At 37.4% G+C, this 144,179-nt stretch overlaps 6 protein-coding genes across 8 annotated transcripts; 4 read left to right on the top strand and 2 right to left on the bottom strand.

Moving 5' to 3' along the window:
• Positions 1-18,352: 18,352 nt before the first annotated feature.
• LOC139147244 (E3 ubiquitin-protein ligase TRIM71-like) lies at positions 18,353-24,286 on the bottom strand. Its single transcript, XM_070718269.1, has one exon. The coding sequence runs from the start codon at positions 23,893-23,895 to the stop codon at positions 21,568-21,570; it is 2,328 nt and encodes a 775-aa protein (XP_070574370.1). The 5' UTR covers positions 23,896-24,286; the 3' UTR covers positions 18,353-21,567.
• A 14,526-nt stretch (positions 24,287-38,812) lies between these two features.
• Positions 38,813-51,980, top strand: LOC139147253 (schlafen-like protein 2). 2 transcript variants are annotated; one of them, XM_070718281.1, is made up of 7 exons: positions 38,813-38,943; positions 44,282-44,368; positions 45,266-45,496; positions 45,783-46,025; positions 46,427-46,526; positions 46,822-46,983; positions 48,345-51,980. In XM_070718281.1, exons 2-7 carry the CDS (start codon positions 44,340-44,342, stop codon positions 48,486-48,488), a joined length of 909 nt encoding a protein of 302 aa, XP_070574382.1. In that variant the 5' UTR covers positions 38,813-38,943; positions 44,282-44,339; the 3' UTR covers positions 48,489-51,980. The 2 variants fall into 2 exon arrangements, with proteins under 2 accessions (XP_070574382.1, XP_070574381.1); XM_070718280.1 differs by lacking the exon at positions 38,813-38,943 and adding an exon at positions 41,347-41,434.
• Positions 51,981-52,070: 90 nt separating this feature from the next.
• Positions 52,071-70,961, bottom strand: LOC139147254 (DNA-directed RNA polymerase II subunit RPB3-like). Its single transcript, XM_070718282.1, has 7 exons — positions 70,791-70,961; positions 62,212-62,330; positions 61,616-61,668; positions 59,826-59,954; positions 53,612-53,663; positions 53,188-53,394; positions 52,071-52,755 (listed from the first exon to the last, which is right to left on the bottom strand). The coding sequence occupies exons 1-7, from the start codon at positions 70,874-70,876 to the stop codon at positions 52,574-52,576; spliced, it is 828 nt and encodes a 275-aa protein (XP_070574383.1). The 5' UTR covers positions 70,877-70,961; the 3' UTR covers positions 52,071-52,573.
• Positions 70,962-71,045: 84 nt separating this feature from the next.
• LOC139147252 (regulation of nuclear pre-mRNA domain-containing protein 1B-like) lies at positions 71,046-86,454 on the top strand. Its single transcript, XM_070718279.1, has 7 exons — positions 71,046-71,401; positions 76,370-76,499; positions 77,140-77,246; positions 78,122-78,222; positions 78,659-78,785; positions 79,752-79,927; positions 80,402-86,454. The coding sequence occupies exons 1-7, from the start codon at positions 71,251-71,253 to the stop codon at positions 80,543-80,545; spliced, it is 936 nt and encodes a 311-aa protein (XP_070574380.1). The 5' UTR covers positions 71,046-71,250; the 3' UTR covers positions 80,546-86,454.
• Positions 86,455-88,571: 2,117 nt separating this feature from the next.
• On the top strand, positions 88,572-102,215 carry LOC139147251 (type 1 phosphatidylinositol 4,5-bisphosphate 4-phosphatase-like). Its single transcript, XM_070718278.1, has 7 exons — positions 88,572-88,692; positions 90,837-91,024; positions 93,961-94,164; positions 94,923-94,972; positions 96,109-96,199; positions 97,035-97,089; positions 97,628-102,215. The coding sequence occupies exons 1-7, from the start codon at positions 88,572-88,574 to the stop codon at positions 97,711-97,713; spliced, it is 795 nt and encodes a 264-aa protein (XP_070574379.1). The 3' UTR covers positions 97,714-102,215.
• Positions 102,216-106,789: 4,574 nt separating this feature from the next.
• LOC139147243 (centrosomal protein of 192 kDa-like) lies at positions 106,790-143,962 on the top strand. Of its 2 annotated transcripts, XM_070718267.1 has the most exons (36): positions 106,790-106,928; positions 111,236-111,409; positions 111,929-111,988; positions 115,344-115,525; positions 116,491-116,679; positions 117,035-117,114; positions 117,577-117,993; positions 119,349-119,759; positions 120,588-120,810; positions 121,523-121,654; positions 122,293-122,361; positions 122,631-122,695; positions 123,091-123,291; positions 123,839-123,986; positions 124,571-126,942; positions 127,433-127,657; positions 128,077-128,202; positions 128,684-128,821; positions 129,488-129,551; positions 129,931-130,079; positions 130,585-130,796; positions 131,432-131,626; positions 132,038-132,125; positions 132,577-132,741; positions 133,243-133,420; positions 133,723-133,933; positions 134,126-134,232; positions 134,695-134,878; positions 135,213-135,458; positions 135,968-136,139; positions 136,792-136,996; positions 137,565-137,734; positions 138,238-138,297; positions 138,996-139,222; positions 139,515-139,656; positions 140,041-143,962. In XM_070718267.1, exons 2-36 carry the CDS (start codon positions 111,270-111,272, stop codon positions 140,227-140,229), a joined length of 8,142 nt encoding a protein of 2,713 aa, XP_070574368.1. In that variant the 5' UTR covers positions 106,790-106,928; positions 111,236-111,269; the 3' UTR covers positions 140,230-143,962. The 2 variants fall into 2 exon arrangements, with proteins under 2 accessions (XP_070574368.1, XP_070574369.1); XM_070718268.1 differs by lacking the exon at positions 111,929-111,988 and having other exon boundaries at positions 106,801-106,928.
• Positions 143,963-144,179: the final 217 nt, after the last annotated feature.

Here is a 144,179-nt window from a genome sequence, read left to right as displayed (position 1 = left end):
CTGAAAATTTGTCAGACCAGACACTGATGTATACATGTACCAGAAATAAACCATCAAAATCAGTTATAAACCTCTACAGTGCATGCAGATCCATTGTCTGAATGACGCAGTACAACTTGAAGAATCACCTTGCCTTCTACATCACTTCTCCTTCAACAAGATGTCACTGGCAATTTTCCTTGATACACAGTTTTAAGTCGATAGACAAGATCATAATTGCAACTAAACAGAGAGTGTTCCTTTAACCATATCTCATATTTTGTGTTTCAACCGAAAAATGCGAAAAATGCCTACCAATAGTGCAGTATACAACTGACCAAAGAGGAAATAGCTCCTACCATTGTTTCCATAGGAACCAACACCATGGAAACTACACCAAGGTCTCCATCTTGCTCTGCAATACACCACCCCCCACAGTGTACATTTTTGTCCTTTCACATAAATTGATATTTGCATGCTACTGGTCATCCAAATGATATCTGTGTCAAGTTTTTTTTTCTTCGCAGGGACAAAACATACCAGGATAATTTTGTTGAACCTGGTGTGATTGAAGACTCAGACTGCTCCAGCCAGCATCATTGAATAGATATTGATCTGACTGGTTCATCTTTACGCCCATCTCGTTCATCTGAATGTCTGATATTTTCTCTGGCTTTCTGCCAAAAACATGTCAATATCTTTTTTGCTGAAATGCTTTCCTCACTGCTTCTGACAATATTTATGTTTCTGAGTTTTCTTTTTGCATATTTGGAAGATTCTTTGCAGATGATGGTTGACATTTTCACAATCTGCCAGACTTTTACAGAAAGGGACATTCAGTTAATTTGAGATTTAGTTGTGCAATCCTGAAACCAGCAAATGTAAGAAAATGAAAAATAACATTAAAGAAAGACGAAAATATTTTCTTTCACATTGCTCCACAATTGAGTTTCACATGTTTATTTAAATCCTTTGTCCTAATCTTGTTTGTTTCTTGAATTTTATTATTTTATACATAAAAATAACCACTTTATGGGGTTTTTTGTAGGGAGATTTTTTCATACTGGTATCTTTCTTGTTCTTTTAATTCACGAATGGATTTTTTTTGTTATTCAGTGAATTTTTGCTTCACAGAAATTTCATGACTCACATTTTGTCACTATAGTTTTCCTTTTACATTCCCACTGGACAGTTTCTCTTCTGTCCAATTGTCTTTAAATATTTCAGAAAAAAACTGAGTACTGACTGTGTGGATTTCATTCGTCAATTGACCTTCATTCTTTAACAAATCAATTTTCAATTGGTGTGACTGTACATAAATGTTGCAAATTATTGAAATAAGGAATCATCAAAGTCAGGTATTAGCAAGTCGATGAAATTGTAGTCTTTATTTCATGGAGGTGTTTCACATATCAGTGGCATACCTCACACTTGTAAATAAGCTTGCACAACTAAATTTCAAATTAACCTGAATGAGTCTGATATTTTTTGATTTCGATAAACGGTGGTTTCGTTAGAAAACACTGGTATGTGTGGGGCAGTGTCATTGTAAGAGTTCTGCGTGATGACCTTTGGTTCTTTGTTAGTTGTATTTGTAAATTTATTTTTGGATTGATTGCATAATAAATGATTATTTGGTTGAATATTCAATGAGTTGTTGTCGCTGGTACAATGCCTTGACACTGCATTGTTTAAATTCATGTTTACAACAAATCATAAACTCAGTATGGTATAGATGAATTACAGGTGAATTCTATCAAATGGTTGGTACCTTAACGTACATACCATATAGATGTAAAGTAATAAGTCTGCTGTTTCTGTGTCAGCTGTACTGGACTGGTAAAACAAATGCATTAAATATGTAATATAGATTATTACTCTTGTTGTTTGCAACAGAATGTTTTGCCAGCATGTTAGGATAATATTATTGCTTCATTGATTAAAATAATTGATTAAAATAATAGCTACTGTAGAAGAGCAAGCAACTTTTTTATTTTTGAAAATTTGTTGTTCTTCAGAACGTACACTGCAGGAATTACTCTGATGGTTTTGTAGCTGAGGTCGTGTAATTATAGAGATACAAGCATGCACAGGCTCACTGCTAGAGTTTAACAAGTGCTTGTGAAGAATGGTGCAATGTTCTTTCTGTTTTTTAAAAAACTGGAAAAGTTGTTGATGATATTGTTGTAAATAATAGCGCAAAAACATGCACATGTATTGGTGACATCAAAAAAATATTATGGCTGAAGGAACGGATAACATTATGATCAGTCCACTTCTTTTACCTGAATATCAACAGGCAAAATTTATACCCATCTTAAAACCCGCTATTCTCTTTGAAAAAAATGGCTTCTTTCTTGCTCTGAATTTGCTCTTTTCAAATTCATTTCCTTTGCGCGGTAATATGAAGGGAAATTCAAATAACGTTCTTTCCTCCTCAGGGCTGTTGATGAATTAGCATTTGAAATTTCTGGAAAATCCGTTCTATCTAAATTCGCAGTGAGATAAATTCATGTCCTGCGGCAATTTGTGCTCTGGCAACGACTTGTTCATTGTGGCATGTAAAAAAGAAATTTGAGTGGACAGGTATGCATTCACCATATCACAGCGCTGCCATTGTACCATCAAACTTTAATCTTCAATTATTCTTCTAAACGCAAGGACAATAATATCAATCAAACTACACTTTACCACAGTACAATAATACAAGCTACAAATTGTAATAGCAAAGTTTACGATTCAAACTCTGAGTTTAGAAAAGAATTCATCAACCTACTAAAGGTAATTATGTTATGCAATGACATAACTATCAGGTTATTAATCTCTTCTGGGTGCGTTTCATAATTTTACAAACTCTTCACACATTCAAAGTTCATATTTCATATTTCATTATTAATAGCTGTCATGTACACCAGAAGATCACTTTAATTTAAGGTGGTTGGAAAGGCTATTTTTGCACCAATTCTTTTCTCAGAGTTAATGTCAAGTTTCAAGTGTTAGAATCAAGATATTTAGTTCAATTTTCAGGATAACTCCCTTAGTTAATATTTTCTCCAAAGAATAAAAATGATATATTTGCAGCCATGATTTTGAAATATGACACCAGTAAATATTAAAATTTAATTTTTCATATTTTTTTTTACATATTTGAATTTAATAATAATTGGATAGTATTAATATTACCAAATTAGTTATAAATATGTTGACACTATTTATTGTAAGATTTGTACGGCAGGATTTGTAAATAAAATTTGTTTTTATGATTTTACATGGGTTTATATATCAAAAAAATATTAAAAATTCTTTCAAATTTCAAAATGTGATTTTTCAAAAAGTACTTCAAACACAGGAAAATTGTGCCGTACAAATCTTATCTGTAACCTTGTTAATAGGCTGTAAAAATTCCATGTCCATATCTCATTTCAAAGTTGGATTAAATTGGTATACAATTATGTAGGAAAACTGTTATTCTGTCAAAAATGTTGAAAACAAGCCATATTTGCACCCCTTGTTTGAAGTCATAGAGCAGTTTTTTTGGTTAATCTCACATTTGACACCTCTTTGACACTCAAAGAATCTAAAAATGCATTTACAATAGCAGTCACTCACTCTGAATGCCAGCACCGCCTTGTCAAACTTTCCTGAAAAACAGCAAATAATGACTTTCCCTTTTCAAACATTTTATTAAAAGCTAGGGGACCTCTACCATAGTTAATACACTAAGGACTCCCCAACTTCTTCTTATTTGGTCAGTTTTTCAAAAGTTTTAACAGGCTATAACTCTGCAATGCCTTTGTGCCCAAATGTCTAGTTTTTTTTATTCCACAGAGAATGTTGACTACTTTTATATTTTAATAGTTTTGTTGAAATTTATAACTGACGCTCTAGCCTTTCCAACCACCTTAATTTAACATTTCCAAACAATGAATTTATCTTTATCCATGACAGTGTATTCATCCAAATTTGATCATGATTTTTTCAACATCGATGGGGGTTTATTATCCACCTATTTTCTGCAAGAACTCAATCAAAATTAGTCGGTCAAAAAAAATTAATGCGGACAGCAAAAAGTAGTGTTTCACCCATTTTTCTTATCAAAGCAAGATGTCTGCCAGGTAGAATTGAGGTCCCTGGGCCATGGCTCCCCATTGTACTTAACCTTCTGACAGCGCCTGTCAACAGTTGTACATTTCCTAAAGCCATTGAATCCCGTGGACCATCTTTATATTTTAGCACATTTTATCTTTCAACATCTGGCAGAAACTTGGTTGGAGGGAAAATGAATGAACACCATGGATAATATTATGGGAATATTTACATAGATGGAAAAGTTTAAGTCAGTGGTACAGACACTGTGTGCATATACAGACTGACTCAACTGCTGCAGAACAGAGTTTGCTTCAGGTGTGATGGAGATGTTTGACATCATGCACACACATTTTTCAAAATCAAAGTGAAGTAGATTTAGAAAGCCAGTGAATTTCCACACCATGTTTTGTCAGGTCCTCCATGAGTGGTTAATCAATTTGAAATATTAGCGACTCAAGTTCATTCTGTCTTCATTATTCATTTCACATGGTCAGCATTGAGCTTTGAATAGCCCAAAGGTGTGTGAGATATCGTGCATATTAAAACTCCGACACCTTCGTGTTAGGTCACACCTGCAGCAACGACGTTCACATGAATATTCAAAGCTGGATTCCATCAGAAATGTTTGAATTTATTGATTTTCTTGCCACTGTACAAATCTTGTATGACCAGACCATGGATATTGCACATCAGTAGAAGTGTGGATATTTTACTGCATGTCCATTCGTTTAAAATGAAGTTCTCCAGTGGATCAAAATTTTTGGCAGAGAATGGAAAAAATATCTACAGAAAATTGAGTGTGAGCAATAAATCTTCAAATTTGAAGCAGTTGAATGTAATGAACGACTGTAAATTTTGATGATGTAATCAAACACTGGCATAATATTTGGTGGGCAAACAATAGAATCAAGGCCATGATAGTGATAGAAACTACCTGTGTTGCATAACGTGTTTGTTGAGCCAATTGGACATCAATATCGTAATATATTTACACCACTATATGATCAGCATTTTAATTTCTATAAAATTCCCAGCTTTTTTGTTCTGTGTGTTGATGACAGTGATCTTTTCTGTGAAATGCAAATTTTAAGTATTATTAATATTGAGATTGTAAACACAGTGTGTTATATGTCATATACGTTGCTGGCTGGCAAGCTTAAATTAAAATATGAATATGGACTAGTGCGTCAAAAATTTAACTAGAAACAACAATATGCAAAAGGCACAGCTATTTGTCCATTTGAGCGCCAAGTTTGGTGGGCAAATATACCATCGAATGAATGGGAACAAAAACACTTTACCAACTCAAATTGTTTAAAAATCACTGTGCAAACACACAGAAATACAAAACTGTTTGACTGATCAAAAAAGCCAGCGGTAAAAGAGCTTGAATAAGAGATTATACCGGCACATGAACTCTTGTAATGCTCTAAAATAATCTCGTAGGAAGGCCAATCAAAGTGTCGTACCTGATTTAAACAGTGACATCTCTACTTCTGTCAGATTTACCTGAATCATAAGATTAATTTTCACTGCTGTAGTCTTATCATCCAAAAATGTTGAAAATTTCGGGAACAAATTTAGCAGAACGACATCATATGTGAAAAAGTGGATATGGATTAATTTCACAAGAGCACCCCCAAAATTGTTAACTGTCCCTTTTGATATACTTATGGAAGTTAATTACATTGATATATGGACAAAATGTCGTTCAATCAGAATTGTTGGGAGTCTATTCCAGTCACGTTTGAATGAAGCCTTAAGAATTCTCTCAAATGAAATGCTTATGCTGCAGCATTCTCTGGGTTTTGAAAACTATAATTTTTTTGTGGATTTTAGTTTGATGTTGAAAAAGCCTGATCAAAACATTCAGTCAAATAAAGGAAAAACACTTTCTCTTCAAATTCTTGCACAGATATAAAAAACTGATTTGTTCTGAAATGATATTCCAATTTCTATCTTTTTTTTTAACAGGTAAGGATTTTCTATAAAACATCAATAAAACACAATCTAGAGAATGATCACTTTTGAGAGTTACTTGTAAGAGTGACAACAGAACTGACCAATTGTAAATATGGGAGTTCAACATCACAGTGGCCAAAAAACACATTGCTTCTCTGGCCATATCACTCAATCCATTTTGACCATTCTGCACCACACCACTGGACACACATGAGGGTATCAAAATTCTTCTCCACACGATGGCAACAGTGAATGACGTGGAACATTCTAGATTTGACTAGGGGTGCTGTTTAGCAATTGCATTGAGCAAGGCCATTCCAGACCATAAATAGAACAACAACATAAATTTTTATGTCCAAGGAGTACAATGGCCATATTGAGGTGATGCGAACCTTTCCTACTAAATGAATAGCAACTAATTAAGGTGGCTCAGGTCTCCCTCTCTCATCAGTACGAGTAATTAACATGCAAATATGAACCACCTCAAACAAAAAACATACATTGTAATTAGCTTGCCCACTCTAAAAAAAAGACAAAGACAAAAATGCTATGTAACCAAATGAGCACCAACAGTGACCAATATCTTTGGTCATCAGCTAGATAATCATTATGGAGAGAGTGAAATTAAATGTTCTTCTTTAGACCAATCTCTCTGGTTTCCATGAAATCTCTGACAGAGTAGTGTAATCCTGGCTGTCAGCATTCAACTTAAAACATATTTCGCAGGCAAAACAGTATTTGTATCCTCAAAGTTTTCTAGAGGCAGGGTTTAGCATTTTTACTATTTGCATTGGTCGATTAACTCTTGAGAAATTACAAAATATAAATGAAATGGTAAAATTTACTACAGAAAAAAATAATGTTCCTAGAACATTCATTTCTACCAAGCAATAAATTTGCCTGTTGTTGTACCTCAAGATAAGTCAAACAGTAATCACCGTGATGATGGTAAACACACATTCTATTTGAGTTATTTCATAGTGTTTGCAAAAAGAGTTGAATTTCATAATACTGAAAATAAAATGAGTGCCGGGAGATTTTTGAAAGTGAAAACTTACAGTTTGCAGCAGGGTTTGTGAACCAGGATTACTGTTGAAACTTATTTTCATGATTTTAATGTTTGTTTTTTGTGATTGTAAGTTAAGTGAAATCCTTTCTGTTTTTCAGTAGCATTACTTGAACAAACTTAAAATTATGAGAACAGTAAACACAAAGGTTTTAATACATATGAATACAAAAACTGGAAATATAAAAGAATGACGTCTTTGTCTATTCACTTGGTCTATTTACTTGCTAAAATAGTGCATATTATGACTTTTTTGTTTATTCTCACTTTTCCAAAAGACTGAATGTCTTAGAGATGGAAAAATTAATCTCCTTCCTATCTTGATGGATTAAATCTAATGAACCAGTTGCTCTACGATAATATGTCTCAGTCATCAAGATTGTGAATATTTTCACATTTAAGTAAAAATTTCACATTTAAAATAAAAACAAGATAAATTTGAACAGGGGGTATATTTCTAATGGAGCACTTGACATTTCTGGTTCTTAAGACATGGGAAAGATGGCCTTTGATGCAGTCTCTGGATTACAAATTGTTGTGTCCATAGGACGTGTTACTGGCGTTTATTGATAGATTAGACTCCACTTATAAGCTGTCAGTCTGCTGTTGTCAGAGGAAACAAGACAGAATTGGACCAAGTGACCAATAAAGTTGCCATGGAAACTAAGGATGAAGCAAGTACAGAATGGCTGTCTTCTGAATAAGTTTATTCTTTCCTTATAATGTTCCGGAAACAAAACCTTGAAGGGTGGGAGTTATTATACCTATTGGCTTCTTGAGGAGAACAATTTTCAAGAAGTGACCGCATTTCCACCTTTTGATGAATTCTTAATAGAAAATACGCAAAGATTTTTTTTTTACATGATGTATGTTGTTCAATGTTTTAATACAAAATCTCAAGGTTCTATACAGCTTCCATGTTAAATTGAACATGGTTTTTGTATATTTTTGAGAGTAAGATAAAAAAAAAAGCATAAAGTTCTTCTGAAAAAATTATTTAAAGTAAATCATTATAATACATTTGAAAATGAATATTATAAATTTTCGCCTCAATATTACAAATATCCTCACCGTGCCAGTATGATTTCTTGAATATACATTGTAACATGCAGTATAGAATTTCCTGATATGTAGACTTTATTGAAAATATGGCTTGCATTGTCTTAATTTTTAAGATATTGTCATTGCCTCAAAGTCAACGTACCACATACCACTAACTGAATTTGCGAAACACAATTTTCAGTGGGACTCCCCTCGAGTTTGCAGAGGAATTAAACGGAAAGATTTTACGGATAATTGGAGTGAAATGAGATGAGCTTTGAGCCGGGGAAAAAAAGACTGATATTGTTGACACACTATCGGGGTAATTTTCTGACAACGTTTCCTCCAGCGCGGACAGCATTTTGAACATGTTCAATAGAAGCAGATGTCGACCTCTTTGTCTATTGTCCACTTCAATTGTGCGAAAAACAGCTATGAGAATAGAAAAGCAAGATGATGCAAATCAACAACAGACATGAAATACTTGAAGGATTAACGTATTCTACTTGTCTGAAAGTAGAAGGTAATGGCAGACGACAGGATTGCCTTTTGTAACAACCAGAGTGTTTTGTCTGCACATTTGTTGTTGCCTCTGACTTTAGCCTGTTCAGCATCAATGAAATTAAAACTTGCCAAATATCAAATCATCTTTATCTGCATTTTGCATGGAAGATAATATTGTCCTGATTTTCAGTTATTTCGATATGATTTGAAACCACAGTGCTTTTCATATTTTCTCTCTTTTTAGCTGTTTCTCGATCATTCTGTTTGCCGGGTTGGAGCGGTTTAAGTACTGCCCAGTTTCATCTTTTGTTGTTTGTTCATTTCTTTGTGTCTGATAAATGAGGGGGAAAAACCTTCAGAAAGAACTTGGCAATAAAGACAATATTAAATCACCACCGGGACAAAATCTACTTGCATCATTGAGTTTTGAATTTCTGACCAAACCCATAAAAATACACAGATTGTTTTTTTCTCCAGGGCAAAGTTGGGAAAAGACAGATTTCTTCAACAACTGATTTCTCTCTTTTTTGTATCAAGTAATCCTAAAAATGTGTTAAATCAGTAAAAATCAATGCCTGGGGACTATTATAATCATGCCTTTATGTTATTGATAATCACAGTATCATCGGAAAGTCCCCCAGCTGGTTCAAATGAGGGTCAATTTTTCCAGATATTTCTGTTTCTTCCCAGACACCATCTGATCCCAACGTGGGAAGTTTCAGACTTTCTGACAAACCGGTTTCTCATCATCTCATCTTCTTGAAAATCTGCCAAGGTTCTGGGGATGTCGCTGCCCTTGTGTTCTCATTGAAATGGGACTGCTTGACCATTCACAATGTATTTCAATGACAGACAACACGCTGGCTGTGCAGCCGTGGTGTCATTTGGCAGTGATAACAAAACGAAACAATACAAATTCAGCGTAGCCTGATTAATTTTGATACGATCAAAGCAAATGACACAATCCAGACACAGAAACGCTGCCTGACAGGGAAACTCACAGAAAGTGGTTGTGAAAAACCCTGTATAATTCTTCACCTCGTTTGAAATAATGAGGAAGTAATGAACGGGGAAAGAGTGGACAATGGAAAGACGGAGAGAATCGGCCAGTCAAGAGGCTGACAAATATATCATTAGTTGTGAAAGCAAGGACATGGTGTCAAGCCAATTATAAGAAGTTCCCCAGAACTGCATTGGGAGCTATTATTTAACAGGGACCAGTTTAAGAATGTCACATTTTCGCACAAAAGTGCATTTTTTGCTCAGCGTACACATGCAAAAACAGCATAGCTCATTGAACAACCTGTTGGAGCTTTTGAAATTTTCTAACACTGAAACATCATAAAAGAGAAGTTTCCTGTGCCTGAACACAATGATTCTTAATCTCAAAATGTTTAGTGAAAAGGACAAAAATTAATAATTATTCAGATTTTATTGATATTTTAGTTTCTGTCTTATGTGAAAAGCTGTTAAATGTACATTTGTACCTGCTGTGAAGAAAAGAGAAATGCTAAGAGTTTCAGTAGGGCATTAATGTAGTGTAAACGATAGACTTAACTTCTGAAGATTACCCAATTTGCTAGCAAGTTGAACCATAATATCCTGATAGGCAGATGTTTGAGTAACCCTGTAGCTTTTCTCTTTTGGCAGCCTAATTGGAAAGTTTCCTTTCAGCCGGGGACAATTCGCCAGTAGATTTGCACAAGAATGCTGGACAAAGTGGCTGTATATAATGGTGGATAATTGAGTCCAGCCTACACACTGTACTACCCCAAACCAATGAATGCATCCAAGATCCTTTATCGCCAATGACATAAACTCTCACAATGTGCACGTGCCGCTCCGCCATGCCCGGGGAACCAGTGAAACGATACTGTTTTCACTATCTGTTTTCACACGTGCTTGATGCCTGTGTCGCAATTTGTCAGGGCACAAGACGAGACTTTTCCCCCCTGTCTCGTCCCTCCTCCACAGTAGAATATTTTTCTCTTGGGTTACACAACAAGCGATTCTTCACCACCAAACACAACATTTTTCCCAGAGGAGTTTTCAACTCCCTAGTGAAATACGTTCTCTCTTTTCAGAGTTTGTTGTCAGTTTACCCGATGTTTAATATTCATAGCTTTTTTACGAAATGATTCCTCATTATGAAACGACAGAAGAGAATGCTTCTTTTCCACAGTCATGGCTCTCAGTCTTCCTCTCTCTTTCACACAATACCGACTACACTCACTTCTCAACCTCAGTCGCCGATAGCCGCACAACGGGACTCGCCAGACGCACGCCGGTGACCGAGGGCCCTGCGTTCAGCCAATGAATAGAGTCACACAGAGAAGGGATCTAATGAGCCTCCAAAGAAAGAACCAAGACATGATTTATAACAAACCAAGAATCGACAAGCAGCTAACATTGAGAAATCATTGACTGCTTTTCTTTGTGACTTAAGTCTGTATTAGCCTCAAATAATTGTCATCATTTTCAAGGAGGCTGGTGCAGAAAATCTCATGTCTATCATTGAAGGAAAAGTCAATGAATCATCAAGAAAACCACATCTTAGTGTTTTCTTGTTTTTGTTCATCTACCCAATGCATGATATCACTGGCTTGAGAGGCAACTTTAATTAATTTCAAACCCTAAAATGCACAATTTATTAATTCACAGCAAGGAAAAGTTAACCTTGGAGGGGAAAGTCTACAAGAAGGAATAGATAATCATCAGCTGGCTCTGTTTCTTCGTAAATAATCCAAAACGTTTTCCCCAGTTTTTTTAACAAGTTTACATGAGACTACACACTACTTATGTTTCAAAGTGTGAAGAGAAATATCAGATGAAATATCTTTGCGCACAACAACAGCACAACAACAGCCGCGATTCGTTCTCAAGGACCTTTCTGCATGGCCAAGCGTAATAATGCAAACAAGAAGTAAATCTATATCTGCTGGAAAATTGAGCCGTCAACGATGTTTGTGAATTTGTGTGATAAAAGTGTGGGACATGACAGAACATGTCTAAACTGTACATTGTTTGAAGATGTTAAAGAGAATTCCTCAAAGAAGATGATGGTAGAATAAAATAGCTTCATGCTAGATAAATACACCATGCAAACAATTGACTTGCAACGCATGATACATGTAGCTTTATAGTGTTGATTATTTTTGCTGTGAAAAATTACAGCATAACAACCATAGTATTGGTGATCTTTTATATATATAGTAACTATGTGTGATACTTGGACTCAGAAATACAACAGAAAACATGGGAAGTCCGGTGATTGTGTATAATTGTGAAACATACCTACCAACAATTGTCTAATTGAATAGCTCTGTTTTCAGTAAAACTCACTTTACAATAGCACTAATTAAGACTTCAAGTTTGCATTTTTAGATTCATACCAATATGGACAGGTAGAAGACTAACATACTTGGAAATTCAAGAAAAATATCTTCTGATACTCCAGGGTTCAAGACGTATCAGTAATGGAGAATTCATTGATTCAAGAGAAGTAAAAATTAGTAAAATGGAGTCAACCTTGAAATCTGGACTGTGCAGATTAAAATCAAATCAGTACAATCAAATTAGCAAACAGCGTAACAACATGAGTTCATTATCATAGCTATTTTTAGTATTTCCACTAATATTTGTTACAAAAGGAAGCTACAACACAACGACTCTGTAACAAGCACTGCAAATATAAGTCTTTCTGAACAACATTGGAGCCTGTGAAAGCAATGCTGTAAATACATTATGTTCGCAAAGGTCCGAGATTTTTTGTTGTGCTGTTCAAACCAGACTTCCAATTATGTAATGTCTCAAAAATATTTGAAATGCTGGAAATAAACAATATAGCAGAATTTAAAGTTCAAAAAATGCAATAAATAAACAGTAAAAATGGCCCTGTGAATAATAAAATTGTAGAATGTAACGTTACTTGGTGAAAACAGGTATACTTCAAATGAAAAATTAAGACATCTGCATTTTGGAAAATGGGGACTTTTGATGCTATTACACTGTATCTTTAGACAAAATGCTCACTTCAGATGCGTATAATCACAAGTTTATAAAACTGCATGTGTGTCTGTACAGCATTCTATTTCAGTACAGAATTCTATTTCTGAATCACTTATCTTTGTAGAAATATTAAAGAATTGTGATGTATATAAAAATTCTCAACGAAATTTCAATTGGATATGAAAATGAAAATGTTACTGTTCAGATTAAACTCTTTGATTTCAGCTGTTTTGATAGAGCTCAGTTGGTTTTTTTTTTGATCCACATCCTTCAAATTTTACTGAACCAATCCTAGAACTGCAGCACTGTAATCTTATTTTTATCTTAACTGGCAGAAATAAAAATAATACAAGCTTACTTTCCACATGTTTGGACAGAATATCCTTTGAAGTTTGCAATTTTTTTTCACTGAATCCATGTTGTGGTGTCAGTCTTGATAGAAAAGTCCTTCTGTCTTGATGTTCACATAACATGTTCCTGTTGTACACGCTTCTCTTCTGTCACAGGATAAGCAGAGTAGTACCCAAGGCACACCAGACGCACACAGAGGAAAAGCCAAGGTTACAGTTGTCATCATTTAAACCTATCTACCCGGGCTTTATTTGAGTCACTGCCGCTGAAGACATTTAAATAGGGGCTGTCCTCATTCAAGGACTTTTTACAGCCGTCGTCCTTAGACTTGCCAATAACAAAGACATAGTGGGGGTTTTTGAACAGAGAGGGGAAAAATTTGCACAACAGAACACCATGTCTTTTACTGTTCTCTTACGATACTTAGGCCCACGCTTTTCCTAGGCACTGATGAGTGCAAAGTCTCCATATCACATGTAGTGCCTTTTTTCTCACTCTCTTCAAAGTGTTGCTCATCTTCCGTTGTTGTTGTTATTGTTGTTGTTTCAAGAATGGAAGACTTAATTTGGTCTTCCTTCACATCAAACAAACTGCTTGCACAGATGAGCAGGGTGACAGCTTTCTTATACAGGGTGTTCAGAAAGGGGCAGCGGATTGGAATTGCTTGCTTGTCTGGTCTGTCAAGGAATTATTGTCCTACATTTTGGCAAATTTTGCACTTTGTATGATACATGCATGTTTTACTCCAGGGAGAATATTTTAGCGGAGAAAACTAGAAACTGTTTTACTTGATAAAGGCGATATTACTTAGGCAGGGGCAATACAAGTAAAGAATTCATCAAATATGACATTTGTAATCACTGATGTGAACAATGTGATTTCAAATTGTATTTTGAAGCAAAATACATGTAATTTTCAAACAAAGTCAATTCAGCATAGCAGATCAAGGAGGGCTTTGAAATTCATCTATGTCAAATTAACAAACTCCAGATCCAGCATATCTTAATTAAGCTGGAATGATAAACAATGTAGAATTGGACTTTGGGGGGGTAGCATGTACCTCAGGATTTGATTACGGGTCTTCAGCTAGCCACCGCTTTGTATCCATGGTCTGATGACATGGCATTACCCAATCAGATCCCACAGTGTATACACTGATCTGTTCACATCAGATGTATCAGTGCAGGTACTTCAATTACATAGATGTAACAAGCTCCCCCCTCTGCTCATTTCTCTTTCTGCCATGCTTGTTGTTTCACCAGACAATATTGGGAGGGGGGAGGGTGCATGCAGTACAAATCATTTGACATTACATCCCGTAAAATTTGGATTTTTCCTTGCTTGAAAGATTCTTCTTTTGATTTATAATTTCAATGCTTTTGTTAAATTTGTGGGAGTTTGATGACGGGTGGAAAAAAAATGACATTACACAAGGGGAGTTTCTATGCCATGTGTTTATCAGTACAAGATGTCTCCCCGATTACAGTATCGGTAGACATCACAAAGTCGACTAACCATTTTCACTGTGGAGCTTAAATGTTCACACCTTAGATCTTTCTGATCTCTCTGTCTTTGCAGACAAGGTCTCCTTAAAAACAAGCACCATATTCATTCAACCACGTGACAAGTACACATATTTTATGATTCCATGATAATCAGGCTCACAAATTCACAGCAGTGTTGAAGGATAAAAAAATGAAATTATTTGCACGCTACAATTTTGGGAAACGAGAGAACTGAACAAAAAGGTTGTTAAAAATAGAAATGTGAAAGTAAGTAAGAATTTAGGAAAACAATTTTTTTGTTATCACAAAATAAAATTCAGCAATGACATTTTGTATCAAGGTTACTAATTATATTTAAGTATATTTTATTTTAATAGAATAAGTCTATTAATTATTTCATCACAATATTATGTATTTGAATACTGTCCTTCCATGGAAGGACAGTTATTTCAACAAACAAGAATTGTGCAAATTAGCATTTCTTTCATGAAGTGAAATTTGGAATTTTTTACACATTTTTTGAAGGGACTGAATTTCTTTTTAAATATTAAATATTGTTTGTTGTTTGGTTAGGTTGTCAGTTTGTTTGATACGCCATCTGCCTGGCTATCAAACACGGTGCACATATGAATCATACAAGCATGCAAGCATAATAATAGTACAAATATGGTGGCCAGCAAGAAGTGGAAGGGGCCTCATCGCAATCCACCCACATACAGGCATCCATTAGATGACAGTCGCTGGCAGCCTAGCAAATCCTACACCTCAGCCCAAATGCACTTTCCCCAAAATTAAAGGATTTAGCGTTTAGTCGTTTCTGGCAATGGCAGATGTGGTGTTCGTCAGTTCCAGTGGCAGCATCTTTTCAAATTTAAAATTTGTGGTCAGGTTTTCCAGGTCTGGGTAACAGACTTGTGTAGGTGGGGTTGGAGATTTTTACTTTGATACAAAAGTGACTGATTCAGCTCTCAGCTTTCCTTTCCAACCATTTTTTGACTGCACTTCAAAATTAAGCCGCTTATGGATGGGATTTATTAATATCTTTGTTTTTATTCAGGGAACATTTCTTTCAAAAGGAAACATAGCAAATGGGATGGGATATTAAACCATATACACCCCCAATCTCCAAAAATGAAAAAAGAAGGGAAAAAAGGAAAAAAAAGAGCAAAAATATCCATCTGTACATCCATTATTCATAATCTGCCCACACATTCTTCTTAATTTGCAGCTTCAAATCTTGAAAATGAAAGAAAATTAAGGCATGATTAATTGGAGAGAAAATTGACTGAAACTTTACCTATCAAACTCAAAGCCATCGCAGATTGTTGTATTGGTCTGAAATTTGTCATGGCGTTTCACTACGTCTTCCATCTTGGTGCCAATGCTATGTTAGAGTCAGCCAATAACTCTCCCTGGTTCAGACTTTTACAGGAGCAAACGACGAGGTTGCTGGGTGATGTCAAATCAAATCGAGGTGGGTGGATCTTTGTATTTTTGTAGAATCCTTCAGGACTGGTCAAAATGGAAGTACATGGCGATATTGGTGTTCTTGTTGAAATTGCATGGCTTCCTGAAGGCACATTATGCCTTGGCCAAAGCATGCTGGTGGTAGGATATTAATTGCAGACTGCTTTTACATTTAGCCTTACCTTATTAAACTGCAACTGCATGATGTGCCCCCTTGAAAATTGTTTGGCAATGCTATAGAGATAAAACTATCCACTACAAATGTGACCATTCGGGAAATTTTGCTGGTTTTACGGCCAATTTTTCGGAACCGTAAGGAAAACTGCTTTACAGTGTTGAGGGTCATTAACCTCCATTTAAAAGCAGAATAAACAGGGCAGCCATCTTAGTTATGTAACGACTGTTTCAGAGATTACCACCACTGCTACTTGATAAACAATAATTTCAACAATGTTCGGATTAGTCTTGTTTTCATCGTAGTGCTTCAATTTCTGCTCTAAGACAACTTTGCCGCCAAACACAGTCAACATATATTTTCTTAGTGAAGCACTTTACACACACTACAAAATGTGATTTTCAGGAATTTTGCAAAGTGAAAATAAAAAATCAATGGTATGGAAAGACTTCAACATTTCAATCATGCTTTCCGATTTGATTATTTAAACAGGCATTTATTTACAACAAAAAGATTTCAAAATGCGGCTTGCACTCCAATACATAATCCTAGAAAACACATACCACTGTTCCCACAAATCTCTGCAAAGTTGCAGAAATTTTTTCTTCACAGAATGGACAAAATTTCATCGTTTGATTTGTCAAATCACCTTGATTGGTACAGGCAGGCCATAATTCCAATGGCAGGAAGAGAGTTGGAAACATGAATTTGGAAGTACTGATTCAATAACAGGTTTCCACACACAAGCACAAATTATCCTGTAAGACTGTAAATAATTTGGAGGGAGGGAGGGTGAAATTAACACTAAACACTCCATGGATTTGGTGAGTATATTGATGTGGCATGAAGATAAAATATTTTTTTTTATTTAATGAACTCTAGTAAAGGGTTTTGTTACTCCTTGGACATAAAAAGGACTTCCTGACATTTTGCAGTGACTTTTGCACGTTTCCTTGGTTACCGAGTTGTACTTTTGATGTGCCCTTTTCTGGATCCAAGGTGGTAAACAAATGGCCTGCACTTACATGTTTTTAACCATTGGACGATTTCTTTCCCCCTGCTCTGAACTGCTTTGTCTTCAGACTCGGGTTAGATTTATGGTTTGACAACAAACATTAAAGGCTTGACAAACATCTTATCAATTTTGGTCTTTTTTCAACTCAGTACAATGATGTAACAAGTCAGTGAACAAAGAACCTTATTTTAAAACAATTTTAAACGGCCAATTATATAACAGGTCATCTCATTCAAATGAGTGAGGAATGAGTTTCAATCACTCCATAAAAGACTGGTGTTGTGTGTTGTGGGCCATACTGTTCTACCAGTTAGCTGGCTTGCTTTGTGCAAAGTACGGAACTTTTTTGTCCTGGCCGAGCCAAATCAATTGTAACTATTTTCAAAAACTGGCTATTTGACTTTAATAGTGTGAGGGTCAAAGGTCAACCATTTACACCTGTGAAAAAGCCACCTTACACAAATAAGCATTTATTCAAGTTGCAGTAATGGGTGACGCAACACAAAGGGATGCTTGCACAATGGAAGTGTGTGCTTGTAAAAAAGACTGAATACATACAAGAGCCATGTGAAGTCACCCGTTAGAAAGTGGGTACAACGTACGCATGGCAGGCTAGTCCACTCAATGAAATCAAATTTCCCTTCTTATGGGGCTATTTCCTTCTCATTTCAGTGGATGAATTTGCTACTTGGATGCACTTGACGATCAAACGAGAGGCCTGGCCTTACAGCGCTGGAGTTTATTTGGGTTGGCTACATGCTGGTGTCTCGGAGCATTCACGGACAACCTTCTGATGGACGCATAGTGGGTTAATGATTTTGTGACCATGGACATGTGTGGCCCTGAACTCAACCCCTTTCCATACACAAGAGTACATTATAGGGACAACAATCAGGATGCGTAAATCGCTGATGAAATCTAACAGAAAAGGACATTCTCTCCCCCCCCCCCCCCCAAAAAAAAAAAAAAAAATTTGGAAGGCAAGCAGCTTCACAGTACTTGGTAAGGATGACCATGTCATTGAACATGGTTGGCAATGCACCCAGAAGTAGGCCAGAGTAAACGGTGTCAGTTTTGTACAATACAATGGCATGGAGAGATGGTAATGTGTGGAGAGCATGCATATCAAACAGAAAATAGAAGCTGCTACGAGGGGCTCAGGGAACAAAACACACATAAACAAGTCTCAGTTTGATTAGCAAAGTGCAACACCACCAAGATTGTTGCATTTAATTGCAAAAAAAGACATCTTCCTAATAATTTCACACTGCAGTATTAGTACAGTACAAATATCTTGACATTTCACCTATTTTTTTTTTTTGCTAAGTCTAGGCATCGTAGCTGCCTTCTCCCTAAAAAACTGGAAAATTTTTGTGACTTGTAAAAATGTGACCGGCAAAAAATATCTTGCAAGGGTGTTAGTTTACAACAAGTACCTGAGCCTTAGTGATGTAATCACTTGTTGCACCATAACACTACCACCATGCCAGTCACATCTACAGTCACTTTTTAATTACAGGGACTTCATGTTTGATGATGAAGCGACTACTCTCTTTCATCATAATTCAAAATCAAGGAAATTTTAAGCTTTTTTAGTCATTGCATAAACAGACATTCACTTGCTTTTTATTTGAAAATATAGCTATGAATTTTTTTCACTTTTTTTGTTAAATTTTTGTTTGGATCTTTTCAAATATCAGCTAAATGTTGGAATGTGTCCCTGGTGTCACTTTTTGACCCAAAATTACAATTATTTCCGTAAAAACAAAATGTCACCAGAAAAACAGTCCAAGCTCAATCCCAACTGAGAAGTTTGAACATTAAAATATTTCTATGTCATCTTCGATCAAACTTCATCATTGGGATATTGAAATGTACTTGACAAGTGAGGTATATTTAACAGGAAAAATTAATGAACAGGAGCACAAAGTTGTTCATTAAATGTACTTTTTGGTGTAAGGTTTCTGCTTTGAACAGAAAATGTAATCAGTATACATATTTATATATATACTTTCTTTTTTTAAAATGACACTACTAAAATGTGAGTTACAACACTATGTTGGAATATTTTTTAAACTGGTTTTCCAGGAAGATTCAACAGTGTTTTGTTGTGTAGTCTTCCAGACCTCTCAGTCCGCTTTGAGCGAAAGGAGCAGATTACAAGTAAAACAACGGCAAATAAATGGATTTTGTCCAATTCAAAAAGCAATCCGGTCTTTGACCATGTTGACTCAAACTAGTTGTGTTTGTCAAATATATAGGCAACTCTTGGAATATACAGTTTTAACCTTTATCTGTTGACGAAGTGCAGTGTGTGCATAATTATTTTTTCGTTTTTGTAATTAATACACAATATTGAAATTACATGACAAATTGTACGGAGTACATTGAACTTCTATATCTAACACATTCATAAATGACTGGAAATCCAATCTCTACACTGTAAGGCAATTTTTTATGTGCGATCTCAAAAACACATGTATAATAAAAAAAATCACACATACACTACTATTCCAACAAACAATACAAACTGACTATCATCAGCACATATTTTGTCCACAGTCAACTACATAGAATTATTTTAAGTGAGCGCTATAGGAGTAACAATCTAAGGCTTTAAAGTAGAAAAAATGCAGCACCCAAATTTCTCAATTTATCTTTGGTATATTGATTAAGACTAGTTTTGATTTTCTGGCAGCTTAGGAGCACAAAAACATCCATAAAAATAAAAACGAAGGAAATGTCATGAACAAAAGAAAAATATTAGGTACATAGCTTATTAAGTCTCAGAATGTAAAAAACATCTGGACGATAAAATTATTCCATTTTATACCCAATGTACTACTACAGAACACCATTCATTTTGTAACTTGGTGATGGCATTGTTTTTAGAATCTTTTTCATGCTAATTTGTACACATTTCCCTTTCTTTTTGATTTGGAGAAGATATTTGACATTCCTGGTAATGGAACTGTTTGTCTCACCAGAGATATTTATAATTTTCAACGTAGGCATATTTATCTAAAAACTCCACTCTTTCGGTCAAAACAAAACCACACTTAATTGCGGGGAACTGTTTGTCCAGACTGAATTGTTTCAAAAAATTTGTCATTATATCAGAAATTTTGAGGAAATAGTTCCTAGTCAAATTTTTCGCCCCAAAGTTCCTGTAGAACATATTATTAATGTTCAAATTTTGGGAAAGACAACTGTTTACCACTACCCAACCATCAATCTCTGCAGTTGTACTCAGGATTTTCATTTTTTCCCACAATACTTGTTCTAAATATCACTTGTTAGCCATATTCCTGGTATCGTTAGCAATCATATAAATGTAAGCAAATCTTCTCACAATGTAAATTACATGCAAACTTTGCTTTAAAAAAATTAACAAAAACATCCCCTTGTATTTTATCAGAGTAGAATGTGATCGAAACTTGCATTCAGGCAACACACTATACGGATCCAAACTGGTGTGCTTTGAGGTAGATACGTACATTTGTTTTTACTTGTCAACTGAGGTAGTTGGCTGTTCTTTGTGTAACAGCCCTCTTACAGTAAAATAGAACAGCCACAACAATTGGGCATGGGACCCGTTTGGCCAACCTGCTTTAGACATATATTTTGTAAAAGTGGATTGAAAACAGATATCACAAATGATAAATACTCTGCTACAAATAAGAACCAAAAATGATATGACTTTAACAAAAAGGGGAAAAATAACAGGCTTTTGGTATATCTCCTAAGCAGAAATCTCAGCATTTTCAAACTTGTCAGTAACAGTAAACTGCTAGTTCTTGGAACACAGCTAAAGCTTTTCGTATACAAGCCATTTTTTTAGCGAGCAACATTTGGAGACACTGTCCCCTTCCAGCAAGCGAGCGAGCAACTTTACATTTTTTGAAAGCAGCGAGCAAGCAAGTGAACAAACAATTTTCAAGCAAGCAATTGACATTTTCAATGCCAAAACACAGAGCAGCTGCAAATATCCTCCAAGTTTCACTGGAATTATTATACAATAATTTGGATTTAAACAATTTTTCTGGACTCTTGAAAAGAAAAAAAAATCTCTGAAAATTTGAGAAATTTTGAATTTCCTAATTTGAACTATATAGTAAAATTTTATGTTTATTTTCCACCGTGGCCAGGCCAGGTTGGATAGATGAAAGCAATACTTCAAAAGATATCCTTCATGTGCTTTTAGACTGAGACCGACTGCTTAGGACACTGGCACCCACAGATATAATTTAAAGGCTTGTCTCACTCTCTTTATGTAATATGTAGACTTTGCCCTGAGTACCCGTATTCTGATTAAAATGATAACTTCTGCCATCAGTCCCACTGTTGGCATGAGGTAGTTTCCCTGAGACGTAACTGTCAGCTGGCTAGGCCACTGCTTTTTTGTTTAGAAGACCTGCACGCGGTTGTTGCCAAAATCGACAACAATTATCTGTCCCTCTGGCGACACGCAGATACCAGATGGACGATCCAGTTGGCCCTGTCCGGTGCCAGGAGACCCAAACTTGCACAAGAAATTACCATTGGGGGTGAAGACTTGCACACGATGATTTCGCGAATCTGCTACTATGATGTGGCCCTCTGGATCGATGGCCACTCCCTGAGGCCGAAGAAACTGGCCGTTGCCACTGCCTTCAGATCCAAGGAAACGCGCCGACTGGAAGTCTGGATGGATGACCAGCAGCCGATGGTTGTTGAAGTCGGTGACAACCATATGCCCCTCATGGTTAAATGCAACGCCACGAGGTGAATCAAAATGCTTCCATAAGGCACCCTCAAACCCATATTTGTTGAGGAAAGTACCATCAGGGGCAAATAGTTGTATGCGGTGGTTGCGCGTATCAGATACCAGTATTCTTCCATCTGGGCTCACAGCCACATCCCATGGGTAGTTAAACTGACCATTTTTAACTCCTTTCTCTCCAAATTTCAGCACAAACTGCCCTTCAAGAGTGAACATCTGTATGCGGTGGTTATCCTTGTCAGCTACAATGATGTGGTTCTGGTTGTCCACTGCCACTCCCGCTGGTCGGTCAAACTGCCCATTGCGTGACCCTGCAGACCCGAATTTATGCACAAATCTACCACTTGGGTGGAATATTTGGATGCGATTATTACTGCGGTCAGCTACTATAATATGGCCATCCTTGTCTGTACACACACCCCATGGTCGACAAAGCTGGCCAGCAGCTTCTCCCTCTGAGCCAAACATGCGGACCATTGGACCAATATTAGCATAGTTACGACCACTCTTGACCTGCACTTTGAAAGGGCTATCCACGATGTGCTTTCCTCGCAGTGTAACCGAGATGTGATGCTCGCCTTCAACTTGAGGTCGGTAGCTGACAGTGTAAGTGCCATTTTGACGGTCGATGACTTCTGCATGGTACAGTCCACCCTCTGGACCTTGCACGATCACATTGACTTGGTCACCACCTATACACCGTGGCTCACCCTGGTGGTCTTTGGCTTGAACCATGAACAGAGCTATCTTGCCTCGTAGTGCCCGCTTTACCCCATCGCCTGTAGCAGTTGAGTTGGGTGCATATGCACTACTGCTGATAATCCCCATCGAGCTAATGGCCGTGTGTAGAGCAGCATCGGGCGGTGTGAAAAGCAGAGCTTCGTCTTCGTGCGGTTGTAAATGCCCACGCATAGCTTTCAGGTCTTGAAGTTGACACACCATTCTGTCTTTGGTTTTCAGAACCTCAATGTCATTGCCCTTCTGTAGCACCGATTCAACAGTTTCCAAGCACTGAGTCACGCCACCCAAGGCCTGCTTCAGGTCTTCGACTTGTATGTGAAGCGATTTCCCCTTTACCTGTCGGATTTTTTCAACTCTGTGTAGCAAGTCGCGTTCACGCTCTTCGAGTGCGTTCATGTGTCGCCGTATCGTAGCTCGGACTTCGGTCGCGACTGCCTGGGCTCTCACTTCGACCCGCTCTGCCATGTTTTGAGCCATGGCGATGCCCTCTTCCATTGCCTGTACTCCCATTTTCGCATCGGCAAGTAGTCGTGATGTTATAGCTTTACAGTTCTGTACGGCGTCTTGCAAATACAAGCAACTGTGGCCCCGGTGATCGACCATGGTACATTCCCGACATATTGCTTGTGAACACGTATCGCAGTATAAACGTAGCACCTCATTTTCGTGGCCGCGAATTTCGCAGTAACTTAGTTGCCGGTTGGATGCTGGCTGGGCCAGGGATTGCAAAGATGTTGTCAAGAACGAAGACGATGAAAGCAAGTCTGACCTGGAGTTGAAAGGAAACGTTGACGACGAATTATTCAGCTGCACGATGTGATGGTCTTTGGTTAGCCGCACTCGGTTGTGGGCGAGCACACAACTATCGCAGAGGCTTTCGTTGCAGTCCCGACACAACGACGTAGCCACCTGGCCGTCATCACACGAGCTACACAACCGGCGTTTATCGGACAAGTCCCTGAAGCCATTTTCCAAGTCATCGTCCTGTGTACCCACGACGTCCATGATGTTATTAAGGAGATAATTAGACGGAAGGCTATCTATACCAGCGTCACCCAGCGAAACCTCGTGATGACATGTCGGACATATCAGCAAGCCGGGCTCTGCTTTCCCATCCAAACATCTCCGGCAGAAAGTGTGTAGGCATGGCAATACTTTCGGGTCTATGAAGCGGTCTCGACATATCGGACACGATAACTGTCCGTTTAGCTCGTCCGAAAACGCGGCCATTGATGATGTGAAACATGGGTTGACGGTAAACAGGGCGTTGGACGCTATCGTAACGCAGTTATTCCAGTTGTTACGTAAAGTTGGGTCAGTTTGTGAAGCTTGCTCAATTGCCTCTACCCACGGCCATGGAAACTCCTGCGGCCTCAGCTGTTCGTGTTGCCGTTCCTGCCGGAGTTCCCCGCCCAACCCGTTCAAAGTTGTTCGTGATATCTTGCCAGCCGCTCCCCTAACACGCTACCGACATGACCCTGTATTACTGGACGAGTTCGGGAGTACATAGAGAGTGTCACCTACCAGTTTCAGTTGAGTGTTCAGGCAGGGGAAGTTTCTTTGTAGCGTTCTCTGACGGCGTCATCCAGATCTATGCAGTGGGTGGAGAAACTAACAGCATATACTAAATGCACATGCGCATTGTGGCTTTTTAGCAGGTGTCAATCATTCACTTCGCCCCGGATATTTCTTGAGAGGGGGTTTTAGGGAGTTCAAAGTCAATGGCAAGGTCAACGAAAGTTCAAAGTGAAAGGGCTGACAACTCGTTCATTTGCGAACGATTCACCTAACGCCCGTGACTACGCAAAATGTCCAACCGACATAGCCAAAATTAGGTCACTGAGATGTCAAACGCGGGTCAAACAATAAAGTTTACAATTTTTCCCTCGAAATTAGGGCAGTAAATTTTCTCGCTTTTCTAAACCTTTTCTACCCACTTTATAGTAACAATGCCGATTCAATTTATACACGCAACGTAGTGTGATGAATTGTAAATTCTCATTCATATAAGCCGCACGTAATACATGTTTACGCAAACATTGATGTACAACTTTTAGGGGGTTGACTCTGGATTGCAAGTACACACTTGACGGTTGAGTCACCGATTTGGAAGCGCGGGCTCGGCTGTCGTTTGGACGTCCCATTTCCGCGCGCGGCTTTTGACACCGCTCTGTGACTACATGATGAGACCCATGCCACCCACGAAACGCAGGGATGGCATCCACTTTTTTAGTATCGTCCATTTACGTAGGTGCCAATTGTGACGTAACCACAGTTGGCGATGTTCTCGCGCTCATGAGAGAGTGGCCAAAGTTGAACAACGACAGTATCGTCAATTTTATCGTCCATTTACGACAAAAGATGTGCTTTCTTGGGGAAATTTCATCACAAAAAGTAGGAAAAACCTCTCAACTTGGATTTGACGCTGATAAGTACAATAGGCTTGCGTCACGTTTTGATGATGCACAGGCCAAATTTGCAGTTTTCCCCGCAAATAGTTGGCCTCTTTCCAAGCTATTTGTTCATACTGGTTATGTAACCACCTCTTCATCCCCTATCCTATGTTCTGTGTCAATAAATTAACAATGGCGTGACCGATGCCACGCTATCAAATATTAAAACATTGCTAATTTCCTTGTGAAATGAAAGGTTTTGAATATTTTTTCGCCGTTATATGTTAAATAAAAGCCATCCGTACTTTGAGATCAGTGAAAATATAGACCCTTCATTGATTTTGTGCTTCTTTGACGGTCACTCACGCGGGATCCGCGTACAATTGTTGAAGTTTGATGATGTTGGTGGCTCGACATGGGGTCGGTTTACCCATGAAAAGACAATCGGACACGGTTGATCTTTCTGCGCTGATGACACGACACCACGCTGTGCCAGCATACTATAAAGGAACAGCTCCAATCTCTCCCGTCAAAATTTAAGTCGCTCATGCTATCTTGTTGCTATAGACACCCTCGAGTTCCTGCTTTAGCACAAAGCCGGTCCCTGGCTTATTATGAAACTAACCCCGAATTATAGGCAGACCAAATGTTTTGTGTCCACACTCCTACTGGATGTGCGCGCTTATTTTTGCTGTGAACTGCATAGCTTTTACATGAAACTTCAGACCTGTCAGCCTTTACGGCGGACCCATCTGAAAATTACTTTCGAAGCTTAAAACGACCGATATCTTGCAGTTTACTTTGACTAATTTATCTGTTTATCAAGTTAGTCAATCTAAAGCTTATGCAAGGTGGTCTGCGGTATCTTTCCGCGCGATTTTATCGGACAGATTTCGGAAAAAAAACTTTACAACTACCAGGAGCTTCTCGGTTTTTGTTACGTTTTCATAATCATAGCCCTTCGCAAAGTTTTATGATCGCCGGAGTCATGCATTCTTTTCAACTCAACACTTAAAACAATGAATATATGTATATTATTTCCTTGGCGTGTAATGCATGCTGTATAGGCCTACTTGCCCAATATGTAATGGCTTCTCTGATAAAATAATATTCAATTACTCTTGTATGATAATTATTTATCAATTTTTTCTTGGCATAGAATGTTGAAAATGAAGAGTGTCTTAGAAAAGTGACAACATGCATTTTGTTACGGGATAGGTTTCCACCTCATACTAGAATTTCCCTATTATGAAAAAGGAAAAATGGCCGACCAAGATCACGGGCCTGTTGCATTGGGTTTCGCATTGAGTACTTGGTTTGGTATGCGTATGCGTGCGTGAAATTTCATTCAAATGCTTATAGTGAAGACTCCGTATACTTCATATAGATGTGTTCAAGTAAGTCTAGAATTTTAAACAAAGTCATATTCGCTTGCATCAATTTCGGAATATGCTGATACACGTCGCGAAACAATCTTACAGACCAGGAGAATTCAGCAATAGCAGGTTAACCATGAACCCAAAGGATCTGGGAACTTTTGCAATTATTAAAAAATGGACACGCTAGAATTAAATCTCAACAAGGTCTACTCAAACTTAGGATAAGTATTAGAAAAATGGTAGCATATTACCAAAAAAACAGTAATCTACCAGAAACTGTGCTGAATATCCAATCATCGATAGCCATGGTATACACCCTGTATCTCAATCATTCTGTTTATTAACCATCCTTTTTTATTCAGTTCAATAGCATATTGCATGTTATGTTATTTCTTGTGTCTATATCCATTATCTTGACTGGTACTATTTTTTGATTTTATGTCATGGTAGGCTTATTTCAGCCAGGTAAATTTGCGGCTGGTTGTTTCAGCTCGGATTTCACGTTTTACGGATATATCTTTCAAATTTTCAACTTAGTTTCACCCACCCACAAGAGGACCAGTGTCTCGTGGATACAAGTTTGTTATGTAATATACATTGAATAAAGCAGTAGGTTTACATGGTTATGAAATACTATCCTTCGAAGGACCGTATGATGCCTTTAGTTGTACAAGTCTTTTTTTTTCTATTCGCATCAGTATATATATATAGTCAACATTTTTTTTCGTTACTTAATAAACATGTTTGCCTGGTGTTATGTACAATGGAATTTCTGAGTTGGTCTGAATTATGGTGGAATTTCTGATTTACGAATCCAAGAATTGTTCAGAACATATTGTAGGTAGCCTTAGTGTAGTACTCGGGGTCGATAGGATACGCATCAAGAAACCAAAACAGAAAAACATAAATATGCCTCCCATTTTCGAGAATTTATTGTTTTTGTTCGGTGAGCTCTGTGAGCGTGCGTGGGCCTAGAGTAAATGTCAAGAGTAAAATGGAGACAATAAAGCTGCAATAAGTGACTGTGGCTGCCATATTCACAAAGACTGCAGGTTTGTGTATTTCTTCCAACAAATATATTGCGGACTTTACACCCTTGAACAGCAACAGAAGAACAAACAGAAAGTATAGAAGGCCAGAAAATTGCCCGAAAACTTCTGTGATATAATTGATGTGTCTGTAAGATGCCTGGACTTTTCCTCGCGGCAATGTATACTATAGAAACCTATAATCGACGCTTACATTACTGAGGTTTTAAGAATAAAAGACCTTTTTCTATCAACAAAAAGTAATAAATTTATTAATAACACCATATCCCTCTGTGTAATCCTGATGTCTGCATTTATGTGGTTCGTCACGAACAAGGTTCTCGACGGCTCTGCAGCGTCGTTCCCGATTTTCAGACAAACTTGTTGATTCTATATTTTTTTGCAAGCGCAGTTCGGTGGTATACAGTTTTGATGTGTGAATGAAACCATGACATGGAGAAAAACTCGATAAAGGTGTTGTATTTGGCTAAAGTGTTGTCTTCCTGAAACTAACAATTTCACTTTCCGTTCTCTTTACAGACACCACACTTTTTACAGTTATCGAGGGAGAAGCAAAAAGCATGCAGACGACAGAGGTGACTTCACTCAATCTGACCGACAGAAAGCTCTATCGCCGATATTTTCAGAGCTGTACAAATTTACGACAGTCATTTTTGTTGGTCTAAGGTGTACAAACTATTCAATTACGACGCCTGCGTGAATCTGACATGGGAAGTACTCGTTTCTGTTTCCGCCTAATTGTGTACACTGTATCATAAACGGCACTTGAAACTGTACCTTTTTCCGTGACCACAAGGTATATCTGAACAATGTGCATCTAATTCTGAGCTTCAATGCAATATCACTCCTCTCGAATATAAAACGATTATTGAGCTTGACGCTTGGTTATGACAATACAAAAATCTTCGGGCAAATCCATGAATAAGAACTCCTTCGTTGACTCAGCCGGTGCCTGTAAATACAGTGTTAGCGTTATTTCTGGTTTATTGAATGTCGTTGTTTGGTAGCTATACTAAACCAAACTCTTAGAAAATTGAATGAGAGAGAGAGAGAGAGAGAGAGAGAGAGAGTATATATATATACGTGTGTGTGTCACATTAAAATTTTCGGAAACGGAACGCGGGCCGATTTAATACAAAAAATCAAGATGGACATCATTTATTTGCAACCTTGGAAAGTGGCAGTTATTTTACCCGGCGGTTCGGCTAACACAAATTTCTTGAAATTTCTTGTGAAATATAGGAGACATGTCCAACTGAAGAGTACTGTCATTATTGCTCAAGGGAGAGCGCCAGAAACCATGAAACCCCCTTCTCTCTCTCTCTCTCTCTCTCTCTCTCTGTGTCTCTCTGTCTCTCTGTCTCCCCCTCTCCCTCTCTCTCTGAATAGAAAACCAGTTAACTTCAACAGTTTCAAATTCATTAGTTTCCTTCCGAACTTCCAGTACAGTGTCGCCTTTCGACAAGTCAATAGGAACGCTAAAAATATGATTTTTTAATATGTGAACAAATTTCTAGTTGAAGTCAAACGATGAAGAAACAGAAGATACGTATTAAACCTAGAGTGAAACAGGCAAAATGATCGCTATTTTGGTTGAAATGTTTAATTAACTTCAATCTTTTTAATTTAAATGGCGTATTTTCATGTCGACATAGATTCAGTTTCCGGCTGTGGAATGTAACCGTAGTTTATATGAGCGCCGCTTGGTATTGTCGATACGCGATCACGCATGTCACAATGTGAACGGCGAAATTTACTATAGGGTACCAGTCAGTAGGTATAATAAATAGACTCTTCTCCATAGTATGTTCTCCATACTTACAATCTTTACAAAGATGATTCATAAAAACAAATTCCGATGTTTTGCGAAACATTACCATCCGTACTCGTCGTCCACCTGAAACAAAGAAACGATTCTCACGTTTCAATTTTATTTACCGTATTAAAAACATCGCGAATGATTTGTGACACAAAAAACACAGTATATATTAGTGAACGGTGGTCTCAAGGACAATCCGATTGTAAATGCTTCCGTTTCCTATTTTTCGTTAATTCGCATGAAGTCCTATAGTGTAAAAACCGCTGAAGCGATAAGCTTACATGTTTGCTTTCAAAGTTCTGACATAAATTTACCTCAACATCATGAGAAGTACAACAACGACAAAAATATAATGCTAAAGAAACGGCTGTCTTGTTAATTTTCTTCTTGCGTTTTCGTCTGAAAGGATTTTTATTCCTAATTCCCGTCTATAACTTGATACAGATACCCCAGGACGCGCGTGTGTATACAGGTTGCCTCTTCCAGTCCGACAATTTCATATCTCCGGTATAGTCACAATGTGGGCGTTTCGGGGGTTGTACGGGCGACATTTTGATTCAGGGGCGAACAAAACGCCGGGCAGCTGAAGAAAAGACGGTAAAAAACGCGCCACGTTATTATAGGCGGCACCTGTACTACATTGAAGTTTCTTTCACCATCACAATACCACAGGCAAAATTTTGATCGGTCTGCTTCAATTCATCATAGGTCTTCAATTGATTTCATAAAATGCGATTATCTTGCGCTATTTTTTCCACATGCAGGCGTACTAACCGTGCTCAGCAATAAACGATTAGCAGGGAGTAGAGTGAGGTTGTATTACAGATATCGAAACTTAGTCGCCAGCCGGCATAAAGTTGTCTGTATTTGATGGAACGCGAGTAAGCTAGCCAGGCGCATCAACTCCGAATCAAGTCTTCAGAAAGGACAAGAGAACAACCGCTTTGGAGACGGACCCGTTGTGTCCGACCCCTTGCGTCGGATCGGACACAACGGATCCAAGCGGTCGTCACCTTCACTGCCTTCAAGTTTTGTAAAAGGTTACCCTCCGCGTTTAATCTTACGAGAGAATTAGGGCGAGAGGCAGCACTATATAGGCCTAATTCTTGTCAGTTAAATCACAATTTAATACTGTTGCTGTCTCCATGAAAATCTTCAGAGATATTCATGACAACCACGGTTTCCTTCTTTACGCAAAATACGGCGTGCGTTTTAAAAACCTATAGCCCCAGTATATATTATACTGCAAAAGAGTTCAGTTTGTTTCAGATAGCCGAATACAGATTTGAGGTCAAGATATAGAAATTTTTAAAGAGTATATATACATCTAGCGTCTTTTTAAATTTGACGTTGCGCGGAAGAAATGAGCGAAACTGTCAGTCCGTTCGGATGTGTATCAGTTGTCAGCTATAGAACGAATGATATATGCAACTGCCCCTTTCACGATATACACTTTACAGACCAGGATATCATTCCTACACTGCGTGGAGATGGAAACCATTACAGTTTTCTTATACTATGTACATGTCCTTGATTAAAACGGTCTTTTTCTTGTACTTGTATCCGCTCCGTTAGCAATTTAATTCACGAATACTTTAATTTGATGATTTAATTCTGCCCGTGATCGACAAATACCACACCAGTGTATAATACGATTAACGCGGTGGCTAACTAGGCTCGGACAAATTGTCTTTTGTAGCCGTCATCCCATTCCTTGGGCGAGACGTCGAATCACGGTACCATTGTCACTGAGTGAAATCTACTTGCATTTCATCCAACTTTCTGGTCAGACTAGAAAAAAACTTATCGAATTATGTTTGCTTTCCAGAAAACATATTCTTCCGTAAAAGCATGTACGCGAAATTCTACGTAGTTCTTTGTATCATGCGAGATGTTTTCGTATTGAATTAAAAATCAATTGAAGGTTTCGAAATAAATGCTAAAGAGGTCATTGAAAAGCGTCATATCCACATCCTTTCCCTAAAGTCGAGTGTTAGCTGTTCATCACACCTCCTACAACTTCGATTGCAAAAGGAGCCCTTGGTTCACAGAGGGACTGTGGTCGGTACGGTGCAAATGCCGCTTGGCCATGCACGATGGATGAGCTATAGGCTCACGAGCACAACCGTTAATCAGACAATTGTGAACAGAACGCCGTGAAACGATTGACCAGCGACCGATGTTAAGGAACTCGACCGAAGGAAGCACAGTTCGACAGCTGGGGTAAATGATCCAAAGTTTTGTTGTATCATATTTTATTTTGTCGCTCCAATAACTTGTGGGGATGGTTAGTGTTATATCATCATATTGGGAAGATTGGCGCGGAGAGACAACGATGGCAAGTGTTTCAAAGAACTCCTTTCTTTGATCAATATCACATTTATTCTATTCTTCTTATACTTCGAATTCTTTACTTTCAGAAAGGGCACAAGACATTTATATTTCAAAACATGCATCAAAGAAATTTAGTTTCAGACCGTGTATCGTACAGTGTGTATAGGCCTACCTCAGTAACAAATTCAAACCTGACTCAATGCTACATTAGATTTTCGGAGAGGGCGGTAAAGAGAAATATGAATTTTCAAAGAGTTTATAGTAAGTTTATATGAAGTAAGAATAGATATTATAAACCAATGAGGTACAAAGAATGGTGCTGAGCCAACTCAAGGTATTTTGAGTCTTAGCTATGGTTATCTTTCGATTGAGCCAACCTGTTCGAATTAGGGCAGTTTTCCGCCACGCCTCGACTCCGTATTTAGATCGCAAGGGATTTCAGACATGAATGTGAGCATTCACAGCTATAAATGCAATAACATTTAATAAATGGGAAAGCTGCGAAACGTCTAAATAAACGTGGAAACAAAATTTCTTTGCAGGATTGCTTGTAGAAAATTCAAGCGCGGCACAGGTGACAACGACATGACATCTGGCGTGGCGTGGCATTTCACGAGCAATGCTTGAAATTTAACATGCGGACATGATGACCTAAGTCCGACAGATTAAGGTCAGCGTATTGCCACGAAGTGACTTGTCGTGGCTGATTTTGTAAACCTTCAAAGCTTTATGTTCTTTTGCGGGTTGATAGCAAAACCAAACTTACTACAATATACAGTGATACCGATCTCGGAGGTATGTAAGAGTATTTCTATCATCACGCTCGCAATACATGCGCAGCTTTCATTTGCCACGTTTACAGCGGTTTAAACCTTGTATGACTTTAAACTTTAACGAACGAAGTCTAGGTACTCATCTGCTTGTTGTACATTTTTTTCTCCTTTTTGGTTTTTAACAAACTTGTGCGATGTTTGTGTATCATAAAAAATAGCTAGTGACCATAGTGTTGAATCGGTATACGTAAACCAGTTTTCGATCTATATTATGGAATGTACCAAAATTAGTCCGATTACGTCAAATTTCAGCTTATATATTTCTCAAGTAACCATGGCTGTCTTGACTTTGCGACATTTTCCGATGATATTGCTTTGGTCAGAAGTAAGATGTTTTTCGATAAAAAAAACGTAAGCGAAGTTTGCGAGCTAGCACAGTGCGCGTTCCCAACACCCATATACATACAGACTTATTCCTCCAAGGAGCGCATGTGTGTAAGGGACCATTATAGAACAGACCGTTTTGTTTGTGTTTTTTTTTTCTCGTATGTATTAGGGATTGTTGAGCTAAAACAAAAAATCAATCGAAGACAATATAACTTTTGATGCACAATTGTTGTTAACATAATTCCTACAGCCGTGCTGTAGCCACACAGTTCTGTATTCCTCGTGGATAATTGGAAAGATGCCTGCCGTCATCAAGCCAACATTTTCGTCATGAAACAAAATGTGTGTTTTAAAAATTATCTGCATGTTTGAGGAAGAATACTATTTTTCGTCGAAATTAGGATGCTTGTATCCTGTCAGATTGTTTATTTACTTGTACAGTGAACGAAAGCTATAGAGAGCCATCCCGGCTATGTTTCGTATGATGGGTCACATGAGGTTACACAAAACTATCAACCGTGCGGTGTGCTGACAACATGGCATGTAAGACAACATTGAAAATACCCAAACCCTGATCACTTCTTGTAGGCCCAACCGGTTACTGAAGTAACTGCAGTTGAGTTAGGGTATAGTGTAATGGATAATTCACGGACCACACTTGCATTACGGTTCTGTATAGCCTGTAACAGTGACAGGAGTGGGCGCCCGTCCGTTCGCTAATAAATAATGAATATCAATGTTGAAATGTTTAATTGATAAAAGTTGCACAACTAATGCATCAGCTATGACTCCCTGTTCGTTATTTGCATGTTTAATTACATGCACAGGTGTTTTGATATTTTTATACACATTGTGGCTTTTGCATACTAATCTTCTTGACGTACACAGGGCTGGGATAGTTTGCATTAGGACACTTTGCACAAACACAAACCAGAAAACACTTTGGTACAGGCTTTCGACGTGTTTCCTCCTCTTCAATTATTATTAGTTCGAATCACCCCATTTTGCCCCATTGTGACACGAATATGCTGAAAAATTCGCCCAAAGTTTGCGCGATCAAGGCAAAACCTAAAAGCCAATAGCAGACATCATTGACATCAACAGCGATTACAAGACAACTAATACAGACTATGATCTGCGCAGACATTTTTAAAAATATTACCAAATATGCTATCATCATCATAATTATTGTTATTTGTCTTGTCGTCGTCGTTATAACTATTACTATCGTTGTTGTTGGTGGTGTTGTTGCTGTTGTTGTTGTTACTGGTGGCTGCTTTGCTTTGTCTCTCGGACTGAACGTTGATCAAGACATTTGCAAAGCCGATTCCTTCTACCATATATGGTAATATGTTGATCTTTGCGTGTACATGCAGAGCATCCAGTATTTAATTGATTTTAAATATACATTGAAGTAATAGACGCGCCTGATTGAGAGTATACACACATGAAATTATGAAGATGTCTTTTTGACAAAGCGCTCTCTCTCTCTCTCTCTCTCTCTCTCTCTCTCTCTCTCTCTCTCTCTCTCTCTCTCTCTCCGTATACATACATACACACATACGTACATACGTACATACATACATACATACATACATACATACATACATACATACATACATACATACATACATACATACATACATACAAACATACATACATACATACATACATACATACATACATACATACATACATACATACATACATACATACATACATACATACATACATACATACATACATACATGCATGCATGCATACTAACTATTCAGACGAATAAACAAAAAGTCTGCAGGCGTACATATATGTATATAAAGCTGGTTGCAGCATTAGAAGCAGTCACTCCCTGTAGAATTTGACAAGATGTATATGAGCTCGTGCAGTGTTTCTGTTACATGTGGCAGTTTGTAATTTAACACGCCGAAATCCCATAAATTGCCGTGAGTTATAACACTTTCTCGGAAAACTAAGCATGCAATTTATTGAATATGTTATGAAGTTGGGCAAAGAACTAATAGCTTATCCACACATTGAATGTAAGTTACACAGATGCTGCCCGAATACTGAAATGAAACATATTGTTAATGCATAATTTGTTTCCAAAAAAATTCCAAGTTTTAAGAATATTTGTATTCTAATATTCATCTTGATTTTTTTGTTTTATTTTTACAATTGTGTCAGGCCATAGGGCTGTTCTGAGAATTGCGATAGCATGATTACATTCAATCCCTGGCATTTTCGAAGAGGACGAAATTAAACGCACAATTCACATCTGAGAGACTGGGATTATCAACTGGGAAATGGATGGAACGAGTTGGGACGGAATCGATACATCCTCGGTGATTGTTGTCAAAGATACCGGTAATTGGTAGCCATCATCCTTCCATCGCCTTTGCCGTACAATCTGGACAGACGATGTTAGCGACGAGATTGCCGCACGTGACGTGAAAGACGCAACGACACTCTTTAATGCAATCTTTCTGACTCTAGCGCTCGCCGCACATTCAACCACAATCGCGATCTCTTTCCCTCCACCACGTTCGGAAAAATTTCGATGTGAATGCGAAGACTACTCTTTCGCTACACGATAATAATGTAGATTTGTGCCGAGACATCACGTTACCAATAAAAAAAAATGACGACATAGTGATTCAAATGAAACGTTGAATTTCTTTTTTGACAAGCCTGGAAATCTATTCCAGGCACGTATTCCTGGAGTCTGGAAAATATTACGAGCGTTCGGATGATTGAAAATTACTTCTCAACGTTCGTCGACGCGGTGTCCCAAAAGACAGAAAATAGAACGAGTTGACACGTGTAACTTCTTTAAGACCGTAGTCTTTTAGAATAACTGCATCTTTTGGAATGAATAATTCTACTCCCCGATTTTCTCCCATTTTTAGTTATTGAATTTTTATTTTAATGCCAGACTAGCTGAGTAGCAAAAATTTCATTTTAACAATGATGCACACGCGAGGGACCGCAATGGAAATCTATATGAATTTCAATGAGAAAACTTTATCCATAGAATTATGATCGACTTAATTAATTTGTTATTTGCAGGCGGTATTATCTATATATCTAGCTTGTACTCTAACACAATTACAGGTTGCATACAGATTGGTTATAAATAATACATTGATAACTTAGGGTAAATAAATACTTGGGGAAGACCGTCGTAGCGATACCGATTATATAATTTTTTTTAAAAGTTGCTACTATTTCTCCTTTAATACCATTCCTTCGTGTCTGGCAGTTCATTATTTCTGATTATTATTTGGCTTGTTTTACTATCTTGTTTTGTTTTGTTTTTAATAACGGTCTATCGGTTATTGATAAGAACAAAATATTCTGACATTTGGTAAAAATTAGATTTTTTTAAATTTTACGAGACTCCCGATCATTAATCAAAAATTACCTGGACACTGTTGATCAATTGTGACGCCATACGTAAAGTTTATCCAAATTTATATAAAATAAAAAAGCAAAGACAAACATACGAAACAGACAAACAAACAAATATGTAAATCATTCATTGGAAGAAAACTGACATAAAAAGAAAATACTGTGCATCCACACGTGTGGCACATAAGGATGCTGAACGTGTAGGCACACGTCTGATGGGTCCGTTAGAAGTCTAAAAATTCTTTAAACGAAGTCGGTTTATATCACTGTGCCTGCGTGGGTGGTAATTTCTGGCCGGAAAACGTATAAGTTGATCTGATCGGAATCACAAATACGATATCTGTCATACTTCACGCACCGTGTTTTATGTTCCGGATACGAACACATCAATAGGGTTACATGTATCACGTTTTCTCTGCGATTTTCTCTCTTTTGTAGACTTGATCAAAGTCGGTAAATTATTCACGTTTGCAACAGGTTTTCAAGGCTAGGGAAATGTTTTAGTTCGAAAATACCCGCTTCGATTGATCATCACTGCGGAGGATGCATACAGTTATATACAGTACAGCTATAGTCTTGCCCAAAGTAACCAAAACTACAGTCTGCAATCGAGAAAGTATTTGCAGCTATGGAGCGAAATACTTTTGAAATGTTTGGATAAATTTATGTTATATCTGGCGCTTGGTTTTATCGTGAAGATGTATGTACTGCACAGAACATTGAATCTATACATCACTAGTACATATTACATTACTCCATACGGTGAACATAGACACGCGTCGACGTTGGATTGCAGGGAGAGAGAGAGAGAGAGAGAGGGAGAGAGAGAGAGAGAGAGAGAGAGGGAGAGAGAGTGAGAGAGAGAGAGAGAGATGCGAGCAGCAGCCTTGTATATGAAAGGGAACGTGGGCACATTGATATTCAACAGGTTTCAGATAGTACATTGACAATATTTGGAAGGCATATGGGAAATACACCATGGTTAGCAGCCAAGTCGCCCCTTTCGAAGCATTATTTCGCTTCTAATCTGCAAATATATATATATATATATATATATATATATATATATATATATATATATATATATATCATGTGTGTGTATGTGTACTATGTATATATCATATAATATAAAACTCTTTGCACGTGTCTTGGCCTATATGTTTTTCTCCCAACTTGCATGGTAATATAAGCTTTAGCTTTACCCTGTTCACAATACTGCGTTACTGATGAAATTACATTATAATGTTCTTTTGTGACATTGACAATATTTCAAGATTCGTTATTTGCCAGCAAGGTTCAGAGTGGTATAACCAAAGAAACGTAACTTTCCAGACCTTCAATAAAATGACGGCCTATCGATCTTTCTTACTCCTTCCTAAACTATCAGAATCTTTTTAATAGAAGCAATTGTAAAGCAGGTCGGGTATGACTTTTTTTTTTGCCTGTCACGTGTGAGTGGGTTGCTTTGTCGCAGCATATCAGGGAGGTCATGACCCACATTCTCCTAATAATCTGCCATTTAACACGCATGTGCACACTTGGCTTCATCTCGGTGGGTTCGTATTGCAAACTGTTAACTCGGATACGTTATCAACTTCCTGTCGTTCGCGGTACGGTGAATGTCGGCGCCTTACTATCGCGTCGTCTGCCATTGGCTATAGTGTCGTCGTGATGATGTCAGCTGCGTGGAAGAATTGTCAAATAGCAGCTAAAATAGGGGAGTGAATGGTTTATTTTCTTAAGTGACAGTGTAGTATGCTTTGGACATTTCGGATGTAATCGTGTAGAACATACTACCCTCCCATCCCTTACTTTTTCCGCATTTTTCAAAAAAAAAAAAAAGCATGTATATGCTTTTGCCATATTTTGCAGATTTTTGGTGGACCCACCCCATAAAAAATAAAGACTTGAAAAAGTTTCCGATCGACCTTTTCTATTTTAACAGACATATGCATATTTTTTTTTTTTTTTGCCTTACAGTAACCCTTTCCTCGGATACCTTGATTTCAGTCACTGCCTGTCACGTATGTGCCTATTTGCCTTTCACCTGACTTTATTACATGTAACTTTAATAGTTTGTCTGTCTCGCTGCCAGTTTACAGTACAAAATTAATCAGGTTGGACTGTTTTTAACCTTTAAATCGTGGCTTACCGTAGCAGAAAAGATGGGGAAAAATTTCATTGTAATAGTTTTCCCCAAAACATGTACACTACACACCAAAATGTGCCACAATCTGTCATACTCGGCGTTCCTGAACTTCCTGTTTGTATTGGAGAAAAGATAACTTATTTTGTTTACCTCTTTGTTCAGAAAGGAGCATACCGAATTTGTTGTTTGCCATACCTGTGTTGCTAGTGACTGGTTTATATCTCTCCGTCGCTTTTCAAAGACAGAGGAACTTGTGTAGACTTTATTTATTTCCCTCTCGGATTACGGTTTTTTCAATTTTACAGTCCAGAGAGATCGGGAGATATGTGCACCTCTTTCTCGACATGCAGGAAACCGTCTAGTCGCCCAGTTGAGAATGAAACTGAGGGCGCTGTGTTTGAGCGCTTGTATAGTATTCGCGCGTCAGACGAGCATCTCATCACATGCATCAATTAAGGAGGACGCATGCACAGACCACTGGACAGGCGCAGTTGGTGTACAATTTATGTGTGCTGTTCACTGAACACTCCGAACACCTGTGGACGCTACGGACCCCTGTTCAGATGTAGCAAGTAAAAAAAATCACGGTATAAGAACATCGCAATCTTTTTGTTTAGAATTCTTTTGTACTATGGCATCAGTCTAAACTCTGTGACCATAAAATTTATCAAATGCTTAAAGGTATGCTGTCACATGTTCCAATTTCGCCACAGTTACCATGGAAAGAGAAAATCTAACCAATCACAGATTTTAAGCGGGTGGCCGCTTTTTAAAAACAGTGCCCTCAAATGGGCATTTTGAATACCAAGGAACGCCCTTTGACTATATATGGGCATATTTAGATTACAGGTGACAGTATACCTTTAACAACACTTACCTATTTCTGCCCAGGTATGTTCCATTTTGTAGAACAGAAGTTAATGAGACAGGGTCATCTTTACGTGCAAATATAGTGCTTGCATTTTTTGTACACAACAAAATGCGACTAGTTGATTTAAATGTCCTCTCTTTTGTGTGCCTCCACAGTCAAGGGAGGTGCATTCACTCAGTAGGGTCATCTTTACAGTTATTTGCGTGCAAACATAGTGCTTGCAGTTTTTTGTACACAACAAAATGGTACTCGTAAACTTTAAATTTCCTCTTTTATATGCTTCCACAGTTAAGCGAGGGACACTGTCTCATGCCGACTGGTATTCGTCACTTTAACAAAGCCCCTAATGGTTCCGTTACATTTTTGTGTCAAAACTGTATCATAAAGTCATTAAAACCGCTGACGACAGGAGGACCTTGGTTTAAATTATCAGTGCATGACAATTACTGTAAATTAATTCTGAAATTAGTTGATATTCATCTGAATATTTGTTCCTTTGCATTCGTCCAGCACAACGTTTAAAGCTCAATTTATGTGTTGGTTTGCATCTTGTCAAACTTGCGACATTTGAAGCATACTATTTGTATATAGCGGTGTTCAAACTTGACGTGCCAGGAGGTAATTTTCAATGAGGGTCTAAGTAAAATCACCACCACAATGAAAAACAAGGCACAGCCTCATAGACAAGATGAAATGAAAGAATCAGTCATAGCAAGAATGTAAAACAAATATAATAAATTTATGATTATGAAAACTTAATAAAAATTAAATATTTCTGTCATTATTGCATACTTACGAAACTTCCCAACTGCACGCGAATCCTAAATGATAATCCGTTTTCATGCCAAATTTGCGCAGTTGTAGTACAAACCCTGTTATTAATAAATTTATGAGTGTGAATATTCTTGATAAAAAATAATATTTCTGTTATTATTGTATACTTATAACAGTACTTTACAGCACTCGAATTTTATATGATGATCAGTATTATGCCAACTTCACGCAGTTGTAGCACAGACTCTAAGAAACAGTTACAACAGCAACAAAATTGGGCTTGATGCGCGGTCAGAGTACCGCAGCCTTGGCAGACTGTGACCGCGCATTACAGTAAGTTACTGCGCAATATTGTTGCTGCTGTAGAGTCTTCTACAACTGTTTGACTTTGACATAGATACTGATCTTAATTTAGGATTCGAGTGTTTTAGGGTACTTTTATAAGTATACAATAATGACAGTAATATTATTTTTATCAAGAATATTCATAATCATAAATTCATTAATAACAGAGTCTCTGTGAAAACTGCGCGAATTTGGCATGAAAACTGGTCATCATTCAGGATTCTAGTGCAGTTGGGAAGTTTTGTCAGTATGCAATAACGACAGAAATATTCAATTTTTTATCAAGTTTTCATAATCATAAATTATCAATTTTTTACACTCTTGTTATGACTGATAATGCCTTGTGCCCCTGTGTCGGCAACAGTTAACATTGCGTTCACCCCATGATCTATGGGAACAGCCTCCCACTAGAGCGACAATCTGCTGAAGTTTTAATATTCCCTCAATTTAATCTGTTTGAAATTGTTTAATATATCATATATTATGCCTACAGTGAAGTCTGTGTGTGATTCGTGAACGTAGCCACACTTTGAACAGTGGGGGCGCTCTCAGAAAGCCTGAGTAAACTTTGGCGATTAGTGCCGAGGGTACGTACGTAAGTACGACAGAGCGAGGGTAGCACGCTGAATAAACAACCAGTAAACAAAAATTACAACAACATACAGACGAAAGAAGAGAGAAATAAAAAGAGAAAAAGACAAACGAACAAATAAGTAAACATTTTTAAAACAAACAACACACAAACATTAAACGCACAAGCAAACTATAAACAAACAGGTTGATTACCTCCATGATTGAAGTATATATTCCAACTGGGATTACAACTATAACAGTGAGGCATATTTTCGACGAACGCTAAACGGAATGGTCCATTATTTGACGTAGCTGTTATCAAGCCGGCGTCACTGTAACAGTTGTGGCTCTGCGCCATCTACGGTTAAAAATGTTACAGAAATTTAATAACAATTCTGTCTTGAGAGTTGAGGCGGGACAACCTTCAGCATATTCAGTGCGGTGTCGAGAGTGCGTGGGTTATATGAGAGAAAATAGAAACGTATTCGTCTTCAGGCTGTCTTCGACAGAGAACAGTGAGTACGGCACATGTTGCTTCTCCTCAAACAAATTTATCTCAATACTCTATGCTTATGCTACACTATATGCAGACGGTTTTTACCAATACCATTGTCGTTTGTACATGTTTTGTAGTATCGGAAGGTCCATATTTGAAAACAGTAGTTTTTCACTCTATAAATTGTGTTTTCAGACACGCAGTGAAAGTTGCGTAAATGTCGGGTGTTCTGCAATTGTCAGTGATAAACAACTTCATCACTGTGCATTCAAGGAGCCGTCATTATTTGCGGCCGGGGGTGTCCAGAAGAATTGCCTCTGGCACTCCGAAATTTTTAATCGTTCCCCTCTTCATTTGCGAATTTTCTGTAACCCCTTACCGACTCGAAGTTTTTGCATGATCCCCATAACATAATAGCATGCACACATGCATATATATGTATATATGTATTTATATATATATATATAAATATATATATATATATATATATATATATATATATATATATATATATATATATATATATATATATATATATATATGACATTTATATATATATATATATATATATATATATATATATAGAGAGAGAGAGAGAGAGAGAGAGAGAGAGAGAGAGAGAGAGAGAGAGAGAAACTGCCCGTATCTTCTCAGAGGGGTACAGTGCTTGATGCAGATTTGCAGAGCAATATTACAATGAAGATGAGAATACAGCAAGTGTGATTGTTACCTATTTTTCGAGTTTCACGCATTCACGCAATCATGTCAGACAGGTAGATTTTATTGTCTGAAATTTGCTTCAGATGCTCACATATAGGTATCAAGTTGGGTCAAACCATTTGTGGTGATGGGTTTGATGGAAATTTCACAGGTAACATTTTTACTGTAATAGGTTGGACTTATCTACATTGATTATGAATAGCTTCTCTGTTGGACAAAGATTGCATTTCGTAGATACATTTGACTAACTCAAATGCAGCAGTTACTCAAATTTCTCATCAATTTTCCTGATTTTTTCATATAATGTGCTCTGATTAATTAAGGGTTTCCATATTTATTTTTGAGTTATTCCTGAAATACCTCTAATGTATGATTTTCTGCTATAAACAGGCTTTTTTTCATTTTTGATGATTTTTAACAAAGACACACTCAAAAATTGTCATGGAGTAATGTAATTTTTCTGATTTTTGCAAATGTTTTGTAGGGTATAGTGAGCATACAAGAAAAATGACAAGAACATGTAATGTCCCCCTACTTTTTGAGATAATCATAAAGAAATATGCCATATTGATTGACTCTATGCAATTCAGACTGCTTTTATAAGGCAGATTTGATCTATCAAACATGTAGGGAGCTAAGTTAGACTCAAGTATAAGAATAAAGGTATTTCATGCAATGTACAGTTCTAAAACATTCCTTTGTAAGTGACTTTTAGAGTATATGAGGAAAAATGTGTGTTACTGACTACATTCTTATTGGCTACTACACATTGGGAAGTAATATTGCCCAACAGAACAAGGGCAAAAGCTGTGCATCAAACATACATTTATACATTAGAGGTTTTTATGTTTGTAAATACTTGATCTATGTGAATTTAAACTTGCTCAGTATCCTCCAGCAGAGAGATAATAAAGGCAAGCATGTCACTGCAAGAAAGTACTGTTTGAAACCAGATACAGCATTTGTATTCACTGCAATTTTAGACATTGGTATGTGTGTTAGACAACAAGGCTGCTGTAAAGCAGTGAATACATGGGTGAAGGTCAAGAAGGGGTCTTCCTCTCCTTATACAGAAACTTGTGAAAATTTTCAGTCTGACAATACTTCGAGCAACTGTCACACATGCTTATTTCTGCATAAATCCTGCTTTCGTTTATCGTTGTTTGCATGTCCCCTGTATTGTTCATTTTTGAGTGCTCCCCGGTTGTAAATAATGATGTCTCCCTTAGTGTGTGACCATTCCAGGGTGAACTTGCTGTAGTTCTGTAGCCCATGACTTTCCCTGAAGATATTGTGTGGATGGATGGGGAAAATGGGTTCAGAACTACAGCACAGGTGAATATACATCGGATCCACCATACCACCAGGGACCAGTCACTTTTTTTTTGGGAGGGGGGGGATTGATATGTTTGAGGTCCTTGAAATTTGACCATTAACGCCCATCTACCCCATGATGCAGTTGTGGGGGAAAAAGATGATCCCTGTGAGAGTTTTCAGAAACACAGTGGTGTCTCTGAGTTTTTGTCATCATTTGTTTATCTCCTGCTCCACTATCAAAAAACATAAACATACATCCCTTGTATAAGAACAAGATTGTTGCAGAGCAAGATGAACTATTCTTGACCTCTCTCTCAACAACTTACCGTAAGTTGGAGAAACTCTGCCAGAAACAAAAAAAAAACATTTGCTACTGATCAATCAGTTTTCAGTTTATTTGCTACAAATATAATGACTGAAGTATATTGCTTCTGGTGTAACAATTTTCACTTTGTTTGCAACAAATAACAATAGATGACTGAAGTATTAAAGTATCTTGCTACTGGTGTAACAGTTTTCAGTTTGTTTGCTACAAAAAACAATAAATGCAACAAATTACAATAGCTGGCTACAATAAAATCTCTCTGAACTTCTTTAGTTTCCACTAGCCTGTGTGTTACAATCAGCCAGCTGGTGTACATTACAGGATCATAGGATACTGTAATCATTGAGACAAATCGACAGTAACTGGTATTGAAGCCTGGTTGGAAAGTTACAACCACAGCTACCCTTTCTGACTTAGAAAGTGACAAGTCTGTGAGTCCATCATCAAAATGAGAATTTAACACATTACATTCAATATTTTCAATATTTTATTAAACATATCAAGGAGAGTTTGACAACAGCCTGACCATACTGCCAGCAACAGGGAATACCCAGACAAGGCCATGATGGCTTCTTATAAAGTGGACTGCAGGTAAGTCATAAAATTGCTCATTTTAACATTTGTTTGCTCCAGCCTGCAGGCGTTGTGTTTCAACAACTGCAAATAGACTCAAGCAACAATTATCCATGGCCTGCCAGATTTTGCAAAATGTAGTAATGTTTTATCAATCCAAATTTTAAGCCATTAAAACATAGTTTGGTGTGTATTAAGTGCACACATAGTAGACTAAAACACATATTAGACATTTATTGAAGAAAGTGTTGTAAATGTAAAACGGAAGTGATATTTGATGTTTTGAGTGAGTATAGTCTTCTTAAAGAGGCACTATTCAATCCCTGGTTCTCACATTAATGGCTGTTGACATTGACTGTTTATGTGATTTTGTCCTTTGTTCTCCTTTGAAAGTTGTATAAAGTTAGTCAGTTTGCTCAGAGAAAAAGCTGATAAAAAAACCTGCCCTTTTAAGCAATGGAACCTACCATATATGCTTGGAATCACCATTAGTATGTTCATTCAGTTACTGACTGGTTTCATAACCAATTACATATGTTGTTTAACATTGGTTAAACATGTACACAGCATGTTTATTGCAGGGGATCACCCATTAAATCTCGTGAGGGGTGGACTTAGATGTGTAAAATTCTTTTGGGTCACAAAATTGACAATGTTGGTTTCTGATTTTGCATGGCATGCATTCTTTTTCCCAAAATTTCAACAACTGCAAATATAACTCAAAACGTCAAATATCACTTCCGTTTTACATTTACAACGCTTTCTTCAATGTTTTTTTTGCGCAGCTGTCATGTGAATACTTTTTCTAAAAAGGCATGGCTGCAGAGTATTTCTACAAATTTTGCTCTTCTGATTTTGTCCCTATATTGACTAACCCCTCCTGAAATCTTATGATTGACCCTTAATGTCTCACAGATCCAACTGCAAAGGCAATCACGATGGTCAAAAAGACTCATTCAGTTGTCATCAACCTGTAATTGTGAAGTCCAGACCAAGAAAACGATATTATGTGCGTTACGCCATTGTGCCTTTTGAAGAGGATTTCACCCATGAGTTCAAAGGTCATCGGAATCTGTGCCGTGAAGATGTACCTCAAAGGTGTTACAACCCAGAAACTGGCAGAAGTACAAGAGCACCTGTGTCAAGGTTTCTATTAAAATTAATTAGACAATCAATTGTTCAAACATAAATAAAATTTTTACTGATTTGTTATGGCAGTCTCCGTTTCTAACCACAACTTATGTTCAGTTTTAGGTAACATTTATTCCTCTCAATGAAATTGTTTTGAAATATATTCACTTGGTCTCCTTGAAGTTGAGTTGACCCCTAATCACAGAAACTTTCTTTTATTCCAATTGTATGTATGCATGGAGAAAGTAGATGTAACCAGACTGCAAGATTTGAATTGACAAATGTGAAATTTGTTTTTCAGAGCTCTGTGTGCATTTCTGAACACTGGTAAGGGTGGTACAGTGTATCTTGGTATTACAGACGATGGTTCAGTGAAAGGCATACGACTGACTCTGTATCAAAAGGATCATGTTGTCCTTGGCCTTGAGGACGCCTTCAGTAGATTTAATCCGCCAGTTCCAAAACACATGTGGCATCTAGAGTTTGTACCTGTGGTCAGAGAAGGAAGTCCTGATCTTCTCAAGGAATGCTCTGATGACATCAGGTAATGTCTGATTAGCTTGTTACAAGTCGACAGGAATGGTCTAAACTTGATGTGTGTGTTAATTGACTAGATGAATGCTTTTAAAGTGTGTTTTAGGATTGTAAGATTATCTCAGAGTATTGTGTCAGTTGTTATTTCTGTGAAGAACAAAGCCAGTATGGTGTGATTTACACATTTGCTGTTTTGTTCTGTGGTCTGATCCAACATGGTAAACTGGAAGTACCGGTAATATGTCATAAGTTTTTTTTCAATTTGTTCTCAACAGTATTCTTAGCATATATATTGCTAAAGTTGAAAAAGGTATAATAAAGGCAGTAACTTTCTTTTGTCTGTTGTATATTCAGTTGAAAGCACCATGGCACTATCACTCAATGAGTCCATTTATTTGTTTCTCTTCACAGTGCTCACAGTCTGAATGAGCCAAGACGGTTAAAGGAGCATGTGTTCAGAACTTATGAATACTGTTGGTGTGATAAAGATGCCCTCGCCCAGTTTAACCTGGTAAACATCACTGTTTTAGAATGAACACATGAAATTGGAATTTTGTGTTGAATTTTATTGACATATTGTTTGAGTATCATGGATTCACATTTGTTAGCACTTTATTTTTATTGCATGTGCCGCTTTGATTGTTGATGGCATTTTACTCTCCGTGATAATCACACCAAGGAGAACAATAGGGAGGTTTAATGGACTTCACTTATCAAGATATTAATTACTGTATGTACAGTGAATAGAAGTTGAAGGCTGGGGGGGGTTTGAAGATTCTCGGTAATCTTGCTGTTTGTTGTTCTAGGGTGTCTTGGTCAGTGACTATGTTATTGAGATAACCGTACACACCTTTGATTCTGGGGATCCAAGAAATGGACAGATGACAAAAGCTGATCTCAAACTTTCTCCAGTCTATGAAAATGAAGAAGGCAAGGCGTACTTCCGCAGACAGGCCAGTTTATTCACAGTATGTATACCAAATAAATAACATATGTACAATTAATCATTATCAAAATTGTTGGTAACTTGGTCCCAAGGATTATATAAAGGGTATTTTATGAAAGTTCTACATCACTTACTATAATAGAGTGCTTTAGATTTCATACCTGGCATGTCTTTGACAGAGTAGATTTACTTGTCATATAAAAAAAAAGAAATTACTCATTCAATTCAGACTTGTCCCTCACGGTTTATCATATAAAGAAATGAAGACATACAATATGGTTTTCTATATTTGTGAGAGATATTTTTCATATCTTCTGTATTGTATTCAGCCTGATTCACTTTACCAATCAACACATGTCAAGAACCTCTTAAGGAGGCCAAGCATTATCAGTACCGGTATATTGAAGACATCCATGATTTCCCTGTTGTTTGCATGTCAACTAAAATACACTGAAATACTTTGAATTCGAAACTTTGTTTCAAAAATTGTGTGGAAATATCAAGCTTAAAAAATAAACAAATAGAACAATGATTTTTGCCAAAAATGTGCGTAGTAAGATATAACATGATAGGGAGTGTTTTATTTGGATGACAGTTAACTTGCTCCTTTTCCGACCCGCCCAGGACCAACTCACCCGATACCAACTCGCCTGTTGTTTGAGATGTGCATGTAGTAATAACATATCTAGTGTTATAGATTCCACATATCTTGTGTTGTAAAGTTTTACGGAGTAGACAGCGCCTGTCAAACATTGGGTATTGACACGCAGGACGTTTTTCGCCAAAATTCATCACAGTGAAACAAACTGCTCTTCTTTCACTTAAATGAAGAACACATTGTTCTCCCATGTAAACATTACAAAATAAGTTCAAATAAGTCATACATTCAACATTTTATACGCAGTACAAGCCATCATACGCGATACTGTATCACCCAGGCAAAAGCATTGCATTAGCAACGTCCTGTACTTGTTCTGCACATGTATTTTGGCCGATTGTTGTGTCAATTTCAAATATCTTGCATCCTGAATATCGCATCTGACAGACCACATATGCACATGGAGACTGGTTGGACGTTATTTAGAGTTGATTTGTCAGGACGAGGTGGTCATAAAATCACAAATTGGTTTTGGGTAATTTGGTATCAGGTGAGCTGGAATCGGATGAGTTGGTTCCAGGAGAATAGGTTCAGGTACCCTTTTATTTTCTTGGTACAGTATACAACCATTTAGAAAATTTGACCCTTTAACTTGTTCACACCATTCCCGGTAAACATGTCCACATTCACCATTGATAACAATGGGTTTGGGCCACACCATGGTGGTGAAAGGGTTAGGTCTTCAAATCTTGTTCACTGATTGTTTTTCTTCCCCAACTTAACAGCACACTGTACAAGAAATTGTGGAACTTACCAGACAACAGGTCAGAGAACACTATCAGCCAATCGTTGATAAACTTAGAACAGAACTTTATGAACTTAGGCAAGGGGAAGACACACAAGATGGTGGTGTGTCTGCAGCAACTTGACTGGTATCAGCTTGGTTTGATGGAAGTCTCAAGTTCTGACCACTATGGTGCAATACATCAAGATCAGTCAAAATGGGTGAGATGTCTTGCATAGGGCAGATGTCCATACAGGCGTTGAAATCCTACATGTAAGCCAACCCTTGTTTATTGACAAACTTGACTGGTACCAGAAACTTGACTGGTACCAGAAACTTGACTGGTACCAGCTAGTATGGCAACTGTCAAAAGAGAAGGCACAATCACCTGAAAACTATCCACAGAAATAAGGAATGACAAGACTCCAGGGACATCTTTTATATGAAGGACTATCAGTAAGCTTCTCAACATGTTTATGACAAGGAAAACATGAATTCACTTTGCAAGAATTTTTAGCTCCCATAGCCATATGTATATATGGCAATGGAAGCTATTCTTATAGGCTAGGAAAATGTCTGTATGTATGTATGTCTGTATGTCTGTATGTCTGTACGTCTGTATGTCTGTATGTCTGTATGTCTGTATGTCAACATCAAAAACTCCAAAACCGCTGTACATTTCATCTTGATATTTGGTGTGTACATGGATGATGGGCTGTAGATGAGATTTTGTTCAAATGAAGTTGTCATTGCCAAAAATATGCAAATTAAGTGAAAAAATGTAAAAAACAGTCAAAATTGAAAAAACTCAATAACCACTGAGCAGATTACATGAAAATTATCATGTAAGTACTTTGGGCTGACATGAAATGATTGTGCGCATCTTGGGTCAGTATCTTGGACTTGCTATTTTTCATGAATTTTTTTGTAATTTTCTCCCATTTTTGGTCAAAAAATCTCCTGCTCTGAAACCACAAGTCCGATTGATTTGAAACTTGGTATGGAAGTGCATAGGAGTGACCTTTCCCAAATTTGGCAAATCGTGGTGAAATTTGCATATTTTTAGTTTACACGTCCATAGACTCCCATGTATAAGGCAGATCTCCATAGACTCCCATGTATAAGGCCACAAAAATAAAAATTTAGTTTCTCATCGTATTCATATTGCAAAAAGGATGCAGTGACACAATTTTTAGTCCCCACGGATGAAGTCCAGTGAGCTTATAGATTGGGTCATGTCCGTCTGTTCGTCCATCCGTGAGTCCATCCGTTCACGCAGATATCTCGGATATTTTGACAAAATGTCATGTGACCTTGATGACCTTTGATCTCAAATATACATATTTGTCCATAACTCAGTAACCACAAGTGCTACCACCCTTCATATATGGTATGATGGGACAGCTTATGACGCCACAAATTGTACCTCATTAATTATGCACATATCTAATTTTGAGTGAGCCAATAGAGCTAGAGGTCTGATTTTTGGTATATAGGGATAACTTAGCAAAACAATTTTTTTGACAAAATGTCATGTGACCTCGGTGACCTTTGATCTCAAATATACATATTTGTCCATAACTCAGTAACCACAAGTGCTACAGCCTTCATGTATGGTATGATGGGACACCTTATGACGCCACATATTGTACCTCATTAATTATGCACATATCTAATTTTGAGCGAGCCAATAGAGCTAGAGGTCTGATTTTTGGTATATAGGGATAACTTAGCAATACAATTTTTTTGACAAAATGTCACGTGACCTCGGTGACCTTTGACCTCAAATATACATATTTGTCCATAACTCAGTAACCACAAGTGCTACACCCTTCATGTATGGTATGACGGGACAGCTTATGACGCCACATATTGTACCTCATTAATTATGCACATATCTAATTTGAGCGAGCCAATAGAGCTAGAGGTCTGATTTTTGGTATATAGGGATAACTTAGCAAAACAATTTTTTTGACAAAATGTCACGTGACCTCGGTGACCTTTGACCTCAAATATACATATTTTTCCATAACTTGGTAACCACAAGTGCTACACCCTTCATGTTTGGTATGATTGGACACCTTATGACGCCACATACTGTACCTCAATAATTATGTGCATATCTCATTCTGAGCGAGCCGATAGAGCTGGATGTCTGATTTTTGGTATATAGGGATAACTATAGGAGAGAAATTTTTTGACCAAATGTCATGTGATCTCGATGACCTTTTACCTAAAATATATGTTTATGTCAATAAATAAGTAACCACAAGTGCTATGTCCTTTGTATTTAGTAGGATGGGAGACCTTATGACAACACACGCTTTACCTCATTAATTATGTACACATCTAATTCTGGGCAAGCGAATAGAGCTAGAGATCTGATTTTTTGGCATATAGGGATTAATTAGCAATATAATTTTTTTTTTCAAAATGTCATGTGACCTCGATGACCTTTGACCTTGATTATACATATATATGCATATTTCAGTAACCACAAGTTCTATACCCTGCAATTTTGATAGGATATTAGACCTTAAGATGTCACATCTTGTACCTCATTTATAATGCGCATATGTATTTCTTGGCTGGCCAATACTGCTAGAGGTCAGATCTTTTTTCCCGATTTAGAACTATAACTTAGACATGCCTCATGTGTTTCAAATTGGGAACAACGACATAGACCTATGTGCCCATAGATCTCAACATATACACTCCAGTGATACTTCTTAATGACCACATTTTCCTACCCCATCAAGACTAATACTCCTATTACAAGTGGGGACTATGTCATTGTAAATGACTTGTTGAGTTAATGGTTGTATCACAGTATTCGATATCTAATTCTGTATTTTTTCCATTTTATATTCTGAATAATTAGATTAAACATATTTCACTGTCTCCAGTACATTTCATTTAAGTATTTCACTTCATGCACTTTATCCCTTTCACACATGTTCAAATATCTGACCAGAGAACAAACACTAAATAGTCCAGGATGGGAGCTACAGTGTCATTGACGCATTTTTTATGATTTTGTGACAATTTTTCATAGTTTTATCTCACATAAGTTGTTCCCTGAACTTGCTTGGTTCATAAAATGCAAGTCTTCACATCAAGCATATAGATTTTCTTTCCCAGTCATTCTCATTAAAATTGACTCTTGTACCACAAATTCCAGCACAACATCGTTTTCTATGGCTTTTAGACTTCTACAAACAGAAACAGGAGTAGGATGGCTTAGATTCATTGCTACATATAAAAGTGTTGCAGGAGAATATCATGATATGGACTGTGAAAGCATTGTTGTACATGGCAAAACTATGCCAACTTTTACTACAATAAAAGGACCTCAACTGAGAGCATTCTGCATTCAGCATTCATCAAACAAACTTGCTGTCATGAATTTCTTATTCAGTAACTCCAAGGGGAAGGTGAACCAATGTGACAAACATTCTGATGTTTACAGTGTGTAGCACAATCCAGTGAAACAGATCACCACTCCTCTGTTATGTCACTTTCACTTGGAAATCTGTGTTGACTTATCATTTGACAATATCATATAAACAGAATTCACAATTCATGATTCACTCTGAACTGTATTATGGCTTGCTTGAATAGTTAAATGACTGCACTGACTGAAATCACACACCAAAACAATAACATCAGGACAAAACTATAAGAGCTCTATCACAATCTCAGTAAGAAACACTTGCCAATCTTAAAGTTAGGGAAATATGTGGTGTTTATTCAAAAAGAAAAGCAACAATGACATAACTGAATACGGCAATTATATCTCTGACTGCAGTGATTGCATCACAGAAAGTTTATTATGCTGATTCATAATGTTGATGATTCTCTTGTCATTCACAAAGCTGACAACACATGTTGACTTTAGAACTATGTCAGCTAGTTTTTCCAGACATATTGTTATTGGAGCATTGCAACTTACATGTGTTTCTGGATTATATATCTGATCCTCTCACAGACATACTTCTGATGTGTTGAACATACATACAGGAAAATGGAATGAGACAAATATTGACAACTGGATACAATACAGAATGTAATTCTGGAGTGTGGCATGTTTGCACTGTAAAATTGTGAACTTACACAATGATTTCCAGAAGCACTATAGTATACAAATATTGTTTCTTTCCTCTCAGTCCTTTCAGTTCACTGAAGGTCCTTTCAGTTCACTTAATCCAAAACAAGTAGAATTCTACATTCTCAGTTGATGGTTAAAACATCACTCTGCATCTCATGACTGTGCTGTGTTTGTAGATCACTGAGTTTCTTTTTGAGAATTGACAATCCCGTCAACACAATGTTCTCCGGTCTCAGTGCTCCACATGATTCCACATTCAGGAAGAACTTGTTGGGTTTCCCCATTGAATCGAATTTGGCTTGATCTGTGGAGATATGAAAACAAAACAATTAGAACTTTTTGGAATACTACTTCTCCTGCTGTTTTGAATTCTGCTGAGGAAAACCCAAGTAGTTTTTCTGCAGGTTTCATCATTTTGCTACACAACTGCATTGCACAATTAATTTCACATTTGTACTTGGAATGTCAGTTTATTGATTTTGCCAATCTTTGAAATATGTGAAATATTAACCAAACCATGTTTTGCAGTTCACAATCTTCAAAATAGTATCAGCTTCCCAGTAGTTATTAATCCCAGCATTAATGGCATTATCAAATGAAAATAAAGGACCCTACTTCTGTGAGTTGTTTCTATGTTGGACTTACATGTAGCTGAATATGATTTCTGGATTAGAACTCAACTGTGAAAATTCACACGTTTGCTCAAAGATGATTTTTTACCGACAGCAAAACTTACACTGATCTTCATCTAGTTCGCTGTATTCACTCTTTGGCCATTCCTCAGGTTTTGGATAGACTGTGTGTCGGAATGCATTGTCTGGATCATATTCAAATGCCACACCAGCCGTTGGATTCCACTTGGCATGCTCCTTTGCAAAGCCTTTTCTTGCAAATGCTTTAAGTTTCAACTCCTGTCCTTTACGCAATTTCACAATGAGGATGTCTTGAAATGAGGGAAAAAAAACAAGAAAATAAGACAATTTGAAACTATCACAGAGAATAGATTAACAATCACTAATGAAAAATGAATTTTACTTCGTATGTAGAGTAAAAAATAAGGCAGGAAATTTCTGGTTTATTTGCATAAACAATGCTGATCAACAAACAATTTGATCATATTCCATGTGTTCACAAAGTGACCAACCAAATTTCACACTCACCATCATTGTCACCATAATCACTAGCCTCATCATCTCTATGTCTTGATGTCACCTGTGAGAGATGGAAATATATTCATGGGGCGTTTTGATTTCCATTTCTTGACACAAATATGTGGTTATGATTCATCTTTAACCCTTTTCCTGCCGAGCGCCCCTGTCCGTTATCCTGCCAAGTCGGTCAAAACCGGCCCCCTTTTCCGTGTCTACAGAAGATAGGCTCTCCTGCACGCTTTCCTGCCAGGCATTTGGCGGGAAAATACCGCATTTTCGGGGTACGATTACCGACCATATACGTGTTAGACTTCAAAATTTTTGCATGCCCGTATAGAGGGGCAACGCTGATGAGGTTGTGTCCAGAAAATGACGAGGTCACGGGCGTTGTTTGCCCCGGGGGACGTGCACTTTTATGCCCTTTTCTAGCTTACTTTCGCGGAAGTAAAGCTCGTTCGCCGGCACGCACGGCCACACCGGGGAAACGTCACCTCTCTCGTGGGTTAGTAGAAGACCCAGGGGTTAGTGCTATGGGTGCGGGAGCACCCTCAAACCTGTCCTGTTTCCCCTGGGTTGTGTCACTTGGCCACGTACTTTGAACGACTTGGAAGAGTCGCACATTGCAGTCTGCTTTGACGTAGTGTCAACGACATAGTTCCGCCATTGAAGGAAGGCGTGTACGTAGTTTGGCCAGTTCAGTGAACACTTAGCTCGTTAGTGTTACCGTTTCCTAACACGTTAGTTGTGCAGTTGTTACTAAGGTGCAGTTTTGTACCACCTTAGCTCTGGACAGTGCAACTGCTCTATGCACTAACCCCAACGACAGATGGTTGGTACAACGTCTACGTCGCACGAGCACAGCCTCCGTTGGGCTGTGCCCCTCCCACGTGATACAACGCACGTTCATCCATTACTATAGCGTCCTTACGGATCTGCCAAAAACGAAAGTGGGGTAAAACAAAACAAACGAAAATATGCGATCCATAGATAGTATTTTATTCGGGAATAATTTACATTATGCCGAACAATAAATCTCGGAGTCTGTCTCGACGTCCGAGTGCATGTCCGTGTTTCAAAAATTACAATCGGGGTGGCAGATCCGTGTTTCAAAATTATAATAGGGGGAATTGTACAAAATAATCCGTCTAAACAAACAAAACAAAACGAAAATATGCGATCCATAGATAGTATTTTATTCGGGAATAATTTACATTATGCCGAATAATAAATCTCAGAGTCTGTCTCGACGTCCGAGTGCATGGTCCGTGTTACAAAGATTACAATCGGGGGATTGTACAAAATAATCCGTGTTTCAATTACAATCAGCGGGATCGTAAAGCACAAACAAACGGCACAACCGTGCTCAAAATGTGATCATGGTCCGTGTTCAGAATACAGTCAAGCCACTGTTAGGCGAAGCTGTCCCCTGTCCGTTATTTACGTCGGGTTCTCTTGCTGATGGGTGTCGTCGGGGCTGTGTGAGTAGAGGTCTGCACGCCAATGCTCCTCTTACCTCGTAGCATCATGCGATGATGAAAAGCCGCAAAACACTCGCCCTCGTGAAGATGAACCCCGCACAGACTACATCCTTTGGACGTCTCAGACAGTCGTCCGCTCGCAGTGGTCTTACCCTCTCTGCTACATACTTTACAGCATTTCTGCCGCCCCTCCAAACGGCTGACAACGTGCATCGGCTGATTTTGTGGATTGATGTACGAGGCAAGAGAAACAGTGGCCTCGACCTCTCTCACACTGGGCTGCGATCGCCCACAATAACCGCCAATGAGTTGTTTCCCGACACGCAGATGAAACATCTTATGGGTCAGCTTACTATCAGGGTGTACATGCTTGAAGCATATATATGCATTTACCAGGGCAACATCAATCAGGTAACATGCCAGATATGTCCACCATCTGTGGTTCTTGCGCCCAGTGTGAAAGTACTTGCGCTTCTGGTTGGCTCGGTCGACGCCTCCCATGTACCGGCGATAATTATACAGCGACAGAGGCACTTGTCGCCGCTCGTCTCCCTCCCCCACTGGCACGCACTCCAAGGGTGGATAGACCGTATTCAAGATCAGCACCTGAGCGTTACTATCCTGATAAGCAGTGATGTTAAGACGAGAGTCCGTTCTGGTCGTGGCTTTCATATCCCCAACAGACAGAGGAAGGCGCTTCCTCTTACCCGGCGGAATTAATTGAGGGGGCATGGTGCGACGATTACGGCGGTTGAAACTCCCGACCATGTAGATCCCGGTCTCCATCAGCTCTCTAGCAGTAACGACCGTGCTAAACAGGCTATCACAGAATAGGCTGTGATTATATCCACAGAATGGCTGGACCAGCTCCATCGTAATTCTTTTCACCACACCTCGCTCCTGCCGTCTCCCATCAGTCCGATCCCGATATTTCACACCTAGGTACGGTGCAAAGTTAGCTATGTATGCAGTGGTGGAGTCGCACAGCTGCCATATCTTGAAACCGTCTCGATCAGGCTTATGCGGTAATCTCTGCTTAAATTTAGAACGGCCCTTAAATCGCACCATGCCCTCGTCGATGGAGATCTCTCTACCCATCTTATAATTATTTACGCACCGGTCAACTATGGGCTCCATCCATGGATTGATTTTATACAGGGGATCCTCCTGACACCGACGTCGGCGGCGTGCCTCATCAGGATCACGACGTGGATCGTTCTCTGGGTCTGCCAGATGAAAGTATCGCATAAGCTGCTGAAAGCGACTGCGGGTAATCACAGTAGAAATACCCTGGTTTCTCAGAAAGGGATCGCTAGACCAATAATCCTCCACTGATGATTTACGGTCGATACCCATACAGACTAAGACGCCAATGAACGCCTGCACCTCTCGGTAGTCAGCGTTACGCCAGTATTTATCTATTTTCCTAGCGATATGTCGCTGGTGGAATTTGGCGTATTTATTAGTCTCGTCCTTGGCCAATCTGATCAGTGTAGCTGGAATAAACTTAAAAAAGTAATCGAGCTCACGGGCGTGGCTGGGCAAGGTGAAAGTCGGTCCTCTCTCATGGTCAAAATCGGTCTCCTCAAATATATTAGCATCGGTAGTCTCCGACATACGCCAGACAGGAGGTGTGTCGTCCTCCGCCAACACAGCAGCAACGTCATCATCGTCGTCAGAGCTTGCCTCACCTACGTACTGCCTGTCATAAAAGTCATCGTCCTCTGCCGCATCCTCGTCAACCTCCGAGTCGGACTCAGCGGTGATATCACCGTCGTCTGGGCGTCTGGGCCTGAACTCGCCCGTAGTAGCATCAAGGATCATATCTGGCTCAAAATCAGGTGGGCTATCCTGATAACGAACCCTCCGCACTATCTTTTTCGGCGGGGACATCGCAGCACACGAAACTATGGCAGGAGCGGGCTCGGCAGCCTCTGCTGATGACGAGGACTCAAGCTCTTTCGCACTGGGCACAGGAACCTCTCCTGACGCAGGATGAGGGCTCATAGTAGCAACAGGTGGTGTCTCTCCCGGAGCAGCCGGGGGAGAACCAATGGCATCAGCCGTCTCATTACTCACTGTCTCACTAGCAGCAGCAGACGTAGTCTGTGCAGGTGAAGTATCTCCCACAAGAGCAGATGTAGTCTCTGCAGGTGAAGTAGTCTCTCCCGGAGCAGCCAGGTGAGAACCACTGGCAACCGGTGACCCGTCATCATCCTCATCGGCAGAACGATCGGTCTTACGTTTACGCTTACCACTGGGTTTTTCAGCCGGAGATGGCTTCGCCTTACGGGAGCGTTTCTTGCCCGACTTCTTAGAACGTTTACTAGGGACATCACAACGATCGCTACCACTACCGCCCGGAGACTCTGCATCTTTGAGCTTCAGTCGTCTGCTCGCCTTCAGAAAACTTTTGCGGTCCGTCAAGCTCATGTCTGGAACAGTGTCGACAGACTAGCAGGTCCCTCCCTTTTAAAGCCACAGGGAAACAAAGCCCTGGACATGATTGGACGCAGGGGTGTTAATATATGCATCCACCTGTTATTATAATGGACCTACAGCAATCAGTCCACAACCGGCGCTGACATTCCTACCCGTCATGTAAATTGCCTGTCCGCACCATTTGATATGCTAATAATATTCATTTGCGATGCAAATCAATCGAGCACTTAGCATAACATAGTCAATGTCATTAGCATCTCAACTTGACATTCCGTCCAGCTGGGTACGTGGCATGCGCACCTGCCACCCAAGGACGTTGCCCCAAGCCCATGTTTAGTACGGGTGGGAAACCCGTATCTTTAACCTCATGTCCCTTCTAAGTACGCCTGCGCAGGGCGTATTGTCATCCAAGTCGGTGACAAGCCAACCCGACAGATTGCCCATTAAGCAGTAATGGACTGGCCGTCTCGTTCTTGTACGGCAACGAACAGTGCTTCAGCGGCTTGTTTAGGTCATAACCGTCGCCTGCCGAGCGGCTTACCCAACTAAGGCGGTCAAAGATGAAGGATGCCAAAATTGTCAACGGCTGTCTCGGCCTCGTCCGTTGGGCAAACATGGCTCCTTCAAATAACGTGGCCAGCACGTCTACGTCATCAGCGGTGATGACGACCCGTCATTGACGCCCGAGTGCGTAAAACTCGGAATATACCGACAGGTCCCTCTACCTGAGTCGGTCATACTACGGTATAAACCAAACACAGGTCTGCCAACTCCCGTTAGACTCGGCCGTTAGCCGAACTTCACAGGGACAACATAGGCGTAACAAGTCGGTGAACAACGGTTCACGCACCTAACCGCAGCCGCCAAGTCGGTGAACAATGGTATCAAATTTTGAGGCCATGTTCCTGAATGGCAAGGCTGAGGCGGTGTGTTTCGTTGCACGGCTTGAACGTCTAGAGCCAAGTGCAGCCGACAACGTCCGACATCTGAGTGGGTAGTCTTTTCGAGAAGGTAACAAGTCGGTTAAAAGCGGTGGTTACCCTTCACAAATGTCGCTCAAGTCCGTTCGGATCAGTTCCATGTCAGGGACTAATCAAGCCGAGTCCGTCAAATCCGTCCGCACTTCCCGTCAATCAGGACCAAGTCCGTGATTTTCGTCTCGCACCATTGGCAAAAAATTGCACCGCCAGCTGAGGCGGTCTTAGGCGGTTGCCTTCGAGAAAGCCGAGTCCGTCAAATCCGTCCGCACTTCCCGTCAATCAGGACCAAGTCCGTGATTTTCGTCTCGCACCATTGGCAAAAAATTGCACCGCCAGCTGAGGCGGTCTTAGGCGGTTGCCTTACAGATTAGCGTTGCCGAGACGGTCAATTTCGGCCGCAATCTATGTAGTGCCTCAGAGCCAAGTTACCCCAAACTCCGCTAGAATACGTCAACGTGCTAACCTGCCAAGTACGCTACTCGTCCCCCAAAAAAAAACCAGTCCCCCACCGGGGTGGGGGACTGGCTGGGTAGCTTCCGCACCTTTCCCTGTCGTTGGACTCTCTGTGAACCCATTTCGAGAGCAAACGCCGTTCCTCGCCCAAAACCTGTCCTCGAACGACCCCTAGCGCGAGCAAGGGTTTGCTACACGTAGTTCCGTCGACTAGGCAGGAAAGGGGTACCAAAAAGTAGCCCGATTTCCACCGCCTTGGCAGGATAACGGCCGTGGCTGCTCAGATTCTAGCTACACCGAATTTTCAAGCGGATTTTCACCGACTTGGCAGGAAAAGGGTTAAAATAGTGCTGGAGAATTCAGTTACACCCACCTACCTTAAAACGATGTACTCAGTCTACACATTAAGAACACAACTCTCATGCAATGCAAATCACAAAGTTCTGTTTCTGTTAATCTAGTAGATGTGAAGCCTTTCTGGTAAGATTACGCTCAAAACAAACTTTCACGGGATTTTGAAGGAAATATGCAACATATCAATTAGACAAGTATATTTGTCTGAAAAGGGTGTATCATGTCAAAACATTTCTCTTTGTGCGATTTGACAAGATTTAGATTAAATGTTTCTCTAAATTTGACCTAATGAATTACGATTCACTTTTGTGCAGCAACATTATGTTGATATGTTGATACTTAGACTTTTATCAGACCAACTGTTAAGTACTTCATGATTCACAAGACTTCACCACTTATCCTAGTAGCTGTAAGGAACAGGCACGGTGACTAGGCCTTGAGTCAGACAACCAAGAGTCTGGCTTAGCACATATGAAGAGGTTTAAAAGTCAGAGAAGTATAGGTAACTTGACTTACTGGTACAACCCTGGGATTAATGGACATCAAGTCTCTGCTAGTAACGTGTCTGGTTTGATCATCTGTACATTTCACATCCAAAGTGAACTCCACGGAACAATCTGGACAAAACTCATCACAAGTACAATCCTACATGTTGATAGAACAGAAAAACACTGACTGAGCTCTACTAAGATGATGCAACTTGTATGCATTTACATCTCAAATGGATTACTCTAATCTAACATGGCATCTTTCTCTTGGAAATATCAAAGTCTTCTAGAAATACGCTCTGCTGCATCTCTTGCCTAGAACACGTTGTATAAGAGAAGTTGATTACTGGTACTCAATGCAAACAGGAATCACTAAATACAAAACAGTTTGTATAAGAGAAGTTGATTACTGGTACTCAATGCAAACAGGAATCACTAAATACAAAACAGTTTGTATAAGAGAAGTTGATTACTGGTACTCAATGCAAACAGGAATCACTAAATACAAAACAGTTTGTATAAGAGAAGTTGATTACTGGTACTCAATGTAAACAGGAATCACTAATACAAAACAGTTTGTATAAGAGAAGTTGATTACTGGTACTCAATGCAAACAGGAATCACTAAATACAAAACAGTTTGTATAAGAGAAGTTGATTACTGGTACTCAATGTAAACAGGAATCACTAAATACAAAACAGTTTGTATAAGAGAAGTTGATTACTGGTACTCAATGCAAACAGGAATCACTAAATACAAAACAGTTTGTATAAGAGAAGTTGATTACTGGTACTCAATGCAAACAGGAATCACTAAATACAAAACAGTTTGTATAAGAGAAGTTGATTACTGGTACTCAATGTAAACAGGAATCACTAAATACAAAACAGTTTGTATAAGAGAAGTTGATTACTGGTACTCAATGCAAACAGGAATCACTAAATACAAAACAGTTTGTATAAGAGAAGTTGATTACTGGTACTCAATGTAAACAGGAATCACTAAATACAAAACAGTTTGTATAAGAGAAGTTGATTACTGGTACTCAATGCAAACAGGAATCACTAAATACAAAACAGTTTGTATAAGAGAAGTTGATTACTGGTACTCAATGCAAACAGGAATCACTAAATACAAAACAGTTTGTATAAGAGAAGTTGATTACTGGTACTCAATGCAAACAGGAATCACTAAATACAAAACAGTTTGTATAAGAGAAGTTGATTACTGGTACTCAATGTAAACAGGAATCACTAAATACAAAACAGTTTGTATAAGAGAAGTTGATTACTGGTACTCAATGCAAACAGGAATCACTAAATACAAAACAGTTTGTATAAGAGAAGTTGATTACTGGTACTCAATGCAAACAGGAATCACTAAATACAAAACAGTTTGTATAAGAGAAGTTGATTACTGGTACTCAATGCAAACAGGAATCACTAAATACAAAACAGTTTGTATAAGAGAAGTTGATTACTGGTACTCAATGCAAACAGGAATCACTAAATACAAAACAGTTTTGTATAAGAGAAGTTGATTACTGGTACTCAATGTAAACAGGAATCACTAAATACAAAACAGTTTGTATAAGAGAAGTTGATTACTGGTACTCAATGCAAACAGGAATCACTAAATACAAAACAGTTTGTATAAGAGAAGTTGATTACTGGTACTCAATGTAAACAGGAATCACTAAATACAAAACAGTTTGTATAAGAGAAGTTGATTACTGGTACTCAATGCAAACAGGAATCACTAAATACAAAGGAAGCTAGTGACTACCATTTGAACTTTGAACTAGAAACGACTACTTACTCTTGAATATTGCATTCTGTCCACAATATCATCACTTGTCATAGGAATGAGCCCTGTGGAGCAAATAAAACCATAAATTACAGGACACTGAAACAATTCCCTTATATCTATCTGTACACTCGTATGGGGGTTCGGAAGGTGGGGATATTGTTCAACAAATAAATTCAAAGGCAGTAATCCTAAACATTTCTGCTTTTGACCTTCTGCCGGTGACATGTCGACATCTTAGAAATATTACTTTTATCAGAGATTCACTATCATCTAAGAATTGCTGCCACAGTTTGTGAAGGGACCATGCCTAGGTTGATGTATGATAACAGCTTGATTCAAGGTTATGGTTCAAACCATGCTATGTTGGAAGTACTAGTAATCCCATTCCTCAGGTTGCATTTGATTTGACCCTCGTCCATCCATCATTGGTTTATACAAATTCTTATATTTCAAATATTACACTTATCATAATTCTCTGATACTTGAACCTTTTGAGCCGATTAGGGCACAGACAGGTACAATGAGATTCAGCTTGGCATAGGTCACAGATACAAATTGTAGTCTGAACACTTATTGATGCAGCTTCTTTGATATATTGTGCTTACCTACGCGATGTGATATGAACTGATCATGTAACACTGAGGAATTGGCTTCTACTTGTATCCAATCTATGGCAAGTGTAGGCACCTCTGCAATGAACACCCTTCGCAATGCATTGGCCACACTGAAATAACAGGGAAACATGGTTGGATCGTTTGTTGTGACATAGTCAGATTGAAATTCAATGCCTGTGAAATGTTATCACTTTTCCCTAGCACTGTATATAACTATACTGGTTCAATTTTGAAATTTGAAATACACATCCATATTTGCACTGGGAAGATACTTGTCCGTCAGATACTTGTCCAAGCTGACACGAAAGATTATGATGAGTATTCGATATGGAAAGTGGGAAACACTGTTATGGTGATGGAGATGCGTTGGAATTTCTTCTTTCTGGTTGATATCACAGGCCCTGAACTCACTTTTACATGAGGCTCTGTCATTCATTTTTAATCACATATCCTTCACCAACAGTGAGTCTACCAAGTGGACAGGGTCAAATGATTTCCCTAACACAGAAAAAACAAGTCATCGTTGATGACACAGTCCCCACTTGTTAATGGGTACTTTGATTACAGGTACTCAGAGAGGATAGAGTCCTCTTCATTAGGTCTGTGATAAAATACTTTTGAATAAATTCGCTTGAGACATGTCTGAGCTGTAGTTCAGGACATGAAAGAATCGTAATACAATGGCCACATGGCGGCCTTATTGGATCGTATCACAGAACAAATCTATGTGCATATGTATGACAGACATCCAGCTCTATGGGTTTGCTCAGAATTAGATATATGCATAATTAATGAGGTACAGTATGAAGCATCATCAGGTCTCCCATCATACCATATATGAAGGGTGTAGCACTTGTGGTTACTGAGTTATGGACAAATATGTATATTTGAGGTCAAAGGTCACCAAGGTCACATGACATTTTGTCAAAAAATTGTAGTGCTAAATTATCCCTATATACCAAAAATCAGACCTCTAGCTCTATTGGCTCGCTCAAAATTAGACATGCGCATAATTGATGAGGTACAATATGTGGCGTCATAAGGTGTCCCATCATACCATATATGAAGGGTGTACCACTTGTGCTTACTGAGTTATGGACAAATATGTATATTTGAGGTCAAAGGTCACCGAGGTCACATGACATTTTGTCAAAAAGATTGTAGTGCTAAGTTATCCCTATATACCAAAAATCAGACCTCTAGCTCTATTGGCTCGCTCAAAATTAGATATGCGCATAATTGATGAGGTACAATATGTGGCGTCATAAGCTGTCCCATCATACCATATATGAAGGGTGTACCACTTGTGGTTCCTGAGTTATGGACAAATATGTATATTTGAGGTCAAAGGTCACCGAGGTCACGTGACATTTTGTCAAAAAAATTGTAGTGCTAAGTTATCCCTATATACCAAAAATCAGACCTCTAGCTCTATTTGCTTGCTCAAAGTTAGATGTGCACATAATTAATGAGGTACAATATGTGGCGTCATAAGGTGTCCCATCATACCAAATATGAAGGGTGTAGCACTTGTCGTTACTGAGTTATGCACAAATATGTATATTTGAGGTCAAAGGTCACCGAGGTCACGTGACATTTTGTCAAAAAAATTTTATTGCTAAGTTATCCATATATACAAAAAATCAGACCTCTAGCTCTATTGGCTCACTCAAAATTAGATATGCACATAATTAATGAGGTACAATATGTGGTGTCATAGGGTGTCCCATCATACCATATATGAAAGGTTTAGGACTTGTGGTTACTGAGTTATGGACAAATATGTATATTCGAGGTCAAAGGTCACCAAGGTCACGTGACATTTTGTCAAAGTGTCTGAGATATCTGCGTGAACGGATGGACTCATGGATGGACTCACGGACGGACATGACCCAATCTAAAAGCCCCCTTGACTTTATCTTTGGGACTAAAAACTGTGTAACTGCATCCTTTTTGCAATATGAATATGATGAGAAACTAAATTTTTATTTTTCTTGGCCTTATACATGGGAGTCTATGGACTGCCTTATACATGGGAGTCTATGGACTGCCTTATACATGGGAGTCTATGGACTGCCTTATACATGGGAGTCTATGGACTGCCTATACATGGGAGTCTATGGACTGCCTTATACAGGGGAGTCTATGGACTGCCTTATACATGGGAGTCTATGGACTGCCTTATACACGTATGGGAGTCTAATATGGAGGTGAAAACTAAAAAGTCCTCTAACACGGCCAAATTTGATCGCATTGTGAAACAAATCGATGTGCATCTGTATGAGGTAGGGTACTATCCTTGTACCAAGTTTGAACGAAATCGCTCCAGGCGTCTCTGAGATATCTGCGTGAACGGACGGACGCACGGACGGACGCACACACGCACGCACGGACGCACGCACGGACATGACCAAACCTATAAGTCCCCCCGGACGGTGTCCGTGGGGACTAATATTCTAGTAGTTTGGGATAGTCTCAACTGGATCTTGGTCTGTGAAAGTATGATACATCTGATTGTGTTTCCATGGATGCATTGGCAACTTGGTCAATTATGACTAGCGTGACCGGACAAGAGGCCCTCCTATTCCTTAACCCTTTTCCTGTCAGACAGTATCACTTCCCCATCAGCCAAGTCAGTAAATAGCGGGTCAGTCACAATCAGGGTGCGCTAGAGTGTGTCACTTAGGTCAAAATTTCAAGTTCATGATAACTGTCCAGTTAAATAATATGTTGAAAGGTTATGGTATGGGGCATATCTTCCTAAAATTTGGTGAAGTAAACGTATAGTTTTACCACAGTGCACGTTGTTTTATATGGTCGACACAGTGTCACGGACGCTACAGAAATGTTGTACATGAAACACAAATGTCATAATAAAATTTTAAACAATGATTTGTTAATGCTTTCTTATGTTATTACAATATAAAAGATGCATATTGGCATTAAAATAAGCTATACTTGGTATGATTTACTTAATTTTTCCATGAATAAGCACAACCTCAAGTTTAGTGAGAAATACAACAATATTGATCATATTTTTAAATAGGACTTTCAACTTCTCTATGTCCTTCCGCTGGTATGCTGTATTTAAAAGTTTTATTGTCATGAATTAACCATGCTATAGCAACAATATTAATACCATTCAGTGTAATCAAATGAACTTCTTTCTAAATTATTTTCTGTTTAGTATGACACGTAATTTTGTCACGGACGCTACCAAAATCAAACTTGAAAGTTAGGTCAATTTGAAATATAAAAAGCAATCAACAATCTGGTTTTTCTTTCTCTTTTCTCCAAAACCTTTCTCTATCAAACATTTAAATTGTGAAAATTGTGTCAAAACATTGACAATTTCTTTAAATTGAACAAGAAAGCTATAGCAACTACTGCAAAAATCAGTTGGAGTATGTGAAAAATGTCTATACCAGTAATAAACTTTCAATACGTCAAAAAACACAGAAGTTAACATTGCTTGTGCCTTACTTAAAGTGTAAAACCAAGATAAAACTAGACACCTAGATCAGGCTAGAGGGACAGGTTGTTAAACTTTGACCTGTGGTCCCACAATAAAATTTGCTACAATGTATCTGACACACCACCCCAGAAATCCAAATGGCTTGCAGCTGTTCTAACACCTGTCAGGATGGGGCGCACACACACCTAGGTGAGGCTGGAGATCAGAGACGTAGTCTGCCAACCTTTGACCTCTGTTCTATAATATATCTGTACTCTCTGACGAGCGTAAAGTTGGCGTCATACTCATCCTCATCCTCAGCCTCAGAGGTCACGCGAAAATGAGGATGAGGATGACGCTACAGTGTCAGCTCCACCGGCGTCAGATCTGATTATTCCCGAATGCGTCTGATGGAATGATAAGTGTAAAAACGACTTTAAAAATGTGCTCCAAGTTTCATATCACTGTAAATGTTAATTAAAACACAGTGGGATTTGCATTTCATAATATTTAGTTACCTCTCCTCTCAATATCCGTTTCTCACGTTGTAGTTATAACGCAACATTCTTAGCCCTTAATTTCCTTAAAGTTCAAAGGTTTTATGTTTAATATATTGACTTTTCAGGCCTCAAGTCATAGTTATACAAGTTAATTGTTTTATATGTCCTTTGAATAATTAGGGCTTTCCCATCACCTCTCGTGGTGGCAATTTTTATACATTTCGGACCATGTATACCTTTTTTGCACCAATTTTTGGAAAATCTTAACCAAAAAACATATCCGCGGATCCATGGACTGAAAATTACAAACATTTCCAAAAAACTAGTCCATATGAATTTCTAACGATAAAATATTACCTGCGAACCAGTTTTAGGATTCAAAAGAAAGTTGAGAAAGAATGGAGTTGTTATTTTCTTAAGTTATGGGCAAATTTTATCATTTATCCATCATCGGGTAGCGTAACCTCCGCAATCTTTGGATAGACGCTGAAGCTGATGCTGAGTAGCGTCATTTTAGCGTCAGCTAGCAAGGTCACCTGAGGATGAGGATGAGGATGACGCCAACTTTACGTTTGTACTCTCTGCCTTGTTCATAATATGTGAAAGTGGTGGAGACAGAGTTGACACAAATGTCATTTCTTACCCCCTTGATTTTTTAAAATTCAAAATGTGATAACAAAACAATAAAATGTGATGGTTATTTCACATTTAGATTGGCTTATAATCTGAAAAACAATGTTTGCATTTTATTGTAGCATCCGTGACATAATGAATTGAAATGGAATACACAATAATAAATGCATATACAGCACAGAATTCATTGTTCTTTTCACTAGAATTCTAATAACATATTCAATATAATTACTGCATTCTTAAAAAACACCAATCTAACTGTTACAGTTGAGGCTCAACATAACTTTTTGAGTGTTTTATTACACTATTATCAATTTTGTGCAAATTTAAAATTTTATGCCTTGAAGACATTTTGTAACCCAACTCCATGTATGTACACACAATACACACTAGTATTTATATTTTCAGTGGATTAACTGCTTTAAAATGTTTTAAATAGTTATTAATTATCAATAATGTAGTAAACACCGTCACGGACGCTACACCGTCACGGATGCTACATTTCCATATTTTAGGAATATTAATAGTTAATGCAAGGGACAGTAATTATGTAATTTGTTTATTTAAGGTAGGCACCTATTGACACTTAGGCCTGTGACATCAGATCTTTTATAACTCCTGTTGTCCTTAAGATATGAGTGTGTCACGGACGCTACAAGAAATTCCGACCACATCGATCTCCATTTTCATTTATTCATAAAACAATACGATATGCAATTTTATTTAATGTTGGTGTATAAAATGCTTGCCATGGATGTTGAGGTTGGAATTAAATTCAATATTACAATATTTTACCCATTTTTCTACATATAAACTAAAGGTATATGTACTTATGGTCACAAACACAAAAAACATAACGATGTTACAGTTTTGGTAAAAATACCACAGTTTCTGTTCCGATGCACATAATCACATGAAATAACTTGTGAAAGAAAGATTAGGTATTCTGCAATAACATATGTAAGCTAAAAATTCCACAATTTTAACACTGTGTTCCAAAAAACATTTTGAAATTAAGTACATTTTGAAGTGAAACAGCATAACGCTACTTTTTACAGTTTTTAAAGGCATTTTTGTGGATGTACAACCAAACCTGCACAATATATGCAATATTTCTTTATGTGACCAAGTTAGATACAACTATTACTATTTATTAGAAACAAGTAAGCAATATAATATCAGTCTGAAAAGCAGATATATGTCCATAACAAATGAAAATCATCTAGCGCACCCTGATTGTGACTGACCCGTAGTGGTATTGAGCCAAAACATGACGTATTTTCACCCACTTGGCTTGGTCTGTTATAGAATCTTAAGTCCAATCAAATCAAGTTTACAGTATTTATGTTTTCAACAGCTTTCAAATGTACAGTATCATGGTAAAATACACCATATGGAATATGTTGTGTTTCATTAATTTTAACCATCTTGACCTGGTGGTGAAATATGGACTTGGCAGGAAAAGGGTTAACAGTGTCGTGACACGACAACTCTGAAAGTAAATGCTCGAAATCGAAGGCTTAAAGTGGGGCTCAGGTAGTGATAAGTTGTACAAATTCACCTTAAGTATGCAACAGTTGTGCATATTTATGTCTGTGAACAAGGTAATGGCAACAAAGTCTTGAAGTTTACGAACACACTTTGTGAACAAAAGTCAGAGGGGACTCCATCTTGGAAGTGAACGGAAATAGTTGCATTTCAAAGTGAATGTTGTGAAGACTAGGAAGTCAAGATGAATGCAAAAATTTCCCAAAAACTGTTTTTTCTTCCGATAAACTGCTCAAGAAATTTTTACTTTGAAACATGTATGACTTTTGGCATCGTTTTCCAAGAACGGAAGGAATGGCCATGTGGGCAAATTGTACCTTAGACATTTTTCTAACGGTTCTCTGCTCTAAACAGGCTCAGCTATGCAGTGCAAATTAGTGCCCACGATTTTCCCAAAGCAGGCAGTAAAGTTTGCAATAGTGCCGTTCTTGAACAACGTGCTTTTTCACCCATGTGCACCTGTCATTGACCGGAAACAATGGCTTGTATCCATGACACTGGAAACACAAAGGTCAGCGTGAGGACAATCTTCCATTTTCTTTCACTGGACTTATCTACCTATATAATATTTTCAGAGAAATAATTTGGAAACTGTAAATGCACCTTTCACTGGACTCATTATTTTACAGTTAGTCATCTTTCAGCCATTTTAACCACATTGGGTCCGATTTTTGGTCACACTGTCTCATTATTCCTCATTACAATATTCTCAGGGAAAGAATTTGGAAACTTTGATTTTCCAGAGGCTGCCAAATTGTGATTATGCTAATTAGCCAAAATATTTTTCCAGATTTGGACTTTATACAAACACTTTCAAGAGGTGCCAAGAGATTTTGGCAAAAGATTTCAGTTTTAAAAATTGTCCGGTCACTCTATCATGACCTGCTGTGTGTGCATTTTGAAAGACGGTTAGGTAGCAGTATCTGCGTTCATACCACTGGATAGTGTCTGTCAGTAGGACTATGTCCGACAGGGTAATGCAATAGAGGGTAGAGTTGACTTTTCAGATCCTCAGATTCAGATCCTCAGATCTTCAGATACCTTCAGATTCTCAGATTCAGATCTCAGATCCTATAACTTCAGAGGCAGAATCGGAATTCAAATTTCACAACTTTCAAAGTATGATGTAATATACTGATAAATAAAATATAATTTAGATTTTAGAAGGCTTTAGTAATTATTTTATTTCTATCTTAAATCTTGAACTTAAAAACTTTGATCTCAGAATCAGAATGTCATCAGTTGAAGACAGGATGCGCAATGATTCCACTTGTTATGTGATCACGTGTGTAGGCAATCAGGCAATCACGGCAGAAGGAATGTATGTACGGTGCCCATCTGACAAAATGTTTTGTATCTGACAAAACTTTTTACAACGTTTTGTCAGATAAGCGCCGTACAAACGTACGTCAAGTTAGTGTCAATATACGCCCTCTATAGTCAATACATAGAGATAAACACGACAGCGATTGAACGATAAAGATCGCGACGATCATATAAATGCTGGCTATCGACTGTCCATATTTTACCATCATTCGTAATATTGATGGCGAGGGAATATAAGTAATCAATGTTGGAGGCCAGTGACCGCAGGCTAGATTAGGAATTCGGGGTCAGAAGAAGCAAGTTAGCTAATCTGTAATAGCGTTGATCGCGATTTCGGGTTTGTTACTAAATATAGCTGCACGCGCGCGACTTTCGGACAAATATGCTGAAATTCTGACAAATTTTGTCGTTGTATGCGCAGCTGTTGTTGCAGCTTGTAGTCTCAGTCATCAATTCACACGAATAAGTGTGACGCTAAATAGCCATTCTAACACTCGCAGGTTTTATTTTCGTCATTTATGTGGAAAATGCGGACGAATGTTTATTTATGCATATTAATGAGAGAGAACAGTGACGTCATTTGCGATCAGCGCTATTGTAAGCTCCTGTTTGTTGAAGCTTGCTGAGCAATAGCCCTGCGTACAGGTCTGTGTGTTCCCGGCGTTATACGGAGGCCATAACGCCGGAACACACAGACCTGTACGCAGGGCTAGCTGAGCAAAAACGTTTATGTAGACAATTTTTTCTCTTTCTCATACCTGCCTTGTACACATACTCAAATTATTATTTTAAATGTTGTAATCATACTGTTATTAACAGTGTTAATATGGGTATTGTAAAAGGCTTGTAAATTCGAATCTGCGTCTGAAGTTAGAGGATCTGAATCTGAGGATGTGAAAAGTTAACTCTACCTGCAATAGAGACGTCAAGTCGATGTCTCTATTGCATTAGCCTGCCGGACATAGTCCAGGTACAAAACGCCTGTACTGCTATGATAGCGGAAAATGCATTTCGTCCACCTGCACAAAATAAACTGGTACATGTATGGCTGATGCAAATTGCGATCTCACATCTACCGATTTGAAGAATAAAATTCGGAATTTCCCTACCTCAGGTCTGTGTCTTCAACTGAGAACTTAACATTGTCGTCTGATAGTTCTGTGAGGTGTACTGACGGCTGATTTGCGTACGGCATGATTTAATTTCGACAACTACGTTGATAGAAACAAAACAGTTCAACAACATGTGTCTATGGCTAAACCTCGCAAAGTCTCAGATGTTGAAGCGCCCTCAAAGTACATTACTCTACGTAAATGAAGTGGATGTCTTTATCGTAAAATACTCTGGATAGCAAGTTAGCTGTGATTTCAGATTTCAGATTTTACGAAACAAAGAAGATACCTCGTAGTGAGTGCGTAAATTGACACTATATAAAATGGGAAACAAAATCATAAATCTCGAATGTGTTCATTCTTCCTTATCTTACCACAAGCGGCGCACATCAGTGTACGCCATTCGACCCTACGGTGATACAGGTCTGCACGGCGAGAGTGCTTCACCACCAGCGACATGTCGTCGTTTTCCGAAAGTGCACTGGAAGAAAAGCTGAATGGAATAAGCAATTCGCAACAGAGTATCCAGACCATGTCCCTCTGGCTTATTCACCACAGAAAGCGTGCCGGAGCGATCGTGAAAGTATGGTATCGTGAGCTCCAGAAAGGTGAGATGCAATGCATTTGATTTACAGGTTTTTGTCAGAGGTCTGTCGTTATCACAGCTGTTACGATTTATAGATGCAAACATAGAGAATAGATGTATTTATGCACATTTAACAGTTCGTATTTGTCAGTTCTGACCTGTAAGACAATGCACGTTTTATTAAAGTTACAGAGGTCAATTTCAATCGCCATAGCATCAGCAAATAAAACGTGTCCAACCTGTTTCACGTAAACGCAACGCTGAACAGTAAAGATCTGTGGACCCAGATAATCGATGGAAACTCCAATGTACTGATATTTCTTCAACACCTTAGCAGTGTTCAGTGGCAAGGGTTAGATCGGCATAAGGTGGGGCCGATGCAAAGATTTTCTCAGTACATGCAGTATGAGGTGTATATGTCCTTACTTCAACTTTCTCATTATACTCAAATACATCTTACTGGTCATATTACAAGTCCACAACAATTTTTTCTGTAACAGTGTTCTGTCTACCAACTTGCAAGGTATAATACCTTGCAGATCAGTAGAGGGAATACCATATGTGAGCACGAGTATTGCCACTAAATCTAGATACCTTCTGATATAGTGGTACACATTGATCGTCTGCAATACAGGAACTAGACTCACTGTCTAAATTGAGAAATTGCCAACTCTGTCGGGGTGTTATTATTGTCTAAGCAGTATATAAAGAGAGATCAACCGTGCAAAAGTTGAAACATTGTCTGGAAGGAGGTCATGCATGGCCAAAACAACACAACACATTCACACACAGTTCGCTAACTGTGCAGGACCTATCATTTCCTAGCGTCATTTGTCAGGATTTGCATCAATAATATATGCACCAGCATCTCAGCACACATGCGTAGACAGGGGACTCAGATCAGTGACATATTCCAAGACATCCTTTCCATCAGCCCACACACATTCCTGTATCCGTTGACATTGAGTTGCTTCTATATAAATACAATTTCTAGCCTGTTGTTATAATATGAGACCTTGGTATGACCAAATACAACAGTTTTACTCCAATAAACATGATGTACTACAGTTGTCACAAAAAAGTTTTTTGAACTGTCTGACCCATTTTGAATAGGCTTCATTCTTCAAGTCATAGGGAAAATGTATCTCTCTATCTCAGTCTCCGTTATTTGCACAGAAAGATGGCCACTTCATTGTCCATGTAGTGAGAAACAAAACAGTAAAACTTGGTCATCTGTTTGCAAATTTTCACACTTGAAAAGTAAATGTAATTTGCTGATGAATGTGATTGATTTTGTGATGGAAAAAGTTCACCTTTATTGGCCTGAAAACAGTGCAATTAATGCTTATCTGGATCAACCACATGTATATCTTCAGTGCAATTGTGTGTATTGACCTGTAGGGTACACATAACTTCTAAATGCTGTACCTTCTAGTAAGCTTGTATGAACTGAACAGACACTTCAACTGTGTGTTATTTAGCATATATTTGAATTGTTGCTCTTCTGGATAAAGTCTGGTGACAAAATGTCATATTAAATGTGGCATATTAAAAACAGTTGGAAATTCATGTTACAGAAATTGGTGTACTTTTCTAGCAGAAACATATCAGACAAATGTTGCAATTCAGTACGCTGCACTCTTTAATGTGCTTTCTATTTGAATGTATATAATATTAGGATATGTGATACGGTCATGCGCCATCTTCTGTAGTAACCAGTGGCAACAATTGATTGCTGTGGTATTTGATCACTATGCTTCAGCAATTATGTCTTGGGTAACCAAAAAACGTGGTCTACCATGACAGAATAGACAAAGACGGATCTTCCTCTATCCTTTGTTGTTGTGACGGTCTGTTCTGTTTCTTGTTTTCAAATATCATGGAATTAAACATATTTCATATCATGGCAGAAGGAAAATACTTCTGTTCCAGTAGGTCAACATTTCCACAATTTGCTTGAGATGTACTATATACACAGTTCATCTCTGATCTATTAGTCTTACAACTGAACTGTAAATAAATTTTGTAATTAGTTAATTAACTTAATTAGTTGCTTTGCAATAATATTTTAATGTCTTTCTTAACACCTTTTAACATAATTTATGTTCATGAAATCACAATAATGTTATTGATTTGAATTTTCAGAAGAAATGTTATTTACAAATTGGTTAACTTTGGTAAGGACAAAAATGTAGTTCAGATTAATCTACCAGGAAAAGGAGTGATATTGCTATACATGAAACAGTATAAACTTTGAAGCAAGAAAGCTAGATAATTAGTTTTGAACTGCAAATATCAAGGTAAATTATGTTACGATGCTAGCAGTACTATTCACAGTGCCTTCAATACTGTATTGTTTTAAACTTGTAACTCAATCAGAACTGTTAATCCCTTTCCTGCCAAGTCCATATTTCACCACCAGGTCAAGATGGTTCAAATTAATGAAACACAACATATTCCATATGATGTATTTTAACATAATACTGTACATTTGAAGGCTGTTGAAAACATAATACTGTAAAGTTGATTTTCTTTGGACAAAAGATGCTGTAACATACCAAGCCAAGTGGATGAAAATATGTCATGTTTTGGCTCAATACCGCTTTTTACTGACTTGGCTGATAGGGAAATACAGTTATTATTGTCTGGCAGGAAAAGGGTTAATGATAGTTCAAAAATGAAAGACTCACACTTTTGTTAAACTTTCCTCAAGCAAACTATCAACCATTCTCTTTCAAAATCAAGAATAAGAATTGGGGGATCACCATGGAGATTTCGGTTCTAGAGAAACAAATTATCCAATATTTACTGATATCTGAAAATCATCTCTGTGTTATCTCTTTTGGGAAAAATAAAATTCCCCATTTTCACAAAACTTTGCCCCTGAAAACTTTATTTACCCTATTAGCTTCAAAATGAGCTCCTACAGGTGGTAGGTAAAAAAAAAATTTGTGAACATTTCAGAGTCTGAATGTCTATCCCCAACCTAAAAGAAATTACATTGTACGTACCAGTACATCTATGTGTGTTTTCATTTCAGTATCACAGTATAGCGCTGTTCACGGTTACAGGTGTGTTACTAAATATAGCTGTACGCGCGCGACATCGGACACGCAGCTTGAAATGCGGACAAATTTTATCAATGTTGCATGTGTGGTTGTTTTTGCAGCTTGTACTGTGAGTCGTGAATATGTTTTTTAGTATTCACTGTTACACTAGCAGTCGCCCCCTGAGATGTATTTTCGTCGTTCTTGCATGCGTAATTTTCAAAAGCGTAATCTAAAAATGCGGACAAATATTTATTTTTGCATATTAATGAGAGAACAGTGACGTAAACTCTGAACGGCCCTATTCAGAAACTCACAGCTTACTGTATTTCCAATCCTTGATCATTACATCAATAACACCAAATTTCAGCATAAACATTTGACAGTGGGACATCAATACCTTGCTTCATCACGTGTATTAGGTATAACAAGGCATTATTCAGTATGTGAGCTTATGCAAACATCTGCATTAATGTGTCTCTTTATCCAAAGAAAGACATTTGTGGTGAAATCTACCAATTGAGGTCACGTGCATGAAAAATGGTCACCAATTGAATGTGGGAATTTTTGCAAAATAACCTGATAACTCATGGACTGTAGAACAGAATGTCACTGTCTATGGACAAATATGCAAATAAATTTTCAGTACTTCATACCATGATATACTGCCAATGGCCCTGTGTGGACATGCTACAACTTTGAAATGAATGAAAGTAGTTCTTTACTGATGTATAAACTGAAGATCGCTTTCATCTTGCAGTTGCATATTTACATTGCCCTCAACTGACAGTTCATACAATGGAGGATATAGTGCAGCAACCTGTCTAGACTTATTTAATCATATGCAAATGAAGAGTCAGCAATTAATACTTTGCTTGCGAGCAAATCATCCTTTGTTTCTAATAATGAAAAGAGGCTGATGCTTGTACGAAGTCTTTGTCATTATTGTGCGACGATGACGACAGCACTCCCAGTACAATAAATACGCACTGTGGCCACCAACACGTCAATCATGTTGATGCTAGTGATTGTTGACATGTCGTCAACTACAAGGTGTAAAAGTGTCATTCAATATTTAGTGCATACTTCTCATTTCATATCACTGTTCTTGAAAGTCAAATTCAGTTTTGTGGATTGAAACTGAGTAACTTCCAGTGTTGACCCAATATTACCTCTAACAAAACCTGGAAAGTCAATTATGATAACTGATTTCTCAGGTGAGCTTCTTGTCACTCGTGTTAACAAAACACAATATGGTGTAATTCACTAAAACTCTATGAATAGTTTGCTATGGTAATTGTTACCAAAAAGTTATACATCAAAATGTTCTTTGTGCTCTGCAGGTTTCATAAGACCATATCCTATCCACAATGTGCAACCATTAACATGAAAACAGATTTTACGAGTGTCACATTTACCCATTATACAGAATAGAAGCCACTACATAGTGTTAACTCTACTTGACATGCCAGAATGAAAAATGCCTATAAATGAAACGACCTTTTAAATCTGTAAATACCAACGTTGTCATTTATCAAGTGCTCCGTCTGAAATCTGAAAACTTCTGTTGGATGCTGTATAAACTACAGACAGATAGCATGGGTAGTACGGTAATTGTTGTTGCTGTTCTCAAGTATCTTCTGCTTGCGCTACAGCAATGTTCAAAGCAATGTCCATTTTGAAGCTAACTAAAATAGAAGTTTTTGGAAGTTTATGCCCTCTTAGATCTAAATCCTTAATGCAACACTTTACTTGACATGTTTCATTGATGTGGCCATTATTGGTATTTTGTTGCAAATTTGTGAAATTCCAACTCCTACAAGAAAAGACCATATACTCTTCAAGCATTGCACATGGACATCAACCCAGGCTATAGTAATATTAGGCAAGACAGTAATTTATGTGACAATCTTTCTGACATTGTGTATCCTATGTTCTTTCAGTAAAACCAAGTAAGAAGCTAACGTTCATGTATCTATGCAATGATGTGATACAGAATAGCAAACGGAAAGGTCCTGAATTCAGTACAGAATTTGCCAGTGTCCTAGAGAATGCTTTTAAACATGTCGCACGGTAAGTACTGGTAGATAAGTCACCATACTATCTAATGTTCAGTTCATCTATGAGGAAACATATTTTTCTGAAGTGTGAACACCAATCAGACTAGTCTTCCAATGATCGTTTGATAAATTATACAACAATGGTGCATGTTAGTGCATTTATGCATGTGCCGATTTTTTACAATGTAGATGGTGCATGAATCCTAACCAGTTTACTGACTTAAACAATTTATGTCTGCTTGGATGGTTTGTGAATGCATATTATGCCTCCACTCTCCATCTCATTTATCACATGTTGACCTGGTGTAGCAACCATCTGTATGTAATGTGTGAATATCTTTGCATAACTCAGATCATGTCCTGCAGTGTAATTTCCTAGTACAGTAATCAGGTTCATGTCCATCGTCTGTCTTCAGTGACTAAATTTAAGATCATTCATCCTCTACAACAGGAACATTGTAACAACTTACAAGTTTTTTCTCTGATGAAAATAAGCTTAGAGCTACAGTTGCAGTGTAGAGAGTATGAGGATCAAGATTTGTCATCAGGATGATGCATCCTCTCCAAATAGTTTTCATTCTCTTTCAAACTGATATGAAAATCTGCGAGATAGTGCTTCAGAAAGTTAAGTGTTATTCGTTTCATTATTTCAGAGGTGCTGATGAGGCAACCAAGAGGTCACTTGATAGGATATTGAATATTTGGCAAGAGAGAATGGTTTACGATGCAGACTTTGTTGATCGCATGAAGGAAGCTCTCGGTAAGTGTATTTATATTTGACAAGAGCAGGATATTTACCAACAAGAATGGCATTTCACATGACAGAGTTGCTTTTGACATATTGTATTCCACAAATGTGAAATGTCTGATATCACGACAACAGTTTGTCTTGATAAGCGTAGTATGATGGCAAGGAATTATTACTCAGCTTGTTCCCTAATATTTTTTTTGGCAAGACTAAACAAAACTGTGTCCACATAGAATAATGTTGCAAATTGACATAATCTTAGGGGGCCCAGTTTCTGAAAACTGTGGAGACTTTTCTAAGAAAACTTTATGATTTCACATTATATTGTAGCTTTGTTAATACCAGGGAATTTTGTGGGCCCCCCATTGTTATTAATAATATATCTGATTATCCCTGGCATTGCCAAAACTATAAAATAATAGTAAAAATGTATCCCTCCTGGCTCATAGTGGACGAAAGCAAACTTTTCACTCCATAATGTACTCTGTCTCTTACATTATATAGTGCACAGTTTGCTTTTGATCAGTATGAGTCAGGAAGGGGTAGATTATTGCTTAAACAATGAGATGACCAGGTGATATTCAGATCCACTGATTTATTTGAGAAAATTCAGTAATGATAATGATATCGCCTTGTGATTTTTCACTCTGTTCTGTGTTCTGATCATTATTTTCAATAATGACTATTTCTTTCATGAAAGTCCACAAAAAAATCTCAACATTCAGAGGCTATGCCTATTGTGACTTTACACAATAATGGTCCAAACATTATGACTGGTTATCAGAGGTTTAACTTAGATATCAATTTATTTAAATAGGTCACTATTTCCTCAAGTGCTGTTGAAGTGTATGTATTGATTATTCTTTTATTTCAAATAATGTTGTCAGGACACAGTCATACTCCTAAAAAGAGGAAAATTGAGATTCCTGTTGTGGAGTATGTGGAGGAAGAAGAAGAAGGATCTGAATCGCCAAGGGAACCACCAGATGTGAGTTTTTGCTTCAAATTATTAGTTTTCAAAATCATGGGTACCGACATTTCAGAAGAGTCACATCCATGAACATTCATGAAATACTGCAGGCCAAGTTTCTAGTTTCAGCAAGTAACCACTCTACTAAGGTTCATCTCCAAGTTCAAGTCAAGCAAATATGTCCAAAAAATGTGGAAAATGTTAGATTTCAGCATTACCCAAATTTAGGCTGGCAGACATAGTGTACAAAGATGCTTTCCCTTTCAAAAATTTTAAAGATTTTAAAGATACAATTTTTAGTTTCACGTCTAAGCTGAGGAAGAGTACTGGGTTTTTGAATTTGTCATATGTGAAATTCTGCCTGCAGTGTTACTGTATGAAACATGCCAACAACCTTGACTTTTAAAAGTATGTTTGATCTCTGACCTTGTGTGCATTTTTTTTGCCCTCGCAGCCAGAAGAGCTGGTAAAAGCATTACAGGAATTAGAACAATCTGCTTCAAGTGATGCAGCTGTCAGAGAAAAAATTGCCAGTTTACCACAAGAAGTACAAGATGTTACACTTTTAGACAAAATTACAAGTGAGTGGTATACAGTTTAATGTTATAGACAATATTAATCCTTATTATGCCAAACCAATCTCTTCCAAACCTGCCAAGTCAGTAAACAGTGGTATTGGGACAAACCCAGTGAGTTTATTCACCTACTTTGCATGATGTGTTATGATAGGTTCAGTCAGTAAAAAGTATGTTTACAGTTCCTATATGTTCAGAAGCCTTCACTTGTGCATGTCTTTTTTAAAAGGCAACATATAGCACAGATTATACCTTACTGATTCTGACCAGCTTGGGTTTATGAAAAGGTTTTCATATCACTTGACATTTCTGACCCAGCCAATTGTCTGTTATGAAATCATATTCTGCAAAGTGTGGTGTATGTATTTTATACATCATTTTATTTGCACAAATATTGACTTAGCATATCAGCAAATGAATCTTAACAGCTAAAAGACAAACCGTTCCGACTTATTTCTAACCAGCAGACTATCACATCGCTCAATCACCACTGTGCAAAAATATTAATATTGTACTTCTTTCTGTTTCCTTTTTGTAATTTTTTGTTTGATGAGCAATAGATCATTTCTGATTTGTCCTGTCCAAGTGCTATGTGTGTATATTAGATTGATTATCTGCAAAGCTTATAAACGTTATCACCAGTGTCCACGCACACTCCCTGAAATCAATCAGAGATTGCTGTCCCCTGTTGATCATCTGTTTGTTGATGTCAATATGATTTATTAGACATGGTGAGAAAATTTACTCTGGAAGTAGTAAATCCTCATAGTGTTACACAGTATGATTTATATCAACCTGTTAGTGAGTAAACTAGTGACAATGGCTTATACTAATGTATTGCAAATTCTGAATCTGGAAGCTAGACACATGTACACTGTGGCATAACTCCAAAAATGTACAGAATATATTCCTGATCAATCTAACAAAGCTATCCTCTGAATGTGACTTCTCTTTGCTGTCTTTCATCTTCAGACAAGGAGTCGGCCGAGAGGTTGTCAAGAATGGTGGACGATGCATGCGTACTATTAGCAGAGTACAATGGCAGACTAGCAGCTGAACTTGAAGACAGAAAACACGTCTCAAGAATGTTAGCAGATTTTATAGCGGGTCAAAAAGAGAAACTGGCTGCTTCTGAAGCAAAACTCGAAGTATGTGTACCATGTAAAAATAAACTTTCTTTTCCCAAGTTGTATTTTGTTGCAAATAATGTTTCATTGTAGTAGTATTGATATTTTATAAAAATTTCAAATTGATGTTGGTTCGTATTAAAGCTTTTTCATTGTGAAGGTATGCAGGAAAGATTCACATCAAAATTTTTCTACAGACTTACAAAAATTTGATATTTGCTCCATTGACATGTATGAATATACTGTAAAGGTTTGATATTCATTATATCTCAGAAGTCATGTATGTTTCCAAACTACAGATCAAAATTTTGTTTCCTGAGATAATTCAACCTTAACTGAATATACCAGAAAGTTTTGCAATGAAAGACTGAAAAATATTGTTAATGGATGGAGAGAGAGAGAGAGAGAGAGAGAGAGAGAGAGAGAGAGCGAGCGAGCGTGCGCTTTGGCAGCAGGGTTTTAATAATTTTCACATCTTTTTCTATTCCGTTCCAGGAGTATAAACAAAAACTTGCCAAGGTAACTCAAGTTCGGCGGGAATTGAAATCACATCTTCAGAATTTACCTGATTTGACATTATTACCTGATGTTACAGGTGGTCTAGCCCCTCTCCCTTCAGCTGGTGATCTCTTCCAATGATGATAGACTGACTTTCCCCTTTTACTGAGCTTTTTTCCAGTCTTCTTTGATAGGAACAGTCCATTCACAAGTAATAGGGGTGATCATGTTAGAATCTTTCGAGGGATAGGGTTTGCTCACCATATGATGTGCCTCAATTTATGTGACAATAGAAATTATTCTTGCAATAATTTGTGGAAAGGACCTCCCTGGATGAAAGCTCTACACGAAGTCTACAAGTGAGATGTTGCCGTGAAAATTTGTGGTTAGAAACCAATAAAGTGATTACCACAGATGCATATCTTATGAAGATTTCAAGATGTGCTGTTTTTACCTGCATATCAGTGACAATTACTGTACGATGGATACTTCAGCATTCTGAGTAATTTGGATAGGAGTCATACCAATCAACTCTGCACGTGAGTGATGATCCTGGATCCTTGGAATCTATCAGTGAAAACTGGGATGTTGTAGTGGCAAGGTTGTACTCACGGATGAATTCTTAATGTATTGAAATATTAAACCAATCATTGGAAGGATTATATACTACCCAAGGAGAATTCATCACATGTATACTGTATGCTGATTGGTTCATACTGCTCTTCTAAATGATCTTCACAACATTGACCCATATGAAAGCATGGACTGCACTACCAGTACATCCTCTTTGCAATATAACTACTGGCAATGTGCAATGGCTCGGAAGGTCACATCTGATTGTGGATTGTCATTTGCTACAGCTACTTATGTAGTTTGAAACCAGAGTTATTCTATACCTGAGTGGCTGTTTGGAAATAATACATTGGGAACAATGAGTTTCATCCAACCAATTGGCTGAAATCTTCCGAGACACTGCACATTAGCCCAAAGTATACTGAAACAATGGTGATTCTCTTTGTCATCTGTTTGATATTTCCACTCGCTTGAAAATGAAGTAATGTAACATCCATTTCACTGCAGAGTCATTATTTGACAGCATTATTGTTTAACAAGCATTGCAGCCAACACCGGAGACATTTATTTCATGTCTTGTTGATGCATATAAAACCCTTGATACATTGTTACACTATCTGTGGAAAATGTAGTGTTGCTTCCGTTGTGTGATTTATCTGTTGAAAACATTTCTGTTTGTAGTGTTTCACCCCATTTTTTTTCAATGGCATAGCTGAACTCAATCAAGCAGGAGGCAAAGGGAGGTTGAAATTCTTGAAACCTGAATTGAAGAAAACTGTTTTTATGTATTTGTTTTCTCTTGAGACAGTGCTTCATGCAAAACATGTATTTGAGTTGCAAAACTTTGCCAGTTTACATAGTAGAGTTGAAAGGTTAAGCCAAGATGCAGTGTTTCAGTAATAATGCTTAAAATTAGATTGCAGAACAAACTATTGTCTCATGAGGTTGCATAGACCATGGACATACTAATGTGGTACATCCATGCATAGACCATGGACGTACTAATGTGGTACATCCATGCATAGACCATGGACGTACTTCTGTGGTACATCCATGCATAGACCATGGACGTACTTCTGTGGTATATCCAAGCATAGACCATGGACGTACTTCTGTGGTATATCCATGCATAGACCATGGACGTACTTCTGTGGTATATCCATGCATAGACCATGGACGTACTTCTGTGGTACATCCATGCATAGACCATGGACGTACTTCTGTGGTATATCCATGCATAGACCATGGACGTACTTCTGTGGTACATCCATGCATAGACCATGGACGTACTTCTGTAGTACGTCCATGCATAGACCATGGACGTACTTCTGTGGTACATCCATGCATAGACCATGGACATACTTCTGTGGTACATCCATGCATAGACCATGGACGTACTTCTGTGGTATATCCATGCATAGACCATGGACGTACTTCTGTGGTATATCCATGCATAGACCATGGACGTACTTCTGTGGTATATCCATGCATAGACCATGGACGTACTTCTGTGGTATATCCATGCATAGACCATGGACGTACTTCTGTGGTACGTCCATGCATAGACCATGGACGTACTTCTGTGGTACGTCCATGCATAGACCATGGACATACTAATGTGGTACATCCATGCATAGACCATGGACATACTAATGTGGTACATCCATGCATAGACCATGGACGTACTTCTGTGGTACATCCATGCATAGACCATGGACATATTAATGTGGTACATCCATGCATAGACTCATAAACAGTACCGTGCTAAAGACCTGGTGATTACATCAAGTCTCAGCTTTGAACAGACATTTATGTTGATATAGGCAGTCTCATTTTAATGAGTTTGTAAATGTGAAGCTGAGAAATGGAATGCATTATCTGAAAATGGCAAACTGGATCATAAAAGTTACTTTCTGAAACCCCCTGTTGCTGCTACAATTTTCCCACCTAGTAGTTGTACTGATAAATTGGGTGCGGTTGAAGTTTTTCCCAGCAACTTATCAAAACTGGGTAAATTTGAGGTAGTATTGTTTAGAAAATATTTTCTTTAGATATTTGCTTTTACAGTTAAACGTTTTTACGTTTTCATGAACATTGATTTACTTTAACCAACAATATAAAAAAGAAAACATAGAGACAGTATCAAAATTCAAATTTTTGTGTGGTGGTACGTGTGATGATTTGACTGTTAAACAAACTGCAGTGAGACTGTGATTTGATTCGAAGACTAATACAATGTTATTGTGACATGGAAAACAAAATGAAAGTTAGTGAGGTCTCTTTTTGTGATCTTGGTATTGATCACAATTGTTCTCTTTTGCATCAACTTAAAAAGAGCTTGAAAACAGAACATTTTTCTAAAAAATCAATGTTTAAAACGATATTATTACCATTAGATTCTCATCTGGTTGATGTTTATTTCAGGGAAATTTTTACCGGCACCAACATGTCAATAGTTCTACTCCAGAATAAAAAGATGCACAGTGTTACTGCAGACTCAGTCTGCCCAAGAGATCACATGATGCCGGTACAAACAAACCTGTCTGGAAATACATGAATTTCTTTCTGTTTGTATTAGTGCATGTGGTTTTGTTTGTACAGTGGTTAGTTTGAACTCTTGGTTTAACCTATTAGTTGCGCAGGCTTCCAGTGTTCCATGTATAAGTGGTGGACTGGCTTGTTAAAGGGAGGCTGTCGTCGGAAGTCTGTTCAAAGGTTGCTAGGGACCCCTACAGCTGATGTTCACTCTATATCTAGGGTGCGTTGGCGATTTATGAAAGTTGAAACATGTTGTTAATGAATATCGTAAAATTTGAATGTTGCAACTATGTTGAAGTGATGCATCTAGATATCATGCATGAAATACATTGTTTGTACACAAGAAAGTCACACATGCGCAGTTCCGTCGACACCCTCCGTTTAATGCAATGCGCATGGATTTCTTGTCAGTGTATGTGTCAATAGAGATGAGAAAGTATTGTAAATAAGATAGTGTAGTCTGCACACTTATCACCATGTGAGAGCCATATTTGCTGAAGTGCCACTTTGTTACAGATGTGCATATTGCTGACTTGATTGCCATCCAGGTATGCCTTGTAGATGTGAAAGTTTTAAATTTCTGGCTCAAAACATCGATATTTGCATGGTTTATGTGGAACGCTGGTGTTGAGACAGAGCAGGCTATATGACAAATGTAAAATTGTCTAACTTTGGTTTCTCATGAACAATTTAATTTCATTTGTAAAACTGGAAAAAAATTGAAAGTTTTTTTTAGCAGTACACAAGGAGAGCAATGACAGAAAGGGTTTTGAGTAGAAGACATTCAGAAACATAGTAAAAGTTTTATAAAGTAACTAAACAATTGTTGAAAAGCAATGATGTAGCACAGACATAACTGGACTGTTTTGAAATAGAAAATTATGTAAACTGCAACAAAATTCACATTGGAGAAAAGCACAATTATGATAGAAGAATTTTACAGTGCTTTAAATACCATAGTCATTGTACTTAGTATTCATCAAATTTAAGATGAATATATTTGTCTGGGTTGGTGTTATTTTTATTGTCATGGTTCAGAGTAGTTTTGTCCAGAACTATTTCAAGAATAATCTATGGTTTACAGCATTTTGTCTTATTGTTTTCTAGGGGTGCCTTAGTCAACAGTACTAGTTGTATTTTATTTTTATTTTCCAAAACCATTGTACATATCTTCATTTTATTGCATTGTAATTCTTACTTTTCCAACAGTTAACTCAATATGGTGCTGGAGCTATACACTGGTGATGTATGTACGTCTACAAATTAGCAAAATACGTTTTTTGCCGCAGAGGGCGCCACACCAATTTCAGGGAGAAAAGCAATGTTTCAGTATTGCTGAACAGTTCTCCCCACAGGCGCACGACGTCTTTTAAAATCACTTGTCTGTAATTTTAATGTTGAAACATGCATTTTATTAAATCTTTGCGGACGGAAATCATGCGGGCAGCTATTGAGACAATCAGTGAACAGTGCGCCGTGCACGGCTGTGGCCGCTGAGCTCTACTGTTAACGTTACTAACTTTGTACAAATGGCGAATTTTAAAATCACTTGTCTACAATTTTAATGTTGAAACATGCATTTTATTGATAACTGTGTGAATGGAAATCATGCAGGCAGCTTTTGAGACATACAGTGAACAGCGCCCAGAACACGGCTGTGGCCGCTCGGCTGTCTTGTACACATTACTCTAAGGTACGAAAGTATTTGGAAAATAATTTTTAAATTAGACAAAATTAACGGTTATTTGCCACCCTCGAGATTAAAACTTCAACTTAATCAAGGGAATACTTACAAAAATCGATCGATCGGCTTCCTAACTTGTAAAGTCAACATCGGCCCTATGTACGGCTGATAATTAGCGCAATGTTTTTTTTCGGACAAGTCCCGTGCCAGCGCCATTTTCAAAGTGTGCAGCTTGAAGTTGACGCATGCACATACTTTCCTTTTAAACCAATACGTCATTGTTATTCGTACTGAGGAACAGCCTTCAAAATGGCAGTGTCACGGGAGTTGTCCGGAAGTAAAATTTAGCGACTTACCAGCAATTATATGGCCCGGTGCAGTTTTTGTGTTTCAAGAACCCAGTCGATCGATTTAGTACCACGAATGCGACAACACAGAGAAGTTTGAATCCCCAGGGTTGCCAACAACATTTTATTTTAAGGATTTTATTTAAATTATTTTCCAAATACTTTCATACCTTTAGAGTAATGCGTGTACAAGACAGCCGAGCGGCCACAGCCGTGTTCTGGGCGCTGCTCACAGCATGTCTCAAAAGCTGTCCGCATGATTTACGTTTGCATAGTTATTGATAAAATGCATGTTTCACCATTCAATTACAGACAAGTGGTTTTAAAATTCGCCGAGTGCATAAGTAACAGCAGAGCTAAACGGCCACAGCCGTGCACTGCACTGATGGGCACTGTTCACTGCATGCCTCAAAATCTGGCCGCACGATTTCCGTTTGCACATTTGTTGCATGTTTCAACATTAAAAATTCAGATAATTGATTTTAAAAATTCGTCGTGGACCTATGGTTCTCCCTTGCAAGTTTCATCAGACAATATTGTTTCAAACAGCTTTGTGAATAAACATGCAAATACACAATGTCCATAACAATAGTCAAAGCTTAATTGGTGGTAGTCTGTTCAATGAACAAACTTTTGTTCCAAATTTTATTCCATCTTTGCAATCTCTGTGAACTGTTTATGCAATATGTAGCAAGCTACTTCTGGTGTAAAAACATTTCCAATTTGCCAGTCATATCAACATCAAGTTTTAGAACATTACTTTGAAGTACAAAATTTTATCGAAAACAAGCGGTGGAATTTTCTGAGGTACTAAATGGCTTTGTGAATATTTATGTTCTGTTTATGTAAATAAATTTATTTCACGATTACTGACTGAATGGAAACATTAAATATCAACAATGCTCACACAGTGTTTGTCTTATGTCTTCCTTAAATACACAATAAGACTAAAACATAATTGTTGAATCACTTTTTCCCTATCTGTATTGAATGTGATCGTTGACATTTTCTTTTTGGGTCATTTTCCCCCGCTCACTTCAAAAATCCTGATTTCATTGGTAGAGAGTTATTCTACAGTGTCTGAGTAGGTTATGATTTTGCAGGTTCTTTTCTATGCAGGAAGAATGCATGTTGCACCTAAGGGATTAAAGTTTGTCACCCACTCATATTTTCACAATACTTTTCTGATTACTGCTAGGCAAATCTTGAAGCCTCCAGAGCAAATAAAGGTTTCACTGTCTTGTTTGAAACCTTGACATTTTCCCCCATAAAATGCCAGTTATAGAGGCCATCTTGAATTTCCAAATATTGGTAAAATTTAAGTAATTTTTATCCCTAATCGAAAACTTTGCTTGAAGTAGAATAGTTTACAGTTTCCTTGCGGAATTTTAGTTTGAGCAAAATTTGAAACTTTTTGTTTTGCTAATGCTCCAAAAGTTTTTTGTTTAGTCCAGAAACAGCAACAATAGAACAATTAATACCTTTCCCAAGTTTTCAATAATTAAAAAAATGACATGGCAAGCTTGTCACAGGACAATGTAGTGTTTCTAAAAAATACTCTGTTAGTGAAAAACGTTATTCAACAAGAGAAATTTAAACTTGTCTTTTGAAGAATCTTAAAATACTCCTAGGCCACATGGCACACATTTGTATAGTGACCACAAGGCAGCGCCCCCAGCAACAGAAGGGTCAAACAATGAAGAAACAAATATTGTGAGAAAGGGAACCAAAATTGCCTGCCCAGTTTCAGATATTCAAGTCAAAACAATGTCCAAACTACACAGTTTTGACTTCAGAATGGAGGCTACATCTTTGCAATAAACAAGTGGTGATTTTGTATTGGCAGGATCAAAAACCTGATCCTTTACCATTTTCTCTATGTGAACTCAGTATGAGAAAGCAGCATGCAGTAATATTTCAAAATATATTGGTACGGTGTCATATTTTAGAAAGAGAAAAATGACAAGATGTTTTCCATTCTCATTCATGCAACTGTTTTCCTTCTTGCCACCGGTTTCACAATAAAAGGTGGTTTTTCATGAGTAAAATGATAGTTAACAAAAGGCAGTTTTTTTGCCAAAAATAGCTGTGCTATTATTATTTATACAACAGTAAAAGAAAAGGTCCTCTCAGACACTGTGCACAACAGATTTGGCTACAATTTATAAAACTAGATTGCCAAGGCTTCTCAGGACATGTAGTTGGAATCAAGCAAAAAAGCCAACTTTTCTTCCTATCCATTCTTTATGTAAAGGCTTGATTGTACTTTGTTAATACTACTGGTATAGTTTCCTTCATGAAGTTTCTGAACCTGTCATTAAAACATTAAACAGGTAACAGGGAAAATCAAAGTTCATATTCAATACCTTGGACGCTAGATCAAGGACAACTATGCTATTTAAGGATGGTTTCAGGAAACTGAAATAATGTATTGTCACTGAAAATAAAATTTTCATACCTAAATTATCATGAAAACATAGAGTTAAATTTAGTTCGTAAAGGGAGAGAAGCAATATTTATGACAACTCCTGTTTTATTTTTTGTTCTGTAACATCAACCACAGTGTCATGTACTCTCTGAACCTTTTCACTCCCATTTTCCTCTGTAGAGGTACAGATAGATTATATATATAAAGATAGATATACTATGTATATTTTTTTATATTGCACACTTTGTTTACCTTTGTCTCGGGGGGTGTCATCCTGTTTTCGCAAGTTGAAATGGGGGGGGGGGGGGGGTCAGCCACTCTTTGATGGCCAAAAAAAAAATTTCCACCGGCACCCCATCCCAGGCCGAAGAAACGGACCAGTCCCTAACTAAGGATGAAAATGTTAAGTTTTCATATTGAATGAGTAGACAGCCTTTTTATATGTACATATAATCAAAAGAGTGACGTGGTAGAAACTGAACACAACTGACAGAAGACTTCTTCAGGTGTGCACGTACAGAGTCGGATGTGAAACAACTTCGCACCGCTCGCCAACGCAAGAAGACCACTTTGTGACCACGTGATGTCTCACATGACATGACATCACCTCGATCCAATATGGCGGATCGCGAGGAGGAAAACGCACCTCTTCTACAAAATGAAGAAAACACATCGCCTCAGCAACCCTACGCCCCTCTTCCCCAAGTCGATCCTTCACGTAAGTATAGCTTTTGAACCGACTTTGAAATATTGAGAAATCTCTTGTATATTAATGCTGTGTCGGCAGGTATTCCAATATCACTCCCATCGTACCAGTGGCGAGGACCTCTCCGATGCTCTGTGAAATATTGCAGTGAATGATACACTGTGTGGTAGCTCACGGAAGTGAAGTGAGTGGCCTACCGTTTTATCATTGAAATGTCCGAAGGAGAGAATATAAATGAAAGGACTCTTATTGCACAAATTTAGCTCTATTCATGACGAGAAATTCACTCGAACGAGTTTTACGTTATCTACGTTATTGTCGTTTTGGGGCCCCGACGGTGATGTTCAACTTCAAGAACTTGGAAGAAGTTTTGTCGACTGTGTACAGATGCAGCATGTTGATGCATGGAGATATAAGCGAGACTGCTTTTACTTGAGGTTCTAGCCTTTGAAAATACAGATAAGGCCCATTTCCGTGTTCACGAAGCAAGAAGTTAATCGAAAAACTTTTAGGAATTTTGTGTCTTTGATCATGGAGATGGTACCTCCATGTTTTTATAAAGTTTGAATCAAATCAAATGTGCCCGGTTTGTATCCTTACATTAAAAATGGTCTGAGGCATATAAAGCAGTCGCGGAGCACCAATTAGACATCGAAACTTAAAATATATATCAGACTTCATATTTTGCCAATCTTTACATAATAATTCCATGATATCTTGTGTGTGGCGTGATATTTTGTAATTGTGAATGTGTTGTCCAAAAATTTTACATGAGTTTTGCATTTATATTTGTATAGAGATTTTGTAAAACTAGATTTGGTCTAGAGATGTATCCTGAGAGAAATTCGCCGACCCAAGGTTTTTGATTTTTCTTCTGTCAAATTTGTAACATGTCCAATTGCTGTTAATAATACACTATTCAGAGTAAACATACCAATCTGTTGTGTACTATCAGAAAAGTGGGATAGGTTAAATAGCATAAACACCCCTTTCAGCAAACAAAGTCAATGTGCGTATGTAGTACGTACCACTGGTCAATTATTGAATAAGTTTCTACGAAATGTAACAACAATCAAGTGTTGAATACCCTCAACAAGTTTCATTGTGATTGAAGAGACATACCAGTACCAGTGTTCTTTTCATTTACAATGCGTTATCAAAATCTGACAAGGGATACAATTAATCATGGATGTTTTCCAGCAGAAGTGTGACAGTTATGTCATCACAAGCATGGACCGTATCCTTATTATGGTGACATTCCAACCACTGTATGAGTGACTGCCCAAAGGTTTGATGTTTTTACAAAAAAGTGAAGTATCGAAATTGTTAAAGGAAGTGACTGCCCAGAATTTTTTCCTCAGAAGTATTGAATTAGTCAAAGGAAGAATGGAAGGTTTAATTTGTACACAAATTGTACACAATTTAATTTACCACAATGGTCATATTGATCGGTAGTTGGTAAGTATTTCAGTGGTTCACTGTAGCTATCAAGACAGCCAGTCAGTAGTTTAGATTCATTTGTGAATTGTCTTTAAAATAATCGAAGTATAAAACTTGCAATCCTGTAGTTTGAAAAATGGACTTTAATTCTGATGTGGTTGGCACTGAATTGATGGCATATTGATCATAACATATCTTTTTGGAAATCATACACTGCTAAATTCATTGTACGTTGGATCTGCTATCAACTAAATTCAGCCTGCTAGATTTATGCTATAACCCCGATGGCAGTGTTGAATAATAAATCACTACAATACATCTAGAGCTATTCTGATATTTGTTCAGGCTTTACATGCTGTTGTACGGATGTATCAATTTGTAAAACAGCTGTCTTGAAAGTTACACAAGGAACTCTTGATAGAACATTTTGCCAGCTGTTCAGACATTTCTCTAAGATGATGAGCAAAGTGCTCAATGTTTTAATCCTCTTTCTCTCAAGTGGTGTTTATTTCTATGGCTTGTGTATGGAGCCTGTTAGAAGGAGGATTAATTTTGAATTGTTGAATTGTACAATCAGAGACAGTTGTCAGGTGGTGTTCATGGTGCTCCCTAGCTTGGCTACAAAACACAATAAGAAATATACATTGTGCAAAATCGGACATTTGTTTTGATATACTGTCTACAAAAGAATAATGCTTGTCTTTTCTCTATCACAGATTTACCAGCTCCTATACCTGGAGGCCCACCTCCACCCATTCTACCAGATGAGCAGCCACCTCCCTACACACCGTCACCCGCTGGAGGGGTGCCGATGATCAACTGTCGAGTGTGTCAAGCCATGATCAATATTGATGGCAAACTACATCAGCATGTTGTGAAGTGCAATGTCTGTAATGAAGCTACAGTGAGTAAGAACTAAGATCTAGGAACACTAGGAAATTTTTAAAGGCCCTGATCATGAGTAGTTTGGATTACTGGAAAATTGGTGTGATGGATAAAAATTGTATCATATTCATGCAAGTATATTCTTGCAATTCATTGAGGGAATATACTTAAATGAATATGATAAAAGTTTTATCATATTCATCCAAGTATATTCCATCAGTTTGGCAAAAAAAAAACTGGGGTTATTCCACAGTGGTGTTTTATTATTGAGCAACCGGATGTTTTGCGGCACACATGCTTAGTGTATGCTAATCTATGCATATGGATTGATCATTACTCTCACACTTTCAATGACTTTTAAGAATCTATCTCTGTCAGATTTTTGGAAGACAACATATACACTGACAAGAAGTGGCTAATTGTTCTTGAGATCTCATGAACGGGCCAAGACATAAGTATTTATGGGCAACCATCGCCAAAAGAGAGTAAACACAGCAATGATTTGCCAGCCTAATCAATGTAATATTCATTATTGCTGTTCAGAGTGAAGACACAATCCCTGGATAAAGAATAAAGATTCGGAGAAATTAGAACGTGAACTTCTAAAATAACGAGGAAATTAATAACTAAGATATGGTGTATTTTGCTGATTGATAATGTAGTCACACATGTATTTGCTGCAGGGAAAGCAACTGACCTTTCTGGTATGAAATGGTCTGTCTCAAATAAAAATAATGACACAGGAGTTAAATTCCTAGAAGTCAACAGGCAAAATTTTGAAAGGTGATAATTAGAGGTTATTACCCAATATCGCCTGTTCCTGTGTTTTATCAGCATGAGTGTCATTTGTGCTGCGTCAGACACGAGACAAAGTCGAGTGTCTGATGCAGCACAAATGACATAAATGCTGATACGACACAAGGAACAGACGATATTGGGTAATAACCGGTTTATCATATACCCATGCCCATAATTTTTACTAATAGAACGAAAATCCTTAAATTTTGAGGCTTTACTTTATTACGCCTTGCGCATAAATATCAGACTGTTTATGTGAACAGGCTTCATTCATAAAGTATACGACGAAGCTGTCAACATCACGCACGATATCACTGCAAGTGCAAGTCGTCCATATCGCAATGAAACCCAAGAAGAAAGACAACGGGATACAAAAATTGTCATACAGAAGGAACTTTTTAAGGTGCAATATGCTATTACAATTGTAACCAATCAAAAACTCTGCTCAGCTTTACAGCGAGGGCACGACTTATCGGAACACCAAATTAGGTAATTACCCAGCAACTTAGCTGAGCACTTTGCAATTTGACCTGGCATTTACCTAAGCAAGAGTCTGTTTTATTGTCTGAAGACTGATAAGATATCCACCAAACTCAGCAGGCAGCTCCCACTGAGTAAACTGATATGCCTACAGAGGAACAACCCATTTTCAACTGGCATCTAGTTCAAGGGAAAATTGTGAAAAGGGAGAATAAATATAATGATGTAACACAATCTATTGTACTAATTTTGTGTCCTGGGCCTGGCCTGAACCTGACAGGTTTTGCCTCTGTGTGTTATTTGGAATTGAAAAATCGCAGCATCCCTTGTAAATCTAGAGTTACAAAACTTGTCAAATTTACCACCTTCCATGAGCCCACCACTGACGTTGATGGAACAGTCCATTTTTATAATATGATTGGATGGTTGTTCTGACAGTCAGTCTTTCTTCAATGTATGTAATTGTGATTAAAAAAGTGGTAATAACATGGATATACAATGTATACGAAAACAGGACACAAAATGACAGCGGCAAATCATGTTTTACACTTTTATTTTATTCCGGCCCTTCAAAACTCTCCCATCAACTACATGCAGCTGCCAGTCAAAAATGTTTTTTCCAGAGTAGGCACATCAGTTTACTCAGTGGAGGAGCTGCCTGCTGAGTTTGGTGGATATCTTATCAGTCTTCAGACCATAAAACAGACTCTTGTTTAGGTAAATGCCAGGTCAAATTGCATAGTGCTCAGCTAAGTTGCTGGGTAATTACCTAATTTGGTGTTCCGATAACTCGTGCGCCAAGCTGTAAATCTATCCTGATTTCTATCGTCGCACAGCACGGAGCTCGCGCGGAGAGGGGACACCATTTTGTTAGTTTACCCTGAGAGTTGCCATGTCAACAGTCATCACATGCGCGACATCACTGTCATGCCACGCGCTCACTACCTGTTCGGGGGAGACCGTGCACAGTGCCGGCGCCGTGCGAACGGCAGAATGTTTGCCAGAACTTGACCCACAAAAATAACCATGGGAAAACATTTCAAGACTCAACATGTTATTTCTGTATTTTGCAACCAGAAATACCCGTGTTCCTCAAAGCCCTTCAAGCTTTTACGTCAGCGACATCGCTTCGCAGGCGGGGAGCGGCAGCCATTTTGTTGTTTACGTTGTTTACCAACAAACTGCTAATGTAGTTCAGGAAAGCTCTAAAACTGATGACGTTCATCGTGCATATCTCGATGTTTACCATGAAATATCACGGCTGATATTTTACGGTGAACGTCACTAGGATGTAGCACTATGGGCATGGGTATATGATAAAATAATTGTTTCAAATGATGAAATGATTCATTTCAAGGAACAAAACTAAGGCCTTTGATAACAACAGAAATCAAATATGGTAGTGATGTGACATCAAGATTATGACTGTGCTATTAGGGAATGGGGGCTTCCAAGTGTTACAAAATCTCAAGTATTGGAAAAAGTACTCTTGTCAATGTCACAGAAACTTTGGTGTTACATTATTTTAATGCATTTTAATAGTATCTTTTGTTGTACTAACACAGATGAATTTAAATATCAAACAAAATCTTAAAGGTAGTGCACAGCTCTGAGATAGCTAACAATATTTGTATCTCAGTCATCAATTCAAAGATTCCTCTGTATTTGCCCTCACAGCCAATCAAGGAAGCTCCACCTGGCAAGAAATATGTACGCTGTCCTTGCAACTGTCTTCTGATCTGCAAAGGAACATCACAAAGGATAGCTTGTCCTAGGGCAAACTGCAAAAGGATTATCAATCTAGGACCAGTCACAGTGGCAACAGTAAGGACACAGGTTGGCAGTCGGGTGATTTGTGGACACTGTAATGAAACCTTCTTGGTAAGAGAGAAACTCAACAACAGATACTTTTCTGAATTTTTTTTTGTTTTTGCTTTTTTCATTGACTCCTTCATGAAGTTCCATGTTAACAGTTTTGATCCAAGATTTATGTTTCTGGTATAAATCTAACGGCATATATTTTAAATCTACTTGTTTATCGTAGCATTTCATCAGACTTGTGTTGTTTGACCACAAATTGTTCCTAGAAGATCATTGATTTTCTCTTTCAGGGGTAATAAAATACAGGTCATCCAAAATTGAATTAGGGTATCATGACCTAAAAAGGACATCCTTTTTGGTCAAGAAGTGTTTCTGAAAGGACAGGGATGTGAACGGAAAATTGTAATATCTGCAGTTTGCCTTTGTTATCATTTCATTGAATGGTGCAAAATATCTGGCATGATTTGATGTCAAACTATTACAGAGTTATTTACTTTTAACTGTGTGATATTTGCTTCGTTTTAAATTTCAGTGAGTAGAAAACAAACATACCAGCATATATAATTTAGTGATCCAAAATACAGAAACTCCAAACACAAAAGCTGAGCTATCAAATCCGTTGTATTCAGTTTATAAAGTCATTGAAGTGAGAATCTTCATTTGTTGCAGTATTTCTATTGCCTCCAAAATTTATCATGTTGACTGTCTGACAAACTAGAGTAGACTGTAGTGTTTTGTTACATTGATAGTGTATAATTTGAATATGAATAGGACACTATAAAGTGTTTTGAATGAGTCAATATCTTATGTCTTCACAGTTTAACACGACAGTAAATTCTCTAGCAAGATGTCCTCACTGCAGGAGAGTGTAAGTGTCAAATTTTGTTCAGAATTTACCCTTTTATAGTAAATCGTTGCTGTTAGTTTCTTGTAGTATCCTGGTAAATTTTCACTTTCATTTTGTGGTGTCCTATTCTATGTACATCCTCCATGGTGCTTTCTAACATGTTGAGTTTGAATGTCAAGTTTCATTGTCAACTCCACTCAGATCATCATGTTTTGTAGTCCAATCGCCCCACTGTCTTCCTCACTAAGGGTCTGGAAAAAGGTAAAAAAGAATAAAAAGATTGAAATGAGCAGAAATTGTGAGGTCAGCTCTGCCTCACTGAGAATTAAATGATACACTTTATGGCCCATTCAGTAGGATTGTATTTTATCGGAAACCACTCAGGAAATCCAGAGGGTAAAACTCAGGTTCCAAGTTTAAGAATATAAAATATGTGTATCATTTCCCCCTAACTATATCACTTGAGAGTATCCTGTGTGTTTCATTTCATTAGATAGTACAAAATTTTAGACCAATGGCTATTTTCAATGAATAATGAGTCATTATTTGATTTGCATATGCAAACAATACTTAGTAATTCACTTTGCATACACCAATTCATTTATTTCATTTGCTTACTTTTAATGTGATTACAAACTAATATGAGTGATGTTAAGAGTACTTTTGACTACCAATTATAAAAAGTGAATTTTGAACTCTGACAAAATATGTTAAAGAACTGCATAGGAATAATAAAATAAATTTGTAAAGCTTGATTCAAAACAGGGTCTAAGAGTAACATTTGGTTACAAGTTGGTATGCATTGTAAATACATGTACGCAATCATTTCAGTTTCAGTTCCCTGATTCCGATTCCGATTTCCAGGAAATAATAATTTTATCCATCTTCAAAGAAACTGATAATGAAATGTCTTGAGCAGAATTTAAGATACTTAATAATAACAGATGTAACTGTCAGACAGTTAATTATCAAGAGTATGTGAAATCAGTCATCAGACGGATATCAAGAAGGCGACACATCTGCCCAGTGTCCGTCCCTTTCCAGTCCTTCTTTCACATTACACCAACGAAACGATGTCATTCATGAATAAAATGTGTCATCCCCTGAACTTACAAATATTGACAGTATTCCACCTTTTATCTCTCTATTCATCACAGATCATCAATTGGGCCCAAGTATGCCAAAAATAGATGCATAATTTTTGCCATAATTGGTATAATATTTCTGCTTGCTGGTATTGCAGTCACGGTAAGTGTATAACACCCAATTTTCTTAGTTATTTCAAACCACTTCATAGAGGCTCCTGTTCCATAGAAATCTCAAGAGTGATATTACAGTTGTAGAAGGGTGAATTGTAATTTATATTTACATTGTCTTGCTTTGAAATTATTTTGAATTTCTTGTATGACCACGTATCACAACTTCAGCCCATCAGAACCTTTCCTCAAGACACCTTAACATAGAGACCTGATTCATGAAATCAATATGGACATTGTATCTGCAGGAGTCAGTACACTCCATTTTTTGATGAGCTATTTTAATGTAAGGTGGTCAGTAATTCAAATTTTCAGCAAAACAGAACACAGATTTTTCACATGATATAACATAACTCCTGTTGTCCTTTTGCAAGTAAAATGTCATCCAGCCATGTTGAAACTAACAGAATGCAGAAAGGTGCCACAGACACCCAAAATGTTACAAATTTAAGTTCAAATAATAAAATTCATATTTAGTGTAATTTTGGTACTTCATAAATAGGCAGTGAGTATTGTAGACTTTGGTGGACATATAACAACTCTTGACTAATCTGATCAAATCAAATCAAATCAAATCAAATCAAATGGAACTTGTCACAGATGGGTCAAATTGCAACTTCCTCTAGAATGTATTGACATTTAACAAAGGTCAACTTTCAGTGTGTTAGCATTTACATCATCAACATGTGGCAGAGCATATAAGTGTTGTGTCTAACTACACAATACACTTGTGTAGAAGTACAGTGATGTCAGTAACAAGTCTGTTGTTTAAAGTTTATTGTACTATTTATGACCTGGTTGTAATACTCTAATTTCATTCTGTGTAGATTGGAACATATGAAGCAGCCAAGGATGCTAGTGGAATCTACTTTGTATGGATCGGTAAGCACCTGTCCTTTTAGTTTTAGATCATTAACCCAAATCCTGCCAGGCATATCACTTCCCCATCTGCCAGGTCATTAAAAAGCTATATTGGCATGGTATGTTACAGCAGTTCCAGATAGTGAACAATCATGTTAACAGTCTCTATGATTTCAGGGACCTTCAAATATTCAAGTTTTTGATAAAAATCAACAAATGGGATATGCCATGCCTCACTGGTTTTTACCAACTTGACACAATGGTGATATGTGAACTTGGTAGGACAAGGGTTATGGGAACTTCAAAGCTTGATAGATTTTCGCCTAAATGAAAACATTTCGAAAAATTGAAAGTCATTATCTCAAAGTGAACACAACTTTGCTTAAACACATGATGGTTACAGGTGTCCATGGTAATTTTATGGAAATGTTGTTCCATAGACAACACCTTAGTATAAAAGTTATATAATTTGTGTTCTGTGATGCACTCTATTCAAGGCAGAAAAAATTGCAATGTATAGCTGACCTTTGACCTTTTATCATCATGTTTTTCTTGACAGGAGCATATATTATTGGCATCCTGAATCTCATTCGCAGCTGTTACTACGGCACCATGAAAGTCAGCAGTGTTGAGGGACCAGCATGAGAAGTTTAACCTCTGAGACAGTCTGTCAGTTACCATTAATGACAGTTGGACTTTCCAAGGGTTTGGAACCCTACTGATTAGGGCAACAACAACTAGCCAGCTTACATATTTGGATAACATCATCTGCAAGATTTTACTTTCAAATCTTACTCTTAACAAAGCCAAGTTACAAAGGGGGTATTTGGGGTTCCAGTCACAACCTTTAAGAATTACCATGATGTATATACCATATAACACCAGATATCTTGCATAATCATCTTCTTTAACTCTGTATAAATTGACGTAAAATTCAAAGAAATGGATCATATTACTCAAGACCTTCATAACATTTACGTAAGCAGAAAATAGGGAATTTAGTTCTTGTCCTTGTAAGAAATTTGTCCCGAGGTTTTCAAAGCATTAGGATATTTATGTGCAAATCATAATTTAGGTTGTCCCGTCTTGTGTTCACAAGTTGATGAAACAATGTAGTGCTCTATTTTTGTCAACAAGAAAATATCCGTGATCGTGTTGTTTAACTTTTGGCCGAATTGGTTACGAAATAAGAGAATAAATTAAAAACTGTCCCTTTTTCTGTATTTGTGTAGAATTGAATCACAGTGTTAGCAAAGCAGCTGTGACATTGCAGTTTGCTGATCGTTTTACATGCGTAATTCTTCTTTAATATCTGATGCCTAGTTATACTCCATTGAATCTGAAGAGTCTTGCCTTGGTCGCATCACTGTTCATATTTTAGAGTTGTTGGCTGCTCAAAAACACTAATCCTCTTGGTATTATTAATTCATTCTGCTATCTCGACTTTGACATTCACAAAAAGCATCCAACAGTCCAGTGGGTTTAGTTACAGATGGGTGATACATACATAGTGACGGTAAAGTTATCACCCCATCCCTGCACAGGGTATAATAAAAGGACAAGATAGCTATCCCATAGGTTGTTACAGCTGATAAGATAAGTTTAGTTGCCAAAGGATATTTCAGAGTGAATGTGTGTGTGCGGTGAATACAAGTATTATCTAATAATGCATGAGCTCTGTCATAAAGTCAAATGTATTCCTATTGGTGATGAACTGATATTTATACTAAGCTTGATATCAGCAATTTGTTCATGAAAGAGAAATAATTTCCCACTCATTGCAAAAATCTTACTGAAATTTTGACATCAAACTTTTATGAGACAATACTTGAAACATGGTAGATTATGAGTGAAGGGTAGGTGAGAGTGTTAAAGGAATATCCAAGCCCAAGCAGTGGTGTTGCTCAGAGAATGCTGATACTACAACCACATCTTCTCAGTGTGTTGTGTTCCAGTGTGTTTCCTCACACAAATACACTTGAGAAGGTGTATAACAATTTCAGAACAAGACAACTGTGCTTGTATCTGAAATCCAACGATTATGCAAACAAAATGTGCTTTAGTTTGGTAGATATTACGTATCAGTCCAAAACTTTTGAACTCAAGTTTCCTGGTTTGAAAGAATTTCAATGGATAATGCCTTTGAAATATCCAACAACTTCTGTTTTGATAAGTTGCTTGTCAAGTTTTTGTAAGGTGTCTTAGAGTGCCACCACTACTTGGAAATGAGGAATAATAATTTCTACCACTTCATTTTTTGAAGGAAAATTGACAAAGTATGCACATAATTGCACATTATGACCGTTTGTCTCATTGGTATAAAACATATTATCCTCGATAATTGTAAAAAAAAATTTGACAAGTTGATCACCAATAAGTCATGTCTATTTACATTTGTGTAATTTCTGCCATTAATCTTTCACTTTTATTTTATCATCTCTTTTATGTTATCATTGCATAAGTAATAATTTTTCCAGTGAAGTTGTTGACTTTGCATAAAGGCCCAACAAAGTAAGGCGCCCGTGCTTTAGTTAAATAGTTAATGTATATCACAATGTATAGATCCTGTAAAATTTGTTATTTTTTTTGTGTGTACCTTTTAAATGCCAGTCATAGAATGGTTATAATTTATATACAGACATTGTGCTAAATATTGATTAGCAGGTACAGTTTAACCCTTGCACATCGAATGTAAAGATTTTTCCTGCCGAGAAAGTATTTTTCAAATAACTTTCCCATCATCGATTCTTTTGGTAGTTAAGAAGAGGATAATTGCAGCTGAATTTCTGTGAGAATTTTTAGAATGAGACAACCAGTGCAGGTTGATTTTCTCAACTATGTGTAAGGCTTGAGTCATAAGTCTCTCTGCTTTTCAGTATTGTTGTCGGGGGCGTTTCTGACTGAAAAAAATGAACCAGCATTGTGTGTATACAAGTTCAGGGTACATGGTCAGTCTGTTTATGGCAAGACTATATTTTGTGTTGTATTCTCATGAACTTCTCACCTAATCAGAAATTTTGATTAAGAACATCGTCACTGGATCGTTACTGCTGAAACAAGTAACAAAATGGAAACCAGATTTTTGACAAGATTTTGTCATGTCCCATTTACAAGGCAAAACTAGCAAGACCGTTGATCAGCCTTTTCCTGCGGTACATGATACGAACTTTCTGCACTTGGGAAAAAGACCTGCTAGATTAGATAACACACTGCAACGTAGTAAAGCCACACGTATTTGGACTGCTACCTTCTTGACATATACCAGTCAGACATTTCCTACCTTGTTTGGGTTAGATATAGGCTCAAGTGTCACCTGTGTATAAGATGTCTTGGAGGTAACTGACTTAAAACGACACACAATAAAGCCTTCAGCAAGGGTCAGCCATTTTTGCAACAAAGTACGCATGTTGTTGTCATCTGTAGTACCAACTTGTTTTTTGCACCAGCTGTAATGATCTCACAGGAAATAAGGTTATCTCAAAATGCTGATTGAGTGGAAATGATTTTTCTGTAATTCTCAATCCACTTTTTTTTTTTATCACACAAGCACTTTTGTTATCTTTTAAGGTTGGCACTTGTAATGTGAATTTCATTTGATAAAAAAACATTTTAGAAAATAAAAGAAAAATGCAAATTTATGTAACAAATCAAGTGATGTATTCTTTTGACATTTATAAATATGTTTATTACAACTTGGGAGACCTTTTCAAATGACATAAGTTAAAAGGTTACGAGATTTTGTTTACTATGAAGACAGGAAAAATCTGAGCTATCAGGATGATGCCAATAATGAAATCAGTGATGCATTTTGACAAAATTTTAGCTTTGATCAGATGTTAGACAGCATGAGCTGTCTTGCCAGGCTGATGTTGCTGTTTGCCAAAGACAATATATGTAATTCTCTGTTTCCTTAGCAATGTGTACGTTCCCTTCATTGCTGGTGTAAAACTCGTGCCTTTAGCCTGAAATAAATCCTGCATGAGGCAGGAAGCTTGAATGGGGCACTTCAAGCCTTGGAATCACTTTGCAATTTTAGACTGATGTAACATAAAACTGTTATTTTGCATCAAAATTACTGAATATAATGTAATATTACTCCAAGGCATTATAAAAACCCATGGTTTTAAAGAGAATATATTCTAATTGCATCCATACCAGCACACAAGGGTTACCTAGCATCAGCCTAAATAACAAACTCTACTTCACCATATTGATTTGTTTTTGTAAGATATTTGCAGTGTGCTAGTTCACAGGGTCTATAATCATATGTTATCAACCTCTAAAAAGCAAATTAAAGTAGATCTTCACTTGTTCTATACTCTTTTAAATTATTTTAAAAGTTATTGGTAACCAGCTATTGAAAATCAAGTAGCTGTAGTACATGTCCTGTTTAATCTCTCCTTTCTTTCACCATGAATTTTCAATTTTTTCAGAAATGTGGAATATTTTTGGAATGCAAATGTTACTGTTTGACCACAGTCTTTTAACTTGAACCCTTGGGTTCAAATCAATTCTGCTCTCACTTTTTTATAATTATTTACATTGATGTCAGACACTGAATCATCAGTTTGCCTTGTATTGGTCACATGACAGTCACATGAAACCTTGAACCAATCATTCTTCAGATAGTTTTAGAAGCAGCATAGTTCAGCTATTCTTCCATGTGCAACTGTTGAAAATGTCTTTTTGCTTCCAGGAGATGTAATTTACTATTTATCAAGTTTGCACAGAAGGGTGCTTTAGCTTCTTTAGCTTGCCTTTTTCCGTTTGTAGTCAGTGGAGAAACTGCAATTCAATTTTTGTGTGAACCTTATTCAGTAGGTAGCAAGATAAAGCTATATAATTTGATGTAACTCATATTTTGACAGTCCTGCGTGTTCAGTATCAGGTAATCCAGGTCTATTAGACACATCTGGAAATTCCACTTCATCATATTTATATCCACATGAGAAATATTCAATATTACAAACGAATTGCCTGCTTTATTTGATTTGCTGCGGGTGTATGTCACATTCAATACCTGTAAAATGTGTATTGAATTTTGATCTTCATTTGCATATCACAGTTTCCTTGCAGCGCTTTCTTCACGATGTGATTGTACTGTATACTCTTGATATACAAATAAATAAGTGCAGAATTTTAGCAAAGGTGTTGTTGTGATGGTGTTTAGTGCAGGTTTTCTTTTTGGCAATTGTAACTTGGATTAAGGTAGAAAGCGCCTGGGGACAGATATTGGACTCAAACTTTTACAATTCTTTTCTGATATACCACTTGCGGGGGTTAATTTTAAAGCTTTTGGTGTAAGAAAACTTTTTATGGATGGCTAAATTTTCCTAAATTAAAAAATTCTATTTTTATTTTGTTACGTGCAGAGAAACGAACAAAAGGGTGAACTCAGCAGTTAACGTTTAAACAAAATTTATTACGAAAATAAAACTAATTGCTAAGTTAGGGATAGAATACAAGCTTTAAAGTGTACAGACTACTTATCTCAGCTGGGACGGCAAAGCTCCAGTCTCAAAGTTGTAACAGTCAGTCGGATGAATGAACAGTCCTTTGGTTTGCAGGCTTGAAGCTACACAAAGTCCACAGTATAAATCCAGCGTTGACAGTGAAGGTCTTGAAAAGTCTTGAGAATGACTACTGCTGGAGATTATAGTAACACACAAGAGACACGATCCCAAAAGTCTGACTGGAAGCTGTGCACGTCCCTTTTATAAAGGCATATAAGAACAATCTAGAACTTTTATTGACATGCTAATTACTGTTCTAAAATTATCTCCCTTACACAACTAATCAACTTTCCAGAACATTCCAAACATGACTAATTGAATTCAAGGTTGTGAGGTCATCAAGGGCAGTGACCTTGAGAATGTTCTAGACTAATTGAACTCAGGTCATGATGAGTGTGGGGGGAATGACCTACATAACACTCCAGATGGTGGCAATTTTGAATTTCAAATATCGATAAATTTTGGGTTATTTGTTTCTCTAGTACTAAAATTTGCACGGTGACCACCGATTTTTATTCTTGATTTTGAATGAGAATGGTTGAAAGATTTCTTGAGGAAAGTTTGAGCAAAAGTTTAAGTCTTTCACTTTTGAGGCGCGAACTACCTTGAGATAGAATGCGCCTTGGGGACAGATATGCAGACTTTCAAACTTTTACAATTCTTTTCTGATATACCACATGCTGGGTGTAAGAAAACTTTTTACCAGCTTAGTTTTCCAAAATTCGAAAATTTTATTTCTCCATAGAGTTAACACAGGGATGGCTGCCACCAGTATATCTTGGGCTATTTGTTTCTCTGGTACCAAAATTTGCATGGTGACCCCCGATTTTTATTCTAATTTTGAAAGATAATGGTTGAAAGATTCAATAAGAAAAGTTTGAGCAAACGTTATAGTATGATGGAGGGGCAACTTTGGTGGCTCAACAGCGCCCTCTGTAGTATGAGTCCAACACCAATTTCTTGACGAGAAAATTCTGATGTTGAACATCTACACAAGATTTTGGACCAAAGTAAAAGTAATCATTTTTCTTTGTGTCAAGTTTTTCCCGGAAATCGGCAGCTATTTTTGTCAGTAGAAAGACCAAAATCTCATTAAGTTGTTTTACTTCCCTGAAAAAGAAAGCTAGGTGAAGTTTGCTGTGTCCACATGTTTCATTTTCAGGATGTTTCTTCATTTTTCTTCATCTAATTTTTCTGTAAAATCAATTTTACACCGAGGTGATAATCGGATAAAAAAGATATAGGGATTGTTTTGGTTGCTTGCTAAATCACTGCCCCTTTGACTTCTTTCTGTTTAGTTTCTTTCACCCTTAGTTTGTTTAATGTACCACAGTCAATTTTAGTTAGTTTCATTTTACCTTGCGACAGTAGATTTGAGAGGCAAAGAATTGATCTTGGATATTATTCCTAGTAAAACACAAATCAGCACATCTCTACATCTGACTTTAAGATCTGGAGGGTAACAAGATTTAATATGAAATTCAGATACAAGAAACGAATATTTAAATCATCAAAATGTTACAAAAAGTAACATTTTTTTAATAGATTTCAAAGTATTCAACTTATAGTTAAAGTATATACAAAATTAAGGCAGCGTTCAAAAAAAATGGTGAGGGGGGCTGGAGGAATTCAGGGGGAGTTTGAAAATTTTTGGGGTAGCGAGGGGCGAGGGACTTGAAAGTTTTACTCTGCCTATAGGGGGGGGACCTGAAAATATTTTGACTCCCAACATTTTGATGTCGTCCAATGGTTCTAATGTTAGTAATAATTAAACAAAATCTAGAACTGTTTTTTCACATTTTATGTCTTTAATCTTGAAAAAATCTAAAAATGTATGAATGCCATTAAATTTTCGTAAAACAAGTCGGCCTTGTAATGGGGCAGGAGCTGCAACTGTTGATAATTTTTCAATATTTCTATATGCAATGTATCAAACACAGTTTCTTGGTGTCTCTCTACAGCATGCTAAAAAACACAATATTCAGTTTGTCAACAAAGCCTGTTTGTCTAAGGGACCGTCTCGGATTGTCGCAGAAGTTCAAGGAACGAAATTTCTTCGTTTAGATCAAAACCCCCTCCCCCCTCCCCCTAAACGAAACTTCAAAAGTGCGAAATGTTCATGTGTGCCTGAGAGTACAATATTGCATTTTGCTATAGCTACTAAAGACGTATTCCCCTTGCCACATTACAGTTAAAGTAATCGATCAGATTTGAGTACTAACAGGGCATTTTACCGCATAAAAGTTTCATTTTATTTTACTTTCCCTTTTTGAATCTCTTGTGCTGTTCTTTGTCTTTGTGAACACGCAATTTGTACTTGGTAGGGGCGGTAAATAAGCGAGAAACTTTGACAAGGGGGCCAAGGCATGTTCAATCATATTAAAACGACTATGATCAGGTGCATTACAAGTGAGAATAAAGATATCTAGTGGTTAGAGCAGACGCTTATAAATAGCACATTTAAAAAAATGATACTTTTGTCTTTGTATAATTTGTTGAATGAAAGGTTTAGGATACAATGTTATTATTGGTAAATTGTGTTTGTGGCACAAACGAGATGGAAATAGTTACAAATTTGTTGGCACGAGTGTGCAGTTTTTCTTTAATTAAAAATAAACACACGAAAACTTGTGATCACAAAATAAAAGTGCGAAAGTGAAGTTCACTAATTGAATGGAGGTCAAACCCCCTCCCCCCCCCTAAACGAATGAATTTCGCTTTTTGAACTTCTGCGACAATCTGAGACGGTCCCTTAAATATTGGTGATAATTCAATGATACAAATGCACGGTACACGTAGGCTGTGTTGGCAAGCTGAATATTGGACAGCTCAACATGCTGTTGGGAGTACAACAAGAACGCAATTGTATAAACTGAACAAAAATGTTGTCAAAATACAAAGTTAATACAATTACTGCCCTGCTACTACATACTGACAGTGACAGTGATACATGTAGCTCTGACTCTGATGTAGTTTAAGGAGAGTTTCGGTCATAGGACACTCAATTGACAGTGAAACATACATCTACTTGTACATAAGATCCAGCCAGAGAGCAACACATAGAAGACTAGGGGACTAACAGTTGCCATGGATTTTTGAATTCTGGCATATGAGAACAATCAAATATTAGAGAAAAAAGATGGGGTCACCATACTTGATCTTATACAAATGTACGATGAAAAGTCAGTTTTTCTAAAATCACTTAAAATCAATATAAAAAACCATTCATTTCAAGTTCATGCAGTGAATGAAATTTTCACATCTCATTGTACCAATAACATAAAAATAAAACTTTGAACAGTAAAGACTCTAATTTAAATGGAAAAATGTGTGACTAAATGGAATCATTTATTTTTTATCAAATTTGCCATTATTACACCCAAAATTTCTGAGATTAAAACATTTATTTTATGGAATATTTTAACCTTCCAGTATTGACAATTTTGTAAAACATTTATAAGTGGCATCTAAGTTATATATGTCTTGTACTTTTGAAAAAAATTTCAATAGGTCACTGTGCTCATTTTTTAACAATTTGGTTAAACGTAGCTAGAATACACAATTTTCATACTCTCTCATGATTGTCATCTTGTGTGCTTTTCAGCTGGTGACATTGAACTGGCTACAGTTGGATAAACTCAAGTCGGCTTAGACTGAGAAATCCAAAAGTCCACTGATGCATTTAAAAATGAATCAATTTAAGAACTTGCCCTAGGTATATGGCTCTATAACCTGCTGATAAGAGGTAGTGTTGAACATCTGAGTGCAGAACGATACATTACATGTTTGTTTTTACTCTGCGTGCATTCCTAATAAATATGCGGCTATATGGTAATTTTTTGGGGGGGGACTTGAAAATTTTTGAGGGTATTGAGGGGGGGAACTTGAAAATTTTTGAGGGTATTGAGCCCGGGTATTGAGGGGGGGGGGGATCTGAAAAAAAAATAAGATTTCAATCGCGATTCCTCCAGCCCCCCTCCCCCCATTTTTTTTAACGCGGCCTAAGCAAAAGCAGTTAACTACTGAAAACCGGTATGCTTTCATGGTGAGGCATGAATTGAGAGAATCTGATGTAAAAAAATATTGGATATTTTTACTTTTTTTAGGCCGAGGGCGCTGTTTACCTCACCGCACGCAACGAAAATTGTGCGTGATAACATACAGAGGGTCATTGAGGTCACACAGCTGACAGTCTCGCCACTGCCGTTATTCGATGAGAGTTCAATTCGGCGGTAATACACAAAATCAAAATGGCGGAGTGTGAATTACTCGAAGTTGACTGAGGAGTTAGAACCGTTTATTTTCACAAGTTGCCAGATTCTTGAAGTGGACAAGTTGACGCACAAAGTAAGTAAAAGCTCAAGTCTGAATCTTTCCCCGCAGTATACTTATAACATCCTTTTTCGCTGCTCTTGACTATGTCCGACGTTCACATGTCTCGTTCAGACAAGTGCCGAGTGGGCCCGGGAAGGTTTGACGCACAGTGAATGAATCATAAGTCAACGGTTGTAATTTTTTTTCCGCTCAAGTAATTTACATTTGCTGAATGACGTTGCAGGGCGATATTTTGATCATATCAAGGATAATATTACGAAGTTTTCGCTTCCTTTTGTTTTCGAGATGCACTCTTAAACATTTTTACGCATGTTACGTACCTGTGACTGCATACTGTGCCACTGCCAGTGACACAATTTTACAAGCTCTGCACTGTTTACATTTTCGGAATGTGAGCAGGTCATGAGAACGAAATTGGATATCGTGTTATTAGGGAACTGCGTAAGATGGCTATCAAAACTACCTGACTCCGTCGCTATACAATTTTTTTTCATGGGTACCACTCCTACTTTTGACCCAAATGTATCGAACAATGACATTTCCTAAATTATTTACTACGGACTACGGTGAGTATGCGCTGGTTGAGTGAAGGCTAAGTGGAAGAAAAACCGACCTCATCCCACCCAAATTTTCAAAAATAATCGGTAAAAAATATCATGCACAAAATGACATAGGTGTTAAAAGAAGTTTATTTAGAGGTGCAAGGATGCACACCTTGGTAAGTGTCTCGCTCCATTCCATAGTGTGTGCGCGTGTGCCCAATGCATTCCACTCATCCATGGGACCAGTTCCTCTTAATTTGAACATGGACGTTATAATTTGAAGAACCAGAGAAAAATTCGAGTCCTACCTCCAGTCATGGATAAAATGCTAATTTCATCAGAAATATAAACTTTACTGTGTGCATCCTTCGACAGTCTTGCAGTGACCTTTTCTCCCTTGCTCTGCCCTATGTAACTCTTAATTAAGCCTTTAAAAACAGAGGACTTCCCTATATTAGTTACAGAGTACTATCATTTCCTGTATAACTGCATATTTTGTGTAAGAAATATGATGAGATAATGTGGTACTCCCAACTCATTTTCAGAGATTCACAGCTTGAAATATTATCTTACCCTTCAGAGTTTTGCAGCTCATATTGCCATATGACAAATAGTGCTGATCGCAATTGTTCATTTGTTACTAAATATTGCAATGCTGGGTGGATTTGTGATGTCAAAGTACTCATATTAATATGCAAAATAACTTTGTCCAAGAGTTTTCCGAGGAGTTTAGAAATTAAACTTGCAGAAATTGTAAAATTGGTACATTGTTATGACAGATATTATGATTAATTAAAAGTATGAAAATCAAGGCATTCGGATCGCAAGCTGTGGCAAAAAACATTGGTGCAATTGTGAGATCAGATTTTGTCAGCAACAGCCAGGGTTGTGTCACATTGCTGATGTAATAAACAAACCTACAACCATGATCAGCATTATTCTCTCTCAGGAATATGTCTCTAGCAAGGTAAATTTATGCAAGATGAGTTGAAGTCTGTGCCATGATCAATCAGATGAGGAGAATTGGCAAGAAAAAGTTACCATTTTATAAATAAATCTACATCTGTTTATGTTGATAAATGTGAAAAACTTGTGACTGGATAACATGTTAATTTTCTTGCCACATAACCAGTAAGTTTGGCTGTCTACAGGCATGTGATAAAAATATTATTGCCAGACTTTATAGGTTTATTAGCCCACAAAGCAGGAGATCTTTTTCTCAATGTGATGAGGGCAAATGGCCACCTGCTTTCAGGCCCACACCAAGGTTTTCACGCAATAAATGAACATATGACAGATATGCTCTAAGTTTAAAAAAGGAATAATAAATCTTTGATGGCAATATCTTGTCTCAATATTTTAAAGCTCTAGGTGTGTGACTTAGGAATGTAGGTCCTTTCTTAGTGTGATCTTACCGTAATGAAAAGCTGTAACTTATTGACTTATGCCCTGATCTGACTTTAATGGTATCATGGCTATTCTGATCACGTCCAAGTCAAACTAAAAAAATAAGAGTATCAATAATATTTAATGTCAATAGCCCAGGCAGTCCTCCAATCTGCTATTACCAGTACATATTTTATTGCTAGCGTCTTTCTCCCGGATGGTCAAGCTCTTTATGGTCTTGTGAAAGTGAAAAATTGTGTTGTAACAGAGACTATGAGACCCAAAGGAAGTCAATCAAGATATTGATGAAATCAGAGTCTATTTATTTAGATATCTATGACATTTTTTTTGCTGAGTATTGTAGTACACGACACTGATAGACATGTCATTGGCTTGATGGAACAGATTTGCACTTTTATATACTTGATGACATCCATGGGTTGAATTGATGGTGTCAACATAATACACAGCACATTGCTGTACTAGTGTAGTGCCAGGATTTACATGTAAATAATGGCAGTTATGAGGTTTGGCTGAAAGCCAGTGAAGTCAATTTGCCATGTTTGTCACAACTTGATTTGTGAACATGCTTAGGTACTAGGTTGAATCATTGTACTAGACAACAAGGGGCATCAGAAACAAAATATTCAAAAAAGGTAGCACTTGAATTTTGTTTCCACTACTTTGATTTGCTTTAACTACTAGTTTTTCAATGGCATGGTTGAAACATTACACAGGTAACTCAGGGGTAAACTTTGAAATGGTGAAACCCCTCTGGCATGTGTTATTGTACAATATTGGATATTTGACACCAGATTGGAAAGCTCTGTATGTGAGCAGTGGATCAGCAAGTCAATTGCTGTAAATGAGGTTCAAAAAAGCAATGGCCAGTCCAAAAACTGAATAAAAACACTATCCTCAAATTCTGCAGCCACTCTAGGTTTTAGTATAGAATTTCATTATGGTAGACCTGTATATGTAGGATATTGTGTCTACTGTCACCAGCTTGCATAGCATTAGTATAATAGGCGGTGCTTTTGTGTATCTGTGTGCACGATTATCAGTATTACACTGTAAGGTGGAACGTACCAGGGTTGAGTGAAGTGATGGACCATGTAAGTAGATTTCAAAGCATTGTTAGTTTCATATTTTCAAAGCATTGTGACCTGCACTGTTGATATACAGGACAGCTGTTGTTACAGTGTGGTGTGCTAGTAACAGGGGTTAAACAGTTCAATAACGTGAAAAACATATACTGTTTCCTGTGCCACTTGTTAGGATGCCTAAAAGCAGAAACTGAAATTTCATATGCGGAACGGCAGTTTTATTTCAATGACTGTGCGAGTCATCAACTACCTCCCTCCCCTTCCCAATTTACTTTTGGAAATTTAAATCTCTTTCATATGTTACAAGTGTTATGTCCTCATTTCCAATGATGTCAGGTTGAAACCATAAAACCTGGTCCCCTTTGCCATTTTGGATACTGACATCAATCCATTGAAAGCTTGTGGCCTTATTTAAGGATTACTGGATTTATCAACAACTACTGGCGGGACGCATACATAAATAAAGTTTAGTGGGTATTAGGTAGAAAACAAGTGTTCAAGTCTTTCCATGGTAGAATTATCCCAGCATAGCTCAATATATGCTATAAGCAAAAAAAGTGAGGATTTTTGTGTTTTTTCAGTGAAAACAATAGCCCATTTATACCTCCCTTCCCAGGTAATAAAAGCCAAAAGTATCATCAAAAAATGGTCATTGCCTACACCATAGTCATATTGTTTAAGGCTTAAATGACATCTGAAACCACTTTTATGGTTATATATATATGTACTGAACTTGCATCTACCTAAAGGGAACGTTGTATTCATAGGACAACATGCGTTATATTTGCCATTGCTGTTCTGTGGCATTGTATTACCATGGATCTATGTCAGCTAAGACTCCTTGTTAAGATTTCTGCTGTTAAAATTGTAAGCAATTTTAAGGAAGCTTTAATGGACTTTGATATTAAAATGCTTTCAAATTAGTTTCCTGACTCCTGGTGTCCGTTATGCGTTGTCTTATCTGCCAGTACGTAAAATAATAGACTGCCTTTGCAAAATTTATCACACCAGCTCCATCACTTGCATCGGCAAATGAGTCTTCATCCAGTAACACATCATGACAATTATTGCTATTCACACTGTATTCATAACTGCTATCAGAAATTGCACACTACCTTACATGTACCATGTGGCTTCACCAGTACATGTACCATGTGGCATGCGCAGTACAACTGTCTTTTTCGATTTAGATCTTGTTTATGAGACAAGCATTCTACTTTTACTCAACCGTGCAAGTTTTATCACAAGTGTGGAAAGGTCACGCAAGTGTTGTTTTTCTCTGCAGACTCTCTGTGTAGGGTGATTGTACCAACAACACCATGAGCCAAGAATTGCCCAGGTCACAAACAGGGTCTCTGATAGCTGATGAGAAATCCCTCAGCAATGAGAGTGGATGGTCTGCCTTTGGAACTCCAGTTGCAGCCTCAACAATGGCTAGACCAAGACAGCCCAAAGACAGGTAAGTTTCCTACCCATATCTGTATATTATGAACTCCAATGTGCTAACTATTAGTCCAAACAGTTATTTTCTACAACAGATATATGTGTGTGTGTGTGTGTGTGTGTGTGTGTGTGTATGTGTGTGTGTGTATATATATATGTATATGTGTGTGTGTATATATATATATATATATATATTATATTTATCTGATAAGAAATACCAATTCTTTTTTATGCATTTGTCAACAAAAAATCATTGATACTTTCCAATGAATTCAGTATTTCATTGACACAATGTATCCGTACAGTACTGTATGTACCAGTTATGGCTGATCCGACTAGATGTTGGTAATTTTATAGGTATTTGTCCCAGACAAGATAGGGTCAATAGTTGAAAAGACGTTCATCAATTTGATGAGATTATCGCCTTTGAGCAGGTAATTAGTTTTTTAGAGGGGTCAATTGTTTTGAGAGGGTTCAATAACGAAATGTACCTTTTTCTTCCCATTTCCCCGTTTTCCCACCTCACTGGCACCAGGATTCCATGCATTACCATGGAACATGAGCCTTTTGGTTCATTTCTGGATCAGGCAGCAAAGTATGTAAACAGTTGTCTGTTACTGTAACAATATACAGACTTGCATGTATGTTCATGTAGACTGGTGGTAGCCTAGTACTTACATGTTCATTAATAAAAAGTAATATCTATCAATGTCATTCTTATGCTAATTAATACTGATGTTCAATCCTCTACAAACACATGTATGTCCTTGTCTGCACAATGGTGCAAAATTTATGTTGTAATTTTTAGTGTAGTATGTTTATTACTGTATTATTCTGTATGTTTTCTCATTTATGTCATAGTATGCATGGTTGTTAGAAATCTAATTTCTTGTATCCCAGTCTTGACTTCGTACTTTACCCTAATGAAGGCTTTGTCAAGTAACCAATAACCTCTGTTAATTTGTCTTGACTCTCTGGTGATTGGAGCTTTACATACAAAACATATGGGTGCATAGAAAGGTATACATCCAACGCATTATACTTGTACACAATATTCCCTATTTTGTTATTGTATGACTTCAGAAAAAGTTCAATTTTCAAGTTGTAATTTGCAGCCACTACATGTATTCAGTGAGTTGACAATAGTGAGTTAAAAGTTGAAAATATTTTAAGTCCTTTGATATCAGCAAAGCTACACTAAAATAATTGTTAAAAGTTTGTGATTTTCACTGTTCTTATTCAATGTAGAAGGTACTATCGCGGTATGTATGTAGAATTGTCATTACTGCCATGCACATTGTGAAGGTACCAGCATACTGTACATTGCTGAATATCAACTTACGAAAAAAGGTTATATAATTACATCATAGTTCATCATCCACTCCTGGGTTCTTAGTTTTGCTTCAACTGGTGATTCTTATCAATTCATGTTATGGTAAGGTTGTATCTGAGTGATATTAACCCTGTCAGGTCTTAACCCCCATATACATGTATAGGGTAGCTATGGTAAGTTACCAGGAATTCTGGCCTGAAAGGGTTAATAACCACTACATTCTCTTTTGTACAGACATAATCAAAATTCTTGAGAGTTGGCAATAGTCGTGTGAATCAACAATTGTGTGATTTCATTTCTGAAACATAATTTTCCCGGTTATGCAGGCCTTTTTTTAGGTATTTTTGATTTTTTAAGTCACAAAGTGCATCTAAGACAGTTTTAGTTCATTTTGCTATAGCTGAAAACAAAATCCACCTTTTTTTGGAATACATGAAAGTAGAGTGGTGGACATTACCATAGAAAAGTCTCACAAATCAACCAGCCCTTCAGGGACAGTGATACTTTCAATGTACAAATTCTATGCTTCTTTGGAGTCAAACGCTGAATAGTTTTGCATATAAATCTATATCGGGCTGGGAGTGAAGGTTGGGGATGTAATAACTTGTAAAATAGTGTGATGAAAACATTGCTTAGACTGTATGAAAATCAATTGAATCTCTTTGGCTTTCACATTCTATGTTGCAATGTTGGACGCTGTTGTTAAATATTTACAGTAACATACCATTGATATTACTGGTTAATATAATTCTGCTATTAGCTGCATGTGATCACAGTAATTATAGTATCTGATCTTTAAGATCATGACTTGTCACTGAAAAGATATTCCTTGAGCAAGGGAAGTAGGCTGAAAATCAGACACCATCACTCAGAAAGAGTGTGTGTGTATCTTTTATCATGCCGTTATTTCATTTCCTTGTCCAAAATGCTGAATGTAACAAATGTTAAATGTCTGTTGAAGTCTCAAAGAAGCACCTGTTCAGTCATCCTGTAAATCTTGAGTGAATTTTAGTTCATAGCAAGGGAAAAGAGAATGAACTAGATAATTTTCAAAAATTGCGTATTTCTATTACCATGAGAATAGCTCATGATATATTACTTATTCAAAATAAATGACCCAGTTTAGTATTTGAGATTTCTGCGTAACTGTCTGCTGTCAGTCTTTTTAAAATGTGTCCACCAGCACAAACAATTTATTTTTATTTGCAAGAGCACTTGATACGTCAAGCAGCTGAAACTGCAAATCGCTGAACATAAATGTGTTAGTATTTCCTGTGAATGACACTTCCTGGGGTCTGTTCTTGCCTGTTGTGAAAGTAGACCTAATCTGTGCCAGCCGTTACTTCATTATAGCATGGGAAATTTACATGTGTGAGGTTTCAGTTTTACTAATAATCACATTTCAAAACCTCATGTCTCTGTCACATGGTCACACAGTAAAAAATTGTTAATGAAGTCATGCTAAAATGAGTGGTCAAAGAGTATGACTAGCTTCACTGCAGACAAAAAATGTGTTTATTCTGCTTTGCTTGTAGCCCCGATAATTGTCATCAGTCCTTACTGCTACTTTGATAAAAACGCAATGTCAGCTACAAAATCAGGAAGTACAGTGTTTGAACGCTTCAAGTAGGCAAGGTTGCATACAAGTATTTTCTTCTGTAATGTTTCTAATATTGGTAATATTCTTAACATATTTGCCATAAAATGAGAATGTGTTTGGCCCAGATTTGAATAAGTAGACCAAACAGTGAGTAAAACTTGAACTCTTGATACTTTTGTGAATTTTTGTATTGATACTGAAATAATTATTCTTTGTAATGCAAGTAGGTCAAAAATTATGCAAAACAGCACATCTTGAAAATGAATTATTAATACTGTAGGACATATCTTCAAATGAATTAATTTTTTCACCAAACCCGGAGGCAGATCATAATGTCATTTTGCATAAATTAGTCCTCATTATTTTTAAACAATTGTGTTTTTGTGATTTCTTACAGCAACCCAAATATGAACTTTGTATCACACTAAGACAAATTGATCATGGTATATTGAGGTATAAAAACAATGACTTACTGTACTAATTTTAAATCCACACAGGATTTCTGTGATACAATCTCTCTATTGTTCCTGTGGCCAGACAAACCATGCCACAGGAAATGCTGGGTCAAAGGTTAAACCATTCTGAATCGCATAGTACACACCATAGAATGGCTGTAGATAAAATCGTAAGACAAATGAACAAAGTAAACGTCTTTAGGCATTTATTTTTGTCAATACGTACTATTTGAGTTGTAATTTATGTTGACATGTTCTGTAGGAGTGGCTGACGTGGCATGCCTTAAACTCCATGTACTGACAGAACAGATAAAGGAACTAATGACAACAGTTGTTATCAACCAGAAATACATATTAATACTAATGGTTGCTTTAACAAAGTACAGACCTCAGCATGTATTGCAGCAATACTTTATTTGACGTGCATATTATGCTTTATTCTTGAATTCTTATTTGATTTTAAGGTGTTTTCATGACTTGCTGGAAACACAAGACACGTTGACTTCCTCCTTCAAAGTGGAATATTTCTAACTTATCTTCCTTTTTTGTAATTTCTTCAAAGTGGAAACATGAACGACAGTAATGACATATCAGGGATGCCATCACTGCAGAACATAGATTTGTCGGGAATTTCACTATCATCAGATGAGCAGTCTAGGATGAAAGAACCAAGCAATGAAGACAGGGAGAGTTTCTTGGCAGAGACATCCTCACTGGGGCTGATACCCGAAGATGCCATGGAAGGTAAAGATAATGTTAGGCTCTGTTATATAGACATGTACTGTCCCTTGTCTGCATCTTTGAATGGATCAGTTTGTGATTTAGCCCTGCAGAGATTCATGTGGATATTTATGTCCCTATGTTGTACACCTGAACACATACAGAGAGAATGACATTTGCAGATTTCAACACAAGTTATATGATACAACAATGTAGTGCAATGCTAACTTCCAATGTTAATTGTTCAAGAGTAGCTAAAATGTTCTCCAAAGTGTAAAAAAACAGACATATATTTCATGACAATCAGCGTCATTTACTGTCTCAAATTTCACTCTTGTAATGCCCAAATCCTGGTGCATAGATCCAACTTTGCCTTGGTGAACAAGGCCAGTGTTTTGGTGATACCATGAACTAACTTTTAAATTTATGCTTCATTGAATTATTCAAGTTACATGGTGTTGTGTATATACACCACAAAGTACATATTTTCATCACATCCCATCTTCAGTGCTAGACATGTATAATACATAAACCGTGTCTGAATACACTGGTTGTGTATTAACCCAAAGATCATGACTTTTGCAAGCATGATCATTACACATGATGAAAACTGAAAAATTGTTAAAAGACAAAACAGAATAAAATATATAGCAAGTATATTGTCTTCCGGATTTTGCAAAGATATTGCAAGTCAAGAGATATAGCAAGTTTATGGTCTTAACCCTTTCACCCCCAGTTCCCTGTATACAGGTCCAACTTTACCATAGAAAACAATGGATTTGGGACAAACCATGGTGGTGAAAGGGTTTAAACGCAGAATGTTATGAACATTTAGTGACAATATGTGATTTGTCATCTTGGCCTGGGTTGTTTGTGGTGCTCTGTATATACTACATATATCTACATCACTAAATGGGAGGATGTGGCACACGTTTCAGATTGACCCGACCAAAGGTCAAGACCTATTACTCATGATTTTCTATATTTAGGTCTCTCCATGGGATTACTTCAAGTTGAGGAAGCCAAGGAAGAAGATAACATCAGTGAGAGGACAATAACTCCAGTTGCATGGCATTGTCATTTTCCAATGATGTCAGTGGAAGGTGTTGTCCCGGAAAGCAGTCCAGAGGAAAAATCATTTAGGAATGAATTCAGAGAGAGCTTAGAAGAGAGTCTCGGTATGTAGAGTGTGTGATATCATACTGTTCATCTTTGGTGCCATTTGGTGATATGTGATATGAAAGTTTGAAATGATTACTCGGTGTGATCAATGATGAATATTCATGTGAAAAGTTCAGAACTGAAACTAGACAATAGAAATGGTTTTCATGCTGGGTCATGGTTTGTGATTCTCCTACAGATAAAAAGTTTTCAAAATTACATTGCATTTTCCATCATCTCACCCAATGTACCTTCATTTCATTCCATAACCTTTTAATCTATTGTCTTTTCTGGTGATAGAAACAAACATTTTTTCTCATTGTATAACAAATATTGTGTCTTCATCCCTGTTTATTCTGAATGTTTGTCCAGGAGTGCGAGTAGCAGCCACAGGTGTTGAGTCAGATCACAGTGAGATAGACACTGAAGATGAACTGGAAGCAGCAAGACAGGTAATAGTCTATTCTCAAATCAATATTTCTTTTGTTTTTAATATTTTTCCTATATAATAGCCCTATTTCCCTCTCTCTCTATCACTGTATTTTGTCGTTCCATTGCTCCAGACATTACATGTACATTAGAAGGTATGGTAACAGGTAGGGAAGGGTGATTATACAGTGTTCAGCTATGCTTGATTTTGGATGTTATTGAACAGAAAAGAACAATCATAGGTTATGGTGCTGGCAGTCACACAGAGACAATGAAGTACTGTACTTTTGTTGATTTAGCATTAAAGTTCATATTGAACGCCTCCAGCTCAGTCTCTGCTGCCGTTTAGGTACTTTTTCTCATCCATACTGTGTACTACAATAGTTTCTAGTTTATATCACATTAGAAGCTGTTAGGTCTGGATGCTGCAAGATCTTGTCTGCACACACTGGGAGTATCAGTCATTTATTTTCTTTCTTTTCCAGGAAATAGCCCAGCAACAGAGAGAACAGTATCTTTCAGAAACCAACCAGGGTGAGATTGAAACTGAAGACAGTCGTCCTGGATTGGAAGGAGACAGCACAGAGGAAGATGACAACATCAGCACTTCTGATTCCCTGGAACGTGACATCAAACCACTCAGCCATCGACAGTCAGGGGAGGGGGATGTGTCAGCATCACCAGTCCCTGGGGATGGGGGAGGAGGAGGTGATGGCAGCAGTGGTGGTGGGGGCTCCAGCAATAGCAGTGACATTGACAGTGATGGTGATGGTGATACACCAGGGTTCAATGATAGACAAGACACAATGGCAGTGCTGAGACGTCTGGGATTGGTTGGTGATGGAGAAGACATCCCGTTTCCATCACCGCCAGGAATGGATGGGAATACAGATTTATCCTCAGTGAGTGCCTTTTCTACAAGAGTTGTATGTTGCTTGTGGAGGCTACCGTATTTCTTTCAGGGTTTTATACAATATCATTTGAATTCTGATTACACAAAATTTCGATGCTAACATAATCAGAAAAAGTACAATAATAAAGTTTAGGCCTAAATTCAAATAATATTCTTATGAGACATGTTTGATACAAAATTGATATGCTTGCAAAAGATCATAACAAGATTGCTAATCTCCTGAATGAGTAAAAGTTTCTAGAGAGAACACCACATACAATCTCCTACCATGGAAAGCGATAAAATGATGGAAAGCTGAGTCTGAAAAAGATGCATCTGGAAAATATATTGAACTCAGAAGAAAGAAAACCATAAATAGCATCTCTACATGCAGGGCTCGAAATTAGCGGTAGTCCTGCGTCCACAGACTACCAACTTTTCTCTGGGGCTACCAAAATCCATGAAATGTAGTCCATACAGACTACCAAAGCCTGGGACATGAAATGTAGTCAGTATTAGACATGCCATGTCTGGTCCGTCTCTTTGGATGACTATTAAAGTGCAGTCAAACCCAAAGTTTCAATATCAGTGTACTTGGATGACAGGCACAGGAAATGATGGCTAATAAATATTCATTTTCATTGCATTTTGATCAAAATGTATCAATCACAATAGCATGGCAATTACACCTCAGTGTTGTCCATTATACCCATTTCCTTTGGGTAAAAAAGGTGTGGAAGTATTCACATCTACTGACTAGCAAATTTACTTAATAAGCAAAATCTTGAAAAACAGTGTTTTCATTTTCTGGTTAATGAAAACATTTCCCTAAACTAAAATATGCATGGGCTACCAGCCACTGTCACTGGGCTACCAACTTCAGAAAATGGTAGCCCAAGTGACTACCAGGGAAAAAGTTAATTTCGATCTCTACATGTCTCATTAGTAAAAAGTCTTGCCGTCTGAACCCTTTATATGTATAATGTGTATTTATGTACAAGTGATTGTGTTAGGTTATGTCATAACCTTTCATCGTGAACAGAAAATATTTCTGATGCATTTTTTTACAGGAGTACTTGCGTTGTCAACAATCTGATTGGAACAAAGGGAACTAACATTCTGAAATCTTGTGTTGAATGATTTTCATATATTTGTTCTGATAAGTGATTGCTGACCCAGATGATGTTATGATATCACAGTATTCAAGAAGGTATACAGTCTGAGATTACTCCTAAAGTAAAATACAACGAAAGATTTGTGTACTTCCAGTATATTGTATTTGATTGCAATTAATGAAGATTTTTGTGGCTGTGTTCAGATTTATAATTACTAAAGAAGCCAACAATTTCTGATTGCCACTTCCAGGCACCATCCAGAATGAGACCCACAGGAGGTGATGACCCAGTCCAGCATCAAGTGAGATTTGTCAGCCCCATAAGAACATCCACCCAGTCCTCCCAAGCCAGGCCCTCAAGTGCTTCCAGCTACGGCCAGTCAGCTGACCCTGACGCCACACCAAAGAACGCTGACCTCATCTCGTCCAAGTTCCTCAAGCCATCCAGCAGGTCATTCAGTAATGATACTGTTGATGACTCGGCGCCTTGGTCTCCTGATGCAAGCAGTTTCCATATGTCTGACATATTCAGCCTGGGCCATGATCAGGTTGGAGAGGGCCAAGAATCAGGGATGGATAACACACTGACAGCAGGGTCAGATCTAGATGATACTTTGGTGACCAATGATGACATCAGAAGAGGTGAAGGCAATGAGGACAAGGTACAAATATTAATTTCCCAGATGAATAGAAAGGTGGTGAAAATTATCAAGTGTACATAAAACAAATGTTTTCAAATGTTCCATTTTCAAGCTCAAAAGTTGGACTGCACATTAAGGAACCTTTTGTCCTTGAGAGCTTGAATTTACAATTTTCAATGATGCTGATATTTTATCCTTCAGAGGTATATGATATCTCAAAACTGAATTTCGTCATAATATTGTCTTTTGGAACAGGACACATTGAAATTTAATTATTTATTTAACGTAGTCACAATGTTTGATGGATTCATGTTATGACATTTCTTTCTGTGAAACTTCACCAGTTTATTACTTTGCAACATGACTTTATACAGTAATTTCAGCAAAAAAAAAATGTCAGTATTTAAGTCAAGATATCTGTAATTTGAATCTGATTATTAACCCTTTGAGTGCTGTAATTTTTCCCACCTGATTTTTCATGCAAAGTTTTCCAATTTTTCCAAATTTTTCTGTAATGTTATTGACATGAAGTTTGCTACAGTTTTGATCAAAATTTTGGGAAATCTTAAGAAGAAGTTGTCTGGAATTGAAAAGAAATTGCATTATATTTCATAAAGGCAACAAAAATTGACTTTTGGCCTTCAGAGGGTTAAAAGAAAATTTTCCTGATTACTTTTAAAATGCCAGTGTTTGCCATGATAAGAGAAATCATTGTCCACACTACTCTCAAGTGGTTATTACCATTGAATATATCTGTAAAGTGAATGTTGTATGTGCGTCATATTATCAGTTTGTACTACCTTGGAACATTTTTGGTTTACTAACCATGCAGTACCCATGCTTTCATAGAGTCCACCAAATCCATTCATTGGAAGATCATCACTGGGTAGTTTTGGTCTTGGCACTGGAGATTTCACCCACAGCCACAACATCTCATTTGGGGATGATGACTTCTCCCAGTTAGAGCCTGCCCTCAGCCAGCACAGCAGCCACAGTCGTGAATCCAAGGGTTCATCTCACAGAAGACATGAAGAGAGAGCAGAGGTACAGGGTGCTGAAAGCGGAGAGGAAGGTAAGTCAGTGTCTGCCTTTCGCTGGTCTGCCATCAGTACCATCCTCTTTCTCATGGATGGAGCTGCAGTTACATCAGTAGTTTATTTGTGCTTGAAGGTTATGAAATATTTGAAAGAGATTGAGACGTAAAGCAACACTGGCTGTACAAAGTGTAACGCTGACCAAAGTAACAGTATTCCTTCCTGTCAGAGAATGCCATTCATCCTTCCATTTACAGCAGTTCATGTTTGAATTCCTTAGGTGCTTGTTTGTAAGTAGACATCACTTTGTATTTTTGTCACTCTTGAACAACATAAGCATGTGTGAAAGAACTAAATAACTGATTGTATGTCAAAATTTGTTGCAGCTTTCAACAAATGCAGCATGAGACGCACATACCATAAAACATTGTTACATTAGCTTTCCTGACGCTTGCAAATCCTTGTCTTGTGTTTGAAAATATAATGTCCTATTATTTTTACCTAAAGAGTTTACCACATGCAATGTATGCTTGTAGATTTGAAGTCATACAAGTGGAATTGTACGAAATGTTTTCTTTTGTCAACCAATTGATCATATGTGGAGTAGTCTGCATTTTCTAAGGTCTCAAGTGAAGTTTTCCTTAATACTAAATTCTTTACTAACCAAAGACATACATGTATATCCAATTCGCAATTCCGTGTATGCATGTTTGGCGCCCTCATGAGTCCATGTGTGCATCTTTCATGTAGATTTTGACAGTGCAATAGTAGCCAACCAACCCAGAAAAGCACCAGCTGGTGACGACAGTGGTTCTCCACCGTATATTGTAGACAATGGTGAAATAGTCACAGAGCTCGCATTTCAGTCGTCCCTCCCAGCTGGTAAGTTGTGAACCCTATTTGCTGCAAATAATTGGTATAAACTTGATATTACCAGTGGTATTATGGACCTTTGCATTCAGTGTTATGGTACAATGGTGCCACCTTCAAGGGGCAAAGATGATTTCTTACATTATGTTGATCACTCTCCTACTTTAAACATGCAGGGTGAACAGGCATGAAAGCTCTATTCACATTCTGTTTACATTGTAACACATAAAAACTTCTGTGGTATTTACCAGAAATTACTTCATGTAAGTTGTCTTCTATTGTGCCTGACAGCAGGACTGCAACAACTACCATTCATTAATTCATTATCTATTAATCAATAGAGTAACAAGTAATGTCTCACTTGAAACAAGAATAAGCCTGATGGTGCCCAAAACAAAATTATGAATACAGTTTTTAATACAAGATTTTATTGATGATACATGTATTTACAAATGTAACCAAGAAATTTTTCACAGAACCAATGCCAACATTTTAACTTCGCAAACGTTCATAACTGAAAATATTGCACATATGAGACAAGGACAAAAAAATAGATCATCATAAGAATTAATTACAGATGGATCAAAACAGTAAATTACAGCTGGTAGAGTAAGTTCCTAAGTTAAATTTTGATTGTTTTCATCCTTCAGATGACGCAGCTGAACTGAGTGGATTTGAAGATTTTGGAATTCAGAGTGATGAAGAGTTTGTTACAGGAGGTAATTATGATAACAGTTTGTGCGCCAACACAAACGACTCCACAAAATTGTTTTTTGTAAAGCCACAAACAATCTATTGCTCTGTCTACACTCTTGTTTACAACATAAAAACACTTGGTTTTTACAGCTTGAAGAAAAAGCTGATTATTACAATATAAATGGAAAAAAACTTTCCAAGATCATCAAAAATTCATCAATAAATTATGAGATTCTTTTACAATGTTACTGATGTCTGCCGATGCTGTGACTGTAATATTGTTTTCTTTCAGATCATGCGGTCAACCAACTGGATGTAGATGAACAAAACTTTGCAAAGGAAAATGTATTCATACAGGTATTTAAAAATTACTGTGTGTCATTTTTTTCAGGATATTTCTCAGGTTATTGATCGTCACTTTTTCATGAGCTCAACTATGTATAATGTAGTTATAGGTCTCCAGCAAAAAATTTATGGAAGTTGTAAGAGCAGTTGAGGATTTTTGAGGCGATAGTTTTATTATTCATTTTAAAACTTTTCAAATGCCACTAAGTCTGATCTCTATGATAACTGATAAGACTCCCAGTGGTCTATAAATACATTAAATCAAACTGAAGAAATACTTTACTACATTTCTTGTTTTCATATGTAAAAACAACTGATAGCATTTAAATAGTTTATAAGATTTACAAACGTCTCATCCTTGAGAATTCCAATTTCAACAGATTTTTTGATATTGTTTGATTTACCAGGATGCGATGGCATCAACTACCAAGCCAGCTGCCAATGATAGTCCTGGCTTTGAGGAGGGATGGGGTCTGCATGATGGTGCAGTGTTGAAATTTAATGACATCACTGGACAGGAAGATTTCTGTAGGATCAGCATTGGTGGGTTTCTTGGCTCTCGCTCTGAAGCCCTTGGATCCCTCTCACAGACAGATCCTGCTCATCGGGTAAGTAACTCACTTCAGGGAGCCTCCTTTTAATTTCATCCTCAGTTGCCACATAGAAGAACTTAAAAGTCATAGAAGGTTGGGTATTTTACGTACATGATACATGATGCATAAAATTTGCTTGCCATCTTTGTTTGTTTGTTGTTTGTTTATTAAAGTTATAATTTTACCCTATGATTGAGTGTAGGAACACTGCCATCAATTGGTGGTGTGTAGAAGAATTTTTTATCATAATCTTTGAAGTGTTGTAAACTAGAAACTTTTAGAAAGCTTCAGAGAAGCTTTTTCATTGTTAAAATTTTACCAGGATGTTGTTACAGCATTATTGGTTGGTCTAGTTTTGTAAACAAATTCATTTCTTTGTGTCATGAGAATCCTCTGTAGCATAGCTTATAAATTTTACCTTTTGTGTTTAAGATATAGAAAACACATAATACAAAGAATGTTTTAGCTGACTCTGATAGCATTGCAACAATGAAATTGCTTTAAAAATTGTCAACACTTTGTAAATCTTATGACTTGACATCCGTGATGTACTCTTTGACAGCCAAGTTTTGGTGATGGTACCATAGTGACACCACCCCATACAAACGGACCCATTGCCCTGATAAACACCCATGATAGTCAAGTGGATGATAGACCTCTAGACGGTAGTTACATGGAAAGAATGTCTGGTGTTGGAGAGTACTTGAAAGGTAAGGCGTTCCTTCTGTACAGAGTTCCTGCCTGCCTTTATTCCTGCCATTTTGCATTTCTTCCAAAGCAAATGATTTGTTGAAATTATCTCTTGTAGGATAATGCAGATTTTATTGAAATTAACACAACAGACAAAAGTGGCTCATGAATTATTAAATTTGTAATCTGATTTGCAAGATCACAGACATGTGAACACATCTTCTATTACCATTTCCTTACAAATAAGCCTTCTGTATCTTTTGAAAACGAGCAAACCAAATTACAACTGTTTAAAGTTTTGATAAAGTAATTTCATGTCAGTTGAAATAGATGAAAGGACAAGACAGCCCTTTTGACTATAATATCTGTCCCCTAGGAACATTCTAGCATAAGAACAGTAAATTTGCAATGTTAAGGAAGAAAAATGCTTCGCTGATCAGAAATTTACTGTTGTACAAGAATTGACAATCCCTTATTCTGATAATATCATTTGTCATCTTATTACATCTCTTTTTCGTCAATAAAGAAATTGATGTGAGAAGTCAGGCAACATCTCTGTAATGAACATATCATACTCATTATCTGTGTTTTCTTTCATTTACAGAAGAATCCTATGCACCACCAAAAGCAAAAGACCTGCCACAGAGTCATACAAGAACCTCCCCTGCCGGTGATGGCACTGATGCAACATTGAAAGGCAAGATAAAGCAGCTTGAAGAATCCATATCAGGGGCAGACATGTCAGTGTCTATAAGCTCCATAGCTTCTGCCATTGCCCAGGCTGCCAGCTCTAGCACCCCTGAGGAACTGTCGGAACTTATCAAACACTTGTCACAAAAGCGAATACGTAAAGACGAACCAGACAAGACTTCTGAGGTACAGAAGCAGGGTATGAAATCTGAAATTCAAGGCAGTAAAAGTAGTAAAGAAATTCACAGTAGAGCTGGTGTGAGAAAAGATTGGGTAGACTCATCTAAAGGTCAAAAATCACATGATCATGCTCAGCCAATCACAGGTGATACATTGCCACATGACAGACTGTTCAAACCAATCAATGGTGACTCTACTTCAGTGAAAGATGGGGCCAGAAAACCAGCCACTGATACGCAAAGTAGAAAGGATTTAAAAGCAATTGAAGTGTATCAAATGGAGGAGGGAATTAGGAGACTCCAGGAAAGTGATTTGGGAATGCATGCCGGTCAGCAAAGGCTGAAATACAGTCCAAAGAAACTATCAGGATCATTGCAGACTCTTAATCGGAGTGGACAAAGGGGCAGTCAGTCTTCATCTCCACAGAATCTGCTGGCTGAGGAGACTTCAATGAATAGAAGCCAATCTCTGCCGGAGTTGATGGACCCCCAGGAAGCTGGCAGATTGAAACCAGGTTTTGGATCACATCCACGGTATCTCAACACCGGCAAAGACAGCATGGAAGCTGCAAAGAAGGAACAGCTACAGAAGTACTTAAACGACAGTGACCCTAGTCGAATACCACTGACTGAGAACGAGTTGAAATTTTCCGAGCTGGAAGGGAAAACTCTAGGGTACAGAGGAGATGGAAAAGCCAATGGAAGTGCCCCATCTAGTAAACAAAGTTCCAAAGAGGAACTGTACAGAATAGCAGAGTCACAGAAATATATGTCCAAGCGACCAGACAATTCTGCATCCATGAAGTCCAGTACACAAAGACAAAAGGAATCGGTGCGCAGTCAAGCTAATGGAGCCAGCAAAGTCAAAATCAATGGAATTGCTCCGGATGGTAATAGAGGTGCTGTGGGTAACTCCGGCTTTGGTAAAATTACAGAGACCCGGGATCAAAAGGGCAAGAGAAAGGATAGTCCTTCGCTGACCATGTGTAACTTGCCAGATGATGAAAAACAGAAAAGTCCAGGACAGTACAGACCCAGTAGCAGCACTGTTGCCAAAACACAGGGAAGTCTTCAGCCCAAATCATGCATTAAGTCTCCGGACAGGACCAGTACTGGTAAATCCACAAGCGTTTCACCCAGGAGATCTAGCCCAGGAAGATCACCAGGGAGTTCTGGAAAGTCACCGGGAAAATCACCAGGCCGTAGCAGTGGCTACGCCTCAATTCTTGAACAGAAGGCAGCTATTGCTCAGACTTTGAGTACTCCTCTTGAAGAAGGAGAGAGCCCTAAAAGAGTATCTTTCATTGGGAAAGGAAAATCCCCAGACTTCAATGAGCAGAGTGTGTTGGACTCTAGCACTCCAAAGAGACAGCTGTTTAAGGAGAAAAGCCAGGAAGGATCAATATCTCCATTTGCTAGGTCAGGGGGCGCTGTGACTGTCAAGCAGGTCAGAGGGTCAAAGGACACCTCAGTAGCCAATGAAGAGGTCAAACAGGCACCGGTGGTGTCAAGTTTCAAACTTTTTGACAAGACAGTTTCCACACAGAGTAACAGTGGTGTGCCAACACTACTGACTAGCCAAACACTGATGAACACATCAGTGGCAAACACATACTTAAACAGTCGGGCCACCACAACCCACCCTTCCCACCGGTCTGGCCAACCTGGGCCATCAAGTGTAGCCAATAAAATCCCACCGATTTCATCGACCATGACCTCATTGCATAGCGCCCCCTCAGGTAGGATCCCAGATACCAGCACGGCTAGTCATATGAGTACAGTGTCGTCATGGCCAGGATCAGTGTATCAGCCAATCCCTGGTCATATTGCAACAGTTTCCAGTGCTGTTGGTGCTGGGACAACTTTATCAACTGTGTATTCAAACTTTAGACCACAAATGGCAAATACTATGCCCCATCCACCCACTGGGGCCATTCCTACTACAATGGACATTGCGGCCGGTGTTGTAATACCAGGAGAGCTGAGGTTCATTGGTGTGTGTTGTGTTGGGATAGCAGTCCAGACTACCCTACCCATACATAACACAATTGATAGATGGGTGAAGTGTACTATGGATGTTGTCACAGTGTTGGCTAATGGTGCCCAGGTATGTATTCAGTAACATGTAATCACAGAAGGTACGTGAAATGAGTCTGAATGTGAATTCTGCACGTGTGTGATGCAACCATGTAGATGTTTTCCATTCAGAAACTCTAATGATAAAATCTAGGTTCATGACTAAACAGTTCACCCAGCCTTAACAATTTACCCAGTGTCTACACCATGCTTATAGGAACTGTGGTTGACACCTGTTTAGGAAAATTTGTGCATTAGAACAAAACCTAGCAAATACAGAGAGAAAATTGAATGTCTCATGAAGAGGTTTTAATAATTCTTAATGTAGAAATGCAGAGTAGTTCCTTATTTCTCAATATGTGTATGTAGTATACCATCGTATCAATAATGTGCATAGATGTTTTTAACCCTTTCACCACTATGGTTTGACCCAATCTTATTGTCTCCTGTGGCAAAATCAGACCTCTAAACAGGGAAATAGGGTAGAAGGGTTAATGCCATGCATTTTCTAATCTCCACAGATTGATCTGGACAACTACTGTCCATTCATTGTGAAGAACTCTGCTATCATACCACCAGGCAAGACAGAGGACACCACTATTATGTTTGCACCGAGACATCCAGGAATCTTTGTGGCGCAGCTGCAGATATACAGCAGTCCTGTTGTCAATGCAACCATGCCATCGGTTCAGGATAATATCAGTATTGTTACCGTACATGCTATAGCAGAGAAACCAAATATACAGGTAAGGGGTGGAATAGACCAAGAGTTCACAGTAACGCATGATAATTCAAAATGTACTGTAAACACTTTTCCTTAAATACTTCATAGCATCAAAGCCTGGTACTATCTGCAATTCATATTATACGAGTATACATGTGTAGTACGTCTGTTATGGTATGCAAATCTTTCCTGCCATGACATTTTCTCTTTGTGTCCAGCTATCATTTAATGATTATGCAGCCATTTTCGACAACACTAGGCTTTGATTGTAATTTTCTCCCACTGCAAAGTAAAAATAAAAAATGGAGATCAGTATTGCCAATTGAAATTTATTTTGTGTAAAGTGAAGACTGCTATGTAGCTCCCCTTGTCAGAATGTCAAATTTTTGTTTAAAAACTCACGTTTCCTTCATTTTCCTGTTTTCCATTTTGCCCTGTCAGGTTGAAGTGGATGACAGTGAGAGGTTAGACTTTGGTGATGTAGTCCATGGTAAGGACAGATCCAAGGCTTTAAAACTCTACAACAAAGGCAGATCTACAGTACCGGTCAGACTCATCATATCAGCTGTAAGTCAACTTCTGATCAAGTTTGTAGGTGGTTTTACAAGTCCAAAACTGACATGTCATACCTAAGAGTATATTACATAGTTATTGGATTATGTTATGTTATGCTTAGCACACTAATCCACTCCCTGTACTGTTGCTGCTTAACGTATTGGATGTGGTTACAGTGACAGTCATATAATGTCTGTAAGAGATAATTGTTACATTGCCGAGTGAATGAAGCTTTTGCATCTGAACATGTCACAACCGGTACATTTGACCGTATAGGATACAATTAGTTTACATTTTCAGTAAAGCATATGAGCTTTCAGACAGAAGACTGGAGGTAATCTCAGCAATATTTGTCATTATTATAATAAGTTTTTCCATTGATATTTACAGTATAGATCAAAGATACTCTCTTCAAAATTTTTAAAATTTTGTATAATTTAAAACTTGTTAAATTGTGTAAGATTGTCAGATATATTTTTATCTATCCACACAGAGTTCAGTGGCATGGCATTGCTTTTCATTTGGTCAAGTTGATAACCGAATAGAATATACATCACCAAGCAGTAAGAAACTGACACCTAGGGGATCTTCCATTCTTAGTCTTACACTCCCTGGCAAAGCTGACAATAGGGTAAGTATGTACCTGATAGCTAACTAATAGAGACGATTCAATGACTGTGTGATTGCTGCCAAGAAGTGTTTTCTGCCTACAAAGATGTCCTACTCCATCATTTGTAAGGTGGAAAGTGCCTTGGTGACTGATATTTGAACTCTAAATTTTACAATACTTTTCTGATGTACCTCTTGTGGGGGTTCTTTTTGAAGCCTTAATGATGGAAGTGAGCAGTTACCTTTTTATAGTACATCTGAATCTCTGCAAAATTTTTCTCGTTCAACTATTGTACTACTCTACAACCCAGCAGCATCAGTAATATTTTCCAGCTGAGCAATGCTAATCACACTGTTCATACAATGGTGTGTTAGAACTTTGAGTCATCTGCTCAGCTTACAATTTTTATTTAGTTTCTATCTCCTAAAAGCATCGTAAATATCTTGAGGACCGTTGCGTAGAATTTCAGATGGAGAAAATTCTTTATCATGAGCATATTATGGTTTGTGGACATTTCAGTAAACAAGGCAATTTATATCATCTTTTCTACTTTAATATCTGTCTGCCTGTCTCAAAAATAAAATGAATATTCTTCACCACTATAAAGGGAAACCTGGAGCTGAAAGATTTACAGTTTTGTAATGGATGTTGATAAATTTACTTCAAATCTTCTGTCCATGATTTCAGGGAGCAGTAGAGCCAATGCTGGTATGGATTGACTTCAAGGCACCTCAGAGAAACTTAGACCATGGTAAGATTGCAAATCTCTGTGAAATCACTTACCTACCATATGTGAACCAAAGACAATGCCAGTGTACTACTCTATAGAATACTTAGTTCACAAGGTCACGTTTTCAAGATGCTTCCAGGATCCATATCAAGTTCTTGACCTTCAGCTAGTCAAGGTCACCTTGAAGGGTCAAGACTTTCTATGTTCATCATTCATGTGTGCACATGTGCTGTCACGTATGGTACATGAACCTTTGAGATGTACACTCAGAACTTTCCTTCACATTTCTCTCTGTATTTTAATCCAACCACAAAATTCAAAATAACAGGATTTCAGCATATTTTAGTGATGGAAGGGGTTGCAGCTATTTCACACAGACTTCATTTTTCCCCCAACACAGTGACAACATTAGCAAATGCTGAGATTATAACTGCTAGAATTGACGTGGAACTGGACACGCCAAGCCCATCAAATAACATAGCCAGCAGAAAGCTCCAAGCTACAGTGGGATGTGCCAGGCTGCATATACCTAAAGATCTACTGAACAAGGTAAGTAACACATGCAGTGGGTTTGAACTTGAAACTCATGAGACAGTGGATGTACAGAACAACTTCAGCCAGATGAGACATTGATGGTGTAGCATAACCCTTTCTCCATCATGGTTTGGTCCTAACTCATACATTTCAATGGTGAGGGTGGACCAGTTTACAGGGAAATATCAATGAAAGGGTTTAGGATCATTTTTAACTGCTAGATAATGAAATAAAGCTGTAGACAAACCACCAAGAGTATCAAGAAATTCTTTTGATCTTCTTCATGGGCAGCAATCTTTTGAGATGTTTCTTAGGCAGTAATTAATTTACACTAATCAACAGATTATTTCATCAAGTCTATGTAACCTACACCAATCAACAGCTGTATCATCTGAACTCTTTCATTTACACCAATTAACAGAGGTGCATCTCTAAACTATTTCAAAATCAACAAAGAGGTCTTTCCTCTGATCTACTGTATTGGTGCCAATCAAGTTAAGCCTTTTTTTCACAATTTCAGTCCCTAGGTTTGTCAGCACCTGTCAGCAAGACAGCAACTCAGTTTCTGCCTGTCAAGAATGCTGGTAATTTGCCAGCTACTGTGGAACTGAAAGTTACCAGAGCTCAGGAATTCTACAGTGTTATTCCGTCATCCATGACACTCCAACCCAACGAAGTGACAGATATCGTAGTGAAATTTACACCTGTTGATGCACCTGTAACCATTGACAGGTAATGTCAGACCTTTACAATCAACTGATCTCTGTGATATTTTACTAATCACTATTAACTGTAAACTCCATCCACATTGTCTCTCAGCCCTGATGGAATTTCCCAAAATGTTGCGTCAGACACTGTGTCTTCTGATATATTAGATTCTACAATTTACTTAACAATAGGGTGGTTTAGATGCACTTCAGTGTGACACTGTGTAACCCAACACCTGCCAGATGTCCTGCCTTAATTTACCCCTTTACTACTGGTGTGATAAATTCCATTTTGTCAGATTTCATCTTTTAATCTTGTAGGACAAGGAAAGAGACTTTAGCATGCTGTGTTACCCTTAAACTTGTGGATACTAATTTTAAAGAAGGGCTTTGTCAGATTATACAAACTTGCTTACAAAAGTCTGGTAGCATCGCCCATTACTCTGTCACTGGAGTCCAGTGATGTTCAAATTGGGTTTTATTCATCAGTTCCTTATAGTCTCTGTCAACTGTGTCGTCTACTAGGAATGAACAGCCTGTTATAGCTTACAAGCTGTTAAAAATGCAATGAAATGAAAGTGAAATAGTCAGATAATGCTTCTGTTTTGTATGTTCTGGAAGGTTTTTCATTATTTTGTATTTATGTTAATTTTTTTCCAGCATGTTACTGATGACCATTCAGCCAGATGGTCCGGAATATGAAGTACATTTAAAAGGTGAAGGGTCAATTCCAGGTCAACTAGTGTCACACACAGCAGTCAGTTCTCTCAAGTCTGAGCAGAGTGAACAGAAGAATATGTTACTGTGTAATAAACAGTTTGTTGCATGGGGAGGAGTTCCTGTTGGAAGAGCACTGTGAGTATTGTGTATGTTATAATCAGATTGTCACATGGGGAGTTACTGTATAAAATATCGACATGAATAATAAATCAGAAATAGTTGTTTCATGGAGATTAGTTTAACTCAAATTGTTAGCACAAGTGTGAATAAGACTATGATCAGTGTATAACAAATGGTTTGCCACCTTGATAAGAGTTCATTTCAGAAGAGCAGTGAAATTAAAGCTGTTTACCGATCATAGCAGCTAAGCAAGGATATTCTATTTCCAGATGTAAAACTTAGAGTACATGTCAATTCTCAAAGAAAATGACTTAGCAAACGTCAAAGAAACACCATATTCTGAGTGGCAGTTTTAGTGTCTGTTTGTCATTATAGTACTCAGTCAAATTCTGAAATCCAGCATTTGCATTGTCTACGTTCCTACAGCCAGCAGAGAGTTGTACTGAGAAATGACTCTGGAACTGAACTATTCAAGTTGAAAGTCTCTATCAAGGCAGAACACACAGACTTCCAGGTAAGGAGTTACAAAATCAACATGAAAGAGAAAAATAAATTCAGTACTAAAATACTATTAAATTTGGTTTTACCATGACTGTACTTGATTACAGTATGGGAAATTGTGACCAGTTGAATAATCAGAAGTTTCACTTTTTTTTTCCATGTTACAATATACCATGTTTGTGGAAACCTTAAACCAAATATGAAGAAAAATTCTCCGTCGAATTTTTCCTTTGTGAACTTTGAATGTTACAAGAAATATCATATAAAAGCATTGACTCTATCATGAAAATGATGTACAAAACAGTGATGCTGAGAGAAACGTGTTATTCAGCAGCAAGATGTCTTGAACTGTGTGTAGTTTACAAACTTTCATAATCATATAAGAACAGAGACAAACTTGAGAAAAGTATAGTCCACTGTGTAACAGAGAATGGTATGTTTGAAAAACACTGTGTATATCACAGCTTCAGAGTTCATTTGGAGGAGAAGAGACGCTGGGTGATAACAGAGAAGTGATATTAAAACCTCTTGAAGACTTTCCAGTACACATCTTATTTGCACCAACCAGTGTTACATGTAGACAGGCTAAGCTGATTATGAGACCACAGAATGGTGGTATGAAATATGTGGTAAGTGACAGACTCTGTTTTTGCCATCTTTTGATAAAACTCAAAACCCTCCATGTGTTGGAATTGAAAAATTGTCAATGATGCCGTCAGTGAAAAGAAGGTTGGTGTTTCAGTGACCAGTTATGATGTCAATGAAAACGAAACTATCACAAAAGGAAAAATTACAAAGGTAAAAGTGAAGACATGATATGTGATATTTGCATGGTAAGGGTCAAATGAATCGTCACCACACAAATCCTGTTTACCAGGGGAATGAAGCTTTTCCTTAGATGATATTTCTTTTATTTTGTATAATAAGCATTTGAAGATTATTTGTGGCATGCTTTTGTCTTAACATAAAGCAAAACATTCCAAACAAAATTAACAAATTGGAAGCTGTCAAGTAGTTCTTTTCTTTCTAAATTGAGAATGTTGGTAAAGTCAAGCAAATTTTGGTAACCTTACACAATCATGTGTTTGCCAAATTTGGCTGTCACTGACTGCTATCTCTGTTTTGCACAGATTCCATTGACTGGGTATGGTGGCATCAGTAACCTGGTTATCCAGGACCTAGACACCATGGGGAGTACCTTTGTCTCCAACCTGGGACCAATCGCTGCTGGTGAACACAAGGTCATTCAGGTCATTGTTCAAAACACTGGACCCAGGGCTGCATTTGTCAAAGCCATCGCCTTTGAAGGTTAGAATAACTGTTTATGGCTGTTTTATTTGAACGTTATCTGTCATTCCAAACATAAGCAAGCTCTGTTTTTCTCTTTTTTTCAAGGAGATCAGTAGGGTGAATATTTTGATATTTTCATCAGAGTATGGCATTGTCCTGGTTTGATACTCAAGCATTGCCAAAATGAAGCAAACTTCAAGGTCAAAGTCAAAACTACTTTTCAGAATAGCAGTTGCAGTACTTCAAACAAATGTAGAGAACAATCATTTTAAACTTTCTGTTGTGTGAAGTGTGACTCTAACACAGCTATTTACTTACAGATCTGGGTGCCAAGACCAAGTTGTCCAAGTCAGTACTGATCATTGAACCCAGTGAGTTTGTGGTTCCAGCCAAGAACAAAGGAGCAGTCTCAGTCACTGTTGTGTTGAACACGACTGATAGGGAGACCTCTATCTGTCTGACCAAGTCTAATGTGGTTGCATCCGTTGGCTTCTTCTATGGAGATGAAATTACCAGGCAGCAGTTCAGAAGGTCAGATACTAAATCCATTATATGGAGTGTTAGTTTTTAGCATTTTCACAATACACGATCTGTTTTAAAGAGATGTTTGTTGAGAAGTGATCTTTACAGGAAAAAGTAATTCAAGGTACTTTGTTGTTAATAGTTTAATCTTTCTATTGTGTTTAAGTTTGTGACAATTTCAATATTTCTTTGCTTTATCAGAGTGTACAAGAAGTCTAGCAGTAAAGCTGTAAAGTTATCAGACAGCAATCCTCTGAAAGGTGTCAACTTTGATACACCATACATTGGAGAAGACTACATCTATGAAGGTATGCCACCGACTTTGGAGTGAGACTTTTTATGGGATAGCGCCCTCTGGTGACAAATAATGACTAAAGTTGAAATGTGTTGGGTTATAAATGTTTGGGCAATTTATTATTGTTTTGAAAATAAAAACCTACAGAAGAGATAGACAATATGAACAAAAGGTTGTTGGTATATATGATTTTATTCATTGATATATCTTAAAAGATGTTTTATTTGTCATTGTTTATATTTAAATTTCTGTTATTATTAAGACTTTTTCTCCTCTTTTAGACAATGCAAGATGATTCATAAATGCAGCTTGACAACATTGACAGAGATCTTTGTCAATATGTAATTGAACTTCATTTCAATGTTTCCCAGTCCTAAGTACATCCCCAAGGTGTAACTGACAGATGAATTACAAATGCTTGAAACGTTCAGGACTGTAAATCTCACTCTATCATTTGCTGTTTTTCATCATTCAGTTAATGAGCTGCCGCCTCGATCCAACGATGTACAGCTGTTCTATTCCTGCATGTCCCGCATGATGCTGGCACTGGTGGGAAGTCCCGACACTGATGCCATGGAAGCGGATGCCACATGTATGTCAGTGGTTCCGGAATTGATACCTCACATGGATCAAACAGTTCTACCAGAAACCAAAGACAGGTATTAGAGATTTGATTATTGACAATGGTTGTGAGAAAATTTTTCTGTCAATGACTAAAATGAACCCACAACCAAGTCTGCAATTTAAATACAGACATACAGGCTATGTAATCCCATTGAATTTTCTCAGTCAATTGTAGATATTTTTTATGATAAAGTAATTTAAGAATTGAAGTCATTGACATATCACAATTGTTTTGGCAAGATTTTTAACTGTATCACAAGTATAAGTATTCAACCATAATTATTTGAGAAATTTTACTTCCAAGACTCAAGTCCATATCACAACATAGTTCCATAGAGTACAGTATGTGACATTATTTCTTTCCATCAGAGCGTCAGTCACCAGCAGAGTGATGCACACACCGCCCACTAGAGGGAGCCGTGCATCGGACACAGACATAGCACTGTCTACAGGTCCCATCAAAGCTAGCAGTGGATCAAATCAGAATGAATACAGTGATGCAACTCACTGGGAAATCACACCACAGTTCATTATTCTCTCAGCTACCTCAGATATACAGACTACAGTCTCCAAGTCACGGCTACAGCTTGTCAACTACACTGAGAGGAAACTCAGGTAAACATGTCCAAACAAAGGAGTGTAGTCCTTCCTGTAAATGCTGTGAAACAGGTCTAGCAAAGCTCCAATAGCACCATTTATGCATTTCCAGTATTTGTGTTATTTGTTCAACTTACCAAATCATGTTAGAATGCCAGTGTTCAGCATATTATTGACAACTGAATTCTAGCTCAGATTTAAATTAATTTGTCAACAATATCATATTGCATGTAATCTATAATGTGTTATGTTTTGTAGGCTAACATTTTGTACTTCAACATACATCATATTTGCATATATAATAGTACGTAAATTCTTGATTTCCATGGAAATAAGGGTAACATCATGAAACATTTGGTTCATGTTGTGATTTGGTTATTTAGCAACTAATAATTTACAGACCAGCAACCTAGAATAATTATTAAATATGTCTAAATTTCAATCGTTTGTTAAAATATTGTTGATATATCAAAACATTATGCTTTGGATGAACTTGCCTTTACCTCTAGTGTATCTGTCTCTTGCAGTTTTGAAATGAATTGGCCAGGCCATTGTGTTACAGTGTCACCACAGACTGGCATCGTGGACTCCAGAAGTCTACTTCTGATATTTGTCAGTACAAACCCATCCATTGTATCCAAGGGCATCCAGTTGCCATGGAGAGGCTCCATCTTCATCACATGTGATGGTGTTACCAAGGTAAGCATCAGTAAGCAGATATCAACTTGAAATATCAGATAATACAAATTATTTCGGATACATGCCATAACATTTTCCTCTGTACATTGGAACCAACAATACTTTCTCTTGGATCTTAATTTTTCTTAATATTTTAATTTTAATATTTTAATATTGCCATACACAAGTATTTTACTTACAAAGTACTAATGGATTGTGTGGTTTAAGGAAGGGATTTGGTCTACCATAGTGTTAAAATCATTTCAGAATATACAGAAGTGTTCTTTCACTATTAGTGCTGTATGTAAAGACATGTTATTTCAAAATATTGCCTTTTTCAAAAGTTTGAACAAATAACCCCTTTGTAATTTAAAGAAAGTGACTTTAAACACTATCCAAAAAGTGTTAATGAAAATTTAAGGCAATCCTTCTTTCAAATCACATACAGATGTATAACATCCTATTGACTTCATTGGGCTGTAAAGAAATTTCTTCATGCCTAGATACTGCTAATTTGATTAAAAGTGGTTTAACCGACTGTTTTTGAAGTACGGTTGTGAATTTATTTTCTTTGAATTGGGAATGAAAACCTTCAGAATTGGTTGTCAGATTTTGCAACCAATACTCTAAGAGAAAATTTTTTTATTTTTTTGAAATGTTCTGTTGTTGACAGGAAATTAAGGTTCAGATCCGACCAGACTTGGCCATGGACACCTCTTTAAACCCAGTACCCCACAGGGAGCTTCATATGCTGTATCCCAACCCATCAGCTACACCCGGTGTACCCATTTCACAGCCCAGCACTGGGTACTCTCCTGCCATCAAAGTACTGGCTAAAAGGATTGAATTCCCTGTCACAAGGACAGGTGAATCTTCAGGTAAATCATATTCCTGTACATAATATTATATCTTCAAGTGACTCATTCAGTGAAGATAATTGTTTGATCCTTTTTTACCAGCTTGAATTTTGTCAAATATTTCTTATCCTTTCCAATTTTGCCCGATTAGTGTCGAACAATGCCATTTGTAAGCAACTCTGTGAGAACGATTGGATGACTATAAATTGTGGAATCAAGATATCTTGTGTTAGGAGAAGAATAACTAATTTGCTAATATCTAATATAATGCTTCCAAATGACAAACAGGCTGCAGTTAATGACAGTAGTAGTCAGTTTTCTTTGATAATGCACATACTTTTCCTCAAAGCAGCAAACTTATTGCTTTGACAATGAGTTCAGTTACATATATCAGTCTATAGATTAAGAAAATCATCAGCAGTCAGCTGTAAAACCTGTAGTGATAACTTTGAAGTACTTCTTACTTTATTTTACATTCTTGTACTTTTCAACACAATATGGTTTTACAGAGATGAAAGGTATTTCAAAACATTTATAAGCAGGAATTCAACTTGTTTACTGTTACTTTCTGATACTCCTTGCAATACAGAAACCAGCATAGAGTTTGAAAGCTCCTCCAGCGACATTTTACGATGGGGATTATCATCAATTGCACCAGCCTATGTGAAACAAGACAACAAAGACGTCTACAGGGCTACATACACTGCATTCAGATTTGCCAAGCAGTCAGGCAGCATTACACCAGGGCAGAGTATCAAGGTAAACAGACAGTGTTTTGAAATTGAAACATAAGAATGTTATGCATGATAGGTAGCTATGCTGGTCAGACAGAGCTCTTGGATAGACATAGATATCTAATGAAGGTTACAATTGAGTATTTTTAAATATACATACGAAAAAAACAACTACATTGGTCTATAGTGCAAGATCCGAGGTATAATGATATTCAAATATGTAGATTACCTTAATGAGCATTGTTTCGGTATTAAATTCTATGCTAATGACCCTTAATCAATGTGGAATATTCATGTACCTCGGCTCTTGCATTGTATACACTGTGGCGAAAAGTGTAAAATAAACCACCTTTTGACCTGTTCAATGATATACTAAATATACAAAGGAAATTGACCATTTGATAAGTAGAATGGTGTAAAAAATACCATTTTGTAGGAAAATATATCCAAATTGTGTATATCTTAGATAGGATCACATATTCCTTCAAGAATCACATTTTTCACAAATGTCTTATTTTCTTTCCATAGATACCAGTATCATTTCTACCAAGAGACATCGGTTGCTATGCACAATACTGGGAACTTGAGGTAAGGCCATCTTTACAGACATCTCAATCCTGATTGGTCAGTTTGTAAAAACTTTGAGTTCATTGACATAGAAACTTTGAGTTCATTGACTTAGAAACTATTTCAATGAAAACCTTGTTTATGTAGGGCACTGTTGAATTTCCTCTTTAGATGTCAATCCTTGTTATTCTTAAGGGTTGTTCTTTTGACTCTTAGAACCACTGATAGGTAATACTACACAATCATAACATGACTACATTCCTATAATTCAGTTTTACCTTGTGGACAGACAATGACAGATTTCACATATTACAAAGAGTAATAGTTATCCAATCAAGGGGTGTTGTTTGAAGTATTTCCTAGTGCCCACCCAGGAACTCCAATGTACGTACACTAGAACATTGCAAAATGAAATTTCTTTGGTACCCGGTCATTCACCAATCTCCTAGATGATAGTTCCTTTCTCTGATTATTGTCAGCGTCATCTGGGCTGGAGCACTCATTTCAATTTATCCTCTTAAATAGGATTACTTTAATCTCTGTTCACAATGTATCTCTGTCTGAGCTTGTTCATTTTCCTTTTCAAAGTCTGTACTAACTTTAGAATATCCTGAGGGAGTATAGGTTTAGCTTAGTCTCCTAGACAGCTCAGCCTGTACTCCAGGCCATTGACCCTATTGATTCCACTCACAAGTCTAAACACCCCTTTCAATTGACAGGTAAACTCCATAGAGTCTGTAGCATTCAAAGTGCAGCAGACCAAGATAGAGCTGGCTGGTGAGAGCGTGAAGGCGGCGTCTGCAGCCACTAAGACACATCGCAGAGGTCCCTTGGCGCCCGGTGTCCTGGTTAGAAAAGAGATAATAACGCCATCATCTTCATCTGCGACTACCGCTGGTGCAAGTGATAGTGGCTATGTCAGCAGAAGTCACATCTCCAAATCAAAGTAATAATACCTTCGGTTGATAAATTTCAGTCCAAAATTATACCATCTACGTAAATTCTGTGGTTGTGAATATCAATATGGCAAATTAAAAAAATAATGAAACAATGTCAAAGTTGCAAGTGTAAGGCTATGATGAAGCCAATATGATACTTACTCACAAAGTCACATTGTAAAGATTAAACAGTGCATAGTTCCAAAGGAATACACTTAAAAACAAAGTAATTTGATAGCTGACATGACATCAGTACACCAAGGGGAAATAACTTAATATGTTTTTACTTTTTTTTACCAGAATTTTAGACCCCCAAACTGAGAGTAGTGCCTACCTAGGTGTGGTACTGCCCAAACAGTGCCTGGAGTTTCCAACGACTGAGGCCGGCAAAGTGTGTAAACTGAAATTTCCAATAAAAAATGAAGGCACTTCACCCCACACAGTAAGTCTTTCATTCCACTAGCTTTGACATACTGTCAATTGATTAAAAACCATCACTTGAATTTTTTGTATGGAAATAACATAGTTGGGGCATATGTCAACACCATTTTGTGGGAACTTATCAGGTTGCTCAACACACCCCTTCAACTCCCATGTTGTGATATCCCAACCACTTAAAACACTAGGGTTGAACCAAAGTCTGGTTGGAAAAGGGTTAATCTAGCAGATAGTGAAAATGAAGTTGATGTTGCACGGAAGGAGGAAGTATTACAATTTTTAAGAAGAGCACCATTTTTGTAACTTAATGTAAACAAATAAGTTTACTATGTTCTTACAGTTCCATAATCACATATCACAATTTTGTTTACTTTGTTTTTTCCCACAGCTGAACTTTGTGAATCCACGGCCACCATTTTACATCAACCATCACAGCTACCTGATGAAGCCTAGGCACTATGTGAGTCTTCCAGTCAGTTTCAAACCGGAAAGACCCGGCATATATGAATCCCTGCTAGTCATTGCCACTGATGTAGAACACAGCCTAGTTGCCAAGCTGTATGGTGAGTGTGTGTAGAGACCACAATGCATTTTAGAATGTCATAATAGTCCTAAATAAACCATAAAAACATTCAGACTTGCTTTGGAAAGTATTTAGGCCAAAGTTTGGAATTTCTAGCGTATCTTTAATATATGAAGAAACAGCACTGTATTCGGGCCACAGAACAGAAATGGGTACTTGTTTCCAACAAGCATTGTCATAGAATGACTGTTTTTGTATTATTATCTTCTCGATCTCAGAACCAAAGTCTTTGTTCAGTACAAAATGTACCGAGTAAATGAAAAATATTTTTACAAATGACACCATTTATTTTTGGGTGCAGATCAGTTTATGAATAAGTCAGTTTTGGAATGACGAAAATGTATGATGAAACTTGTGAATAAGTAGATCCAAAAATGTGTACTTATGAATTGGTATTTGTGAAATTTTCCTTCCATGTGATATTTTATAATCCATTGGACACCAGTTATCTATCCTCCTTCCAAAATTGCATTCATCGGCCAAACTGCAGCAGTGTAGTAATGAAATAGTCCATTCCGTGTACATTATTCTAATGGCCTAACACCACGAGTTCCTATATCACATCACATTGTAACTGCAATCTCCTGTGAGATTATGTTATTTACAGGTCACATTACTTCCAACAAAAATATTTGCTTCTTAACCAAGTATCATAATGTCAAATGTTTATTCTGATATTCTACAATGCCATGTTAGAGCATGTTGAGTAGTTCAACTATTTTTACGTACTTATAGGCATATTGCAACAAGCAGTGTCACAACATTGTATTCTCAGTACAGTTATTTAAATTTAAACATAAAGCAACAAAGGTACTTAAAATTTATTCCAAGCCTTTTGAAAGAAAAAAATAACTTTTCTTATCAGAGTGGAATCAGCTATTTGGGGGATGTTCAGGTATTGACAATGAAATCTTCGGAGGGGATTGGTCAAAAATGGACAAAACTGCAGCGCACACACTTCTTAAAGTCCATTTTCTGGTTTAAAAAAATATTCAAGTGAAGTTCAAAATTATAAAAGATATAAACTTTGAAAAAAAGTAATATTAGTGCTTCAGAAAGTCTGAAAAAATGCAGTTCACCAAATTTCAGAATGCAAGAAATATTTGCATGTTAGCATCACTACCCTCTCCATAATCTGACAGTCCATCCTTTTGTATAGCCATGATTTGTAATGATGTGTATATATATTTGTATTTTGTTTGTATGCTATATTGATTTATTACTTTTTCATCAGGGAAAGGGGAGTGTCATCCCCCTCCCCAGCATAGCCACTTACAACTCAGAACAAAGTATTATGAAAACAAAATAGTGAATTTCTGATATATTCTAGAGTTTTATTTAGAATTACAATATATACTTATCTGTGTATGTCAATGTTTTCAGTCCATTATAATATTGCAAGTGTTACTTCAGTTCAAGTATCAGTATCTAAAATGTTATGATTGAGCCATACACAGTTAAACTTTGTTTTTCTGAATGGGGTTAATGTTTCAATATGTTACAGTAACAAGGGTACGTAGTGCTGCTAAAGTGGATTTGTATTTCAGTATTATATGGAACAGAGGTCTACAACATTGTAGAGAAACATTGTATGCAGTATATTCCTGTTTGATTATGAACCATCAGCCATTACAGAATCTACACTGACTGTCTTAACATACTACACATTCTGTATGTAACAGATATTAAGGGGGCAATTGTACTTAGGGCCTTCAAATGAATCAAGGGGGCTGTTTAAATAATCAGTCAAACTTCAAACTGTATTTGCAATGAATACTGCACATTTCTATAGATTAGAAAGCAGTGTACATAGGACTAGCAACTACATCAACAAGAATTTGGTGTTGAATGTTCAGTTTAGAAGACTGTTGTCAATACAAATCAGTTTATATTGCACTGAAGTTATGCAAATGTACTTAGCACTTTACATAGGTGAGTACAAAGTCTGTGTATATACCTTTGTCTTGTATTTATGGGTATTTCAATATAGTGGCAGTGCCTGTAAGTCTTTTTTTTCTTCAGTTTGTTTATTTATTTGTTTAGTTTTGGAAACCAATATAAAGCTGCCTAGAATCTATGCAAATAGGACTTAACTTTTCTGATATGTATTTTTCCTTTTTTACTTTGGTTACTGTTTACATGATTTTTTTGTCAATGTTTCTCAATCATATTGGTAAATCTTTGTATTATTACGCTGCAGTTTATGAATCATCAGAGTGACTCTGCTATCAACACTTTCAAATTTGATTTCACGAGAAAAAAATTAATTTTTTTTCACCCTGTGAATGTAACATTTCCTTTTAGTTTGTACTGGTTTGATTCACTTGTGAGCCACATTACAGTAAAGGTGATGTGTTTTCACTTTGTCTGTCCAATCATAGACCCTTGAGAAAAACTCTAGGTTCTGTGGTCCAATTTTCTCTGTTAGTGGGATAGCCAAGAATCTGAAGACTAGAACTCAACAAAAAAATGAGGTTAAGAAGATTTAACTTAAGAAAGGGGCAGTTACTGTCAAACCTGCTGGCATTAATGTCTGTTTCTTTAGCAACATCTCGAAAAACCACATACATGTTGTGTCAGCATCGAAAGGTGTCATTAACTTCTGCACCCGTGATTGTAGAGGGCGCTCTTTCACTGATCTCAAATGTCATGAACCATGTCCCCTGACCTTTTTCCAGAAACACGTTGCAACATTATGCCATTCAACGATCAGAATCATCTCTCACTATACATTTTTTTTGTATTTGTAAACTGACTCGGCATTATTTTTTTTTCTTTTTCCATTTTTTTTTTGTGAAGGGAGGTTTTTAGGTTGTCAATATGTCATTTCTTGTATCAGCCAAAGTGGCCTCAAAGAAAAGTAAATTCAAGCACTCCAGACTAATCAATTATATGCTACTCAAGTACATTACACTAACCTAAGTTTTACAGCATTAAATTCAGGAAGCCTACTTAATCACGGAACATGTATTGAATTTATTGAGAGACTCAGCCTGACTGCTAATTAATGACACAATATCTCAAGGCAGCCTTGACACTAAAGATTATCCAGATTTTTGATGATTTTCTTCATCAGACATGTGGAGGCGCCAGGTCATTTTCCTTTTGTTCTGGTGTCCTTGATCAGAATTAAAGTTTGCTGTGTGCTGCCAGAATCAGCCTAATTTGTACTCTAGTATGTCAGACAATAATTTGCTACACTCATATCAATGGATTAACACCTAATCAATGACTAAGATCACTGCATTTTAATGGCTACTAACAGTCATTTCCCACTCAGCCATTGAACTCCACACTTGCCAATTTCTATAATGTATTGTAAAAGAGCGCCCTCATACAAGTCAAGTAGATACTTATTTTGTTTTGTTTTTCCACAGAGTACAAAATTTACCGGTAATAAAGTTGTTTTGATTTATTTCAGTATTTACCATTTTCTGTGCCTACACACTTGTATCATTTATAAAGAGAAATTTAAATGTAAGAAATTATATGAATGATATTGATAGTGCCAATCTTTGCCTAAATTGAAAAAAAATATATATGAAATGTACATAAGGATGTTAATTTATGGTGCAAAACAATTTCTGTGTGATTTCATAGTGGAGGCATTTTGAGGTGACATGTCTTTGAAATGAATTTTTTTCTATTTTTGAAATTTACATGCCAAATAAAATTTGCAAACTGTAAGTTGGCATTCATTGAGATGAATAAAAGTGAATTAAAAGTGTTCTTTACAGTGTTGCGTTTTTTCAGGAATTGTGAGCTGGCATGTATTCCTGTTTGAATACTGCCTGTATAAAAGAGATATCGGAACATTCCATGCCATTTCCTGAGTAAAAATGACAAGATTTCAACATGATCTTTTGCCCCACTTTATTTTGTAGATTGATTTGACACTGTAAAATTTTCATTAGAAATGTTAAATCTCTTCCCCTTTAACTTTT

Source organism: Ptychodera flava, chromosome 13 (genome assembly GCF_041260155.1).
Source record: "Ptychodera flava strain L36383 chromosome 13, AS_Pfla_20210202, whole genome shotgun sequence".
NCBI lineage: Eukaryota > Metazoa > Hemichordata > Enteropneusta > Ptychoderidae > Ptychodera > Ptychodera flava.
Note: the sequence above shows the minus strand (reverse complement) of the source record. Positions and strands in the feature narration are given on the sequence as shown.

Excerpts from the sequence above, each read along its gene's own strand:
- LOC139147244 (XM_070718269.1), bottom strand. The coding sequence starts at position 23,895 with ATGGCCGCGTTTTCGGACGAGCTAAACGGACAGTTATCGTGTCCGATA.
- LOC139147253 (XM_070718281.1), top strand. The coding sequence starts at position 44,340 with ATGATGGCTTCTTATAAAGTGGACTGCAG. Across the intron at positions 46,026-46,426 it reads GAATGCTCTGATGACATCAG|TGCTCACAGTCTGAATGAGC; the intron begins GTAATGTCTGAT and ends TTCTCTTCACAG. Across the intron at positions 46,984-48,344 it reads GACAGGCCAGTTTATTCACA|CACACTGTACAAGAAATTGT; the intron begins GTATGTATACCA and ends CCAACTTAACAG.
- LOC139147254 (XM_070718282.1), bottom strand. The coding sequence starts at position 70,876 with ATGCCGTACGCAAATCAGCCGTCAGTACACCTCACAGAACTATCAGAC. Across the intron at positions 59,955-61,615 it reads ACAGAATGCAATATTCAAGA|GATTGTACTTGTGATGAGTT; the intron begins GTAAGTAGTCGT and ends ATCAACATGTAG. Across the intron at positions 53,664-59,825 it reads TTAATCCCAGGGTTGTACCA|GTGACATCAAGACATAGAGA; the intron begins GTAAGTCAAGTT and ends CATCTCTCACAG.
- LOC139147252 (XM_070718279.1), top strand. The coding sequence starts at position 71,251 with ATGTCGTCGTTTTCCGAAAGTGCACTGGAAGAAAAGCTGAATGGAATA. Across the intron at positions 78,786-79,751 it reads ACTTTTAGACAAAATTACAA|ACAAGGAGTCGGCCGAGAGG; the intron begins GTGAGTGGTATA and ends TTTCATCTTCAG. Across the intron at positions 79,928-80,401 it reads CTTCTGAAGCAAAACTCGAA|GAGTATAAACAAAAACTTGC; the intron begins GTATGTGTACCA and ends ATTCCGTTCCAG.
- LOC139147251 (XM_070718278.1), top strand. The coding sequence starts at position 88,572 with ATGACATCACCTCGATCCAATATGGCGGATCGCGAGGAGGAAAACGCA. Across the intron at positions 94,973-96,108 it reads TGTCCTCACTGCAGGAGAGT|ATCATCAATTGGGCCCAAGT; the intron begins GTAAGTGTCAAA and ends TATTCATCACAG. Across the intron at positions 97,090-97,627 it reads AATCTACTTTGTATGGATCG|GAGCATATATTATTGGCATC; the intron begins GTAAGCACCTGT and ends TTTTCTTGACAG.
- LOC139147243 (XM_070718267.1), top strand. The coding sequence starts at position 111,270 with ATGAGCCAAGAATTGCCCAGGTCACAAACAGGGTCTCTGATAGCTGAT. Across the intron at positions 121,655-122,292 it reads TCAGTCGTCCCTCCCAGCTG|ATGACGCAGCTGAACTGAGT; the intron begins GTAAGTTGTGAA and ends TTCATCCTTCAG. Across the intron at positions 134,233-134,694 it reads AGAAGACTACATCTATGAAG|TTAATGAGCTGCCGCCTCGA; the intron begins GTATGCCACCGA and ends TTCATCATTCAG.